This window comes from Calidris pugnax, unplaced genomic scaffold, assembly GCF_001431845.1.
Source record: "Calidris pugnax isolate Ruff unplaced genomic scaffold, ASM143184v1 scaffold276, whole genome shotgun sequence".
Classification (NCBI taxonomy): Eukaryota; Metazoa; Chordata; class Aves; order Charadriiformes; family Scolopacidae; genus Calidris; species Calidris pugnax.
This window is the reverse complement of record NW_015091112.1, coordinates 68,845-207,543: the sequence shown is the minus strand read 5'-3', so window position 1 is coordinate 207,543 and position 138,699 is coordinate 68,845. Positions and strand designations below refer to the sequence as shown.

The window sequence follows — 138,699 nt, the reverse complement described above, 5'->3', positions numbered from 1 at the left end:
AGTGGGGGGGGGGGGGGGTGTGTGTGGAATGGGGAAGAAAGGAAAAGTTAAATCCTGCTCAGCTGCTAACACGGGAGCAGCTTTGTATTTGCCACTCCTAGCTCGAATCTCTGCTGTTAACTGAGAGCAATGCCCAAGATTTCCTCTGAGAAGTTAAGGCTGTAAAAAAAGAAGAGCTGAGTCACCTTCTCATTTATACTGTGTGTTCATTTATACACAAGTGAACTGAGTGTCCATTATCTGGGCATCTCAGGGCCCTGCGGCCCATGGAAAAGCAAACATATAGATGTTACCCATGGAGCACTGGAAAAACTTGGCTTGGGCAGAGTCAAACAAAGCCAGTGGAAAGCCCCCACTCCCAGTTCATTTCTGGGAAGCAGGAGATTTGATGATTGTAGAGGGGTTAACGAAAGACACTGTCTGCATTCAGCTCTTATCTTGGGAGTGTATCAGCAGTGAGTCTCCTCCAGCCAGCAGTGATCTACATAAAGGCAGAAACATTCCCCCACCACCAGGCTCGATATTGCCAACAGACCTTTGAAACATGCCTGGCTGTGTATTTTGGAAGGGTTGTTCCCAGACATGATGCCTGTATCCATAATAAACCTTCTCTCCAAATGCATTACACATATGTTTGCCACGTTGCTCTGGAGAGCCAGTACCAGGCACCATGTTGCCTTCATGGGCAGCCCTTGAAGGCAACTTGAGTTTTGCTTGCACACACATTTGCCTTTGTAGCAGAGGCCATTGTGTCATTCTGGGGAAAAACTCTTCATAAATCTGCCTGATGCAATCCTTGCAAGGGCAGCAGGGAGAAACAAAGCTTGCACAAATGTTGTGGAACACATTCACTTGGCTCTACAGATATCCTAAGGTTGGCCGTGAAGATGCCCTGCAGGAATGGAGTACCCACAGCAGGGTAACATGGCCTTGGGACATCCCTTGAGCTGCTCGAATGAAGGCATACCTGATTCCTGCATTCTTAATTCCAGGCATTCCTGATACCTGGCCTTCATACCTGAAGCAGGCATTGTGCTTTGCTGTGATGTTACAGGAGCATCATTTGGATTCACAGCTCAAGTAGTTGCAACCTTGTAAGGTCTTTCATGCTGGTAGGTTCCTTGGCTTGACTCTCCTGCTCTTCGCCCACTGATGTTGTCCAGCATGGCCATGAAGCATTTTCATTCTGATCTAGGAGGGCTAACAGGCTGTTAGGTACACATGCCAAATTATTCACACCCTTTACAATATCAAAGCCTGTGTGATCCAGAGCGGGAAATGAAGGGCCTTGCACTTGCCATTAACTCCACAACACCCATATTCTTTTCAAGTGGTTTATTCTTAATATCTGTCATACTTTTATGTCGTTATTACTGTGCAGGCCAAGCAGAGTGGCTGAGTTAAGGCTTTTAAGAAGCTGGTTTTTTTTCATTTCCTTTCAACTTCCCCGGAAGAAATAGCCGTGCAGCCATTAGAGAAAAGCAGAGGTAAAGAGAGCAGAATGACTGCATAATTGTTTAGGGAAAAAAAAGAGGAGTTAGGAACATAGAGAAGAAAGGTATAAAAGGACAGTCTGGAAGGAAGAAAGTTTATCTTCCAAAAAGTTACTCAAAACTAAAGTTAAGCTCTGGTTAAAAATGCTAAACAAAACTTTGGTTTCTTATCAACGCTGAAGAGCGAGGCTCAGCTTTGGTTCTATTTCTTATTTTGGCCACTCTGATTTTAGATGTGAGCATCCCCTCAGTGGCTATTAAACCAGCCTTCCTCTGTGCTGAGCTGAACAGAAAGAGTGGCAGCAAGTGAGATCATACAGGTAGTACACACAGTAAAATGTATAAAAGATGGTAGATATAATGTGGAATTGCATGTTTAGAAAACATAAAAATTATGACAATGAGAACAATGGTTCCCCCCCCCTCCTTAATTTTAAATGATCCAAAAGAGCGTGTTTGAAATAGCCTAAAAGATAGGAAGTTTTGATCTGTCTCTGCGCCCTGCAGGATGCTGTGAGCTCTGAAGCGATGTTGCCACCTTGTGGAACAGGAATCGACTCTGTTCATTTCGAGGGAAAAAAAAATATATTACCTTTCACTCCCTGTAATTGTGCTAAACTAGAAAGGAGAGTTTTGGGAGGGAGGGGGCCCTTTCGCAGCACCCAGCCCAAGGGCTGAGGATGTGCTGGGAAGGAGCCCTGATCACAGTGTGCATCCCTCCCTTGCTCATTCTCAAAATTAAGTGTAACATCTTTGATTTCCTTCTTTTTATTTCCCATCCTCTCCACTCATTGAATATTCTTGCCTTTCTTATTGAGGGACTGGTGATTCACCCATTATCTTGCAAGTAAAACCCCTTGTTTTAGTAAAATGCTATGGATTATTGTCCTGTAAGATGGAAAAAGAAAGATCTCCTAGCTTTGGTCCAGCAGCCCTTATACAAGCCAAACTCCTGCTGATTCAGGGCAGACTTTTGTCTGGTTTCTGAAGCCACACTTCTCCATGAGATTCATAAAAGAAACCTTCAAAACCTGCGGGTACGTGCCCAGCTTGTGTGGGCCAACGTTTTGGAGAACACACATTACTTTTATGCTCAGGAAATCAAAACTGGGCACAGGGAAACGATCACTTTAGCTTTCAAAAAGAGCGAGTGCCTGACCTGGAATTTGCAGTATTTAATTTCAGCTTGGAACTACACGCCGAAGAGATTGAGCTGCATTGGGCAGGAGGATGCAAACCGGTACCGCCGGGCACAGCTGCCGCATCGGGCACGATGGCTGCAGAGCAAAATCCAGACTCCTGAGATATTTGCCCTCTTTCTTTCTCTTAATAGTATCCAGGGCTAACCTGCAGAGTGGGGAATTTAAGGGAGGTGCTCCCAAAAGGTTCACGGCGCAGAGGGATTATTCTACCTTTTTCTGGCAAGTTTTAACTTCCCTGAACTCCTCCATCTCCCCAGGGCTGAGTGGCATTAGTTTTTGTATTTACCAGTGGGCCATAAATGCTGATAAATTATTATTATCAGGGATTCTCAAAGCCTTTTTTTTATAATAGCAATAATTTGTCTCTGACAAAACAGCAGTTTTCATTTAAAACCTGTATTAATTTAAAAATGGGACTTTGGGCTTAGAACGTATGCCTACATGCTAGGATTTTCCTGCATTTCGTGATTTCTTTTTTTCTTCTGTTTTCTCCTGTGCTTGCTACTTTTTGCAGTGGTGAAACGGAGTGAAATAAAGCCCAGAATAAAATATTAATAAAATAAAATTAAAAAAAATAATAAAATAAAATAAACGAATATAAAAATAATACAAATTAAACCCAAAAACTTAGTAAAATAAGAAGAGGGATACAAGTATGTTGAGAGGAGAGAGGAAAAAAAAGGAACTGTCAGTAAAAGCATGTAGAGCTTTAACTCTTCCCTTAAAATAAAAAGAAAAAAAATATTCAAGGCTTTTTTTTTTTTTTTAATGAAAACTTTTCACTGTTCCTGTTTCTGGTCAGCACTATTTATAAGCCATGGCTGCTGAATCGTTCAGCCTCTGGCAACGTCAGCATCCGACCGGCGGTGGGTAAACACCAGCTCCCGCCGTACAATGTGAATAACAAACTTCCATTGACAAAATATGTTTACCCCACTATGCGCTTGGGCATGAATGCTACCTTCTTTTTTTGTCTCAGAGTCCGTATTTCTCTCCGAAGAGTCCTGGAGAGCCCTACGAGCTCCGGCACTTCCCAGCCTACGTGCACGCACACACACACAGAAACGTGGAGGGGCTTCGGCGCGGAGCCTCCCACCTCCCCGCCGGGACGTGGGTTAGCAACTTATAAAACCAAACCCAACCCAAGGAAGAAGGTTTGGGCAGCGTGGCATTCTTGCTTCGTGCTGCCCACGGCTCTGAGGCTTTGGCATCAAAGGAACGGGGTTTTTCAGGTGTTTCGGGTTTATTTTTTTTTTTTTAAAAAAAAAAGCTAAGCTGTTGAACGCTGAGGTTTGGGCCACCCCAGCAAGTTAAAGGCACTGGAGGATCTTGAGCCAGCTGATAAAAATGCAATACCCTGATAAACTCCTCTTTGGTGGTATCAGGGGATGCTGGGGCCCGAAACTGGAGGTTTTCTGCTTGTGCCCACCCCAGCTAACCCAGCACAGCCCCCAAATCCTCATTCCCACCTGACACACTGCCAAACAGCTGGGATATTCCCATCATAGCAAGAACACAGGATGGCAGCCCCAAATCCCACCCCTGCTATATTTGCCCACCTCGAATCACCTTGAAATTCCATGGATATTTCCAACAGGAACGAAGGTGGGCTCCTGTCCACACCAGTTCAGCATTGGGATAAACATGTCCCTTGAATAGGGTCAGATTTGTTCTGACCTTTCCAGAAAGGGAAACGAAAGAAGGAATATTTGCCTTCAATCTTATATTATTTTTATGGGTCCCTCTCTTTTAAATCCTAAGGAAACAAATTTGTCTCTAGACTTTCACTGGAAAGAGATGGGTTCACAGAAAATTCAACCTGGAGAGTAGTTTAAAAGTAACGATAATTTCTTGTAGAGTCATATTTTACCTGGAACCAAGTCAACGCCTATAAAAATGCCATAGTGAATTGAAAAGAAATAATTCCTAGATTTTTTTCTGCAGTCTTTCTTGTATGAAGGTAATTTTGATTTGCAAAGGCAGATGCAACTCCTGGTAACTCAAGTGTCGAGGCAATGAAGGGCACAGTAGGCCAGTGTCATGGTCAGTGACTTACTTTTATTTTAAAATCATGCCGGACAGGTAAGAAAAATAGTCAGAAAAAGTTTGCAGATCAGTGTAAAAAAAGCTTGTGGGCAGATAAGGGAGCCCGAAAGGCAAACTCGTGCCTTGAGCCATTTACTCCCCAGCAGGTGCACCAAGGTGTAAAGGGGTGACTGGTTTTACCACCCCAAGTCTGTGGTGCTACTGGGAGTTGCATGAAACTCCCCCAGAAACTGTGTGAGTGTTAATGACCTGGGGTTTGAACAGTGATTTCTGAGTTTTTTGAGTTTTCCCTTTCTCCCAGGCAACTCCTCTCTGACCAACTGACTGAAAACGCTGGAGTTTGGACTATCGGATTTTTCCTCTGGATCAGTGAAGGGTAAGGAACTAAAACCCACCACCTACTACTAGACAAGGAAAATTTCAATCATCAAAATGAAATAAAACAGAAGCTGGGCAAAGCTGTTTTTAATGAAGACCATTACAGGGAGAGGTGGCGTTTTCCTTCCCTCTGTGTGTGTGCGCGCACATCAAACCCTTTTCTATCCGGTCACAATCAGGGAGCTGAAAAATCTGTCTTTAATTGCAGATGTTGTAAAAATAATCACATAGGAGACCAAACTAGCATTAAAAATGTGGATTCTTGACTTGTTGCCTTGGCATGGAACATCTTTCTATTGAACTGCTTATAAAGCAGTAAACTATGAGTCAAAATCTCTTCAAGAAGATGTCTTTTCTTGTTATGGTTATTTTACTTCAGAGGGTGTTTCCTGGCTTCGCCAGAAAAAGGAGATGGTGGGGAATGTTTGCTCTGCCTTAAAAGACGGCTTTGTTTTTAATTATCCTTGCTGCAGAATACAGTGAGATCTTTCTGCTTCCATTTTTTTTTCAGCTCAGATAAAATTCTTGGCATTTCAGCATTTTTTTTTCTCCTCTGCAGCTTTTTCCCATTTGAACTGTTATTTATTACTTCTTTACTACCTTTCACGCAGTTAAATGAAAATCTCGACGCTTAATGGTGAAAACACCCCAAAGGAATTTAATTTTATACTAAGGGTAACGTCGCCCTCATGAACAATCTACCTCCAAACAATGAGAAATTGTTTCTCCGATCCCACCTACCTTCCTCCTCCTTCCTTGACTCTTCTGTTGGGTTTCGATCCCGCTAGGGGAAAAAGGGTATTTTGTTAGTTAGAAATCAGATTGCTGTTGCCTCTTTAGTACCTTTATAAATCCAGGAACATTAGCTGAAATGAAGTCTAGTGCAAAATGTTTCCTTTCTATGGGACCTAACACATTGAAGGGTGCCAGTAGGTGGTCACTGTTCATAGACTTTAAAATGCAGATTAAGCCCAGCTGAACTGTGCCAAACCTTTTTCAACCCAGTTGAAGTCCAAAATAAATTCACACCTCCTCATTTCTGTCCTATTAATCAATCAATTCAAGAAACTGCAGTCTGTGGTGGGTATCAGTCAGAGACTTGTCTGTTCACTTGGGCTGATGCACAGAATAAATGTTTTCATGTATTTTAAAATTAATTTTATTTCCTGTGTCTATATTTTTAATTTTGTTTTCTTTTGCAAGAATGCAACTCTGACTACCTGTTGTCAGGAAGATCATAAATTTCAAAGTTAAAATAACATTATATTCCAGTATTTGTTTTTCAGGGGGAAAAATCAAAATAGCAATCTAAAAAAAATAAAGAGGAAACTGTGAACCCTGCTTAGTATAAATGTACAATAATAAGATTTATTTTTACTTTGGCTGTTTGAAACTTCTCTAAGTTTATGCCAACAAACATAGCTAGAGTCCTAGAATGATCATAATCCATCCCCACCAAGTACAAAGAAGTGTTTCTCTTTTATGGAGACTTGACTTTCCAAAGTTAAATTGTTCTGTGGGGCAAGGGCAGCATTAGCTAATATTAATGACCTCTAATTCTTTACACTTTTCATATTCAAGTTTCCAACACCTTGCAAAGACCAATTAGATAACCATCCCTGGAGCCCCATGGAAAAGAGAAGAAATGTTCTCTGTATGTTGAAAAACTAAGGCACAGAGAAATTTAAGCAAAATCTGATGTTAAAGGAGTGGCAAAACAAGAAACAAGATTCAGATGGCTTCTTGGTTTAACCACATGACCTATTTCCTTCCCTGTAAAGTAATAATAATAACTGCCTTCATACCTGGGAGTCCAGGCAGGATGGCAAAGGAGCACCTCCTTAGCTGGTACATCCCTTGGTGTTTCCTGGTTTGCCAAAGTAAGAGAGGGGTCCATGGAGAAAAGGTCAGCATTGCTATTTTGTGCCTGCCAGACATCAGTCTCCTGTGCTCCAAATGTCCCAAAATTCATCACCACTCATCTCCCTCAAAAGGAAAATGCAAATGAAGCAACTAAATCTATATTCAAGATGTTGCCAGACTTCAATATATACAATTGTTATCATCCTTCTGCTTTTTCGTCTTTTCCTTTCTTAATAATTCCTAATATGTATTTTATCTGACATGATGTGACATAGATGTGACTTACAGAGAACTAACTATGATGACTCAGATGTTATTCCTAGGTGGTAAAAGTTACTTTATACTCCATTATTGGATATAACTCAAATAATATTTTTCTATATGTACCAATATGTACCAAATCTTTTTTTACTTGACATTGTATTTCATTTGTCACTTTATAATCTGGTCACTCTCATGAATACATTTCAGTTTTGATGACCTTGGATAAACCATAACTTGGTCACTTCAACCCTTTCCTACATCACCTGCAAATAAATTGAACAGCACAAGTCTTTACTTATCTCTCTGGTTGGTATCATTATTAAACCCAGACATTTATTTAATTTTTTAGCTTGTTTCCAGCCTTTCAACCATCAATCCATGTCAAGGTACTTCCTCTTACACCATGAAAGGTTAATATCTCAAAAATACTTTGCTGTGGGATTTTGTTGACAGTTTTTGAAAAGTCCAAGCAGTCTGACTGGATTCCCATACTCTACATCCCCTTTTACTCCTTCAAAGGTTTCTAATAAATTTATGACTCCTGACTTTTGAGAAATGCAATGCTGTCATCTTTGTATCAGATCTATTTCTGTCTACTAATTCTACTACTTAATACAATGTCTACCAATGTGCATTAGAGAGAATTTAGAATATTATCTGGCATTCCAAAGATGGTGTTTGGAGCTTTAAAGACAAAGATGACTTTATAGTTGCCATCTTCTTCTCATCCAGTACAGGATCCTATATAAGTGATACGTCCCATACCACAATTAGTAGGTTTGTTTCTTTGTGAGTGAATTTCTTCAGAATTCAGAAGTGAATGACATCTGATCTTGGACATATCTTACTCTTAAATTTTATTGGTTTGTTCTAAAATTTCTGCTAATAACATTTCATCTTGACACAGTTCTTGAGTTTAATCCACCACAGAGGAAAGTTTTGTTGCAAGAACCTCTCACTGCTTCTCAAAAAATGTATTTAGCTTTTCTGTTGTGGTCTTATCTTGCCTAAGAACCAATGGCTTTTCTTTGAATCAACTGTTACTTCTTTGGACTCTCTGACAGGCTGGTTTTCAAAGATAAATATTGGAAAAAATTTTAATAAAGTGTTTTTTAACGGTTTTGGCATGATTTTCCTCAAATTATTTCTTGACCTCCTTTGATAATGTTTCATATTTAGCCTAACATAGTATGCTCTTCTCTTTTTCCTTCCTTTATAGAAAACTTCTATCTTTTAAAAGGGGATAAAATCAGGGAAAATTTAAGGGAGAATTTTAGTTGATCAATGTCATAAATTGACAAAGTAAAGCCTTCTATATATGCAGTAGCTTATCAAAATCTCAACTCCTTTAAAGGTCTAGAAGAAGATGTAAGTGGCTAATTATGAATCTCCAGGTGCACTAATTAATTGCTTAATGAGGCTTGATCTGGATGAAATGAGCTAGTTTACCACATTGTCTTTTAGCTACTCTTTGCATGCGGTTGCAAAAGGTTTATCATGGTGACCTAATTGCCACGGCAAAAGCTGAGCTTGGTAAAGAATGCTAAACAATCACACTTACCAGCTCTGTTTGACCCTCAGTGCCTCATTATTCATTCATCATGGAAAGGTCATCCATACCACACATTCACCTGTACATTATAAAGCCACTGGAGGCAGCCAGTTGCAAATATAAAACCTGTAATGAGATCTGATGGGTGAGAGTTGAGGGACTGCTGTTTTGTTGACTATGCTATGTTAATGGAAGAAGTTGATAAAACATGGGATTAACAAGGTCAAAGATGTGCATTGCACAATATTGGTGTCCAACTTGTGGCAAATCTAGGACAATATGTCTGTGGACATTTCCACATTTCCTCTGTGGAAAAGGAATGATTAACCATGGGTGACATATGTGGCTACGACATGGCTGATATTCTCATCTGCCTGGACATAAACGTGCATATAAATCTACAGTGACCTTTGAGGACCCAGGGCCAGCTTCTTGACCAGAATATCCGTCCTTGGCACAAGCTGAGACTAAGAAATCTGCCAAGTCTTCATTGATATCTTTCATATCATGCCATGTGAACAGATGCAAGCTCAGGTGCAGAAGGTGGAAATTTGGACAGGAAAGGTGAAGGGGATCGTTGGGTCAGGTAGGGGTTTAGCAATGAAGTGCCTTAAGGACTAGTCAACATTTCCTAATGGCCTGTATACAGATGGGAGGAGAATGCCACAGCTGGTCACTGACAGCAACTGGAAGAGAATTGTCAGTGTGGAGGCAGATGTAAACCAAAACTAGATGACAGTAAAAAATGCAAGATCACCTGCTAACATGAGTTCTGCTAGAAGGTGCACACTTTCCATCGAAGAAGGAAGGAGGACCAATGCTGCTAGGCATTTATGCTGTGGACCACCAACTACAACTCCTCTCTGTTGTAGCAGAGAGGAAGATATGATCTAAAGATGTATTTTGAAACCATTGCCAGTAGCAGGTAAGGAAATATAAAGTTCACTGAGTTATAAACATGCTGCTGGGCTTCAGCTGAAACAGTGTACAGCTGTGCTCATGCATGGAAGGAAATGAAGTCTTTGTTTTATAATCTGTGTTCCTGTATGTGTGGGGTCCCTTTGGCTGTGCAGTGCTGAAGGTGAGGGTGAAACTAATGAGTTGGTTCCCAAAACCACTCTGACCTGTGGTTTCACTGAGAAATTGAGTTGTATGTTGAAATGGTCAGGAAAAAAAATGTAGGAAAGAGACTGAAAGGTTATTTGGGGGCAATAGTCCCGGCACCCCAGCGATTTCCTACTTGGTGGTAGTCATGAGTATCAGCTTATTTTGTGGATATGTGTGAGGAAAATGTAGTTGTTGCAGTGTGTTATCAGCAAGAGCTGCTTCAGACATGCTTGTGGTTGGGCTAGGGGACCGATGCTAATAATTCAAGTTATCCCCATTTAAGCTTTAAAAGGCTTCTATTGTGGTAAAATTGAAAGCTTCAGGAAATGTTTGCACAAACTCAGCAAGAAGGGAAGTTATCACTAGTTTCAACTCTCTGTATAGCTCAAGTGCTAAAAATGACTAGTGCTTCGAGATATATGGGGCTCTTATTCAAGGACACTTATCTGTAACACAATTCTTATCCTACTGCCAACCGAGGAAACTTTGCCACTGATTTGAATGGTAGAAAAATCTAAACTATCCAAATAATTTACCAAAAGGTTAAAGTCTGTGGGGCATCATCTGATGGTTATTTATGTCTATTGGCATCAAATTGCCACCCCACCCCCCATTATATTAAGTGGTAGTTTACAGCCCTCAGTGCATTTTTTTTTTAAAATCACACTTACAAAGAAGGACAGTGCTATTAGCCCAATTTTTCAGGTGGAATATGAAGCTGAGAGAGTCAAAGCTATATTAGGAACCTCCAAGCTATATTAGGAACCTCATGATGGCTGGGTGGAGAGGAGGAATATAAACAAACAAACAAACAAAAAAACCCCTTGTGCAAGTCCTTGTGGAAATTTCCTATGAAACAGAGCAGCAATGAATCACTCATAGTCCTACATATCTGAGAGTTGCAATCCCTAAATCCTCTGGTGCAGGATCTCAGTCCATGTGAATTGTTCAAGTCTATGGCCAAGTAGACTTGGGTCTGCATCATCAGAGTCCATGTGGCCCTGATACTTTTTCTTCTCCTGAGAGCGCAAAGCAATGACAAAGACAGTGATAACCACCCATGTGTCACAAAGGGCTTGGAGGGAGGAATTCAGATTTTGTGAAGTAAATGGAGCATCTGAATACTAGAAACATTTATGCTCCCTCATTGTAAGGCAATCTCCCTACCTTTAGCTTACTCCTCTTTGGAACCACATGTAAAGTGCTAAACTGAGACCATGGTGAATTAAACCCTGCAGTCAGTCAAAGAAAAGGGACAGAACAAACAGGAGCTGTGTACAAGACCTCAGTCTGGCGGGTCCTTGATTACGCAAGGATCCCTGCATCCAGTCAAACCATTTTCACTGTGTGAAGCCTCTGATTGGCCTGATAAAAAGGAGTCCTTTCCCGGATTGAGGAATTAAGAGCCGACCCAACAACTAGACTGTCAGCCTTTGGGATTAAAATGAGATTTTTTTCTCTATGGAAAAAGCCACATGTGAGTTTTATGTAACTACAACTATGTGTCTTAATACTGCACATAATCCTAAAATGGAATTATATCTTTTTCCACAAAATTTGACAGGATGGATTACAAAGGTGCCTTACAATTTGCTAAAAGTTAAAGAGTTTTTGAAGAAATTATATAGTCCTCACAGGTTTAGCTATTATTATACGCTGCAAGATGTGTCTAAAGTAAATGGCATGTTTTGGGGATGCTAGAGGACTGCAAGGTGCCTTGACCTAAACCTGGCTCCAGGACTGGCCTGAGACTTCTCATCTCTGGGACGGGAAGAGTGAGTGTCTCCACACGAATCTGTTCTGCTGTTTCCTTGTGGATATAGACACATTCATGGGGGACAAATTAGCTGCTTTGCATGTACTGTATCCCTTAGTTGCGATCATCTCATCTTTTTGAACATATTCCTTCCTCACACTATGACCACTAAACTTGCAAACAATTTGCCAGATCTGTTATTCCAGATAGAAATTTCAGTAAATTGAACGGTTTTTCACTGGCATGTAAAGCAGTAAGAAGACACCTGATGTTCATTATCTTTTATCACTACCAGTCTTGTCTCAACATAAAAAGCTCTATAAACAATGGTCAGTCTGTGGATTGTCTTAGCTAATGTATCATCATTACTTCAGCCTTAGTCCTCTACCATCAGTGATAAGTAGGTCTCCAGGAAGAAACAAAATACAGTGCCAGAAATTAAAACAAAAGATTCTGAAAGCCAAAGCAATTTGAGGATCAATCTTAAAAAAAATCACTGGAAAGAGGAGACAGCTGTAGGACTCAGCTGGTCACACCTGAATCTCATGAAAGAGATGATGGAAGAGGATACCGGTCAACTAAAGAATACTTACTAGCCTATTGTAACAGGAAGGCGTACTAGGGGACAAGAACAATGCAAAAGTAAACCCATTCCATACGAAAAGGACTAAGGTGAAATCAGGGAGTTACAGGTTTGCAATAAAGTTTGATTTTGACAGTAGGAAAGGTCTTGGAGACATTAGTAGAGGATGAGATCACAAAAACATCTGGAAAAATACGAGCTGATATAAAAGAATCAGGATAGTTACTGGAACAGAAAATCACATTTAACAAACCTGGTGGGATCTTTGGCGGCAAAACAGGGTGGACATGAGAAGTGACATGGGTAGTTGTGCCTCACATCTCATGAAGGTCCTTAGCACTTTGCCAGCTAGTGGATATGTGTGTTGAATGGTGATGTACATCTTAAACAACTAGAAGTCTTACACAGTGATCAAAAGTAGGTCAAAATTACAGAAGTGACAGCTTAAAAATAAGGAGTTGTTTATGGAACAACTTAGTTTGACTATGCTGCTTCCTGGATCTTGTTTTTGAATAATGCTCAGGTAGCAAAGCTGACAGACTAAACCTGGGGAGCAATAATATGATGCCAAATCACTGATTGATTGGTCTTTTCCGGTCCATTTTGTACATCCATGCATTTGAATTAGCTAGTTGCCCTTTCCTTTGTATTTTTAACAGGTGTTAATATTGCTATTCCTCAGGGCTGGGACAGTCTGTTGGTTTGAGCTGAAGTCTCTAAGTAGCCTGAAAGCTGTTTTTTCCATTGGGGGCTCATAGGGGCTGTTTACACCACAGGCAGCTGTGGACTGCTCAGTTGTGAAGAAAAAGCTGCTTAGTTATGTAGAGACAATAGCTCAGATCCAGGATACTGTAGGACCTGGATGGCTTGGAGCCCAAAATTCAGTCAGCTCAGTCTGTGTTGGGAAGGGAAGGGAAGAAATGGTTTGTAGTGTTCTGGTCAAAACATTGTGGAAAATGTGAGTTCTCTTTCCCTGGAGACAATATCTTCCAGTTTCTACAGCTTGTAGACTTTTGGGAGGAAGGTGGATACTGCCACATCATCCTCACTACCTCTGACTTTAAAGCCCCCTCTAGAAGACTTAGGTGGAGATAAAGTGGTGTAGGCTTAGGAAAGGTTAGAACTTTGATCACAGCAGAGTTTGACTGACACAGTTAAGTGTCCAGAAAAAATTCTGATTAAATAAAGGTGCATTTAATGAACTTATGGGCCTGTATAATGAGCATTACAGGCAAATACATGGACTAGTTTTCTGTCTGTTACAAAAGTGGGATTTAAGTTGACTGGATTTCAGTCCAGGATGACTAGCTCTGCCTTTCAGCTAGCCAGCTGTCTTGGGCTCAACCCTGGCCTAATACAGCTATAATACCTTCATTTCTGGAACTAGTTCATTTGATTATTTCCCAGATATTTCTTCTCTGTGCCACTTTGCATACCCACTGACATGCTTTGCATTGTGCATTAATTCTTGTGCTCATTCTCTGTATGCAGCATGTAAGTCTGGCACACATTGGTTAGGTTCTAGTGAGACAAAATGAAAATAGGTGTTCCTGAGGGTCTCATACTAAAATCGTGCAAGGGAGGCACATGGACTGATTTTTTTTATCTTATCTGTTCATCTTACAGTCTGTAATGTCACAAAACCAGCTTTTCTTGTGGTTTTCCAACTTCTTCCTTTATTTGTTCAAGGTAGAAATAACACAAATTAAGACTTTGCTGCAAAGTGAGAGAATTTCTACCCTCAGGATTACATAAAGAAAATATAAAGGGCATTTAAAAATTCAGTTCTAAAATTTTCTATGAAATAGCCTGAAAGGAGTCTTGTTAATCATGAAATCCAGCCACATACTACTTCAGCATCCCACGTAACATAATCTGTTCATAAATTTAGTGTGCTCCTTCATAAAAGTGGTTAGGTTTCTTGCCATAACTACTCCTATGGGAAGGTTGCTTCAAAAGGTCACTCTTCTGACAGTTTGAAACTATCTTCTAATGTCCATCTGAAATTTATTCATGGCCAGTTTATACCCATTTGTCCCTATGCCAAAATGTTTCTGTAGTTTAAACAGTCATATCATCTTTCAGCTTCTGTTCTGATATTTAAAACAAGCCTCTCCTCTCGTGCATGAAGTTCCACATTCCTTAGACGATCCCAGTGCTCTTCTCTGCACCATCCTGATTTCCAGTCCATCTTTCTTGATCACAGGTGACCTGAATTGTGACTACTATTCCAGAAGTGAATCGTTTTGCACCTGTGTAACTGTAGTCACCAAACCTACAGTTTCCAATTTGTTTCAACCGAGTGAAGACATGTCAAAAAGATTCTGATTTTAGCCAGGCTGGATTATGTAATGAAAACAATTCCCAGTATGTTGCCACAGTGCTTTCAGCTCCATCTAGATGAGAGACAGGCTTGAAAAACTATAATAAGAACTATCCTCGTCCATCAAGTTCTCATCAATCTACATTAGGACTTAAGTGTCTTTGTCTTTGATTTAGCTAGAATGTAAATTGCATGAACTCTTTAAGAATTATGTCTTGGGGACACAAGTTACCATGCTTTTGCAAGCTGCCATGTGCCACTGAGCTGCTGCAAATGACTGTATTTGTTGCAAATGAGATATAATGCAACACAGTTTAGCTCGCAGTGAAAGAGGTTGAAGCTATGCTGTGCAAGCTGTTGGACGCTGCAGATGAGGATTGGAAGTCATCTCCACAAAATGACTAGTTTTAATAAGCTCCAGACACCTAAATTCAGTACTCATATGTATCCAAACTTCTGTTACAGTCAATGTGCACCTGGTCAATCATGAGGACATGGAGTAGACAACATACTGGACACTTGCCTACTACTCAGGTGGGCTATCTTGGTAGTCAATAAGAGGGTCATTTGCAGATAAAATCTTATACTGTTTATCTTCAGAGACCTGGGTTAGAGTCTGCCCCATAACTTGGTACAATGCAATATTTCAGATATATGTCCATGTGTTTTTGGTGGAGCTGAATGTGATACATGACGCAAGGGTCAGACACAACTAACTTTTTCAAGTACTTTTAACACGCACTGTGCCTAGGTAGTGGCTCCAGGCAAAATACTGCACTCCTTTCTACTGTTTTTTGAGACTGAGCGATGAAAAGTACTCTTTGACTATGTGGTTACTGATGCAGTGTGCTGGATGGAGACTCTGGACACTTTTAGGTACCTATGTAGGTGTCTGAGTTCCCACTGTAGTTAGAGGACACAAGATTGATATAGTCAATAGGTTGCTAGTTTGAAAAGGAGCTATTGACCATCACCCTCTGGGTGCCACCTGTCAGCCAGTTCCCTGCCCACCACACAGACCCCTTGTCTAGACTGAAATACACCAGTTTCTCTAGGAGGCGGCTGTGAGGAACCATGTTGAAAGCCTTGGAGAAATCCAGGTAGGCATTGTCCACTGCCCACTCCACATCAACCGAGCAGGTTACTTTGTCATAGAAGGTGATCAGGTTTGTCAAGCACAATTTGCCCTTGGTGAATCCATGCTGGCTTTTCCCAATCCTGTGCTTCATTTGACTTGTGATAGCCTCTAGGAGGATTCATTCCATAACTTTCCCAGGGACTGAAGTAAGACAGATGGGCCTATAATTTCCCAGATCCTCCTTTAAGCTTTTCTTGTAGATGAGAGTAACATTAGCCATCTTCCAGTCTTCTGGGATGTCTACCAATATCCGCGACCTGCCAAGTACTACTTCCAAGCAAGTCCACATCCTTTATTAAGCAGTAGAGATCCTAGATGCTCCTAGAGTTTCCAACTATTCTCTCATTGTCTTGCACCAAAGGATAAGGACATACTGATGCTTTTTTTCTCTCAGAAAATTTCCAAGCAGGTGCTGTGGGCAAATGTTCTTTTTCTTTGCCATCCTTATGGTCCTTTGAAAAAGTCATTCAAGACCTTTAATCCAAGTCAAGCCACAGGTCAAAGTTGAGAAACAGTTTATAGCTGCAATATTTTTTCCCTGTGTGCTTCAAATAAAGAAAAAAGAAACCCCAAGAAACCATTCTACCTTCTCACCCTTTTCTACAAATTCTTTTCTCATTTTCAAAATGGTTTGATTTGATTTCCTTGAAATATTGCAACACACACAAAAAATTGCTCCCCAGCTGAGAACTTTTTATATCAAGTTTCAGCCCTTCTGCTGTTGCTTTTTTTTTTTTTTTTTTTTTTTTTTTTTTTTTTTTCAGGAAAAGTTACAAAACCTTGAAAACAGGAGGGTTTATAATGAAAGTGCTGGCAGGGCCTTAACTGTAGCATTTCCAGATGTGCTGTTGCAATTAGGGTGGGCAAATAGAGTTGGATAAAATCAGGAGTGACCCAAAGTCTTTGTCAAAGCCTTGAAATGAACCTGGAAGTCTTTACGGGGCTTGAAAAGTTTCATTGCCTTTTTCTCTCTGTTTTGAGAGGATGCTATATCCCATCTTGAGATGGAATTGAATGTAAAGATTGCTTTTGTGGCACGGCACTTGTGCTTCCAGTCACAGCTAAAATGGGAAGTACAGAGATGTTAAAAAACAAGGTTCTGCCTTCTCCAACATCGCCAGTATCAAAGTTAGCAGCTCCTTGCCTCAAACACCTCCATATTTTGGAAAACTTCTAGCAGCCTTCTAGTTGTGAAATAAACCAAAAAAAACCTCTTGGATTTGTATAATTTGAGAGTTTGCATCCAAATTTTACTCTGGATTAAAGCTCTGCAGTGCAAGCTCATCTCACAATAAACGAAGGATCTTATTATAGCTTTAGAGATGCAAAAGCACACATCTCAGTTAAGGCTATAGGAGTCCCAAGTGTGCATCCCAAGCAAGGCTCACTGATTTTTACATTTTTATTGTTTTTTCACTTCCTTCTTTGAGTCTGAAAAGTAAAGGGATAGGAGAAGAAATCAGTATCTTCCCAGATAGTGCTCTGTGGTGGGTTTGCTGCTCTGCAGCTCATACAGACATAGCATGGGTCCTTGGGAGAGGTAAGAGTAGCCTGATGGAGCATAGCTTGCCTGTGTCTTTTGGGACAGAGGCACTGTCTCTCATACGGGCTTTGCATATCAAATATTGCAGAAGCAAAAAAATCAAACCAATTCATGTCAGAGGTAACAATAATAGCTGGGGAGAGCCAAGTGATCATCAAACATGTAGCTGAAAACAGAGAAGTTTTCTCATACTTGGGTTTGTTTTTCCATGCTGTCACCTTGACTTGAAGTTTGAATTCCCTGCTTAGATTTCCAGCAGGATTATCCCTCCATGTCAAATCATTTACCCAGTGAGAAAAACAAATCCCAGCAGGCTTTTGAGTTTTCTAAGTCTTGTGTGACATTCTACTGTTGATACTCATTTTGAATCCACGTCTCTGCTCAGCTAAGGTTTTTTATTTTCTTCTAACACCCAGCGACCCCCCTCTGCCATTATTGAATAGCTGTATATATTAAAAAGAAAATTAGGAAGTAAGAGCTCTCCAGGAACACCCAGGTGCTGAGGAAGTTATATTTGTGCCTCCAGAGGTGGCAGTTTTCCTCTTCAGATGATACCTGATCTAGTGCTATGGTATTGTGTTAACCGAGCATTATCGTGCTTAGAAGAGCCATAGCTCAGATGAGACGTAAATCTGAGGTCCTGCCTGCTTCCAAGCAAGTACTTTAAGCAGGGGGAAGTTTGTGGGGAAGGCAATAGGGATGACAAGGAATGGAGGGGAACAGGGATTTATTTCTCTTACTGTAGGCTGCCTGTTACCAGGATTCTTCAGGAAGTTTTTTTCCCTTTTTACAGATGTCCTAGAAATCCTTCTCCCCAACCTCATACTCAAAACCTACCTAAAAATGTAAAATACTCTTGCTGTTTTTGTGTTATCTTCTCAGTTGTGATTATGAGCATATAAATAGAAGAGAGAGCTGGAAGCTGTTGGACCTCTCACTTCCCAGCACATGGAAACATGATCGTGTGATATCTGTTTTACAATCCCATGTGGCAATCAAACAGGACCCCAGTGCCTCCTGAATCTGCCCATCACAGTTACGTTGCACTAGTTCCCATCTCGGTGTCTTCAAAGATATCCTGGCTTGGCAGCTCAGGTCCTCATTGCTGGAGAAGGCTTGATTTTGCTAGAAAATGTCTGCCTTGCAGAGCTGACAAAGATGTTGCATGCCTCCAGATATGTGAAAAACACACAAATCCTCTAGGATTTACTTCTGGGCAGCATTTATCAAACCAAGGAGAAAGCTGGGTCTTTGGATCCCTGCCATTTTAAAGCTCTGAAGATTATTTCTGGTTACTGAAGTTTGACCTCTGCATTTCAAGTTGGAGCCTGTACTCCCTGGCCTAAATCTAAACCAGTCTGTTGCGTAGATGTGGTTTTCTTCCAGGGTCAGCAATGGCTTAAATCCATGCCCGGCTCAGTAAATTGGAAATGGCAGAAGAAGATTCTAGGGTGGTGGCCTGGGAGGAAGATGAATACATCAATCGCAGATAATTGCTGCTCTTTTTAAAAATTTTAGGATGTCTTGAACCTGTTTTCATCTATTAATATATTTTATGCATTAGGCTGGAGATAAGACTACATGATTAAAATGGTTCCCTTCAGCTTTAAAAATCTATGTAGGGTTTGCAAAATTGGTTAGCTGTGTTTGAAGAGTGTTTTGGAAATCTCCAGGGGGAAATACTGCAGCTTAGAAAACCAGTTGTGTTTATTCAGGATATAATGAATGGACAGTACAAATACTTTGCAGTATAAGCCCAAAAACCTGTGTTTGGGTAGCAGTGGATAGTCTACTTAAAATACATGATTTTTTTTTTTTTAAATATTTTTTTTACTTGCCGTAGTCATCTGGGTTGAATTACAATAAAGTAAAGGAAAGAGATAAATAATGACAATTAGCACGCTGGTCATTTGTCCACCACCAAACTCAAAACAAGATTAACTACAAATGTTCTAGAATTTGCAAACCTGTTTCATGATTCAGGTCATTAATGAGTATATTGTACAGAGCCAGATCAGATACTTGAGGAAAACTACTGGATTTATTTTTCCACTTTGACTGTGATTATTACTGACTGCTTTGTGAGTATGAACAGGAGCATACCCAATTTACCACAGTCCTATCTACATCATGTTTCTTTATGTTGTTCATAAGAAGCTCATATAAGACAATGTCAAAAACCTTATTAGTGTCTAGACGCAACATACAGATTTTTAGGCTATTGTAAATGGATATTTAATTGTCTGGCTTGATTTATTCTTGCAAATTCTTCTCACATGTTTTTTAATTTTTTCTGATTTTAGAAATTGAAATATAAATGTTTTTAGGCTTCATTTTAATGAAGACAAAAATATTTAAGATTCCAAGATTTGTTCTGAGAATTGATGTTGAGCCAACTGATACACAAGTGTCAAAGTCTTCTTCATCCTCCTTTTTTCAAAGGTAGGAACTGAATTTGTCTGTAATCTCACCTGTATTTCAGCAGTTACTGAAGATGACAACTAATAGCTGTTATCTCACACTTTGCTACTCTTGAATTTTCTGGAATGAACTGGACAATCTTGCCTATTATAACTGTACTTCTAAATTTCATTTCTTGGGGACCAAATCCAAAGTTAATGCCTGCATAACAAAATAATAATAACAACAAGAGATAACATTACCGGTGTTTTCTGCTTTTCATGTTCTTTATATATTTTAGTAGATTATCATCCTAATAGTGCTTGCTAAGTAGAAAAGTAGTATCATCAAATAATGATCTGACTTGTTCCTTCTCACAGGAAGAGAGATGAAGCCTAGAATAGGCTTTCAAAGTACCTGAGTCCTACGCCTGCATTTTCTCCCAAAATAGTTGTATTGAACTGTTTTATTTGAGGCAGAAGTGCTCAGCATTAAGTTAATGGCTCTTGCTGAAGTCAGCTGCTTCATCAGCAATGCTGAGTGCATTCAAAGCCTTGACTCTTGATTTTGGTGTTTTTATGCCCATATAATAGGTACGTACATATAGCCTATGTCAAAAAGAGGGAATTATGCTTTTCTACTTTTCTTGATGCTCATACCTCTGATCCCTTCCTATAGACAAGATGATGCAACACTAATGTCTAGCGGTAAAGACATCCCAAGTCATTTAAAGCCAGCTCTTGACTTCCTAGGATGCCAAGCACCTTAACAACAGGCAAGGTGAGTATCTGATAGCTTCTAATGTTTCAGAAGTCTGGATATGAACTGAACCAGCAGTTGCCGATCTAGTTTGTATGACCTCAAAGCTTCATTTTCCAATTCTCCTAAAGTTTTACAAAAGAGCCCAAACTCAATAAATTTGTTACGATTTTCTTTTGTTCTGTTCCTCGGGAGCTGTACCTTCATGCTAACATATCACTGTGCTAAATGTTGTACAAACATGGAACAGAAAGAGACACACATCCACAGGAAGTCTGTCTGAATGCTTGTACAAACATGGAACAGAAAGAGACACACGTCCACAGGAAGTCTGTCTAAGAGAAGAAGAGGTGACAAATAGTCAGAGAGATGGGGAGCCAAAGGAAGCGGTGACACTATGATGAGATGACTATAAATTCAGAGAGATGTTGACTGGATGGATGGACTGTAAGATAGGTGGAAAACTGATAGGACCACTGGGCTCATGGAACAAAGGTCATCAGCAGGAAGTGCAGTTGGTGACCAGTTGCTAGCAGTTTTATTCGGGGGTTGATAGTGGGACTGATACTGTTGAACATCTTCATTAATGAATTTGAAGACAGGACAGAGACTACCTCAGCAAGATCACGGACAATATGAAACTAGCGACTGGTGTAGTGGAAGGCCATTCAGTAGTATCTTGACAGGCTGAACAACAAGTTGCACTTGAGTCACTGACGTACCCTCCCAGCAAGGGTCTCTTCCAATGTACACTGCTCTGTCAGCACAGTAGGCTGCTGCAGCCTGAAATCTTCTAAAGTTTTTCTTTTTATTTTATTTTTTTTTCCATGGAATCAACCTGTTTGGATAAGGAATTTACTGTTTCATGAGAGTTTGGCTCTAGATATACTTTGAAGATGATGGATGGGAGCGTATTTTTTCCATGTAGACTCTTCCCTGTGAAAATCTTGAAGAGCACCTCAACATAAATGATTTTCTGGTATAAAGGGTTCTTCAGGACTTTGCCTGATTATTCCCGCACTGTGGCTGGGAGTCATTTACCATTGGGAGTCATGGGCTTTTGGAAATGAGAAAGGAAGGGGGAATGACAGAGGAGGGGGACAGAAGGGAGAATGTCAACAGAGCAAAGTTTCTTAACGACAGTGCAATGTTTAGATGAACCTGGAAACAAGTTCTGCTCATCCTTTCTACTCCTGCTTGCAATAATTTTCTCTTGAAGTGAGGATAAATTGATATATTTTGCAGATTTTAATGGCTTCTAAGCTGTATGGATGTTAGTAATGGGAACTAGGCAATAAAAGCTGTACTCTCCAGTGCATAGTTACATTAAAAATGTTGCTGTTTGTGAAGGCAATAATATACTTTTTAAATATGAGAGAAGAATTTAGTACTTGTGAATGGAGTGACAGCAGATGGGGATTATGAATATGGAGAGTGGAATTTTCAGTGGAAATCTCACTTGAGATACAGTTTGAAGACCTGCCTACTGTTGGTCAAGTAGCTTCTCATATTTCCTACCACACTGGCCCAGACTGCAATCTTGCCCATTAACACAGCAACTGCTTTGCTGAAGGGGAAACACAATGAGGGCAGAATTTCAAATGGTTTCAAGGTGCTGGTGACTTTTACAAACTGCACAGGCACCTTTTAGTGGTTAAAGGACGTGTTTATTTCTTGCAGCATTGCTTTGATTAAAACTGTTCCTCTTGCAAGTATGTAAAAGGTGGCTTTAAAATAGGGCCTGAACACCTGCAGGTCTACAGCCAGTCGTTTCCAGCCACCTTTTCTAAGCCTGTTTAGCAAAGCCAGGCTCCGTGTATGTATGTACTCACAATGCTTATCTAAGCATTATTTAGGGTCCCTACCACTACTTCTAAGTCAACTGACTTTTATGGCCTTGTTTTTTGGTGATTATAACACTGTCATACTTCACCTCTTGGAAATTAAGTTTTGGAATCTCTTTTTAAAGCTTTAAAAAAAGTAGTTCTAGTATTTCTAAGAGGAAAGCTGCAGGTGGGAGAAGGGAGATGAGGTGGAAGGAGAGGGGGGAATTGTTGTTTTGTGTGTGTGAAAATCAGGCTTGGCAAAGAGGCTGCCATATTAAATTGAAACGGGAACATATCCTGGGACTGAATGAAAAGGTGAAGAACAGATTAGTACAAGAATTTTGGATATGGACAAACAGAGTGTCTAATTCAGTGGGGATCTGGTGTGAAGACAGGGGAGGAATGGACATTTACTTCTAAGTCAACTGACTTTTATGGCCTTGTTTTTTGGTGATTATAACACTGTCATACTTCACCTCTTGGAAATTAAGTTTTGGAATCTCTTTTTAAAGCTTTAAAAAAAGTAGTTCTAGTATTTCTAAGAGGAAAGCTGCAGGTGGGAGAAGGGAGATGAGGTGGAAGGAGAGGGGGGAATTGTTGTTTTGTGTGTGTGAAAATCAGGCTTGGCAAAGAGGCTGCCATATTAAATTGAAACGGGAACATATCCTGGGACTGAATGAAAAGGTGAAGAATAGATTAGTGCAAGAATTTTGGATATGGACAAACAGAGTCTCTGATTCAGTGGGTATCTGGTGTGAAGACAGGGGAGGAGTGGAAATTCTAGGAGGGGAAAAAAAAGACATACAGGTAAAGGAGATGAGAGAGGAAATTCTGAGACTCATTGCTTGAGAAGATTTAGGGGTCATGGGAAACGGGACATCTGAGAACACAGTTGTGTTCTGGGACTGCCAGGAGTCTGGGGCGAAGAGGCTTGAGAGGGAGGCAGGAAGGGCTTGAGAGTGTGACAAAAATTATTGAAACTGGAGACTGAGATTGCACAGAAGAGATGTATGGGACAAGTAATCAGGGATGAGAAAGGGCCAGGATGGCGTATGCCATGGAATATATGGGTCTGCTGAGTGTGCTTAGGATGCTGAGGTCCGTGCACCCATCCGAGGATGTCATGGTTGCACATATAAGACCATACTGTCATGGCTGATAACTCTCAGCCTTCAGAGGTCCCTCAGAGTTACTCACAACAAAGAAAGAGGCAGCCTGACCCTGAGCCTAGCTTTCATTTCACCTGCTGTATAGCTCCACAATGTAAATGTCAGCACCTGAGACAAATTCTCATTATAGCCCTGGGAGATAAAATAGGTGACTGAAAAGCATATCTCATTTGAAGTTAGTCATCAGACACTATAAGTTTTTCTCTTAGTTAGGTGGTGAACTTTTGTGGGACTCATTCTCAACTGTTACTGCAGGCCATGAAGATTGCGTCAGAAGACTGCCTATATGCTGATGGGAACATCTCCAGATGGTACTGCATGGTCAAATTTGTGCCTATCGAGCTGATAAATAGCTTTGATAATTACAGACAGCATCTTCCTGTGTTGAAAGAAAATCCTCGGAGTCACAAATCCTGCCAGAATATGTTTAAAACCAGTTCTAAAATGAGAATAAAGGCACTGGGTGATGGTGAGCTGAATTGAATTCTGAGCTGACCTCTTCAGAAGAGATCAGTTTGATTTTGCTGTTGAAATGCCTCCTGCTGACAGATAACCCGTACAAAATTTGAATCTGGTAAAAGTATAAAACAAGCTGAGTGGATGACACTTGCCCATGTGCTGACGACCCTTTTGATGTAGAAATTTTCTCTTCTGCCTCCATCAGCTGCATCACCCCTCTAGGTACTGGATTACACAGCGTAGGCCTTTATCCTGGAACAAGTTAGCAGGCTGGTCTTTATAAATCTTTGGTGCAAGATCACAGCTGGTACTGAAGCATGCTGTGGTGTTGCTAATTATGTCCACAATGAGATCCATCAAGGTAATCTGTGAGTTAATGTGGCATTAAGCTACTGTGTTAGAATATTTTGTGGTGTCCTATACCTTCTATGATGGTTTTAGAATGAGATGTTTATGTTGCTGGTTGCTGTTAGGTGCAACATTTTGAGGTCTATGAATGATTTGTAGGATGTTAATAAATGATGCATTACAATGATGAAACATAAACATATGTTAGTTCTTTGATCCATGAAACAATTGTGTCTGGCCCAAAAATCTTTGCAAGGGTCAAACTGTGCAACAGATCTTGGGTTACTGCTGTCTGGGTTGCAACAAGCCCACAAAGTACAATGATAGACAGAAGTATCAGGTAGGTCAAAACACCACGAGAATGTTCATGTGTATTGCCAAATCTCCTCAAAGATATCAGGAGGAGCTGGAAAATTAAACAGTATCAGGCAGGCCTTGGTTCAGTGCTCAGCCCATTAGTTCACACTCAGATTTAGTGTTCAAAACATCAAACCAAAAAATGTTTCAGCTTGTCACACTAGGCCAGCTTTCCTTTTCTTGCTAGCACAGGAGAAACCTAGCAATTTCATCAGTTAAGCCAAAAGCATCAGCTGCAGCATCCTTTGTTGTTGAAACCTCCTGCTCCTCTCAGCATAATGTCTTCTCTACTTGTATAAAATCCCATGTCTGAGGGCTGACTGGAAACATATGGCACAACCCCGTGTACGTATGAATTTAACGCAAGAATAAAGATCACAAACAAGGCCAGGCTGACTGTCTTATCCATTTGCATACCTTTCACTTAGAAACTTGCTGAAAGCTTCCCCAAATTTTCCATCAGTCCAGAGGCGATGCTTGGAGCTGTATAAACGCATGGAAAGAGAGACACCCTGACCCAAAGGGCTGCTAGTGTAAAGAAACCAGACAGATGGAAAAAGAAGGTGACTCCAGAGTTCCTCACGTTTCATCTCGTTCAGGCTACCAACTGCTCACTGTGTCCCTGTACTTTCCCTGTGAGATCCTCTGCCTCTTGCATAAGGCTGTGTGTTCTTTGGGGCAAGGACTATTTTTCTGTTCGTGTTTGCCCAAGTCCTGTTGTAACCACTTTCTGGTTTGGGTGTGAGGCTGCTAAGAGCAGTAACAATACTACCAACAGTAATAATTACCCCATTTTCCAATTTTGCTCTTTAACCTTGAAGTCATCTTTCTGGGCTCAGCTCATATTTGTGGGAGCTCAGTTATTTTTTAAAAAAAATAAATTCCAGACAAATTGGCCCTTTTCCTATTTGCTTCACACAGACAATGATTAGCTCACAAATCGCTTGGTCAGACAACCTGCTTCACCAGTTCCAAGAAGAAACCAAGACACAGTGAACACGTTATGGGGCTGAACACCATTTCCCTCGTGGAGTCATGGTGATGGGTAAGCTAGAAATTTTTTCAGTCCTGTACTGGAAGTCTGAGGGTGGCCATCGAAATCACCATCATTTTCAGCAGATTCCGGTGCAGCCAGCATCTGCAGAGAAATTTGTTTGGCCAAACTGCAGAAAGGGAAAGGGTGTGATGAAAGGAAATAATAATTGCTGCAGCTATCAGTGCCTCTGCCATTTGCATGCTGGAGCCTCTCCAAATAACTTTGCCTCTTTTGGAAGTCGCTGTTTACTCCAGTTGCTTTGTACTGCGCTAACGGCTCCAATAAATTCAATGAGATTCCTATGGCTCAGGGTGGCTGTCATCTGAGTTTATGAATGTGAGATTTGTTTGGCTCTCCCCCCTCTCCCCCCCACCCTCCATGAGCAATTGGGGTTAGAAAGTGCGATTATATTTGGGCAGAGGGAGAGAGATGCTGCGAGAAGGCAAACTGAACAGACATTGTGAATATTTATTTTTTTTTTTAGATGGAAGGCAGTTGTATTTATGTGCAGTTGTAAAACAGAAAAGATATTGGGTTCTGGTGCAGGAATTATATACTAACTCAAAAAAATGTATACAGTGAGAGCTTATAATAGAAACTTATTCCAGCAGAATCTTTTTTTTTCAACAAACATGTAGATTGGCATGTGGAGCATGCTGTGCTGAAGAGATCGAAGCTTGATTGTGGTTTCATATCTGGCATTCCTGAGTGAACAGAAAACTGTGGTACTTATTCATAGTATTTTGGACTGGGGGTAGGAGAGGGGATGCTGCCATGCAGAGTGGTTCTTGGTCTTGCAGGGGGTGAGAAGCCAGAGGAGAAGCAAGTTCCACTTTCCCTCCTCTTAACTCCACTGCTCTCTGTTGGGCTTTTGGATGTGGCAGCGTTGAGGTAAAATGCCAAGAGAAAGTGAAAAATTTTGCCCTGAATCATATCAAACCAATTAATCTGCTAAAGTAAGCTTAATGAATGTAATTCATTATGATAACACAGGAGCAGGGGTTTCTATTTGCATGGGTTGTTTGGGCTTCACATGAGGAAATCAGGAATGTGATTTGGTTATCCATCCTGGAGGAGAGCATAACATATGGTTAGAGATTTCAGGAAGACAAGGCATTTCCAGCTTTGTCTTCTCAGTTTTTGCAAGACTGAGGCCTTATGAAAGAGGTGACACTTCCGGTTTGTATTGAAGAAACTCTATTGTTTCAATACAGTGTTGTAAAGGACATCTTGTGGCAAAACACATGACCTGTCAGCTGCTGAAGAGCCTTGAAGACATCATCTAAGCCAAGCTGACATCACCGCAAATATAAAAAAATTTGTATGGTTTTGTTAAATGCTAATTTTTTTTCAAGATCAGGGAGGGAGGGTTGTCGTGTCATGAAGTTCATCAGCCTGAAGAGTTGGAGATGTACTCATGAGATGTACTCATGTGGTATAATTCTCTAAACAGACTCTGCCAGGAGTCCTACTTGAGGAATGGAGTTTTAAGACAACTTCAGGACTCTTTGATCCTTCAGTAAGCCTAAGTTCTCTCACTGCTGAAACTTCCCACTCCTAGTTTCTAAGGAACTGATGATGAACATGGCAACTTTTTAATATTTTGCCCATTCAAATGGAGTCAGAGATGCTTTAAAGTTCTGCCCTTAATTGTTAATTAAGGCTTTGGATGACTAAAAAAAATTCTTGCATTGGAAGAAAATGTACCTGATCTCATCCCATTTTAGCATTTTTACATGGTAAAATTGCTAAGGTTTTTAGGATGGCATAAATCAATAATCTCTGCTTTCTTATCCCTTCAATGACTTCATCTCAGCCTCGCTCATGTTGTTGATCGAGGCAGTAGAAGATCCTTGTTGGGCTGTGATCCAAAAGTGTATGTAGAAAATGATGTTTGTTTTGCTGCTTCCTCGTGCATTTACTGAGTGATGTGCTGCTGAGGGAAAGCTGGCTACCACTGCAAGCAAGGGACCTGGGGTATGTGCACTGCAGGACACCTGGGGAGGTATTGGGAAGCTGAAGGAACTCAGGGCAGAAGGGCCCAAAGCAGAACTGATGAATTTGATGTGATTTTCATACAAGTTAAGAAGCATTTTCTGCTGTAATTCATGATGTCATCCTCAGTTCTACTTTGTACTCCAGATCTGAGACAAAATGTGGGGTTTTTTCAAACTTTAGATTTGGATAAAAAGCTTATATATCCAGTAGAAAGAAATTAGGTATTGCCCCATTAGTGGGATTGTTACCATCTAATGGCTGTGGTGTAGCTCTGTCCATCTAACCCTGTCACAGTAGGCTCAATTTATAGACAGTGGAAAGAAACTGGTATGTCTAGGAAGTGATTTCTGAAGCCTGTTTTGGACATTAGTTAGGACCAGTGACCTGGAGGAGTCCCTGCATTCCCATGGCCTACAAAAGGAGACAGCTACCACCTCCTGTGTTGCAGAGTTTGAGGAATGCTGTCCTTTCTGTCAGGAAGAGTTTCAACCCTTTCGTAAAATGGCTATCCTTCCCCTTGAAACTGCCAAGGTGTTTTGCTGTGATTCACACTGTAAGATGGATTCAGACCTCAGCCACCTAAAAATTTGAAAACTACATCAAATTTTTTGAGTAAGAATACTCTAAGCCAATAAGAGGCCATTTGCACTTGGGCCCCCGTCACTGTCCCACTCATATAGCTCCTCTTGCTCCATGAGAGGGAATAAGTACCTATCTCCACTGCCAAAAGCCAACTGCTTTTAGACTCCTTCCAGGGGGAGACTTTAGTTAGACAGTGTTTTTTTTTTTTTTAATTTTCTTAACTGAACCCAAGATGAACATAAACACTAAACCTTTCAGCTAGAAATATTTGAGTGATGTCTGGAAATATCTAAAGGATGTATTCAGTGCCCTAGATTAGCAATCAGTTACAAGCATTTTTGGCTACTCTTACTTTTATTCAGAATTTACTTTAAAAGCTTGGTCAGGTTCTGAAGCAACCTATATTCAGATCACAGCATGCAAGTTTGTGGGAATATCTCACAATACAATGGTGACTGTCATGTCTTATTTATCTTAAAGAGAGAACTTCTTATTGTATAGTGCATCAAAATAGAGTGCTGTGTTTTAACTTAGCCTTCTGAAAGACAATATGGGGCTGCATATCCAAAAACACAAGAACTGACATATTTAAAGGAGTAAATGATATTGAGTCTTCAGAGGAAAAAAAAAAAAAAACTATGGAAAAATTAAAGCAATCTGCTTGCGTTGCCATTGAACATATGGATGCCAGATTGCAATGGTGAAAGCCCTCACATGATTTGAATGCTTTGACTTTTCACAGTGGCCTAATTATGATTAAGAACTGCCCTCTGTAACAATGTGCAAATCAATAACTCGTTTCTCTCTGCAACGAAGAGGAGAGCTCTTTAGGTTGCTTGGCTGGCCGGCGATCAAGGACGTTGTTCTTGAGCACTGATTGCCCTTCATAGTATATTATTACTCATGGAAATATTGCTTCCCACTCTTCTAATGGTGACATCATGAAATTAGTGAAGACAAGCCCCCTTTCTCAGCAGGACAGGCGCCAGGATCGGATGCAGGCATGACTGACTGGTCCCAAGGCAGATGCTTTCTGCTTTCTGACTGCTCCCAGAGGGGACTGTCAGGAGGGCTCGCCAGCAAGCTGAAGTGGTGCAGGACTAGTCTTAGCAACCCATTTTAATGATGCACTTAGCTGTTCTCCGCTCACGAACTTGCTTTCACCATCTTTAGAAAGTGAATTTGGGAAAAACTGCTCCACAAAGTAAGAATATGTGGCTGATCTGCAGTTTATTTGGCCTTATGTTAACGGAGAGCTAGAAATTCCCAATTCTTTCTGGGAAATCAACCAGATAAAGTAGATTTTCTAAACCGTTACTGTCTCACACAGAAATTACAGTTAAATTTGTTAACAGGGGTTAAACTGGATTTAGACAAACAGAATTAGGAGAGAGTTGGGTTGGATCCAGACCCTTAATGAAGTAGTAAAGGTGATGATTAGAGAGAAGGTGAAAATAAATCCAAGTGTTTGAGAGAGAAACCTCAGGAGAAATAGCTCGGAGCACGGATGGACTTTCTGGCAGGACTGGGGAAGTTCAAGAAGTCTGAAACCATCAATGATCACAGAAAGACAGAAATGCTCCACTACCCTTAATGAAGAGAGGGGAAAAAAAATCCGATCCACTTGAGAGACATATTGCCTCTGAAAGTGCTTGTGTCTTTACTCTGATTATAGAGGAGCTGAAGGCAATTATGCTACTAATTTTTGTGGCTCCACTGTGCGCCTAAGTTAGTCAGGATGAATACAGGCTTTGGAACCATATTCAGATTACTTATTTCCAAAATCTGTTAGCGATGTATTCAGACTGCCAAGCTTTTTCACATCTTTCTGTCTTTTGACTGTGTAGTAAATGGTCTAAATAGCAAGGATAGAATCATAGAATCTTAAAAAGCCAGAATGAGCCATCTCAGGGCCAGTCCGAAAGCCAAGTGCCTAGGGCAGGGTGGGAAGTTGTCTGGGCAGGACCCTGATGGAGCAAAGGTGGATTTAATTATGAAGATTTCTGTTGTCTTGCAGTGTCCTGAGGACTCATTCTCTCTTTTTTTGTGACTGATTCTGAGTAATGTGTGTCTCAAGCCATCTGGTTTCCTCTGACTACCTTAAGAAGACAAGTTTGCTTTCTGGTTTGTTGCCATTTCCAAGCCCTGACTATCTGGTCTCCTGCACCAGGTACTCCTTAGTGCTGATGCTGAATGTTGAGCCTTTTTCATGAAGCTTTTTTCCCAAGAGGTGCTGACTCTAGACACAGACAGATCATTGCACTTATGCCTGAGCACGTAGCTGTGTGTGCACCATTTGTAAGGATCAGAGCTTTGCAGTGCAATAGGTCCCCAGCAGCTGCACGAGGATAACTAGCTTTGCACTTTAATCCCAAGCAATTTGCACTGTTATTTTCTCTGCATCTGCTCCCTGAGCTCCTCAGATGTGCCTTGTCACCCGTGCTATTGCAGTGACTTAGAACCCCTAGTTCACCCCAAGGACAAGTTCTAGTGTCGAGCAGCCTCTTGAGCGTAAGCAGCTCTGAACAGTGAGTTGTCTCAGCCAACTGCTTCATAGTTTCAGTCCCCAAATGGCTAGCTCTGTGTGTTTGACCTTGAGCATCTGGCTATATATAAATATATATATATACACACACACACACTCTGGACAGTTTGCTCTGTACTGCTTACAGTGCAGCTCCATTTAAGCTCTGTGTTTTAAATGCTTCCCAAGAGCCATGGTTTAAATTGAGTGGAGTTGACTACTTATATGAAAAGCCATCTTCTCCTGAATCCCATCCATACCCTGGCAAGTGTCTGCCAAAAATACTATTTCCACCCCCTCCTCTCATGAAATATGCATATAAAATGCCCCCTGAATGGTACCTAAAAAATTCATAGTCCCTGACCACATTATAGTAATGCGTGTGGTGGAACCTAGCAGTGTAAAAGATGCTTTGTGACTCCAATAAAGATGATGCTCTATTCAGGAAATTAATATACAGGAGAAGTCTAAACATACAGGCAAGATTCATGTATATTATTCTGTAAGGGTTATTCATGTCTTTGGAAAGAGTGCTAGAGCTGTACTCATTTACAATATTTAGTGTGCTTGATAAATATTTGCAGTTCAAAGCTAGAGAATATATATATCAGTATATGTATACACACGCATTGAAATATACACGTATTCTGTCATGAGGTAAGAGACTTTAAACTGTATTTCTTTTAATTGCAATCTCATTTAGTAATAGGAGAAGAGTGGTTGATACATAAGCATTTTCTTAAGCAAAAATGACCTGGGAATGACTGAATTTAGAATTTATAAATATTTCTCAAACAAAAAATAATTGAAGGGCTAGAAAAAATGCTTCACTTTCTCATTCTGACTTTGCTGGGAGCCTGGGGGAAAATGTTTCATTTTTTTTTGTTTTGAAATACAAAGAAGAAACCAGTTAGTTAGAGCTCTGTAACAGAGATTTATGTTTAATTCCAAGAAACTCCACAGGGAATTGGGAACTGGGAAAATATCACTTATTCTTCCTGTTCAGTTTTCGATCTCTAAAGTGGAGATAATTGTCTTTCTTTCTGTAAGGGGCTGAATTGACATTCTTGTCCTGACATGCTCTGATTTTTAAATCTTCAAAAAGTTTTCAGCTTTCAGTAAAGGTCAGTTTTGCCCTTATTTATTATACACAATAACCTGCTAAGGGAGTTTGGGGATAAATGACTCATTATTACGGTAGCACTTAGGAATCTTCTCTGGGTTTGCAACCTGTTGGGGAAGGCCCCGTATCTACGTGTAATAGGAGACACTGGCTGCTCCAAAGAGTCTTGCAGGCTGAAAGAATTCAGGAGAGGAAGGAAGTCTGCAATTTGTTTTTCTCATTTACCAGGAGAACAGAAGCACAGAGGTATCAGATGAATTGTTAGGGCTCGTACCGGGAGGCTGTAGGACAGCCAGAACCTGAACTAACATCTCCTGCCTCCTACTATTGTGTTTGTCCCACAAGATCTCCTTTCTTTTTCTGCTAGGAGCCTGCATTTCAATTAAAGATGTAATTTTTCATTGCGGCCGAGACCTGTCAAAGAATGGGAAGGAAAAACTAAACAGAAAACACAAAAGGGAAGCCTGCACTGCCTGCCTGCTTGCATCTCTCCTTAGTCACTGTTATTAATCCCTCCTCGCTGAGTGAATGGAAGAGTTACCAAATTCACCTGGAGCCCAGCAGGAAGGACTCTCCTTTATCTGAAAGCCACTTTTTGCAGCATGGGGAGTGCACAACAATGTGTCAGGCTAAATAAAACAAGCGGAGAGAGTGTGAACACATCCACTTAGCAACAGAGCTGTGGACAAGTGAATAAACACTCCTCTGTGAGCGTGTGTGTGTTAAAGTCCAGCGGGTGTTAGTCCAAAAGGCATCTGTCTCCCCTGCTGGCAGAGACTTCTGAAAAACCCAGCATGCTGCATCCCCGACTCCTATAACCATTGCACAGTGGCCAGCTCGATATCAGAGCTCCAAGAGGCCAAATCAATGCCTGGCTTTCCTCCCTAAACTTATTAAGGCTGACTAGAGCTGTTTGCATATCATTTTCCAGCGAAGTGATTTGAATTTGTGATTACTTAAAATAATTTTTTATTTTTTTTTTTAACAGTCTAATAAAGCAGGGACTGTAGTTGCGAATAATTTAACTGATGGGGCTTGCACTCCTTCTTGAATAACTTGCTTGGGGGAAATCCTGCCAGCAGTCAGTGGAGCTGTGCTCACACACATCAGTAAGGAACTTAGACCCACGTTTCTGTTTTTGGAGTACTATATCAGTTCATTTAGAAACATATAGGAAAAAAAGTGTTTTGTTCAAATTAGTCAATTCCTTCCATCCATGCCTAGAGCAGATACTGTTCTGGCAAAAGGTAACTTTTCAAGATTTTAGGGTGGTTTTTTTTTCCTCTTTTCCAACTCCGTCTTTTATTTATTTATCTTTTAAATTTGATTTCCATCTATGCTGGATATAACCCAAAAAGTATTTTGAATTTCTAATAAATTTCTGCTTGCAGGACTCCAAAAACATGACAGCTCTGAAAAGAAATGGGCTCTTCTGAACCAGAGATTTTCCTTGTTCCAGCAAGTGCTGGGAGAAGAGACACTTGAAGCCCTGCTACTATAGTCATTGTCCTACTGGCATTACTGGTCCTTATTTCATGTGCTGGTCCAGCTAGGTCCAGAAGAGGACAGCTTGCATTTGGGCTTGGTTTCCCCACCATTACAGACTGTGCCCCTTGCCCAGGCTCTGAGTTGAAGCCCTGCAGCAGGGAACCATCACACTCGGAGCACTCTGGCTCTAACTGGGCTTCTCCAAGCTTCCAGGCTCCCTGCTGTGGACCTGGGAGCTGAGCCCAGATTATATCTACTCTTCCAGGCTCTTGGCTCCAGAAGAGACTGTCTGGAAGTTCTGGCATCACTCCCTGCCCTACAGCTACAGACCCTGTAATCCTGAAGACCTTGGCTTTGGGGAAATCTTCTTGGTAGGTCTATCCTGGGGCTGTCCTGCTTGGAAAGCTGTCTATATGTATTTGAGCTTGGTGGGTCTACCTGGGGGGTGTCCCAACTGGAAAGTTCTCTGTATGAATTTCAATAGCTCTTTAGTGCATGAAATCCTGGGCTGTTTCACAGGGGAGCACAGAGGACAGGTCTCCCCCTCTTGCTCTGTCCTGGCTCTGTTACATGGTTTAGATGACAGCCTGTGTGCTGGGGCTTTGTTCTGGGACGTGAGATGGGTGGGTTTGAAGCTGTAAAGACTGAGACGGTAGATGAGTCCAGGTGTCCAACCTCCCAGGTGGGAAGCATCAAACTACCAACTGCATACTGCACCCCACTCTGTTATGATCCAGAGATGAAGGCAGGTGCCATACTGCAGCAGATTCAGAAACACACTGAAAAAAATGTACACAATCCTCCATCCTCCCAGACAGAGCTTCAGGGCAGAAAAGCAGGACATATCTGGGATGAGGTCTCCTCAAGTACAGGCAGTGAGGCAACTGGAGAATTCAGCCTCAGCTTCACAGAGGTTCTTAACTTTGGGTTCTGTTGAGGGCTGAGTCTTTGGAGACATCATTTCATACCATTTTGTACTGACTGGTAGGCTCACCTCCACAACTCAGCTATGTGCCTCTTGTTCCTGCCTGGTTGATTGTCTTCTTCTTGTACAGGCATGAAAACATTTCAATCTGTTTGTAAAGTCCCATCCCAGGACCATGTTCCTAAGAAGTGTTGCTGTGGTGTAGCTGGGGACAGCTGAGTTTACATCGGGTTTTTGTGTGGAAAACAGATGACATCTTAATTCCCAATGGACTTCATGAAGTCTCTACTTCTCTCTCATCACACAGACCCACCAATTTTGTCCATAAAATACTGGAAACTGTAAGCCTGTGTCAAGTGGTGTAAATTTTTATTGCTCATGAGGTAGAAAACCATCACCAAACTAAGAAGGCAATAACCAATCTCTCATTCCACTGTTACAAAAAACTATTTTCAGCCACAAAAGAAAAAATTGGGGCAGTAATGAGAAGAATTCCTTCCTTCTCTCACAGTTCTCTTCAACAAGTTGTGAACGTCAAAGCCTATCTAGGTATTGGATGAAATATTATTTACCATAAGAAATACCTCCTTTTCTTTTTACTTCTTAGAACAGTGTAGGCAATTCAATGCAAGACAAACTTGCATTAATTTCAAGTAGAGTCTCCCAGCTTCAAGCAAAGTCAGAAAATGGAAACACTAAATCACTATCAACTTTCAGATTGCATCACTGCATGCAGCATTACAGCTTTGAGTAGCTGAGACCAACCCTTCACAAATCATGGTCTCTCTCAGACATACCCTGATAATCCAAACAGCACCCATTATTTTCAGGTGGGATGGTATTGTTAGTCTTTATTTCCTTCAGCGAGCCAGTCACCTCCTGTCCTTGCTCCCCTTTCCCTGTGCCTTTATTTTTTGCATGCATCTACTTGGCTCCTCCTTTCTTGTTCTGTTGTGTTGCATTGCAGATAGAGCTGGTTGGTGAATTTTTTTGCCAGGAATGATCACAGAGCAGGCAAGAAACCATGGTCCTCCTTTGAATCTAAATAAGCAAGGGCTGGCAAGCAGCATGAGTGGGGGTCTGCTTGCAAAGGACTCTCTTAAACACCACATTCTCCAGCCTTTGTTGTCTCACACGACCAATCAAGCAGAGGTGTTCCTGCTTCACAACAGTGTGACTTTGCCTCTAAGTTAGATTAAAAGGAGTATTTCAGAAATATGGAAACCATTGTCAATTAAGAGGATGGGGATGGGGGAAGATCTCCTTGCATACTCAGAGAACCAAATGGAGAAGAGCTCTGGATCTCTGCAGTCAGGGACTATATTAACATTACATTTAGAGGTTGTTTTACACGGTACATTGATGACTCTGGGGGAGATACTGGAGCTCTGTTTGCTTCCAGACACTTTCCTTGATTTGTTTTGCGTTTCTCTGGGTATGAGGAAAGTTTCAGGAAGAGGGAGTGTCTGTATTTAGCCGGGTGAAACCTGGGGAGTCTAGGTTTTGCAAACTTCCTGGAGAAATCTTCTCAGGGAAAAATATATCAATCCCCAGCCCCTATGTAGTAAAGCCATGGCACTGCTGAAAAGCTGGTGGATGACTTTGTTTCAGAATTTCCAAGATGAGAGGACCCTCTCAGCACCTCTGAGGACTGATGAATGGTAGTCTGGGCCCACTTGCTGAGGAGCCAACATGGAAAATCTGCAGGGGGGATGTGAATGATGGAGTTTGTAGTTCGATGCTAGTTTGAATCACAGTCTGATGAGAAAGAGAGAAGGAACAGCCAATACAAACCATCCTCATCCTGTTCTCCCAGCAGTCTCTCCTCTAAAGCATCGCTTGGAGGTGAGCATACTGGAAATACTATTATTACTCAACTCCTGCTACTGTGAGACCGCCAGCAACTTGTGCAGAAGGAGCCAACTTAAATGACAATAAAGTAAAATCCTTGGCAGCTGGGAGTGTTTGCTTCTCGGTGTCTGAAAAGGGAAGCCTGGCCTGTGCTCTGCACTCATGCTGTTTTGGAAACTTGAAGTTGTCCATAAGGCATCGTCTGTGCAGAAGCCCTATCGCCAAGCAGTGGGAGATGTTGTCCTTAGCTGTGACAAATGATTGCCAGCAGCGATTTCGGGGAAGAAAGAGCAGCTTTCAGATGTACTGCATCTAGCAAGCCAGGGAACCAAGCCGAGCTGCAAGCGCCTGTAGTCATGCAAACACAGTGGTGCCACTGAGATGGGCCAGATCCTGAGAGCGTTTACCACGCCGTGTGGGTGGCAGGATTTGGCTTGATGCTCACAACGTCACATGTCATTCCCAATATTTTGGGGCCAGCTCCCGCAGAGCTGCATTGCACTGGCTGTGATTACAGAGAGCTTTCCATAGCAACGGAGAGTGGCTCCTGATCTGGCTGATCCTAGTGACACAGCCCCCCTCGCGCCACCGTGCTTCCCACCTCTGACCTGAAAGGATGATGAATGCCTTCCTGCAAGTACTCATTGTTTTTCTGAATTAATTTGGGAAGGTCTGATCCAGTTTTCAGAGAAGTATGGAGAGTCTTTCCACTGATTTCAGTGGCTCTTGGAATGGTCCCTTACTGCATAAACTCAGATCTCTGCTATTTCACACTTCATTTCCTTCCATACCCTTGGGTGAAGATCATCAACTCCTGTTGATTTACTGCACTTGAGCTTCTCAGGTTTCTCCATAATTTTTAATCTTTTTTTTTTTTTTTTTGGAAACTGGAAGTTTCTTTCAGGACCACATTCAGATTTCTCCATAAAAATTCCCTGAAAGCAGGAATTTCCCTATTATTTTTTAAGGTTGAAGAATAATGCACCAAAAAGTTTTTTTTTTTTTTTTTGGAAACTGGAAGTTTCTTTCAGGACCACATTCAGATTTCTCCATAAAAATTCCCTGAAAGCAGGAATTTCCCTATTATTTTTTATGGTTGAAGAATAATGCACCAAAAAGAACAGAAGAAAAGCTTTTAGCTTCTCTGCTTCTTTTCCAATGTCTCTAATTGCCTCACTTTGCTCAGCTTTGTCTCATGTTCTTGTAGATATTATTAAGCTTTACCTGGAAACACCACACTTCTGCTGTGCGTAAATATAGGGACACAAAATCAGACACTGATTACAAGAGCACCTGCTGAATTTTCTTTCACAAATCTAATGCCATGTATTCCTGATTAGTGGCTGGAATAGAGGAACTGGAAGATGCAGAGCTCTGATGCTGTGGTAATGCCCATTAAACTTAGTGCAAATTCTTCTATAACCTGTTCTTCCTCCATACTTTGCATCCTGGATTCACAGCACCCCCTTGCTCAGATTCATTTGAAGCTACAATGACATTCTTTCTGCTGATTCAGAGATAGCTATTTTTGTTCCGTTCTGTGATTCTGACCCTGAAAAACTAACAGGAAATGGCATTTTCTTACCCTGCCTGCCTGCCTACTCTTGTACACATTCAGAGCCACTGGCTTTCAGTCTTCCTAGGCTTGCAGAACAAGCATAGTTCAGATGGAGTCAACTGCGTCTCGCTCCCTATGCAGTCAATAAAATTATTCATTTTCCCTTCAGTTGCTTCTAATCAAATCCACCAGAGTTTAATGAGTTGGACACATATCCCTGAATATCTCATTCAGTGGCCATAAGGTACATAGAAACTAAGCATATACTTTTTTCTATAAGATCCCTATTGAAAGTAATGCTACAGGAAAAGAGACAACCTCTTGCATTTTGGATCTGAGGCTACGTTTGCAGGGATGGAAAGGAAAAACTCATCATGCATAACATGTGTACACTTGATAGATGATTGTCACTGAATGAACACATGGCCTTGAGACTCTGCTTCTGCTATGTGGCTTTTCAGATCAGAATCAAAAGCCCCACTGTTAGTGGTATCACCAAAACACTGATTTTCACCCATGTATCACTTCTAACATCAACAGTTTATAACGCTGTGGCCCTATCAAAGGTCCTTGGTGGATGGGATTCCTTCACTGAGTGCAAATCCTTCTTTGTTTGAACCTTGCTTTCACATAGTTGTTGCCTTTGCCACAGAAAAATCTTTTTTTCTCGAAGATAATCAGAACCAGGAGCAAAATCTGTGTCTCTGCTTGGTCTCATTAAGTGATACTTCTGAAACAAATTTCCTCCCTCTGACTGATCACCTCTATATTCTGTCTACCTTCGGGACTCCTTTGCCCTGTTTTAGGGCAGCATCTGACCTATGCACCATGAGGTGGCAGGGCAGCAAGAAGGGCCACCAGGTCACCTGGACATAGGCTGTGCACAGCATCTGCTGATATTGATGATTCTTCCCCCATTCCCTCTTACAACATTGCTTTGTACCTCCCAGCCTTACCTTATGATGGTAACCAAGACATCACAAGTGATGTGCTTTTGTCCTTTCTGAGATAGAAAGGTGTTACTATTCTCAAAGTAAAGATGAAAGATGACATACATAATGCTTAGGAATCTCCTTATGAAAAGACTTTGCTGGTTTTGCATTGAAAAACTTGTCACATTTTAGGTGCTTGGTCCCTGGGTTAAATTCACAGATCAAATTTACTTGGACCCTGGGTTAAATTCACAGATCAAATTTACTCAGATTCACAGCTTGGACTCTTTTCCATACGTTTGCAGACTAAATTGTCCTGTTAGGTTTTTGAAAATATGGAAGGAGAGCAGACTAAATTGTCCTGTTAGGTTTTTGAAGGAGGAAAAGAGGATCATAGACCACCTATATAAATTTATAAATGATGGCTGAAGAAAGAGAAGAACTACATTGTCCTTCAGAGAGCTATACTCATTCTGAGGATCGATTCAGATATTCACTTGCTACACAATTACAACAATAAAAAAGCTGCCACTTCTCAGGTATGGATCGCTGCCTCTTCAGAGGCAATGCAGAATGGACATAGCTTCTTTACACAGTATACGTCACTATGAGGCTATTAAGCTATTGATGAATTTATTGATCTTTCCTCTGCAGTGAGGCAGAGGTTCCAGCTGCCCAGCTCAGCCCCACATCTTCTGATGGGTACCTCCTTGTAGTCTCGGCTTCTGATATCAGCCACACTGCTGGAACAGAGCTCAGAGGTATGAGAAATGAGGACTGGGAAGGGAGAAGTCCTCATCCTCCTTCCCTATATTTCTAGGTCTGTGTCACTATCACCTTAAGCTGGACTCTGGAAAGAGGTCAAAGTGGAGAGAAAACCACCTCTCTCCCCATCATGCCTGGACCTTGATATCAGCTGAGGGCCAGCAGTCAAGAAATTATTAACACCATCTTCCCAAGTCCCTCTCAGCTGTATTGCACCTCCTCTTTAAACTGAAAACAAGAAGCAACTTACCCTGCTGAGCTCTGGTCCAAGGGCTCAAGGGTTTCACAACCTGGGTAGGCAGCTATTGCAGCATGGATTTAGGACTTTCATAATCTGATTAAAGCTCAGATCTAATTTGGATCCATGCTGGGTATGTAGCTTAAGCGTATAAAAAATCTTCATTGAGGTATCACCAAAGATATCCCAATATTTATTTCCATTGTACCCTGAGTTCCTTACAAGTAGCTGACAACTTTCACCTTCTTTAGTGGTGACACAGGGTCACTCAGATATCAACAATTTTCTTCCGTGTACCTGTTCTGAAAACACACACTGACTCTGAGGCTGTGAAAAGCTGAGGAAACAGCCACCATCCCGAGGTGCCACCCTTCTACACCACCTCCACATGAGCCATATCTTGCTTTTCAGGTGCAAGCAAAGAAGCAGAGAGGGGCACCCACAGACATGGGCAGTGTTTGTGTTGGTCCGTTAATTCCATAAACCCGGGGAAAAAAACAATCAGGACCTGGGGGTGGAAATCTGTGCTTAGTCGACCGATAATGTGGAGCTCAAATCCAGCATCTAAATCCTGGCAAGCCTTTTCCTTGATTTCTTGCTTTCATGCAAATCCCAATTAGCTCCTAGGAAAGCCTCACTGGGATCTGGATGTCGAGACTGATGTGCATCGTGGTAAGGGCCTGTCCACACCTTTGATGCCGAGGAGGCTTTGCTCTGGATGCAGGCTTTGAAGCTGAGCTGTGCTTTCATTTGAAACAGAGCTTGGTGGTTCAGCTGCCAAGCAGAAAGGATCTGTGCTCCACGGCTGGTGGACAAGCTAACAGAGATGTGTTAACAGCTGCTAATGTGCTGCAGCTCCAATTTCAATTTCAGAGCACTGCACGTAAAAAAAAACTTTGAAAATATATACATAAAAAATCAAACATTAGCAGTTAATAACAAGAGAATATTTCACTGGTTTCTCTTTTGACATAATGGAGTAGGAGGCTTGGTGAACCAGGAAAGGCTCCATAATGCAACATCCTGGGGCTGACACGGAGCAGAGAGCAGACGAACAAGCTCCTACTCTGCCTTTAATTTATAGCACATTTTATTACATGGCACAGATTTAATAAGTGAAAATATAAATATCAGGGTAACAATTACAGAGGGACTTTACTGGAGGAAACAGAACTTGGAACTCACGTCAACCTACAAGGCCCCAAGATTGCATCCAGAACCTCTTATTTCCTCTGGCACTCTCCTCTCTGGGTCTGAACCACCTTTTCTTCATCACAGCTACGTTGTTGGGTGACGGGAGAAAAACATTGCAATAGTTCTGTTGTGTTGCAGTTTGGAGAGGTAAACACATGCAGAGGTATCTCTGGAGAGACATACTCCTATGCTGAAGGGTTGGTGTAAAAAAGTCTAAAGCACCAAGCAAAGAGTTTTTGAAACAGATGAATCAACTTCAACAGGATAATAGAAGAGCAAATATGGTCACACATTGAAGAGGTCACATGCATAGTGGAGGTCATTTGAAGCAGTGAATAAGTGATTCTTCCCTGGGTGCAATCAGCAAAAAACCCCAGGGGATGTTTGCCAGCAATAAGCAGGAAAATAACCCGTGGGAGATGGCCTTGCATCTGTATTTCCATTAATGAGACTGTTGCTGCCTTATACATCTGGTGAACTTCAAGGAAGACATGGGCTAAATGGGAAAGGTTCAGAAAAGATTTAAAGAAGTGATTCAGGATCTGGAAGAAGCACCTGATAATGAAGAGGTTTAGTTGTCCATGGGGCAACTAGGCAGTCATTTAAACTGAGTCTGTGTGCTGGACTCTCATCCTGATCTTTTACCATACATCACTTGCAGTGTGCTCTGTTAAACCTTTGTGCCTGTAGCTGCAGTTGGGAAGCCCTTTGAGACAACAGAGATGGTTCAGCCCACTGCCTCTCATGATCTCTGATATGCAAGGTGGGTCATGGCTTCCCAGTTCACTACCAGCTTGGGAAGTTACTCTCAGCTGCTTTGCCTCTTTTAGTTGCCTCTTCTTGATGCTGAGCAATGTCAGGTCTGGGCTTTGGGCTGATGGCTCATAGCACTGTCTGTTGGCTGAGGCTGGATTACATACTCCTCCCTGTGGGCAGCAGTAAGGTGGGAAAGGCTTTCACATAGACAGGCACCAGGAATTTCCCCATCTCTCAGACAAAATTAGAGCCTGACTGTGTAGTTTCTCCCTCTGCCCACTATTTTGGGATACTTCTGTCCGTTGGTTTGGCTGCAAGCTCTGGTCTCAGCTCAAAGGTAGCATTTGCTGATGGTCACTACGTCACTATGAGTCAACATCACTTGCCTCTCAGATGACTGTGGATGCTTAAGTTAGCAGGCCAGCACTTTTGCTCAGATGAAACTTAGGAGCCACAGCCCTAACCATGTCCAGCAGGTACAGCTTGGGACAAAGACAGCACATGACAGAGTATCTTCTAAAGTTACTCCAAGGTTGAATATCTTGATCTGGGAACTCCAAGTGTTCCAGGCAAAAACTTGGCAAAACTTGCAGGGGTGAGACATACCCATTAGGTCTATAAGACCAAGGTTGTGGTCGCTCCTGCAGGACTTGACGTTTGGATGGTTCCCCAGAAAGCATTGTCCAGCTCCTGCACAAAATGCAAAAATCACCATGTGAAATTCTATGGTCTGTGGTGTCCAACAGTCAAACTGGATGGTCCAAATAGTTCATTCCCTCTGGCCTTCAAAACTGTGACTACTCTAAAAATAAAAGCCTTGAATTTCCCCATTTTCCATTCAGCAGTGAATGCTTGGAAGGGGGAAGGAGGCTGGATCTGATTTGGATCCAGGGGACAGGTTAGAAACAAAATAATAAGAAGCATTAAAGTGAAAATGAAGAGTAGCCAGATCGCTGAATTTTAAAAGAAAAACAAACACACAATAAAGCGATACCTCCGCTGCTTGGACCAGCTCCTACTCCAAACCACCTATCACATCTCATTAGAACAATGTTGAGCGCTTTGGAAAAGAGGTGCCTGCCTAGGATCCACTTTCAAAGAAAACTGCTGGGAGTTTACTTAGAGATGAAGAAAAAAAAAATTAGAGCTTTTATAAGAACCAGAGAGAGTAGAATTCCTCACTCCAAAGCAATTGTTATATTTTAAATATTCTATTAAAGAATCCATTTTCTTCTTTTTCCTTAAATGTCTGGGGATAGGTTTCAACGTACATCTTGAATTGGGCTCTGCAGCGTAAGGATTTCCAGTGGCATTTGGTTTTGATAAACCCCCTTTTTTTTTTTTTCTTTTGCCTTGAAGCAGTTTGTTCTCTTGGCAAGAATACAGAGACTGGCAATTGTAACTACTTGTTGTTGCCAGCAGTGAGGAAGGCTTGAGGTCCTCTTTTTCAGCTGTAGCACGTTTGGATGTTTGGAACCAGAGCAGTGAAAAAGGGGGAAAGGAGGAGGGAGAAGGAGGGTGAAAAAATAAAATAAAAAAAAAAATAGGCCCCTAAATCTGTTCTTTTCTCTACTGTAAATTACAACCCTGCTTTTTTAATTTCCTTTCCCAGCACAATGTTATTCATTCACTTCCAAAATAAACAGGGGGCTTAGAGAGCGAACAGCTTGGGAGAACAAACTGTCCTCTTTTCACAGTCCTTACCTGTCAAGAGCCTGATTAAACACATATACGCTGATGGCAAATATGGTATGGTGGCCTTTGGGAAGCTCGTGCATCCCAAGGGTTGACACTAGGCTGATCCTGAAGCTCTGAGGTCTTCAGAGAACCAATGGGTACTTGTTCGGCTGAGCTACTGAATAAGGCTAAAAATAATAATTTTTCTGTAAAGGCTCTGTTTTTCAAGCACAAAACCTCCAGGCCTAGCTTGGAAGAGATTGTAAAGAAAGATTTCACAGTTGCTAAGCCTTTTGAGAACCCTGATTTGGGATGATAGACAGTTTTCTTCAAGAAAGGTGACTTGGGAGATAGAAGTCCTTTACTGAAAAACAGGCAACATAAAAGCTCGTTCTAATTATATAAATGTGTGTTTACTGTTTGTGTTTGGCATGACGGGCCAGTCCTCTCCAGCATAACTTCATGGATCTTCTGGAGTGGCCCCATGGAGGGATGTGATTTTATGTTTCTTGATGAGGAAGTCAGATGTTCCCACTTCATAATTTCAATTTCCTCAGTGGATTCCACTATTTCCTTCAAGGAGACCCTATGGTCTAGGCAAAAGCTACAAGACAAGCTTTAGTAAAGCTTAAGCAGGACTCATTTTGCACAGGTCATCTCCCACCCATCTCCTGACCCATCTTTCATTCATCCCACCCTCTCCCACCCATCTACTGACTTCTACAATACCTGTAGAAGTAAATTCATCACACAGGCAATTAGTAACCAAGTTTACAAAGCCGACTGAGAGATGGGGGTCTTCAGCTCTGTCTGTGACTCCGCTCTGAGACTGCAATAATCTTGAGCAAATTTATTAGCTTGTTTGCCCATCTTGACCAGAAAATATGGCCTGAAGTCCACCATTTTCAACCATCAGTAAGTGGTGGGAGTAAATGGAAGCAGGAATAGTGCTGGGATGGAAAACCTACCCAGAATCAACAAGAAGCTGTAGGTCTTGGTGTCCTCCAGCTCCAGCCATTTTCCCCACCCTGGGGTTGGTTCTGGTAAGTCACCCTTCCTCCTGACACGTCTGTCCCCACTACAAAGGGCATTGTATGGAGCTGGGAGTGTGCAGCTGGTCCCCGAGTCTGTAACTCCAACAGCAACCTCATTGCTGATGGTGGCAGGCTCTGGCAGAGACCCACAGCAGACAGGAGGGATGCAAGGGCCATTTCTCTTAGTGCAAAACATGGGTGACCAGACAAATATATTTTTAGTCTGAAGGAAGGAAAAGGAAGGAAAGGCCATCTTGTTTTTTCCATTTACTGTGTATACTGGGTGCAGCTAACTTTTCATGGTCATTTTCTTGAGTTTTCTTTCTTTCTTGCATGACTAAAGATTCTGGAAAAACTTTTAGATTTTTCCTGTTTACATAAGTGGGTTGTTGTTGTGTGTTTCTTTTTTGTATATATATCTATATACAAATAATGCTGGAATACAAAATAATGACTGGTTTGTAGAAAAACCATCCGGAAGTTTCTCTGTATCCAACCCCGTAAAGCAAGAACCAAAGGGGGTTGTTGGGTCGATTTCACAGGCAACAAAGTTAAAGTGGATGCAAGGAAATACTTCTGTTTAAAGCATATAATCACCCTAAGGAATTCCCTGCCACAGGAAATCATTGAGGCAGAGTTGAAGAAGGTCAGAGAGATATTTTTAAAGGCTTGAATGTTTATGTGAGCGAGCAACACACACTTCTCAGTAGCCAAGAAGATGGGTCAAATTTTATTGAGATTCAGAATATATGTCCACTACCTTAAAACTATGGACATAAATCAGTGATTTAGGGTAGAAAGGTAACCATTTCTACAATATGTTTCCCTATACACCAGTTGAGAAAAAACCATAAACCAAATCAAAGTATTTGGAAACATACATTTTGGGGATCAGCAAGTTCTAGAGCGATACACTGATACTACCATACAGCTACACCAATATGTGTACTTTGTCAGAGCTTTAATCTTAACTTTTCTCACTTGCCTTAGAGTTTTGTTAGAAAATAATAATTTCCCCCCCCCCCTTTTTCTCTCCCTTTCTATGCGAAATACCTCCTTTACCTGTTATATATTACCGACTAATTGTGTGATCACTAGGCTAGCCACTCATTTTGTATTTGAGAACTGCAGGAAGTTCAGAGGCATGCCTGGTTATCTGCCATCTGTAGCTAGGGTTTTCATGGGTGATCTTGAGTGTTCCAGTTTGTTGAGTCCAAAACCAATATATTTCACAGGCATCCAACTTTCAAGCACAACCAAGCACACATTGCCTCCTCTGCTTTATCTACAGCAGAGCTCCTGTAAATGATGCACTAAGAAGGAATTAGTCACTTTTTGGGAAAATCCTATTTGTTGAAGTAGGATTTTTCACAGAAGTTATTTGCTTTGATTTTCATTCACTCTCAGGGCAATATGGAGAATGTAGGGTGGGGGTATCCCTCCCCTAGACTGCACAGCCTGGTACCCCAAGAGTGCATTTGCACTATCCAGCTAAACATCACCTGGAAGTGCAATCATCTCTGCCATTGCACTACTGGAACCCACCCTGCCATGCTTTTGGTTGGGGCCAATTCACAGTATCCAAACAGTGTCCCTGAGTGGCTTGAGAACTAGGATCTTGCAGGCATCATGCCCAACAGACAGACTGCACCCAGCCATCCTGTTCTGAAGACTGAGACATCGTGCTACATGCAGGTCACACCATGCCTGTTGACTTTCATGTCTAGGGGATATTTCCATCCATCTCATTTAGTAGGAGAAATGGGGCACAGTGGGCTCAGGGCTTGGATGCAGTGTCTTGTGGCCCTTGGCCATTTCCCAGGTTCCCTCTCTAGGGCAACCTCTATATGAGAAGGGAAAATGAGAGGATTTGGGGTCTTGTTCTCATGAGGGATACTGTGCAGGTAAAGAATTCAGATGGGAATAGGGCACTCACTCAAATCCTACAACATGGACACAGCCACAAACATCTCATCTGATTCATACCTCTCAAGGAAAGAAAACAGCTTTTTCTGGCCAGATGTAACAGAACTTTAGAGAAATTAAGTGAACAAAGCAGACTTTCAGCCAGGAGCTGTTAACAGATGCCAAGATAGAGAAATGACTTATTCAGAGGTATCAATTAGGTCTGAACAACAGGTTTTGAAGTAAAAAATTTACTCTCCTCGCCTTTTATTATTTTCAGTTGTGGTCTGCTGTCATTTGGGTGATTTTCATTCTGGTCAGCAGTGACAGTAGAAGGCTGAAGAGCAAATAAGCTTCAATTTTACTAGTTCTTTTCTCACAAGTTAAGAAAAAAAAAAGTAATGAAAAACTGGTAATGGGGAAGATCACACACCTCCATAACTGGGAGATCTACAGTCAACAGCCCTGGCCACTGCCTCTCCCTAACAATTGTGACAAATGACTTGAAGGAAATATTCAAGATACATTGGGGGCAACAAAGGCCTAAGCATTATTACAAACCTGCTACCACTCTTTAGCTAATCTTATCCTGATCGGGTCTAAAAATTCTGGTGGTTATGAGTAACTTGGTTAAATACCAGAGCTCTCATCACTGCTGTCACCAGTGGGTATTTAACAAACAAAACCTAGCACAGAAACACTACAAACTGGAGTCAATTAAAGATTCTAGTGGACTGGAGTCACTAGATGTCATTCCTCATCACCATGCTTCTACTGGTACCTTACACTTCAGGAATTAATTTAGAAAACCCAAGCAAGAGTATTCTCTCTCTTTAAGGCTAAGTTGGGAGCGGTCCAGAATATCTTGTGGGCTGACCTGAAAGCCTGGTCCACAGCCCACATAACGTCTCATCCTCTTGATCTGTGACTGAATCGAGTTCCCCACATGAAAGCATTTGCAGAGGAGACTCTGCTGCTGGGTTTGCGGTATGAGGTGTCTTGGGAGAATGAAAAGGAACTCAAAGAAACTCAGAAAGTCAATAACAAACCAGTCAAATGGCCCAAAGTAGTGAACAACCTGGAGAATCCCACTGCCAGTTGATCAGGTTGGCTATTCAGTTTCTCAGGTGCTGGTGGTTCAAGTTTCAGAGGAAGATATAATCCTCCCTCTCACACCTTGTTGGTTATACAATAATTGCGATGCCATGTAATACCTCCTCAAACTTGACAAAATCAACTGATTCCTTGATGGAGCTTGATTAGGATGCTAGTATGCTGTGGTATTAGCCATAAAATTATCCAGGCATTAACACCATAAAGAATTGAGGAAAAAATGCTGTGCTCCTCTTCATTAGAAACCTTTCTTTCACATTGCTCAGAGTCTGGTGAGGCTCACGAGTTCAGGTTCAACCCTGAGTTTCTGATTTCCAGCAGTGGGAGTTTCCCAGTGTTTTGGTGTGGTGCAGCCACTAATTTGTTCGAAATTTACTTGTTAAATTTACCGTCCTTTCTTTCTTATGTCCTCATGCTAGGGATGGGTATTCTCCAAAATAGGGTGACGGAAAGCAGCACATCAGAATAATCTTAGAGATGAGCTAGAGTTTTGCCTCTGAAGGCTTTTAGTCAATTGGGAATGACATTTATTTAACCAAGACAAAAGGCCTGTGGCTTTGATTTTGTTGTCACACAGCAGCACAGCTCTGGAAAAAGTAAGCTGTTTAAACTGTTTAAACTCAGATTATAGCAGGTCTTTTTTTTTTTTTCTTTCTTTTTTTTATCCCTTTGGAACAATAAATTGGCTTAAAATATAAGACAATACCAAATAGTTATTACTCCTGTGGAGAGTTAATGAACCATGGCATCTAAACTATTGAGTGGTCAGACCATATGTTATTAGAAATGGTGGATGCTCTATATTGGTTAGGGCTGTTATGCATTTGTGATTAAGGCTATGAAACTTTACCAATAAACACAGCTGAGAAAGGAGCATAAACAGTAAATCCATATGAGGGAAACTGGCCACGTGCAGTAAATGGAGCAAAATGCAATTTAATGAGCCTTGTAGAGAAGACTTGCTACAACCAAGAAACTTTCCCACAAACTAATATTGCCTGAGACCAACTGCTTATCAAAATAATCCTTGGTTTTACCGGACAGTGGTTCTATACACAGGGAGCGCAAGAGACGTCTGACATTAATAATCTCATCACTCTTGGGATATTTACTGCTGGCAATACGTGTCTTCCCTGCTTGTAGGACCTGGGAGAAATGATCAGTTGTACCTCTTGAGTGGCACCAGCAAGACAAGTCACTGCTGTGCCTCAGTTTACCCATCACTCTAAAACGATGCTGATTCATACAGCCAATATAGCTTCCCAGGTTTGTATTGAAAGGGTTTAATTAATGTGTTAATGCATGGCTAAGCATTTCAGCTCCTCTATTTCCTCATCGTCCTGAATGTCATTTGGCAGACAATCAGAATGTAGTTACTAATCATAATGAACACCTTATCTTCTTGGATGAACCATCTCTGAGTGTGTACCAAATGTTGGTGGAGTTTTGGCCCATATGAATACACAGCTCACATCTTCATCTAACGCTGGGGAAAGCTGTGAAGCAGATATGTCCAAGGGGTATGACCTCGGACACTGTGGTCCCAAAGGAGCATAGCTTGTCTAATACCAACTCAGCAGCACTGTCCCTAAGCTGAGCTTGGCCACCCCCGTTCTCCAACGAGCAGTCTGAACTTCATTGAGAGATGTGCCTGAGAGAACTGGTGCACTGATTTGATAGAATATCTTGATTTGCTCAGGATGCTTTCATGGATGGGGAAAAAAAAATATTAAAAAATGCAGCTTTTGTGGGATCCTGGGGTGTGTACTAAGTTGTATGGAAAATTCTTTCAAAAATCAGGTCTTTAAGAACTTTGGAAAATTGATTAAACTTTGCTGAACTGAGAAGAGATTAGTGTAAATCTGTCATGGGAAGGCCTGCTGAAATCCTGGTGGCAGCAAAGCTGAATTCCTGTTATATACACCAGGCTCCTTCCAACCCCTTTCAGCTTTCACTTGTTTATTATTCTTGCTTGGTTTACAAGCTCCAAAGAAGCTTGACATGGATTATTATACAGAAACAGGCTCAACGCATCTTGAGATGGATTATTTCCTTCCTTCAGAGCTACAAGCAGGCTGGTGTTGCTCATGGTTTGGTATCTTTTGACATTTCATTGAAAAAGCTTACTTTTTAACACAGTAAGACTGCAGTGTGGCAAAGTCTGACCAACACAGGCCCATTTACCTGCCGGTGTCTCCAGCGCTCTGGTCTATAATGGGATTTGCTGTTGCTGTCATGCCTCAACGTCTGGTTTTACTGTTTAGATAGTGCTCATTTTGACCTACAACAGCACTGATTAGAAGAGTTTCTATAAATATAATTCTTGTGAGGTGGCCTCATTCTTGACAAGAAGCGTATGATGCAGCAGACAAAGTAAGAGGAAAGGGCAAAAAAGTAAGTAGAAAAGGCAAGCAAAAAACCGTTGAGTGGCTGGCATTTTTTATTGATTTGTTTGCCAAAATAAATAGTGAGCTATGAGATCAATGATCATTTGGGAGCTTGGAATAATATTTAGGCTCATGTCTGAGCTATTATTCAGGTCTTCAGGGTTCAGGTCCACCAGACAAATGGACTTGTCTGTGTCTGCCCTTATTTCATACACGAACTGCGAAAGCGTCAGTTTTCCAAAATGAAAATCAGGTGCTGGTATCATCACCTTTTGAGTGAATTTAAGAGAATTGGTAGTGGCTCCAAGATGACCTTCTATCAGATGGAAACAAAAAAACTTCACCAGGGAAGAATTGCTATTAACATTTATTACAACAGGCTAATAATCTGTCATGGTTAACAGAGCCAGATGAGAAGATGCTATGTAACACCAGAGAGAAGGTCATTACACAGCGAGTCTGGAGCACAGATGGACCCTGTTGCTCAGTCACATTGGGGTTACCCAGCCACCAAAGGGAATGGGATCCTGTTTTAAAACCAGTTTTCGATAAGATTATCTTGATCTGCAAAATGACCTTCCTGAAAATCTCATCTGAATCTTACTGCATTGTACTATCAGAATCCAACCTGAGTTGTTCTCCAGTGGCGCTGAGGAATTTTATACATATTCTGATACGAAGCTGTAAGAAGGACTCATTCCAAGTTAACATAGCTCTTCTAGTGCACTGTACTAAATTCAGCTTTCTGGATTATTCCATTTTCCAGTGAACTGCAGATTATAATATAGCATGTGTTCTGTTTTTAAAGCAATTATGCTTAAATATACTTGTTCTTTGGTTTAATTTTCCTTCTCAAAGCACAGCAGTCATCTTCTATCAACAAATCCATTCCAGAATGTTTTTGCTAGCAACTGTTACTAAGACTTTTTTCATTCAAAGTGGAAGCTTGGGAGGGATATAATCAGCTCTCTAGCATGGCTAGAAACGTTTGCCAGTAGCTAAAATATACAATGAGCAAAATATCTGCCTTTCGGATGTTTTTAAAACAACAAAAAAGCCATTGTAGATATAGGAGGTAGATGTCATCTGCTTCTCAGCCTGGACAAACAGGAGTCATTCTAGGCTAGCAACCAGACAGTCGCTTTCAGACAAGAAGGAGCAGCTCTCTTGTCCAAGCAATCAAAGACCATATGACAAGAATGACTGGAAGAACCCCTGTCATTGATACCATGTGGCAGGATTGGGGTGTAGACTCCAAAAATACAATTATAAGCTTCCTCACAAAATGGAGGTCTGCAGTTGGTGTCTTCTCCTGGGTCCCCACGGCTGCCCAGAGGCCTCAGATAGATGGAAGTGCATCCAGGGTTGACCTTGGGGGCAGTTTGGCTACTTGATGCCAAGTAGCCATGAATTTGTACCCAGAAACAAAAGCTAAGCACCTAAGAAAGTGGTAAAGCAAACACCAAGCCCCATGCCAAGTCCTTACTTTTGAGGTAAAGCATCATTTTATTTTGATAGAAGCCTTTGATTATTTTCCTGACCACTGGGAAATACTTGCTTCTTCCATTTTTTTTCTATCCTTGTCATATTGTAGGGGGATCAAGCAGAATAAAGAAACTTGTGCGCTGCTTGTTGACAAGATTTTGTGCTCATCACCCAACCCGTGGACTACATGCCTGTCCCTGTACCCTAATTTGTTATAAACAATAATAGTTTCTACCAGTCAGTGTTTTTAGGAGGTCCCATTCTCATTGCACATGCATGCCTCTGTGATTCATGAGTTTTGGATTGCTATTGAGGTTTGCTCCAGGAGCTGATTCAGGTGGCTGCGATGTTATCAGGAGTAGCTGGAGAAACAAAGGCTTTTGTACAGAAAAATTGGCAGGTATGCGAATAAGGAAATTATTTTCAAATCATTTGTTCTAAGGAATATTTATCATACTCAGATCTAAACATATTGATTTATTTTATGGCTTTGGCATCGTAAACATTTGATAGGATTATTTATTAAAATTGTGCCGCTCTTTTTTGGCTTTCCAAAACACACTTTTAATGAAATATTTAAACATACACATGCTACACAATTGGCTGACTCCAGCTCACCTCTTCAACACGACTGGATTGTACAATTATTCACATCTTTCACAAAGAAGTCCAGCACTCATGGGTGCAGACGGATCACAGAAGCAGGCTTCTGAGCTAAAACTACAAATGAACCTAAGTGCTCCTTCCAACATGGGATTTTACAGAGATCCTTCAAATTCCTGTGGCGGAGGGCTATGCACATTCACATTACTGCTGGCAAAGCCCCATGGGCCTTGAGTCTCCACCAGAGAAATTACACCAGCCTTGAAACTGTCACCCCTGCTCAGGCCCCTGTGTCACATCAGAGCCAAAGCAGAGCTCTCGGACTGCCTGTTTGCTCCGTGGTCCTTCCTCTAGGATCTGCTTCAGTGCATGTTGTTCTTTGAACACAGTTATTATATTTGGCTTTGCACCAGCCAGAGGTGGCAATGAAACTTTCTGGTGTTGCCATGTGTGTCTCCTTGCATTCCACAGCCCAGTGACTGAACTTGACTGGTCTCCGGTTTGTTTGTCTACCCCACCAGGGAGGTGCCCAAAAAATTGCCCCAAAACTCAAGACGTGGGTTAAATTTCCTGCCGCAAACAAGTGTAGGGGATATTTGAGAAGATAACTCCCCACTTTCCTCTTTCACTGCCAAAGAGCAATGCATCTTCCTGCCGTTTTCCATAAAATTGGGCTAATGTGATTTAGGTACTTAGTCTAGAAAAAGATTTAGAGTTGAAAATCCCAACTAGAGACTCCCAGATAGCTATGTCTCCCTTCACCCAGGACCAGGCATCTAGAAGCCTTGAATCTTGCCCATCTTCCTATTTTCTGCAGGTTGCTGCAGGTATTTTTAAAAGCTCTGCTTTCTGTCTTTGGGTAATCCTGTTCACTCATCTAATCTGCTTACATAGATCCTGAGTGTCTGATGCCTGGAACAACCAGAGCCTGCTTATAGATCTAGTTTTAAGTGACTTTTCCAAGAGTAGGCAGAAAGTGAATGAAAGAGCCAGGAATGGAAGCCAAGTTTCTTGTTTCATAAACTCCTGATTTAACCACTTGTACTCATAAGAATAAAATATTTAAAAAAAAAAAAACCAGAACAAAACAAAAAACAACAAAGGGGAGTGAGAAGAAAAGCTTTCAAAGAACCAAACCCAACATCACCCGTTCAGGTTTCTTGAATGCCTTGTGTTGCCAAACATTTACAGCTTTGAGCACTGCTGGAATTCTCGAAGCTGGTGGATAATTTTCCCCACAAATTTTATTACTGTAGAATCTGATTGTGTTACCCATACACATCTTGGTCAACCCCACTTTTTCCCCCAGAGGTTGAAATGAGCCCTTTAGCTTTCAGGGGACAGAAGACTGCCAAATGCAGAAGCTAACTTTTATTTGTTTCCCTTTTCTTAAGAAAAAAAAAAAAAAGGAAATGAGCAGATGAAACCCACGTTGCTCTCTAAGCTTTTTTTCTTGTTAATAAAATTTGCCTTCCTTTGTGATGCTAACTTTTCCCTGCTGTACTACCCAGATATGACAGGACAAGGTAACACTGAATATGAAACAGATCCAGTGAGAAATTCTCCCCTCAGATCGTTATCCAGCCAGAGAAGGCAGCTTTGCCATGACCTGAATGCTTCTTGGAGGTGGTTTCACTTTGGCAAATCTTGTAGAAGACCTAAACAAGAGGTTCCACAAGAAATTTGGGTGATTTTCTGTCAGCTCAGAAGGGTGCTTCTGACTTCTTCTTAGCTGCAGTCTTTAGGAAGGCTTGACGAAGACCTGGGTGCTGAGCAACAAGGTTCTGTGAGTCTTTCCATAAGGAAATTTGGTAGCAAGTAGGGTTGGGTCTGTATTTGATGAGGTGCTTTGAGGTGAAAAAGAAAAAGAGAGGTTATTAAGATGGACTGGCTACAATTTGATATGCATGAAAGTAATTTCCACAGCAGTTGTTACAATTAGACTGTAAACATTTTTAAACAGCCATCTACTTTATTTCTCGGGGAAAGAAAATACGTAAATGAATAAAACCAACAGCAGTGAAGAAGCTAGAAGTAGCTTCCTGGCTTCTGACCAGCAAGGGAAAAAAATAAAATAAAACATGTTGCTGCTGTGCAACATAGAGGAGAGGAAAAGTCCAGTAAACAAGAGAAAACATACCTAATTGAAACCAGGGACCCAGTGGCACTTTGGGATGGAAGGTAAGTGGAGGGAATGGGAGAGTTGCAGAGGAGATTAGAAGAACAGGGGAAAAAAAAATTAAAAAAAAACCAAACCCCAAAGAAAACCAAAGGGAATTGAATAAAAACAACAGTCTGCTTACAAAAGTAAACATAGGGGGAAGGGAGAACATGCAAAGGGAAAACAGATGCACAATGAGACAGTTCTCAAGAGACAGAGGGAGATGAAAGTCATCTAAAACAAGAGGGAAAGTTGGAGTGAAAAAAAACCCAATGAAAAATATTGGCAGAAATGCCTTGGTGACATTCGTGTATTGAGATGCCTCTGTTTGTATGGGTCCTGGGGGGCCTGGTGGCATTTTATTCACACAGGGGGATTTGCCACCAAAGAAGCACACTGAGGAACCTGAAACACAGAACTGCTGTCTTACTAAGGATTGTTTTTAAAATCTCCTCCCTGTTTGTGCCTCTTCCTCCTGAGTCATGCTGATTTGAGATGGAACAGATGAGGAGGTTTGAAACTGAGTCAGGGTACCCATCTGAGGTCTGGCTTCAGCCCAGAACATTCGAAGAGAGCCTGATCCACCACCAAGCAGCTGAGCATCCTCTCCCAAGGGGCTGTAGGTGCATATATTTCTAACAGTCCTGAAGCCGAAAGGTCCACAAAGTCATGATTCAGTCTGAAGAAAAGAAGGATTTGAGGAAACTTTATAGTGGCTTTCCAGTACTTAAAGGGGGCCTACAGGAAAGATGGGTGAGGATTCTTTATCAGCGACCGTAGTGATAGGACGAAGGGTAACACTTTTAAACTGAAATAGGGTGGACTTAGATTAGATACTGGGAAGCAATCCTTTACTCTGAGGATGATGAGACACTGGAACAGGTTGCCCAGAGAAGCTGTGGCTTCCCATCCCTGGAAGTGTTCAAAACCAGGCTGGATGTGGCTTTGAGCAATGTGGACTGGTGGGAGGTGTCCCTGCCCATGGCAGGGGGGTTGGAACTCAGTGGTCTTCAAGGTCCCTTTCAACTCTAACCATTCTATGATTTCATGATTTCCAAGCACAAGTTAGTTGCCTGTAAGAGTGTGTCCTTTCTCCTAAATAAATACAGAAAAATAAACTGCCATGGAAATAGCCTGCTCTTTAGAGCTTCTGTGGAACCTCTTGGAAAGCCACAGTGGTTCAGAGCACTGAAACTACATGCAGAAGCCCTGCTGATGTGAAATAGTTTATCTGAGCTTAAACTCAAAGATGTGGGATTCTTGTAAGGCTATTCTGGGGGCTTTGGGGCATGAGGTCACTCAGATTATGTCATCCTCTGAAGAGTATTTAAAGGACATTGTGGTCTTAGGGTTTCTACTTTCATCTTTCTGCTGGGAAAGCACTCATGACAGGGAACAACAAGACAGAGGATGGGATCTGAAGATTATTGCTGATAATTACCATAACACTGCATGGTAGACATAAAAAGGATCTGTGTCATTTTGGTAGACTCTATGGCATGTGTTTGACTTGTTTCACTTCAGAGTTTGGGGCTTTCCAGAGCGTTGGATGAGTCTTATTGACAGCATTGGCAAAAAGAGCTAATGACTGGGTCTATGGCTGAAGATGGTGTCAACAGTAGAGCTCAACATTTTGCTCAGAATTGTGATTTTGGGTTAGTGATATAGCATTAAGTGCTGTTGCCTGTGTTATTCCCATCTAGTGAAAAAGCAGAGGATTTATAGACCAGACTCTTATCTTCTTTCAGCCTTCATCTCTCAGAGTACTTTAATGTGTCTGTCTCTCCAGTTTGTCTCATTGACCTCAGTGGCTACATCTGTATTAATAAAACAAACATTGCCAGGAGTCATTCTTTGGCTTGGAGACTAAAAGTCTGGTTACATTCACGCTATTAAACTCTGTTAGCCTCTAAAAGAGGGTGACCACATCCAGCCATCTGTTGGCAGAGGTCCCAGGAGTGTGCCTGTTCCTGTACCATCCCTTGGAGCAGCCTGGGAGAGACCTGGTGGTCTGGTGAGGACCACTCAGCAATGTGACAACAGATGCCATGAGCGAGGTCTGTCCAAGGAACTAGTTGTTCTTAAGGAGACCAAAGTAAAGAGCAAACTCCTGTGGCTGCAAATCTCTATCCATTGGTTCTCCCTATCCTGATATCAAAGCTGGTAGAGAAATGGTTGCATATGCCAGAAAAGAAAAAGAAAAAAAAGACCCAATACAATTTCCTTTACCAAAAAAAATCCCAAATCCCTTTAGGACAAATCCACAAAGACATATAATTTCCTCACCCTGTAAAATTTCACTGTTTTGCCCCAAACTATGGCGTTTGCCAGAAGAATTTTGGAACAAAATTAAATCTTCTGTCCAAACACAAAAGGGGTAAAATTCCAGTTTCTTCTTTCTGTTTTGTTTAGAGAAAGGTCACGAGTGGTTGCTTTTTGTCAGAACCAAACTTCCTCAAGGCCTAATTCTCCTCAAAATGGATTTTTGGAACATTTTTGTTATAAGGAACAACCTCCAAATCCAACAACATTTGGATTTGGGACTTAGGTGTGGGCCTATTAACAAATTAGGGCTCTACATGATGCTAGGTTGAAGATCCAAACTTACCCAAATGTTCAGGGAGTGATCAGATCTGTGGTTTTGGTTTAGCTCCATCACTGGTTTAGAGGCAGGAAAAGTAGTTTGGACTTCGCTGATAAAAGAAGCTCATGCTTGAATCATTTTATACCGGTAATGTGTTAAATATACCGCAGCAGATTCATATGGCAAGGAAGTATTTTAAGCATTGCAGTGAGTTAACTGAAAGGAACCATAGGAAATATATACCAGAAGTTAATTTTTTCCAGTTCTTTTTCAGCTCTGCACCCTGCCTGCGTTAGCTCTTGTGCAGGGTGGCTTATTTTCACTTAGAACTGTTTTTGGAATCATTATAAAATGCAACACGCGCACCGCTAGGACACGGGGAGTCTCTTGGCTTATGTTTTGCAGATGTCCATAACTTAATTGGACCAGCAGGTGACCAGGATTAGAAGGTCACCTTATGATGGTGATCAGCCCATGGCTGAACATGGGCAGCTCACAGTAACACATTGGGGCCGTTGTACCCGCGCTGGAGCCCTGTGCTCAGCTGCTTTTCAACACGTCTGCTTTGGATATTAGATGCTCTCCGCCTGAAATCTGTCCCTCGAGGTAGAGTTACAAAATCTAATAGTGCCTTCTGGCCCTAAAAAATGTGTCAATCCAGTGAGGTGGTGGTTTTGCTTAAAGGTAAAGCAATCCAGGGAGCTTTCAGGTCTGGATGCAACAATCAGTGATTATGGAGTTTATCTTGACATTTATTAGTTGTTAATGGCAGTGCTTCCAGAGACCTAAGCACTTTCCAGGCAGCCACACAGCATCCTTGGCCTGCAAGAGCTGGTAGTTTAAGAACACACAAACACTAAAGGAAACAGCAAAAACAAAAAGGGGTTTTAAAGGTTGGGGTTTTTTTTCTTTGCCATTAACCCTCACTTGGGTGACTACTAGTCAGACGGTGGTAGGCAGGTTCTCAGAGGTGTAAATGTCCATGGGGTAGGGAGTTGCAGGTTGACCTAGATGGACATGGTGAGGTCAGTTGGAGCTTGGGCTTGGTCCTCTCCAGATGTAGTGAGTGCCAATACCAACAAGGATTTGGCTATAGTGTGGGCAAGAAAAATCATTCCCTGGGTGAAGAGCCTCAGTGACAGCAGCAGAAGTTGTGGCTGAGGTCAGCAGAAAAGAAACCAAAGGCAGATCAGGAGGTCACGTTGAGGAGTGTTGATCCTGAAACACTAATGGTGCTGGGACCATGTGTAAAGGCTGGTGATCCTGAAAACGTGGAAGTACAGCTTCTTCTTTCCTACCAGAAAGGAAAACCCTGAAAGGCTGAGATCCTTTTGGGTGGTCCTTTCCACCAGTGTCTGGTGTTATCCTGCAACTGAGGATGGAGGAAGGATTTGGGCATCTCTGGGCTCAGGCCAGGCTGATGAATGACATCCCAAGACAAATGAGCATTACACAGCAGAGTTAAGTCACTCAAGCTCAATGTTGGCTTAACCAACATGGACTGAGTAATTTCTGAGCAGAGCTTTTTGCTTGCCAAACTATTCTCTTGACTGTTACCTTTGGGGCTGCCATGTGATATGAAAAGGCCTTTTCTCTTTTCCAGGAAAAAAGCTTCTTCCAGCAAATAAGAGAAACAACTCACTGCAGTGACTCTCAGTATACAGCAGAGACAAGTGGATGAACGGCCGGGGCAAGGGGGAAATGCGGTTAATCCCATCACTGAGCCTTTCAATATCTATTTATTTATTTATTTTCCAGCTTTCACCAAAGTCCAGCAACTGGAATTCTACTCTGAACCCTTCATCTACATGACTTGGACAGGCCTTTTGACCTGTCTGGGCTTTCCCATTTGTAAAGTATGGGTAATAACACCAGGTAACGTCAGTAACTACAGAAAATGCCCCCATGGAAGTAATTTGCATATCAGAGAGAACAGTATCATTGTTCAGAGATGGCAGAGGACTGTGTAGAAATGTTTTCAAGTAACCATGTATTACTTGCTTGGGGTGATCTCAGATTTCAGAGTCATCTCACACCACACCCCGTGTCTCTTCAGACCATAGCAGTGGTGCTGGAAGAAGGGCCCCAGTCAGCCAGACTCTGATACACAGATTTCCTCCATTTCCACTAAAATCAATGCATTTAAAATTATTTAGACTCATTTATCTAAAACAAAAGAAACTGCTACCAGTGCAGGTCCTCTGACAGATCCCTGAACACTTAGGATTTCTCCTGGCAGATGTCCTACATATGGATAAACTCCTTTTAACTAAGTTGATGATAACTACGTAGGCTTACCCACCATGTTACTGCCTTGAGAAGCACCAGTGCTCCTGGACGTCTGAAAAGGAGCCCAGTATAAGCTTCCTCTGAAGATGAACCTGTCTGCTTCCCCTGGGGGCAGCAGCAGATTTTGGGGAAGGCAGCAGCCACTGCTCCTCTGAGCTGCTACTCCAGGCTGCTCACAAACCCACAAAGGCATCGGTTAAGTCTCTTCTGTGTGCTCCTCAGCTTTTATTTGCAGCCAGAAAGAGTAAGGACTTTAAAAAATCAAAAATCATCAGAATAATCGGCAGATAGTCATAGCTGTGTCGCTGCAGATCTGTCTCCTTTTGGATCCTAAATCTGGCTGGTTGAGAAGACTGGAAACTAAACAGGCTGAAGAGAAACCAAACAGGCTGCTGAGATTGGGCTGGGGCATCCACACTGAATACGGCAGCAGCCCCAGAAGGGTGGGAATGGCAGGGCTCAAAACTTTTACAAGTGCTTGGGAGGGATGAGGGCTTGCGAGAGCCAGGCGAGACGCCTAGAAGCTCAAACAATGCTGAGTGGGGCTCAAAAAGCACTCCCTGGGGACAGCCCATCTTTTCGACACAGCCAGAGGTTGCCCATATGTCTTTAAAAGCCCGTTGCACGCTACATGCTGCATTGATTGTGCACAGCAGCCCAGCCCTGAACAAATAAGCTGCCGCTGCTGTGCTGGATGGGGGAACATCCTGGTGTTGCCTATGACATTCCTTGTCAAGTTTTCAGACTCAAATGGATCCCACATGGGGGGAGTGCATCAGGCTCTGCTGGCAAGAGGGAGGTTTGGAGGCTGGAGTGCTCCCCGTCTCCCGCTCCTGGAAACAAAGCATCTTTTATGCTTCTTTCCAAGCAGGACAAGGGGCTGAAATAAATCATCGAGTGACCCAGCCACTCCCCTGCTATTATAACAAGCAGCTGGAGGGCCACCAAACCCGGGCACCGCTGCTAGTCTGCCTTTTATTGGGATTCACTGGTGGCACTCTGGGGGTTTGCCGCTTCTTTCTTTGCCTCCTACCATCCAGAGACACTACCAGTAAAACCCCAAAGTGATATTAAATTAAAAAAAAAATTAAAAAAAATAAAAAAAAGGAGGGGGGAGGCTGGGCTCGCAGCCAGCTGTTGCTACCAGATGTGCCTGTGAGCATCGCCGGGATGAAGCCGATGCAGCCGCTGCATCCTGCTGGCAAAGCAGAGCCCATTGTTCCACAAGCCGTGGAGGGAGGTTAAGTCAATCCCAGGGCACAACTTCTGCCAGCCGTGGAAAGCTTCCAGAAAGGTGTTCAGGAGTCCACAAAGAAAGGTGCTCAGGAGCTCTCCGGAGCAGATAGTAGGTGCCCAAACACTGGCACTAGGGCACCAAAAATATACCCCTGCATTTTTACGCTTTTATGCATCCACTTTGAAGGTTGTAGGAGTGTATTTCAGGGGCCAAACTGCAAGTCCCCAGCTTGTCCAGGTTGGATGGGGTTGACTTACATGACCTTTGAAGGTTGTAGGAGTGTATTTCAGGGGCCAAACTGCAAGTCCCCAGCTCGTCCAGGTTGGATGGGGTCAACTTACACGACCTCTGAAGATGAAGCAAGTCTACGGTGGAGTCAAAAGCAGATGCCCAAGCCTTTTGCTGCTGCTTCAAAGCCACCTTCCCTCCATCCCTCCCCTCGTCTGGAGTCTGTCCTATGCTTGTCCAGGTTGGATGGGGTTGACTTACACGACCTTTGAAGATGAAGCAAGGAGTCAAAAGCAGATGCCCAAGCCTTATGCTGCTGCTTCAAAACCACCTTCCCTCCATCCCTCTCCTTGTCTGGAGTCTGTCCTGCGCTATGCAGAAGTGGTGGCTGCTACAGCCCGATGGGGCTTGTTTCCTACCTCGAACCACAGCCTCCAGGAGCAACGAGAAGATGAATTTTGGCGTTGCCCTGCAAACCAGCTGCTTTTCTGGGCCTGCTGCCTCTTCTGCTGGAAAGGGAGAGGCACAGCGGGAGGGAGGAGGCTCCAGCTGGGAAGGTGGGGAGGGCGAAAGGAAAACCGGGAGGGAAGTGCCTGAGCAATTTCACAGCAAAGGCAGCGTATGAAGTTGCTTCGGTTCGTGGTCTGCACTCTGGGGTTTGTCTGTGGGAAGCCTGCAGGGGTGTTGCAACCTGCCAGTGCCAATAAACATCACCACAAGACCAGAGGAGCTCAGGGCCTGCAATATGAAAGGCAAAGAGAGGAAAATTAGAAGGAAAAATATGAAGTTAATAAAAATCCTTTATCCAATCAGACTCTAAAGAGAGCACAGCCATGGGCTGGAAGCAGCAGCCGGGCGCTCTGAGCCTTCACTTTGCTTAATTACCTAATAGCTTGCAGAGCCCCTTCAGCTTTATGAGTTGCACATTTATTCGCAGCTGTCCTGCCTTGCAGGAGCCAGGGTAGCTGCGGGGGGGGGGGGTGCCTCTGCCCGTGCCCCCTGCCTGGGTGCAGGGAGATGGGAGTCCAGGACCCAGATGCTCCAGATCTCAAGGCCTGAACTGGCTAAAGCCATTTAGGGAAAAAAAAAAAAATATCTTTCTTATTAAGTACATAATTTGCCCACTAAGGGAAAGAAATTCCTGCCTCCCCTCTGTTTGCACAACAGGTCCTCTGGGCTTTTTTTCTGAGCCTGTATTCCCAGGACAGAGGGTTGATGATTACATGAAGATCAGTGATTGTGCCTGTGGCTAGCTGGGGGCTGGCAAGGCGGTTGCTTTGGTTTCCCTGCCCTGCTATTACTGCACGAAACCCCCTTCTCAACTCAGCTCCTCTCTCCTGCTGGGAGCATCTCCCAGAGCAGGAGATGGGTGGGATGCTGGAAAAATCTTTCAGCACTTGTGGGTGCACTTTGGAGGGTTGGAGCTGGGCATGGGCACACAGCTGTCATGGGTGTTTGCAGCACCATGGACCCTGATGAATAATGGGAACAGTAAATCTTAGAATCGCAGAATACTTTGGGTTGGAAGGGAACTTTAAAGGTCTCTAGTCCAGCCCCCTACAATGAATACGGACATCTTCAACTAGATCAGGTTGCTCAGAGCCCCATCCAACCTGACCTTGAATGTTTGTGGGGATGGATAGAATCGCAGAATACTTTGGGTTGGAAGGGAACTTTAAAGGTCTCTAGTCCAGCCCCCTACAATGAATACGGACATCTTCAACTAGATCAGGTTGCTCAGAGCCCCATCCAACCTGACCTTGAATGTTTGCAAGGATGGAGAATCTACCACCTCTCCGGGCAGCCTGGACCAGTGTTTCACCACCCTCATTGTAAAAAATTTCTTCCCCATACTTAGTCTGAATGTATCAGTTTAAAACCATTACCTCTTGTTCTGTCAAAACAGGCCCTTCTGTTTTGCTCCAGGTCAGGCTGATGTTGGATTTAGTGAAGTTTTTCTCTAAGCTGGACTAATCAGGACTTCTGGGGTGTGTTGTCTTCCCCAGTGTCATGGGATCCTCACTGCTTCCTGCTATTTTTCCCTTGCACCCCATCCCAGCATCTCAGTTCTGCCAACTCAACTCCTTGCATCCCTATCCAGCGGCCTGGCACAAATGCAGGCATTTCAAAATGTTTTCAGCATCCTGGCACCAGGCTCTACTGATGGGAAGGTCACAGCAGCTGTCATGAAGGCAGAGAAAGCCAAACCCTGCCTTCAACAGATTGTGAGAAGCCGGGTAGAGTTCTCCGTGCTGACAAAGGACCTCTTGATACCTGCTGCCTCAGCGTGTCCCAGGAACAAACAGTGCTTGCAGACCTCTCTAATCAACAAGAAATTATTTGCAAGGTGCCCATGACTAGAGCACTTCAGCTTTTGATTAACAGCTTGCTTAGTGGGGCAAAACTTAAAGGTACCATATGCAGGAGTGCTTGTCCCCCAGAGGTGGGTGATTACTTCTGGGCTTTGTTTCTGGCCCTTTTTGGGGGGAGGATGTTTGCCTAGACAGCTATGGAAAAACATGATGACTTTTTCAGGGCTCTTAAACCCAGAGGGAAGCAGTCATGACTGACTTGCAGGGATAAACACTGACCATCTGGGAGGAGCTGATGGCTTACTTTGCAGCTGAGCGCCATTAACCCCACCTGGTCTCTAATCCCCAGGAAATTGAATCATATCACAGAACTGGAGGATAAAGGAGTTGAGGGGACCTTGTGAGATCATCTTATCTGACCCTCTGCAATGTCACAACATCAGGGAGCCCCTGTTCCAACACCTTTTGGTGTTACAAGCTAAAAAATGGGGAAGGAGAGGGAAAGGAGGAGAAGAAGAAAATAAAAGAACATGTTTAACGAGAGCAGCAGTGTTATTAATTCAATGCACACCCTGTTGTTTTTCCCTCTGCTGGCAGTGAGGTGTTGGTATAACTGAAGAGCAGAGATTTCTTATGGCACAAACAGTGGAAAATTTGGGTTGAGTGTCTCATTTCTGTTTCTGCATTAGGAAGGTCTTTTTGCTCCCTACCTGCCAGAAGGAGATGGGACCTCAAAGCAAAGCCTGCCCAGGAGCCCTGGCCTCTCCAGCTACAGGGCAGTGTCAGCTGTGTGTTTGTAGGGTACGTGCTCTGATCATGGCTGTGCATTCCCAAACCTACAAGGTGACCTTGGTTGGTGGATTGGTTAACTTTTCTCCTGGGCAATTGCAGTTGGGCTTTGTGTGATGAAGCTCCTGTGATCCTGCCCTGTGCTCTGCTGTTTGGTGAGACAGCGGAGAGATATGGTACTCCCTTAACAGGTTAAACTGGACCCAGAAATTACTCTGCACATAACGAAAGATTCCTGGTCTCCCTCCCTGCCAAAAGCAGCATGAAAGGTAAATGCAGTCCATCCTCATACGTTCAGCTACCCAATGGAGCAGGTGGTGGGGTTTCAGAACCCAGATGTTTGGGTATAGACATAGCTTTGTCCTAATCATAGAGAGACTTCTACGTAGCTTTTGGGGTGTTTCTCAGGTACCTGGGCCCAAGTACAAGTTGCATCATACATAACCAATTCACCAAGCTTCAGTTCATTTTTCATGGCTCTGTATGGGGTACCACCACTCTGAGTGCTCCCAATGCCAGGTGTTGAGCACTGATCTGGCCCTCATGCCCTGCTCTTGCCAGGAAACGGGTTAGACATGTCTGGCAATGGACACACTATCCCCTAATTTCCCTGCTGAGGTTGTGAGCTCTACCTAGCAGAGCTCCTAACAGTGCCCAGTGAAGCTCAAGGATCTGCAGAGATCAACCTTTAAAAAGGTAAGATGTTCTCCCCTGAGATTTTGTGGTCCATGGGACCCCAATCTGAAACCTTGAGCCACCTACTGGGGCACCTACATAGGACCTGGGGAGCCCGATGCAATACTTTGGTCCAGCAATGATGAGGTTTGACCTCATATTATTACTGGGAAAATCCACTTAATGGTCTTTTCTTGGTGAAAGAATAGCTAGGTTTTGTTACAATAGCAGACACAGAATTTTTTTTCTACTTGAATGAAAAATGGCAAAAATTCAAATCAATATTGTGCTTTAAGTGAGCATGTGAAAAAGGTTCACACAGATGTCCTTTTCTGTATCTCCCAGCTCCATTTTCCTCATTTGGGCTCATTGTGAAATCATTTTATGGGACATGGACAATATAAGTAAAACAGGCAATTTTTTTCGTACCCATTGACATTTTTGAAAGAGAAACTCTAAGGCTTCCAGTGAATCCCAGTCAGTTTTAAAAAGGACATAAATAAGTGAAAAGGTTTAGGATTCAGAAGGAAACTGAACAAAAATAAGATGACCTGGGAATAAAATACAATAAAATAAAAATCCCCTTTCTGTAGATATTAAACAGAGAGAGAAAAATTCTCTCGTTCCCCCAAACTGTTCTGTGTAGGAAACTTGATATGATGGGAACAAAAGGCTATTGTGGTTTTGTGTTGCAGAAAAGGAAGATGGTAGATACTTGCTTAATTGAAGTTAAAATTAATAATTTCTTCATAGAATGGCTTTTGATTAAGTCCAAACAAGTCCAAACATATAATCTCAAGCTGCAACTGATAGAGGCCGTGTAAACCTGGTTTTTCATACCCTCAGTGCACATTTTGATTCTTATTTCCATTTTTCCAAAACATCTCAAAGCCCCACACTGGGCACTTCTGAAAACCCGCCCGTTGTCTAATTAGGATCTGAGCTCTTTTGAAAATGTATCTCCAATTGGGAGAGCTGACCACTTCTGTAAATCTGGAACAGGTTTTCAAAGGGAATTAGATGTCAAGTTCTGAAAACACCAGTAGGCATTTAAATACCACCGAAAGCTTGGCTGTAGGTGCTCTGAGGATAATAACCCTTTCTTCCCTTCATCTAGTCTTTCTTTAGTGTCCTCTTAGATTGTAAATCATTCTGTGTACAAGCTGTCTCTACCGTGTGTGTGTGTGTGTGCGCATCAGAGCCCTGACTTTGGTTAGAGCCGCTAACCATTGCCAGGAACGCATTTGAAAATACTGATGATCGGCCCTTTCATGTCTGTAAGTGAAGAAGGATGCAGAACTCGGACGTAAATTGGCTTTAATCTTAATTGGGGCCATTATCCCCCTTTTTTACAGCTTCACGCCGGGCAGCACTGCAGTAGGTATTACTTGTGCAGGCGGCTCAGAGTAAAGCCAAACTTGCAGAGTGAGTTTGATGTGAGTTTAGCTGCTGCACGCCCTGAAACCAGGTTTAATGTTAGATCTGACACGCGTGGCTTCAGCTGAGATGCCTGAATGAGCAACAAGTGACTGTTTTCTCCCCCTCCCCTGCATCTCAGCCCCTAAACCCGTCCTGCCGGCGCATGATGCAGTGGGTGCTGGGTCCAGCTCTTTTACCAGCTCATCACCTGCGAGGGTTCCTGGAGACAAGGTAGGGGGGGGAGGATTTGTGAGCTCCAGACACATCTCTGTGGCCATCTGCTGCACGGTGTACGCTTATGTGGAGGCGGCGGAGCTGGCTGCCAGCTCTCAACAGACAGATCAAAACAGCATAAAACTAGATTAGTATCCGAAGTCCGGATGAAATTCCCTGACGTTACCCTTTAAAAGTTTCAGGTGGAGGATAAAGAAAAATCTTGTAACTCGAAACCTTCTGATGTCCAAATTGTTATGTTACATAGGAAATCTCCCTCTTTTCTTACAGCCCCTGGTGGACTTTCACTGATGAGTGACTGGGCCATCTGTTTAATTTCACGATTAACATATGTGTCGTGCAGTTACAAACGCTTTCCTCCCAGCGCTGTCCGGCTGCCCGTATCTGAAGTGTAGCTGATTTTGGTCCAAAAACCACAGCAGGGCGTGTAATTAATAAGGGTAATGTTGTGATATGATAAGTGCTGCAGTTTAGTGTGTGGTTGAGCCTATTGTTAACCCCAGAGCTGTTAATTTCAGGGTAATGTTTTAAGCTGATTTACATGAGAGATAAGCAAATTCATCTGTATTACAGCAATAAGGCTACTTAGCACTTATCCAGCTGCAGATCTTAAAGCACCTTATAAACATTAATGAATGTTCAACGAGGCTACAAACAAAGTCACAATGTTATAGCCCCATTGCTAAGGAAAAACCCAGAAAAGAGGTAGAGAAATCACTGTTTTACCAACACAAGCAGAGAGCAACATTTCTTATTAGTAGTTGTCACAAGGCTATTTTGAGCCTCTGTCCTTCTTTTGACACCTGGGGCAAAACTTCCTTTAACTTTGATGGGTATTCAATGCTAGGTCTCCCCTTACAACTTAATAGTGAAATATCTCCTGACCAAGAGCCAGTGTTCAAAACACACCACTGACAAATTAAGAAGAGGGAATGGATGAGGGTTTTTCCCATGGTGTTCCAATCTACAGTAGAAAAATGTCTTCTATGTCCCATTTATCTATGTCTGCATCTTCTCTGTCTCTACTCAACAACAAGATGAAAAAGAAGGTCTAAATTTTTGTAGAAGTCGATAGGGGTCTATTCCTAGCTCTGTGCAGTCAGTTAAAAGGGTCCTTGTGCTTTGCAGTGGCTTTAGATCGGACCCTGAATATAAATGTTCCTTCTTGTTTAAAGATGGGTAACTCCACAGTAAGCTAGCCAAACCCATCTAGTGAGTACTAAAGGTACTTGGACCAGTACCTAAAGGGTGCCTACAGGAGAGATGGGGAGGGACCGAAGGGAGTGTAGTGATAGGACGAGGGGGAACAGTTTTAAACTGAAGGAGGGGAGAGTTAGATTAGATATTAGGAAGGAATTCTTTACTGTGAGAGTGGTGGGACACTGCCACAGGTTGCCCAAAGAAGCTATGGATGGCCGATCTCTGGAGGTGTTCAGGACCAGGCTGGACGGGGCTGTGAGCAACCTGGTCTGGTGGGAGGTGTCCCTGCCCATGGCAGGGGGGCTGGAACTAGATGATCTTTAAGGTCCTTTCCAAATCTAACCATTCTATGATTCTACGATTTTATTTGTTCTACAAAAAATCCCTCATTGATTAAACAGGGCTTGCCCCAGAGGTTTTGCAGCATGTAGTGGTGCCCTGTAGGCATTTTCTTGTGGTGGCATGGGCAGTTCTCAGTAAGACAGCTTTGATGGTTGTTTAGGGTTTCATAACTGGGATGCGGACTTCAGTTGGATGTGATCGTGATTGCTTGTACTAGGCATTTGACTATTCAGTAGAAAGGGCAAATAGGAACTTTAAAGTCTCGGCAACCTGCAAATCAAACGTAACCACAGCTGGAGAGAGCCCATGCAAGGAGATGGACTAGAAAAGAGCTCCAGGCATCCCCTCTTTGCACAGGGAGAGCAGAGCCAGAGAAAGATCAGGCCAGATCTGCAGTGAGCTCCTCACCTAGCATCAGTAGGGTTCACTTTCTAGGTGCCCAAATAAATAGTCATATTTTCTAGAGCCTGGGTGACCTGCACTTGTTATGTCTGGCCACCAGCATCATGTAATGATGGTTCTCACACACTCTGCCTTCACTTGCATATCAGGCAGGGTCACAGTCTCATCACAAGCTCTGAAGATAAATACTACTGAATGCAGCACTGAGTCACAAGTTGCATCCTCCAGTCATGTCCCAAAGGCCATTTCTGTGCTGAGTTGCCTGTGCCCATGCCCACCATTGCTGCATCCCAAAACAAACCCAGGGCTCTGCTGGTGGGGGAATCACAGGGCAATGCAAAGCTTTGTGTTCATGTGGTGTTGGCAAGGGTCTCGTTATCACAAGGACTGACTTTGCATCAAGGCATCTGGAAGCAAGTCTGCTATAACTCCCCCTTAGTTATTGAGGAGAAGGGAAGGGCCAAGTTGGAGAAGTCTTACTGAAGAGACTGACCTCCATATGCAATGGGTCCATAACACTGTAATTCAAGATGTCTTCTTCTAATGTCTGGGACCAGCCCTGGAGAACACACTTGCGCCAGCTTTTTTTTCTCAGATTCAGCATCATTTCTGCATAAATCCCCTTTTAATGTTGGCTGAGATTGTTGTGGGCACCACCTGTGATTCGTGTTTGCGTGGAGTGCTGTCAGAGAGAGTGTGAGGTGCTTCCAGCTGTGGGTTTTTAATTGCTGGTGTCACCGAAAAGGCTGTCTCATGGACCTTTGTAAAGCTTGCTGAGAGATAGGGACCCACAGGGAAGAGGAAAGCTGCATTTATCTGGTTGGTGTTCGCTGATGCATGAGCTGGGGCACACACTGTAAGCTTTTTGCTTACAGACAGAAAATAATCACTAACGGGAACTTTCCTCCTTCAGCTCATCAGACAAAAAAAAAAAAAAAAAAAAAAAAGGAAAAAAAAAAGGTATGCCAAGAAAACTCCTATCCAGGGCCTCCTAGACACTTTCCCAGTGCCAAGGGATGATCTTTAAACATCTGTTACGGCTCTGCACATGAAAGGCTCACAAGCACATTAGTTTGCATGTTCAGTCATCCCATCTCCGAGGGGAATGTGCTCATGGGCTGACGGAGCTCTATCTGCAGGATGCAAGTCTTCGTGCTGCATCCAGGTACTTGGCAAGCGAAAGCGAGTGACGACGTTCTTGGCATCACACCTGCCTTGTGCAATCAGCCACGGGCGGCGATTTCTGCATCACTATCTGGCTCTGCCCGGGGAAGAGAGCGGCTGCGAGCTCCCAGCTGGAGCTGCCCGAGCCAAGCAGCTCCGGGGGAAGGGTTTTTGTCTCCCCTTTCGAGGCAGAGCTGTGAAAAATCTCGCACTTGAGGGGGTTTCCCTCTCTATCTAGAATTGAAGATGCTCAGCAAAGCTGATGGATGGTCTGGGGCTTCAGCTTCTGAAATAGTTTTTTAGGTAAAGTGTTCTTCTTCCATGGGAGGGGATGGAGGTGACTTGCAGGAGGTGACACACCACCCTTACCCCACCAAATGCATCTATAGCATTCCTGATGGCTTCAGGAGCAGCCTCAAAATCACTAAGGCAATGTCAGGAGCTGAGTCCAGAAGAGGTGACTTGCAGGAGGTGACACACCACCCTTGCCCCACCAGAAGCATCTATAGCTTTCCTGGTGGCTTCAGGAGCAGCCTCAATGTCAGGAGCTGAGTCCAGACATTATCAGCTCCTGTTGGTTTGCTTTGGCAGTGAAATCCACCTTCACATGCTGGAATATCTTGTGACTTAAACCCCCATCACCGGCAAAAGAGTTAAAAAGAAACATTGGGTGTCATAAAAGGCCAATTTGTCCCATGTCCTTTCACCTCACAGCCAGGAAACGGAAACTCACCACAACTGCATGCAGACTTCTGGGACCCGTTGGACATCTCCATCCTCTTCTTGTGTGTTAGTCCTGCAGTTCTACAGTAGCATAAGGACCATCCAAAGCAGCATCCTCTTCCCCATCTGCCACCAGAGTAACAATTTGGGTATTGTGAGTTTTCTAACCACGTTTTTGTACCAAATATGCTAGAAATCACCCCAGAAGAATCAGTTTTCTGAAATGTTTTGTGCCTCTTGGCATTTGCCCAACCAGAAATGCTTGGACTAAGCAATGCCTCCCAGGCCAGCTCTTTCAGGTGAGGAGGCAACAGAAAAAGAGGACTGCTGAGATGTCCTCGGGTCTGTATCACGTGAGCCTGGGCTTGTCTTACCTAAAACTCTTTGGTCAATTGTCCCACTCTTATTTTTTATCTCTTCTCCAGATTTATATCAAAGAAGGTATTTGGACTGGTTTAGGCTGAAATCTCCTGTTAAGTGCAGTCCTCTGCTATATATAGCAACATGTCCAACTTATACTTGGATTTAAGACTTTTTGCATAGTGTAGACAATTATTTGCTGGGAACCAGGGGCAGAACAACACCTCGTTTCATGGGGTGCACCAGGCAAGTGCTACACAAGTAACAGCTTTTGGTCACCAATGGTAAAGGGCTGGGGTTTACAGCTACTTGCCTGGAGATAAGCATTTCTTCCTTGGCTGCTCTGCTCCTGCCATCTGCGTGGTCAGGCGACTGTCGCTTTCAGAAACAGGGACACAGGGATGGGGCAAAACTTGATCCTAAATCTCACCAGAGCTTCTATTTTTCTCTCTCTTTTTCTTCACTCTCACCCCATTTAATTCAACTCCTGCTTTCCAAATTTGCAATAGTGGGTTATTTTGTATCTGCAGACACAAATCCAAATCCTGATCCCATTAAAGTTAGTGGCAAAACTTCCAATAATTTCAGCTGCACCAGAACTTGGCTCACTGTGAAGAAAATGTTGTTCTGAAGGCAATATGTACTGCCACAAGGATTCAGACATCCATAAATCCATCAGAGCAATGAGTATTTCCATCTGCCATCCAGCATTTGGAGCCGGGTGTGTTAACAATATGAGCTAGAGAGTGAAAGTTACCAGCAAATGCATTTTTGCAACCATTTCTCCCACTCTTATTAATGAGGTTTTCGCATTTACTGGCAGAAGGATAAAGAACAGCTTCCAGAGCACAGTGGTTTATGTGCAGGTTGGGGTCCTGGGACAGAAGCTTGGATGCAAGCGTGATGGACACCTTCAAAATGTTGTAGCTAAACCTGTTTTAAAGAGGCTGGTTTGGGTCTCAAGAAAAGCTGAGCTTATTTCCCAGCTCTGCCACCGACCTCCTCTGTGTCCTGGGGCAAATCATTCGATCTCACTGTGCCTCAGTCCCTCTGCTACAGCGTTTCTAACTCCTATCCTTTGCCCGTGCAAACTTTCAGACAAGGCTTTAATACACATAATAATAATAGTAATAACAATAATGACAATCTGGTATATACACTGCATCAGATCTCAGCCACCCGCATCTGGCCAGCTGCATTCTGGCAGGACTCTCACAGCTGAGCAGCACACACGGGAACCCTTTAGCTGGGAAAAAAACCCTTTCCCAGTGAGTAATTTTAAGGACTAGACTGGTAGCAAAGCCAGAGTGAAACCTGGAGGCAATTTTGCTGGCGTTCTGAAATGAGTTTTATTTAAGTCCATAAATGTTTTTGAAAAGTCTGTTTTAACAGAGGCCAGAGTGCCCTGGGGTGACTCTCTTTAAAAGTGCTTTGTTTTGTTAATAATGATTTGTAAACAGCGTCTGTCGGAAGTGTCGCTGCCACTATCTTGGAAAAGTCTTGGCTGGGAAACACAGGTACCTTGTGTTACTTAACGTGCTTGGAGTGCTTTTCCTTGCAATAACGCCTGTTAATGCCGTGAGTCTGTGTGGCCACAGCTGCCAGGGCGAAACGATGCTCTGCTGAACACCCAAAATCTCAGGCTAGATTCAGCCGTCCCTTCCTCTGGTGGCACGTGGGAGGTCACCACAGGGAGCAGATGGCATTAGCACAGGGCGTGGGGAGCAGAACATCTTTGGGAACTCACCAGGTCATTTCTGAGTGAGGGCATCTCATCCCTGGTAGATCCCTGCTGCAAACACAGCTGGATGGTGCTATCGTGTGAAAAAAAGGACCCATCTCCCCTGTTGGAGGGAGGATTCAATTCATGGCATGGAAAACGTCCTGCTGGGATGCAGAACAGCAGTTATGGGGATGCCCTGAGCAGGAAAAAAAAGGCCAAAACCACCAGTCTTGCATTAATTGTCAGAGAAAGGAAAAAACACAGCTATTTCAACGTCTGTATTTGTATTTAGTGGGAGTTAAGACCCTTAACTCCCTTTAGGAAATACTCAGAATTGTTCTTGCTGCAGATATGTCTCCCAAGCATGTACTGTGTGAAAACATGACCACTGCTATTTCCTTTTAAAATCCCGTGATTAGGTTTGCCTACAAACACCGTTTCGAGCCTTTGCATCCTTTCGGAAGACCCAACATCATCTTTTTTTTGGGATCCACGGCGCGATTTCCGCCTCTCAAATCTACTCCAGCAGCTTCAGTTGCGATAGAATTACAACGGCCATCAATCCAGCCCTCCGACTTCAGAGCACGCACTAATCACCGCGGAGGGGAAGGAAGCAATTTTCTTCACACTTTATTACTGCACGGCCCCGTACGTTACAGATCTCTTTGTTTGGCATCCTGGCGGAGCATCCGTCATCGTCTGCTGATGGAAAGCCTGGCTGGACAGACCACCGTGGTGCCCAGACGGGATTTGCCTGACCTAATGCAACCTCCTCCAAGCTTGGCCGACACCAGATCTCCTTCTCCAGGTGGTGGAGAGAGCGGGAGAGGGTCAGGGGATGATTCATCCCATGCTAAGAGAGGTGTCCGAGGCAGAAGAGATAAATCACTCTGTGGAGGCCCTGACTCTGCCTTGGCTATAGGTGGAGCCTGCATAATTCTTCTATATGAGATATTTAACTTCTAGATGGCTGAAGTGAAGAGAGGTGTCTCTTGCCTCCCTCAGCCATGCCCTTCTGCAGGATTTCTTCTTCAGATGAATGAAATACCAGAAGATTTGCTTATGCTGCATTAAAAGTAGCCCTGAGCACACTGCCTCTTAGCAGGTTGATGCTAGCACAATATGGATGTGAAATGCTAATAATAACTGTAATTTTGGAATAGGATGATATAACTGCTGAAATTCAGTGGAAGGGGCCAGCAAAAAAGTCCTGTTCCGAAGCGATTGTGCACTGAGATGGGGTGAAAGTGGAGGGGAAGTTTTATTAATTATTGTGCTTAAACCTGAGTGAAACAGCAAACATGGCTGCTTTTAAAACTTCCCAGCTGTTCTTTCTTTTGTTCTGGCGACTGCTTGGAAGCCTGAGCAGTGATAAAAGCAAGGACTCTTAAAGCAGTTTGCGAAGTTGTAGGAGATTTTAAACAGCTGGTATGATAAAACACCCACATTTCCCCTGACAAATGTAAGCTCCACCGGTAGCTTTTAGGGAAGGGATCCGTACCAGAGCCATAAAAGAAATAAAATGGTTAAGTGTAGAGGTGACGTCCTGGGTTTTCCCAGCCCAGTAAAGATATATCTAACCAGCCATTATCACGCAGGTGTACGTATATCATTCAACATCAGGCATCAAGGAAAAATAATCGCCTGGAGTGAGAGAGTAAAGTTCAATGAAAGTTTGAAAGCATTACACACCAGCACTCCTAGAAGCATAATCAGACACCGACAAAAAATGCTTTTGTTTGGTTGATGAGTTTGGGTTTTCTGGCTGCATCAAATGAGATCTCATAGAAATCTGTCTTCATTAGACTTCTTCTAAAAACAATTGTACATTTCCTGGAAGCTCATTAACAGGGGAGGATTGCCAGGCTCTTATTCATAATGGCCCTGATTCAGCAAAGTACTTAAACATGTGCTCTTGGCCCAATGATTTATACTAAAGGGTATAAAAGTAACGCAAACTTTTTCTAATTTGCAGAAAATACTAAGTCCAGATTTCAATTGCCCTTTCAGTGAAAATTTTCATCATCGCTTCTTATATTTGATCTGATCTGTTTTGAATGATAACATGTTCAATATCTGTCTATCTATGTTTCCATGCGTCAGCATAAAGCTAAAAATCATTGGTGACTCTACCTCTGCATCCGCTGATTCCTCCTCATCTCTTCTGGAATACTTCAAATTCCCCTTCACACTGGGAGGGGAATATCTGTTGGGGACAGGGGCATCTCTGTTTTTGTCCAGTGTCATCTTACTTGGACAAAAATTCAACACAAACACTTGAGCTAATTAACTCTTAGTCTTAACGTCTCCTAACCTAAATGTCTCTCTTCCCATCAGTAATATACATTCCTTTAATTTTTTTCTCCTGCATTCCCTTGCTGTAAACAGTTGTCTGTGTTGAACCAGCTCTTCCCTGCCACAGCTGTTGCTTCAAGTCTGCCTCCTAAAATGCATGGGTTGGAGGGGAGCTGCAGACCTGAACGGGTATTACGTTAGGTTGAAGTTCTCCAAGTTATGCAGTATGTTTGGACATCAGGCAGTTTTTGAGGTCCTTTACAAGTAAGTGTCTTTCCCCTGGGTTATTTTTGGCTCTTCCCAAGGGAACTGTAATGGAAATGTGGACAGTGCTGTAGGATGGCAAAGCCCTGCTGTTACGTGTACTGCGGGCCAACAGGCTCTGCTGACTGTCCTGCTGGGACATGCTGAAAACCTCCAAAGATATTATTGCTTTTGGGTCCCCCTGCTTTTCATCACCTAACTTGAGGCACCTCAGCAGGAGACCGATTTTCGGGAATGCGAATCCTGCCTTTGCAGACTGGCTGCCTGTCGTTCTTGTACACAGGCATTTCTCACCCCCTTTCAGCTCTCAGGTGTAAGGGATGGCTCCTCGGTGAGATGGACCACAGGACATGCAGATACCACTGCCTCTCTGCCCCAACCCTGAGCCAGCCAAACCCTGACCAGCAGCAGGACTGCTCCCAGCCTAGCCGGCACATTTTTGGCTGTACAAACATGCAAAACACTTACCTGTCCAAAGGAGAATGCAGGTAAAGGTCTTTCATGTAGTTTTATTTTTTGAAGCAGTTTAAATACCTTTTCCTATTGCACTTTCCTCACTAGAACAGATTTGCTGTTCCCTGCTAACTGTGATTCAGCTTTGGTCTTCCAGTGGAGGACCTTATCCCAACCACTGCCAAGTGACCAACATCTACCACTGCTTTGCCCAGTTTATTGCTACTTCACTGCTCCCCTTCCTGTAGGCTGATAGCCCCAACTGCGATGAAGTCCCTACTACATACCAGGCACTGTACAAACACGTAGGCAGAGATTAAGATCCCCCTGAAAAGCCTGTAACCTAAATAGATGAAATAAGTAAGGAGGTGAAATGATTTGCCAGGAGTAAAAGCTGATTTTCAGATTTGCACCTGATGGTGCCAGGTCTCGGTGCCTGGTCATTAATCCCCAATTGCCTGGGGGGGACCATGTGTGTTACCTGCTGGAGGTCCACAGCTGGAAAGCCTTTCTGCTAGGGATTTCCTACTGCAGTTCTGCAGGAGCCACATCGCTCCTCGCGTGACGCACGGAGTTATACGAAGTCTCGTTACAGAAAATGTTTTATGCTGTCGATCTTCCACAGCATCGTCACTGGCAGCAGGGCACCAGCTTCAGAATGGGTGGATTGCGCATCCAAATGCTAATTAAAATCATTAGCAGCTCTCTCAGATCAGTTGCCAGAAGCTATCCTTCATGACAGTAACCTCATATTCCCCCTTGGCTGCTTGGGTACATTTAAGAGTTATTCTGAAGTTTATTATCTACCTTTTAAAAAATAATTCATGGTTATTTTATAGTAAGTAAGGGGAGACATCTTAAAATGATTATGTATACCCAGATAAGCAATAAAAATCACAGAGGTCAAGAAAGAAAGGGCCTGTTTTGAATGTTACAAGTGCTCTGTATCTGCTGTTAGGTTCAAGTCCAGCATCTTTGCCAAATCCCTGAAGTCAGATATCTTTGAGCTCTCTGCCTGTTACAAATGGTAGCATCGATGCTGTTCAATGGGAATGGGATGGAAGGATGAAAGGGGAATTCTCAACCAGAAAAAAGTCACAGCACAATATCACCATTTAGGATTTTTTTTTCTTTGCCCTGAATTTCTAAATTCTCTCATCCTCCACTATTTGAGTTTTGTATTCTTTGGAAACAGATAGAGACACGAGTTTCATGCAAGCTAGTGTATGTGTGTTTGTGGTATGGATAACAACTTTGACAAGGATTTATACTGCTTACCTGAATACTTACATTAAGAGTACAGCTGCTCTAAGTCCCTGGACAGAGAAGGGTAGTTCAGTTCACTGAATATAGGCTGTGACCCTCAATAAATCAAAATAATACTGCTCTCCTCTGAACCTTTATTTGTCCTGTCTGTTTAATGTATATTATATTTGCCTTTACCACGTTGTACAGTGGATTCCCCAGGTTCTGACACAAAGCCTTTCAAGATTTGTAAGAAGTCACATTGCACCTGCAGTGTGCTGGATGAATGCTGCAAGAGGTGCATTAATTTCAGACACACTGAGAGCTACTTGCCACAAGCACTTTGGCAGTGAAATCAAGTGGCTAAAACAAAGGATTTTGGGCTACTGTGGGCAATTCTTTGTGTGTCTGATTGCTTTCATAGACATGGAAACTTATGCTGGAAACATGGTTCTAATAATTAAAATAATTTGGATATTTAATATAGAGTGTTGGTTTCTTTCTGTAATAACAAATTCCAGTGTTTCTTCTATTCTGTTTGCAGCAATTTAACTCTTACTGGTAGAATAATTTCTGATCTAAATCTGCTTCCCGCTCTCTGGTTAGCCCTAATGCCATCTGTCAGATGGATTTATCCACCTATACAGTTTTTAAAAAGCACAGAATCCTGGCAATTTCTCTGTATTTGTAAGCATACCAAATTAACAAATAAAGATCTATGAATCCTAAGTAATGAAACTGTGGCTGAAGTTGTTTGTTGATGCCCTTGTTGTACTCTGGTTCTTTAGGTGAGCTGGCATTTCAGGTCTCATGTAGCTCTGCCAAAATAACATTGCTCTTATTCTGGTTCTCTTGAGCAAAAAATGCAGTTCCCATTAACGATGATTATTGGCAACAGCAGTGGTAATTAAGAACTGAGGTCTGCTAGCACAGCTCTGGAGGAGGTTGCCTGTAGTGCCTGTGTGAGCAGCAGAAGACTCATGATCCTGCTTGGCCTCCAGCAAAAGCTGGTTGCTGGTGGTGTTGTAAGTAAGCATCTCAGGGTGCATTGGTGTCCCTCTCCTGGCATCCATTGCACAGCGAACTGCATGTAGGACCCTATTTTTTTCTCACCAAGACCAATAAAACTACAGTGTTTGCTGGGTGTGAGCACTGTCCGTGTTCATGACACTTGTTGTGGGATAAAGGCCTTGCCTACATCTCTGACAGAGACTTCAGAGGTCTCCTTTCCCTCATCTCTTGCACAGGAGGCTGTTGGCAAGGCTCACATGCTCCTGACAGACCAGATTTTCCATGCTGAGGAAGCAATTTCAGTGCCTACAAGAATATTACCCTGACAGACCAGATTTTCCATGCTGAGGAAATTACTCTAGAGAATATTATTCTAGGCCTGAATCCAGTGACCTTTATTCAACTTTTAGTTGGTCAGAAGAATAATGACAGAAATTGGAGGAGGGGGAGACTGAAAAACTTTTGAGGGAATGCTTTTCCATACGGTGCCAGCAAGACTGTGATGGTGTAGCCCACCATAGGGGCACATGTTAGCCGTTGGCTAGTGGTTCAACCCTGGCTGGTACACTGTCCTTGAGGCAGGTGAGGTTTTGAGGGATCATCCCCGACCTGTGATAACATACAGATGGATATTTTGGTACTTGAAGTCCTTTTAGGAAGAGGAGAGGAGTCCAAAGCTGGCTGTGTCACCCCAGAGGAAGGCATTCACCCAAGCGAATATCCTTGATTAAAGGGTCAACCCACTTTGCTCCTTAGCATAGTGCCCACAGCTGTAGATATCTACCTGCTCCTCAGTCCAGCTCTCTTCCAGCTGAAGCTCTGTTCTCTGAGTGCTCCACAACCTTGGGACCATCCCAAAGCACCTGTAAGATGGGGCTCACTATCACCTTTCAGCCAGTTCAGTCTGTGAGCATGGCTCTGGTGCACGAGTACCAGTGATTCTGGCACAACAAAGAGCAGATCTGGATGGCTTTGCTCAAAAAGTATGATGGAAACAATGTTCTTTATGCTTGTCTCCTACAGTAAGAATTTCCCATGGTGGTGGAAGGTCCTGGTCCGGTTCCTGCTTCTGTTTGAGCAAATGCAACCTCTCTCTCCTCTCTGGACAGGTTACAGAATAAGACTTTAATATATATGTGTGTGTGTGTGGCTTTTGCCTTTCTGCAGGCAGGACCACAAGATATTTGGGGACATGAAGAACACAGGTAGGAGAAAGTGGGTTTTTTGCACCCTCAGCTGGGACAGAGGAACCCTAAGGCTCTGCACCCTGGGCAAATAACATACTCAAATTTGCTCTCCTTGGAGGTAGGACAGAGACTATCTCAGAAGTGTGGTTGGGTGGGTAGGATCTCCTCCTGGCCAGCCATGGGCCCTGCGGCTGTAAGTTTGGACTGAGGTGTCTAAATCCATGTGTGAGTTCAGGCTTCCCCTGTGAAGTTCTCTCCAAAGACTACTCAGTGGTCATTCAGCTTGGATCCCTATCTGCTCAGTCGAATCCAAGGTTCTGAAGGCTCTGCCTGCGACTCCCAGATGAAGAGATAACAACTAACAACGTTCCTGGGTTTTAACCAAGTTACTGTTCAGCTGAGATCTGCTCAAATTCCTTGAAATTTGCCCCAAATGTACCTGGAAACTGAACAAAAGCTTTTGTAAGCCCAATCCCTGCCCTTCACGAAGGCTGTACCTGCAGCAGCTGAGCCCCACTGCTCTGTGACAGCCACCTCCACAGCCATCCTGGGGGAGAGAAGAAGCAGTTCAGCCACATCCATCAGTTCATAGGGAATAAACACAGCAGCTCTGAGCATCATTCACCTAGCAGCAGGCCGTTTTCAAAAGTTTTACAGCTTTTTTTTTTTTTTTTCTGGTAGTAGGAAGCGTCCTTCTAGTGAACATAAGACCATTTGATGTTACAATAAACCATTCTGCTGGCTCAAATCAAAGATGAGGCACCGAGGTGTTGTAAAAATCTTTGAGTCAACGAAAGACAGCTGGTTGAATCATTTCCCAGATTTTCATATGACTCATAAATTTGTTACATAGTGAGGAAATTCCCTGAAAGCTTCTTGGCAGGCACTACCAGTCTGACCAGTAGCTAAGAAACACATAACCTTCCAGTTATAGGGGGGGGAGCGGTGTGGGGAGGAAACAAAGAAGACCCAGCTTTTGGGTTTGAGCATGGGGTCAACTGGAAATGCATTCCTGCCACCAAAGCCAGAATCCTGCTGCACAAGAGGCCAGGAGATTTAAGGGACAGCTTCTCCGTTCTAGTGCACAGGTCCAGAAGAGTTTGCCTCCTCCCCCCTCTCTCCTTCTGTCTATACACCCGGGTGAACACGTGCACAGAAACACGCACAACCAGACTCCGCAGGGTGACCTGGTGGTGTAGATACCTGCATGCCAGCATGAGTTCAAACCTTGTCGCTGTTAACTAAGGGCATGACATTAAGTTCCATTTCTTGACAGATAGGCAAAACCTGTCTTGTTCAGGCCTCTAGAAAATGGCAAAATTGTAGATGTTTCAGTCACTGAGACCTGCATTTCTTTGGGTAGTTAATGATGAACACCATTTAGAGCTTCCAACCTGTCTACCTTGGGTAGGTAGATTGGGTTCTTGTGTTTTGGTCTCCCTATGAGACCTTCAGATGCCTTTTTTCTTACCACTGACTGTGTGGGAAGAGGAATGCCTTCCTTCATAGGAACCAATTACTTCGACAAATATAGTCTTGGCATCAGTGATGTGGACCTCAGCTCCCTAATGCACTCTGTGGCAAATTAAGCAGATGTCCATCTGTGTTAATGGCAGCATCAGGACAAGGTCTTTCCTGGCATCTCAAAGACCTTCTGAGCCTAGAGTTGTCTCCATTACCCCAGAAAAATGGAGAGTTACCCACAAAACTGCTTCAACTTCAGACGTTGTTGGTGTAGACATCTGCATCTGAATTATTCAGTCATCCCTTCTTCATGGCCAAAGGAGAGGGAGAGCAGGTTCCTCTCATCCCAGGTTAAGAGATACGAAGCTCTAATTGTACTGATATTGTACTGATAAGCTCACAATATTTTTTTTTTTTTTCATGTCCCTGTGACATATAAAGAATAAAACCAGGGACATATTGGTGAAAGCTGTGAGGTAACTTCATTAGTGCCTCGATAGTAAGACCCTACAATGCAGCTTTTGGTTGTTCTGTTGCGTGTCTAAACTCTGCACCTAGTTATCTTTTGAGGAACCACCAAGGCAAGGCATCTGCAGGGCTTGGTGAGCCAAACTCTTCTACAGCCTGGGTGTAAGTGCACTTCTGCACTGGGGATGTGCATGCCAGATTGTAGCAGAGAAGCCGTAGTGCATTGGTGTGTTGGTGGAGGTCACCTCAGGGTGGTGTCCCACCACTGCAACCATGGGAAGGGTACATAAACCAGCTGCAGCAATTGACCTCAGTGTGTTGGGTTGGGTGATAGGAGTGAGACGGTGTCCAGGTTGGAGAGTGTGAAGATGATGAAGCCCACCTTGCAGAGGCTTGGGGACCACCAGAGAGACATGGACTCCAGTTTGAGAACCGAGGAGCTGAGATGATTTCAACTAGTGCTTCAGAAGCTGTGTGACCTGGCAATTTGCCCCATGGAGTTTGCACGCATTTAATTAATTCATTAGGTAATTCCAACAGCCGTGGACAACCATGTATAGAACTCCCACTAAGGTCCCAGTGAGCACACACAGGCACGTTTAATGTAAGGCTGCTCCCCAAATCCTGCTGTGTTTAAATGACATTTTGTTTCTTCTCTGTGAAAAACACTTGCAAACTCCGACCAGCAAGAATGGATTGCATTTCAGGGACTTGTTTATTCATCCCAAGCTCAAAAGATTTAAGAGTTTAAATAAAATATCTGAATGAGGCTCCGTGTATGTGAGCCTCTGAAATGCTCTTTTTAAGAGACAGACGTCTGACGCCTCGGAGGAGCTCCTTGGTGGCAGAGAGGGCTTTACCAGCCCCAGTCGTGTGCAATTAAAGCTCTTCAGGGCTTCGGACTGGTTGACAACATAGAAAATCATGCCCAATGCAGCCCTCCAAAAACGCTTCTCCATGTCACACGTTTGCCACATCTTTAGCTTCAAATTGCAGTCTGAAATATACAGGTTTAGGAGTAACAATATTTCTAGGAATTTCAGAGACTTTACCAAACTGTTACTCTGACTGCTTTCCAGATTGGCTTGCCTTTTTTTTCTTTCTTTTTTTTTTTTTTTTTTCCCCCTCTCTTTCTTTTGGTTGCTTTAATTTAGTAGAGGAAGCAAAGGCAAATAGTTTAATCATAACCATCCCCAGGGGCAATTTAGAATCATTTTCTCATTAGTGCATATAATACACAGTATAAGTAATGTTCAATCAGATGGTTGCTACAAAGGCCTGTGCAGACACTGAAATGAAATGCACTCCAATACTATGAATAGCTGAATGAGAATAATCTTGTCTTTTTGCATCTTGCTTCTTTTTTGGTGGCTGAATAGGATTTTTTTCCCCATCTCTCTTTTTTTTGGGGGGCAGGGCGGGGACACAACCAAACTTTCTTCTAACTAGTAAAATCAAGTTATGAAAGTGGAGGGATTCCAAGGCTATTAAGGCTCCAGGGAATTCAATCACAGACAGCCAAAGGCAGGAAGTATTTGAAGGGGGAGAAGAAAATAAAAACACAAGGGAGCAGGAAATACATGCTCCATAAAGATGACTTAACTGGGAGACATGTGTCACACATCTACAAGAAGGGTCCAACAGGAGTACGTGAGGGTATTTTGGGGGAGACAGTCGCTTCAAAGGCTTCTCCTCCCACAAAAGCTCCTCAACATATGGTGCATTTAGCTCCTCCCCTGTTTCATCAGGCCAGCTTAGAATCAGAGAATCATTAAGGTTGGAAAAGACCTTTAGAATCATCAAATCCAACCATTAACCTAGCACTGCCAAGTCCACCACTAAACCCTGTCCCGAAGTGCCACATCTACACATCTTTTAAATACCTCCAGGGAGGGTGACTCCACCACTTCCCTGAGCAGCCTGTTCTAATGCTTTTAATAACTGTTTTGGTAAAGAAATTTTTCCTAATATCCAATCTAAGCCTCTCCTGGCATAACTTGAGGCCATTTGTGTGGGTCAGGCTTTCAGGTGAATCATGGAAATGACCCCGGTTAAAAAAAAAACCCAAGCTATGAAGATCCAAGATAGTGGGTGTTATGTCCCTTGCAGCAAGTGAGCTTTGAGACATCCTGTTTTTCTCCTGGGTTCTCCCAGTGGGGCAGGAACTTCTTGCACCATCTTTCCTGCCAAAGCTGGCACAGCATGGGATTACATGCCAGGGTACAGATGAGTAGAAAAACAAAAATAAAATGCCTAGTACATGGATAACCAGGCAGCTCCATGAGTGCCCTGTTGCTCCTATCAGCTGGTGACAGCTAAACCATGGAATTGAGAGCTCATGGATCGTATTGGCCATGATGGGAAGCTCAAAGTGCACTGCCTGTGATTTCAGCCCAAGCTGGGAGCTGAGGAAGGTAAACACTTTCCTCTTCCTAGAGGAAGAAGCTAGTAGGACCCCTAGTTGCTTGCCTCTTTCTGCACTTCCCAGTAGGCTCATGGAGTGCTCAGGGTGGTACCTGCTGGCTTTGATGGACCTGACTCTGAGAAGGGAGAGCTCTGGGATTTCCTGCTTTCCATCTGGCCTCAGGGCCAGTGACTGGGTTTGGATGTTGTCTCTTGGATGTTGAAGTCTCTACATAAAAATGCAGTGGCTTCACTGGCCTTTTTTTTTAATAGGTTGGAAGAGACGCGAGTGCTGCTCCCAGTATCCACAGAGATCAAAGGTATGAAACAGGACTCCGTAGCAAGGGGGTTTGCAGATCATTTTTCAGGATCATTCAATGAGGGTTTGAACCTCCCAAGTTTCACTTAATTCCTCATAGCTAAATAAAACCAAAAATTCACAGTGAAACTCAACCCAGAAATCCACGTTCAGCTTGGTTTTGGATGGAAACCAAAGGAAATCATTTAATCCCAACATGGTTTCCACCAGAAGCTCTGTATTGGTCTGGGTTTGGTTGAAACTCAGTTTTTGCTTCCCTTTGCTGAACAGTTCATGTAAACTATGGGATAAGAAGAAACAAATTCAGGAAATACTTGTGTATTTTCCTTTAATGGTTTAAAAATATCTTCTGAATTCTATCAGACACATCAGTTCCATGAAACTCCAGGAAATACAACAGTCCAAATTCTCTGTAAATTGGAAATAAAAGAAATTTGTCACTGTTTATCTTCAACACACATACAGATATCCCCACACTAGAAGAACGAGGAATATGTAGCCTCCAAACTTGTCCCACAGATGCAGAAAAAAGGCAACTCCAAAATATATATTTTGCTTTGATAAACAAAGATGAAAGGCCTGGACAATGTGATAAACTAGTTTTTCCTCTCACTTTTACGAAGTCTGAAGGAAAAAAAAGCATCACATTTATTGCTATAACAGACGTGGAGGATGTTTTCTGAGATCTTAAAAATGATGGTGTTATCCTAATGTCCTGTTGCACAGCAGACTTTAAGGACAAGTCTTATCTCATGGGTCATTGTAAGGAAAACTCTACTAAAGGTGACGGGATAGTTCAGACAGTATATTAGTAGTGACTGGTGGGTATCAAAAATGGATGTTTCTTATTTTAGGACATGCTCGAATGAGTCCCACGAGGGACTGTCATACAACAGCAAGTTTACCAGACAGGCTTGTCTAGCTCATATCCTCCAGCCCATGAGAACATGCTGCTTCATAGGAAAGGACAAGAAACCATAATTTATTCTTATGGGATGAGCAGTCCTAAACAGGAGCATTTTGTTAACCCAACAACTAGGGACTGCCTGAACTCAGAAGATGAAGTACTTGCTCTTTGGAGCTCATGGATGAGTTAGTATCAGTAGATCTGGGCTACTACTGTAAATTGGTATTCCCCCTCAGGCATGCTGGGTGGCAAAAATACTTATTTCCACCATTTTGGGTATGATTGTTATCCCATAGGGAGCGCTGGGCATCTCCAAGTTGTGTGCAAGGCAAACTCACGCCCTGGAGATATTTCATGGAAATACCGCTCACTGACTTCTTAGTTTTTTCTCCTTAAATTCCTCATTAATCTACTCTCCACTAATAAATCTTTTCATTGCTCAACTAGCTCTGTAGAAAACAAAAGTACTGTTGGGGGAGTAATGCAATGATTGCAACATTTTTTTTCTGTAGAAATAATTACTAGCCAATAAAATTGGAAGGAGCTTGGCAGAGTTAAATCTTCCACTGGGATTGGGTGCTTCCTCGTTGGATCCTCTTGAAAAGACTCAAATTAATTTTGCCTTTGCCATGATTTGATTAGCTGCTTCACATGTGGTTGAGCTTCGAAACAGAGATTTATATCTGTGCAGCTAAACCTGTGTAATAGCACTTGTTGCTCCTTTTGACTTCAAAACATTAAGCACAGTACATAAGCATGTTTTAAAGACATGTAAAAAAAAGCAAGCATAAAGAAAAGATTTAAAATACTGATTCACACACATGATGTCGTGCTTTTCTTCTTAACTTTGACTGTATGCAAGAACATAGTGTGTTTTGGCCAGGCCATTGTCAAAACAGATGGAGATTAATTACTGCAGCCATTTGTTCTGTTACAAAAAAAAAAAAAAGATAAAAATAACTCATGAGTCATGACAACAGCGAATATTGTGGAGCCAAATCCTGCATCCTGTTTGCCATTTTCTAGCCTCAGCGTAGAAGAAAAGATGTGATTTTGAGAAATGATCTGATGCTATCTTTAGTACCTCTGCAGTGTTTACACAGCTAGGGAAGTCGGTGTCTGGCATTGCCTTTAACGACATGCAGGCTGTGGTTCGGGAGGAGGGTGTCCTGCTGCAGGCTGTGGAAATGGAGTGTTGCTGGATGGGGCTGGGAAGGGTTTGTGTACATCAGTAGATATGGCTGCAGGGTAGAGACATAACCTTCAAAAATGTTAGGACTCAGAAATTAGGAGAAAACCTGTGGTTTTGCTCAAGCAGAGTCCTTCAGCATGTGCTTGGCATTTATCAGCATGTAGTCATTGGCCTTGACCATGGGCTTAGGTGCTACGTGGAGAGGACCTCCAGTCCTAGAGTGAGCTTAGGAAGGTTGGGTTTCATCCCACCATGTGGGATGTCCTCCCATGGAGGGGACATGAATAAGAGTATTCTTACCTATTTGCTGGTATAACCTTAGTGCTTCTGGCGTTTCCCACCCTTGTATTATTAAGAGCATGGACAAGGAGATGGACTTCACCTCTGAAGCATTTTGATGGTTATAGATGAACATCTTTGCATGGGCAAGAGGTCACTATAGTCTCCCAGGGAGTGTTGTCACCATCTTTTATGCAGTCTTAGGGCTTCAAATCCAGCAGTGATGCTGCCCACAGAAATACCATAGAGATACCAGGTAACGGGATTGCATCCTCCTGCCACAGGCTCCATAAGCTGATACAGAAGGAGAGAAGACACAACAGTGATTCTGTAGCTTAGCTCCAAGGCGCTCCTTAACAAATGGTGGAGTCACCAAAAACCAGCACAAGTAGCACAAGTGAGCCTCTTCTTCCCTCTGCAGGAGAAAGGGAACCTGCTTAATCAGCTCCAAATCTTGGAATATTTTACAAATGAAGATTTGAGTGCAGGGGGGAAGAAATCAGTCAGCTCTCCGGCAAAGTGGGCACTAAGAAAATAGGCAGAGAACGCTGGCAGAAAAAAGGAAAATTTTAAAATGTGAACTAGACATGTTTGAAACCATCTGAAACCTTAAACCACATTAGGAAATTTAGATTTCCTATATATTAGGAAATAATTCAGTGCTTTGCTTCAACAGTTGTTTTGCCAGGGTAAAAGACCATCTTTTAAGAGAGATGAGTCTATCAGGAATTAATCATGCTGTCCCACCTGATAGCACTAGGCTGTGGCTGCACCAGCAGCTGCTGAGATGGTCAAGGAGGATTTATGGCTGTTCTCCGATGAGGCAGGCGTGAGCCAGCCCAGGGAGGATGGATTTGGGTCTGAACATGCTGGAAGTGACGGCAGTGGGATGTGTAATGTGGCTCTGCAACCCATGGGGTAGGATATTCAGCCACAGAAAAGGCTCTCATCACCTTGTCACTTTTGGGGGTGAGAGAGCAGCTCCTCCTTGCCTACTTTCCATGAAGCAGTGACAGACACAGCACCGGGCCATGTGTCACCAGCACACAGGACCTGGGGGTCCGTATTGAGCCATTGGTAGGATGCTCCCTTTGCACTATCGATTCCCAAGCTTTCTTTAGGTGTTAGCAAGGGCCAGCACCAATTTTTATCACAGTTATCATTCTGGGAGAATGAATTTCATAAGGGCATGGCCATGCTCCATCTTAGCAACATTTAGTGGCCATGTGCTGGAAGGAGAACCCTGTAACCTCAGTGGGGCAAACAGCCAGCAGTGAGAAGCTCCAGACTCTACATCCAGGTCCAAGAACCGCTCAGAGATTTTTCATTTAACAGTGGCTGGATGTAATTAACAAAGACAAACCTCACCAGAGTCTCTTAACCTCTTCCTTGCAGTGCTACCGTCTGCCTGGCCTGGGGAGTGGGGAAGAGGAGCTGAGTGCCTTGTTGCTACAGCACAAAATTGGGCAGCTCGTGGTCTGGGCATTGCTCCCCAGCAGAGAGCTATGGGGATGATGCTCTTCCAGCTGAGGCTGTCCCTCCTCTTGGTTTTTATCAGGCCAAGTGCTCTGCTGAGGAGTTTGAGCCCGAGGTGGCCAAAGACCAAATACATCACCTGAGTCCCATCATCTCTGGGAGTGTGGTGATGCCAGACAGAAGGCATTTGAGGTCAGCCCCGCACGTGTGACATGAGCAGAAAAGCATCAGGATGCACTTCTTTTCTTTTTTTTTTTTTTTTTTTAATTTCGCTGGCACACGTCTTGTGTGTCAGGTCATTCCTTCACACATATGCATGTGTGCACTTCATTACGGCTCCTTGTCTCCCTCCCTTCCTCTGCTTTGCCCCACTTCCCTGTAGTATCCTCCTTCCACCCTGGGGTTTGGAAGCTGCGCTCAGCCTCTGCAAGAAAACTGCTTCCAGCTGTGGGTTGTGACAGGCAGCTGTTCTCAGGCTTCTACTCCCTAAACCAATGGGATGGGTGGGGGAAAAGCTGGTTCTTACTTCTGGCTGTCTTCAGAAGCAGTTACCCTGGGTTTGGAGAGTGGCTTTGGGCAGCAGCAGGCACAAGACCCTTCTCACAAGCTAAATGGATGTGCAGGGCTTCAAGAGCTGAAGATTTCAGGAAGGTGGGTTTTAGCAATCTGGTGTCATCCACGTCATTAATGCAAGAAGGGTCTGATGGCTGTTTGGGGAATCTCTGCTTCTTGCAGTGGATTTGGATCTTGTAGGTACCGTGCCCACGTGGTGGGCAGCTCTGCCTGTGCCACCTGCTTTCTCCCCACTGGGCTACCTTCTCAACCCCTTACTGACTCGGTCTGGTTGGATGTCAAATGCCATCAAACTCTGAAGGAAGCTGTTGAAGCCTCCTTTAAGCATTCTCCCTGGCTTTGGTCATACAGCCTTGGACACTGCAAATCAGATTCATCTGGCAAAAAGTTCAAAATTCCTGTGAACCATTTAATCCAGTTTCCTAAGGCAACTTTTCCTTTTGTTCCAAGAGCTCTTCTCAGCAATGTCCAGAGAGGTCAGGTGTCTGCTTCTCCTTGAAACCAATGGGACAGAATTGAAGGATTCATGTTCCTGAAGACACCAGAAATAGCCTGAGTACATTGGGTGAGACCAACAGGAATACCTAAGTGCTTGCAAGTGGGACTTGCAGAGAATTTAGCTAGTTTGGGCCAAAAAGCTCTCTGCAATCCTTAGGCCCCCTGATTTCCATGTCACAAATGTGTACAGAACTAATCTAGGCTGGAAGCTTCTTTCTGAACACCACTGCAATTTGCACAAGCCAAAGTGTCCCCAGCAGGACTAGGTAGGGGATAACCCAGCCCCACTTTTGGAGTTCAGCACAGAGTAGGTGGCCATGGCTACATTCTTTCTTATGCTTCAAGAGTTTTGGTGGTATCACTCAGTATCCCTGTATCCAAAGGCAAAGAAATCCTTTAGAAAAATCTGTCCCTTAGAATAAGGGGTTTCTTAACCTGCTGTCCTGCTGAAGAGGACTTTCCAGTAGGTAGGTAGGTGCCTCCTAACCAGCTGGCATCTCTTCACCTCTCCTGGCCAAGGCCCCATCATGATTTGTGGTTATCTTTTTCTTGGTGTTCCTAAGACACGTCTGCCTGGCCCAAGCTTTCCTTGTGAACCCTTGTTCTTCTGGCTGATTGGGCAGATTTCTCCCAATTACTGTCACAACTGCCCCTTGTGTGGCCACATGGGCTTGGCTGGGCTCCTGCCATCGCTCATTCCTGCTGGAGGAAGGGAAGGAGGACAGAGGGTTGTGCATTCTCTGGTGATGCACAATCTGTGTCCTGTGGTCACTGGGTAACTGTCAAATTAAAACAGACCCTTGCTGTTAACCAAAAGGCATTTGCAATAAAAGGAAGTGAAATACAGCGCTGGAGGGGTTGTTTTGCTGCTGACAACACATTCTGGGACCTGCTAGGAAGTAGGATTCACTACTCTTATCCTCACCCCCATGGTTAAGTTCACACCCAGTTTAATGTGATCTAGAATTAGGTGGGATATTTTATCTTGATAGTATGTTCAAGGACCCTTTTTTTTTTGCTTAGACTTTGGTAGCACTACAGACTAAAATCCACAGGATTTGCTGTAGCAAATATGAAATACAAAAAATGTAATTCCTGAGCCTCCTTTTTTCTCTACAATTCTTTTGTGAGGCAAACCTTGTCCTAGGTTTAGTCTTGTTTTCCTTCAAACTTAAAGCAAGACAATCCGCATTGTCACTTTTCAACAAAAGCACCAGGAGGAAAAAAGGAATGAAAAACGTTGAGGTCACTCTTGTAGCCTGGATGAGTTAAGGGCATAGAAGCAGCATGGTTTGAAGGAGAGTATCTTTGAGTGAGTCAGCTGGAAAAGGGAGGTGAGATTCTAGTTTAGGACTTCAAAAATAACTATGATCTCCACCTGTATGGTCGAATGAAAGACCCCACCTCTTCCCAAACCTTTGAAAATGCTTTGGTGGGAGCACAGACCAAGGAGGGGGAAACCTGTTCTGTGCTAGAGATTGATTTGGTTGAGTTCAAACTAAGAGCGAAAAGAGGGGACCCACAATCCATGGAATGATGTAACTTCTATTTATAGTCACTTCATGGCCAGCCATGCAGATTAATTATTGTGGCCAGTAAACTCACTCTTTTTTTTTTAAGATCCAGCTACAGTGATGGTCCTGCCCAAGCCCTAAGATAATTCATGAACATTAATAGATAAGAGAGAGACAGCTTTGAAATTAATGCTTTACACGGGGGCCAGATATCATAAAGATCAGTGCAATAATTAGGGTGGTTTTTTTTAAATAATCGTACAGTTGAATTACTTCAGGGGTGCCTTTGTGTCTGAGGCTCAACCGGTGGATTCAGTACTTTTAATCAGAATTAGTTCTGGAATAGATTTTGCTGGCCCTGGACATAAAAACGTAATCCTGGCTGGCTCGTTCAGCTTTATTAAGCATCTATGACTATTTTTCAAAAGAGGATCTCTTTCTTCTCCTGACAGAAAGGCTCATCAAATACAGACAGGAGAGGAGAGGAAAGGAAATCTCAGCTTCATTGAAGTTGATGCCAAATCTCCCATTGGTTTCACCGGGGCCACGATCTCACCTAAGCTGCGTAACATACTTCAAAATGCTACTGGCATGATAATTACACAAAATAGACCCCACATTTCTTTTTTTTTTCTGGGAGAGGGGAGGGAGTGGGAGGAGAAGAGGGGAACCTAACACACACGTTTGTCTGATCCTATGAGGCATTTACCTGTAGCATGTACTTGGCAAAAGATCTGATATATGAACTGAATAAATAATAAAATAGTCTGCGTTTCCTCGCGTCACAATTCATAAATGCTTTCGATGTACATAAATGATCTTAAAAGAGGTACTTGCATTTCCTTTGAGGAATCTTTAAGGAATCCGAATACATCAGAACCACGGCCGTAACTTGGAAACCTGAAAGTGATCTAATGAGGCAGACCCTGTCTAATCTGATACGTGAAAAACCTTTGACTTTGACTTGAAAGCGAGATTTTTCTAACCCTGGCGCTAAGGCATCTCTCAATAAATTATAAAGAAAGCCCAGAAAACACCCCCCCAACAACTGGCAAACAATCAAACCCACGATGAGTAATCCTACCGGCGGCAGAAGGGATGCTGTAAAACACCACTTGTACCCACTCCTTTACCTTTTCACCTCCTGCCTGCATCACAGCTCTGCCCGAGGCAGCAGGAATTGGTTAAGCCACCTCATTTAAATACATCAGTAAATTAATGAGCCATGGTCTAGCTGGAGGGGAGAGGAGAGACTCACCACACCGGCAGTGCCTGCCTGCCACCATGAAGTGAAGCTCCTCTCTTTACCCACTGCTGCTCCACTTTGCTTCAAACCCATTAAGGCCCCGATTCAACAAAGTGAATGTTGAATTTTTAAATTGATGGGACAATTTTATGTACTTCAGTGGCCCACATGTACCTTAAGCACGTCCTTTTCTGAATCTCCAGGGTCTGATTCCTCTCCCACGTGAGTTAACGCGAGCGCAGGTCTTCAAGAGCAGCAGAACCAGGTCTTCTGCTCTTCGCAAGCAAAGGTACAAGCTGGAGTCCTTAGAAAGGCAGAAAAGCGAAAGTCTGGAATGAGTTAGAAGGAAGGCTTTGCTTTTAGATGAGTATCTGGCTATTTTTCAACATGCATTTCACTCCGCTAAGAAAACGGGGGAAATGCTATTCGATACTTCACTTTTAAATCCCGCTCGGAGGACAGGTGTTGCTTTGAACCCCCAGCATGGAAGATAACTGCAAGCTGGCTTTCCCCAGACGAATGGGAGGCAGATTAAATCCAGACCACAATCATGTCATCTTCTCCAGCAGCATCCCTGTCCCGGGATACCGAAGGCAAGCCAAAGTTCACACACCGGTTTAAGATACCGCTGGCTAGTTTGCAGCCAAGACAGAAAGTTCAGACGCGGGTTTTGATGCGTTTTAGTCAGAAATCTGTGTTCAGGCACTGTTTACAAAAAAGCAATGAGTCTCCAGCGTTTATCATCAGGGGCTGGGATCCAGCTGAGCCTGTTAGAGGGCCTGTTTGTGGGTAGTTGCCTCCCGTTAGCTACTTGCCTTGGAGAACTGCAGACCGTGTTTCACAGTCAGGGGCAATTCTGCTCCTCTTCCACCCTCTCAGGCTGGATATTAGGAAAAATTTTTTCACTGAAAGGGTTATCAGACACTGGAATGGGCTGCCCAGGGAGGTGGCTGAGGCACCATCCCTGGAGGTGTTCAAAAGACGGGTTGATGTAGTGCTGGGAGGGATGGTTTAGTGATGATGCTCCTTGTTTGTTGTGTGGGGGTCTATTTTTGTCAGTTAGGTTGACGGTTGGACAAGATGATCTTTAAGGTCCCTTCCAACCTAGAAGATTCTGTGATTCTGTTTGCACTTCCCACCTCAAACCTTGGCCCAACTCATGTCTGTACAGGGCATCGGACAACCAAGCCGGATGGATTAACCCATTTTAAGCCAAATGCAGCTGCCCCAGCGCTTGCACAAAGAAGGGTGCAAAAGCAGAACCACCAGCAATGGGCAAAGACAAGATGCTGCCCCTGTTGGCACTTTGTCTGCTGAAGGAAGCCAGAGAACTACAGTGTATCTTGGCCATTTCTGGCTGGAGTGACTAATTACAGCCTTAAAACAGCGCTCATTTCTCTGGAGATTCGCCATGGTTTTTGAAGAGCTGGCTCCAGCTCTGTTGGATTTCTCACAGGGAACCTCCTGTGCCTTAGAAAAGTCTCCCCCTTAACTCTGGCTTGATTTTTGTTATCTGGCCGGGTATGGATGAGACACTCGGCTGTTCCAGTTTAACCCTGCTGTCCTCTTCAGCTTTCCCAGGTACCTGAATCCAACTCAATTGCAGCAAATGACAGCCTTATCAACTCCATGGACTTTGAAGAAGGCTCCAGCCACGGGATTGATCCAATATGTAAATGCCAAATCCAATTCCAGGAAGGGAGGAAAATCATCAGCTGAAATTCTTTAAAGATTTGCAGATACATCTTGGCATGCTAAATGGAAACGAAGGAGTTTCTCGGGGAGAACGTTAAGTAATTCTCAAAATAATTGTTAACACACACACGGGGGTTGTGTTAACCCCCATCCCACCTGCCTGCCACTCACCCACTGCAGTGAACTCTTCACTAGTTTGCACTCTTTGTGGTTATACTTACTATTGTTCTTGGAAACAAAGACAAAATTAGTGGTTGCCTTCAGAAGGTTAAAATAAAAAGTTGGTGTCAAGGTGCGCTGGTCACTCTCATGTCCACCAAACGTCTGTATTCAATTATGAAATATTTTAGGAAGAGATTCAGGGAACATTGTTTGGGACATAAACTGGGCTTAAGCCCAAGAAAGGGATCTAGGAAGCCCAAGCTCCGTCACCACCTGCTGTTGGAAGGACTGACATCCAAATTTGGTTGAACAAATTTCTTAAGCACTTCAATTTAAGCTACCATACCAGAATTCCTTGATGTAGGTAAGTCCCAGCCAGGCTCTGCTGCTCCATTCACATCCCTCTGGATCCTAGAGACGTGCACAGAGCATCAGTGTGAAGATTTTAGGGCAATGTCAGCAGATCTAAGAGCTGCTGCCTTAGAGTGGACACTGAGGGTGTGAATGATACCCAGGACTAACAACCTCAGACAACATCTTAAGCATCTGCCAGTGATAAGTTACTGTCCCATAGCATTGGAATACGTCTGGAAAAGGAGGCAGGAGTGTCCCACCTCCATCAATATCCCGTGTCTGCAAAATAAAGGCCCAAGGTTCTTGGAGTGGATAGCTGGGATAAAGGCAAGATGGGTTGGATGGGGTTTTGAGCAACCTGGTCTACTAGGAGGTGTCCCTGTCCACGGCAGGAGGTTGGAACTAGATGATCTTTAAGGTTCCTTCCAACCCAAACCAACCCATTCTATGATTCTAAGAGTCTCTACAGCTTCACATCACCTTGGCACTTACTGTCCTCAGCCCTGAATACAGCAGGGCTCATTTAGGACCTTCAGCAGTGTCTGAAATGAAGCCTTCTCCAGCACTTTTTCTGAGCTCAAGCAGCACCACAGCGCCTTGAGTACCCAAAAGGGGCTCTCCCTGGCTCACAGCAGGATTTCTTGGCAGCTCAGGGCAGGTAAAAAACCAAAGCAGGGTACAACCAGGCAAGAAACCTTGTCCCATTGGTTTTGTTTCATCACTGAGATGGGCAGAAACTTCAGGGCAAAAAACTCTGACCAAAGACAAGGAAAACAGTGAACTTCCTTAAGCGTTGTCTGAACAAATTGAACTGGAGAAAACACTGAACAAACGTCCTGCAGGTACCTTCCAAATACAAGATGTGCTACAAATGCACATCTGCCACAATTAACAACTGGTTAATTGGTAATTTCAAGAAATAGAAGTGTCTTTCACAATTTATCAGTCTTTCTGAATTTGCCATTAAAAATATTCGTGAAAGCAGAATGTCTGAATACCTGTCTAACTCTGAAGATGTAAAAAATACAGAAGACATCAAAGAAGCTCTACTGTGGCCCTCAAAAAGAAAGGAGATAATTGTAGTTGTGGTATTGGTGAACCTACAAGGGGTTTCTGTTAATATCTCTGGCCACCACACAACCACAAGAACTGTCATGATATGCGTTTATATGATTTTTCCTTTTGGGTATAACCCTCCGAGCTAAAATACCCCATATGCTAAAAGATTGATGCTTAATACTTCTTTCCAGATGTGCTCTGGTTTAGTTAAATATTTAACACATTTTTTTTTTTTTTTGGAAGTATGTTGTCTATAATTGCATTAATGCTTCAGAAGAATGATATCCTGGCAAGTAAAGGGAAAGCTATTCCAAGGCTGCGCGATCTGCTCGTGGTAGCAATCAGCAGGAATGGGACAGGTCACCTTTGAGGAACCTCCCACCATCACTGATCACCACGGATGGCAATTAAACAGTGACACAGCCACAACCCTTGGGGACACTGTCCCCAAGGCATCTTTCCCAAGGCCTGAATAAAAGCAACGTTCTGGAACACAGCAAAATTGCAAACAGCAAAGTCCTCCTCTAAATTCAGATGTTTTAAAGCCAAACTGCACAGCGTGTGCAACTTGACATATTTAATTGCTGAATTCTGTGCATGTTAATATGCATTTTTGATTTTTTCTCTGTGCATTTCCACAAACAATTGCTCAAAACACCCAGAGTGTAAGAGTAGAAAGCAGGATCCCTGAAGAAGTGATGAACACAAAACTAAAAACATGGAAGTTACCATCTAACAAGATGCCTGGCTCTGGAAACGCACGTAGTAGAAGCACTGGGAAGAGCTGGTAAAACTTTAAACAGTGACATTTAACTCAAGTGTGGACTGAACAGTACTCAGATTTTAGATGAGATTTGAAAAAGGATCCCAATGAATAGAAAAAAAAGGCAACAAGCCTGACCAACCAGCTCTCAAGGAGCAAGAGGAAATCATAGAATCATAGAATGGTTTGGGTTGGAAGGGACCTCAAAGATAATTAAGTTCCACCCTCCCTGCCATGGGCAAAGAACGTACATAGATTATTTAAGGGTATATTTTCTGCTGAAATCTATGGGTACAGTTAGGATATGGTGGATGATTTTACAGAAAAACTTACCGTGTTTCAGGACGGTGAAGTTATAGGCACTGCCAGTACAGTCATTTGAGTATCTTGATAGAAATAAGGAGCGTTTAGAGAGACGCAGAGAGAAGAATCAGGAAAATATTACGTGGATCACAATCACCCCACGCAGGTCCTTCCTATTACAAATTAGTCTTGGAAAATAAAAGCAGCAGCAGGGAAGAAAGACAATTTACCAGCAACACAAGAGAGTCCTAGGAGGATTCCATTTTAGTTAAAAGAATGGCATTTTCTTTCTTAATTATTTTTTAACATTCCAGGTTTATTCAAAAGACAATATTCTGCAGGCATGTATCTTACAGGTCTTAAGACTGATAAAACACTAGGAATAATGTGATAATCCTAGCAAACGAAAACATAGCTAAAATCATACCAGAGTGATTTTTTTTTCTTTCTTTTAATAAAATTTTTAACATTTCAATCTGATTTTTAACACTAGACAGAGCCATTCATACCAAGAGCATTTGGAATAGTCCATTAAAGGAACAAAACTTGATGCAAAACAGCAGACTACACTTGATTTCTGCAACTGATGGCAAAAGCTGCTGGGGAAGTATCTGTACACTTGAGAAATGTTACATCAGTGACAAATGGAAATTTGTGCTTTAATACTTTGCTTGAAAAGTCTCTTTATCCAACATGAAGTCAGCAAATCTCTGCTGGAGCTCCTTTTCTCTTTCCTGCTGTCGCTGCACATCTTCCTTCAGACACTGAAAGGAAAACAGAATCAATGAACCAGGCAGTTCTTCCAGTAGTCACACCCATGAGCATCTTTAGCAAAGGCTGTATTTTAGTTAGTTCAGAGGAACTGAGACAGTTGTGCTAAAATTACTTATTTTAAATATAAACGCAAAGCAGAGCAGTTGATGTAGAGGATCAAGAATCACCATTACCATACTTCAAATGTAAGTATCTCGACCTGGTTTTGACAGCAGTTGATATCAAACGCTTCAAAAAGAGGGATTTCAAGTTGGAAACTTGCCACAAGGAGCATACTGTATTTAACTGTTCTCCATGTAGTCACACCCATGAGCATCTTTAGCAAAGGCTGTATTTTAGTTAGTTCAGAGGAACTGAGACAGTTGTGCTAAAATTACTTATTTTAAATATAAACACAAAGCAGAGCAGTTGATGTAGAGGATCAAGAATCACCATTATCATACTTCAAATGTAAGTATCTTGACCTGGTTTTGACAGCAGTTGATATCAAACGCTTCAAAAAGAGAGATTTCAAGTTGGAGACTTGCCACAAGGAGCATACTGTATTTAACCATTCTCTACAGATTTCTATTCCATGAGTTTGTTCAAAACCTTTTTTGGGTACCCTTAATTAGCTCAGCATCCTGCAACAACACCTTCCACAGGCCTTAGTCCACTAACTAGGCAGTGCATGAAGGAGAACTACTGTTCATTCTAAAACTGCCAGCTCCTAGTTCATCTCATCTCCCTTCACTCTTGTATCAGAAGACTGAGGATCCCCTCCGAGTGAAGTGCCATTTACTAAACCCAGGTGCTATTAGCAGATATCAAGCTATTTAATACAGTTTTACTGTTAACTTTTACTAAATCAATGAATCACTTGAGGGTTTGTAAACATTTTTCCTGAGAGTGGGACATGACAACACCTATCAGCATTTCTAGACTGCCTTCAGAGAATCAGTATTAAGAACTGATACTTTTCATCTTTTTTACAGCAAGTGCTTGAGAACGTTTGAGACTCAATGGAACCCTCTCTTCTGGGAGAGTAAAAAAAATAAAAAGGTAAAAGATAAATTATGCTCAGACAAGGACTTATTTCTTGGAAAGCAAGCCCGGCACCGGCTCAAGAACTGAGTCTTGGTTGTGGGTTGCCCTGTGAGCAGAGTAATGCAATATCCCAGAAATACTTAAACTAAGAACAGTATCTCTGAGTCATGGTTTTCAGGTATCTCAGGGTACCTGGTTTCTGCTAGTTCTGGGATGCAGTTAAGGCTGCTTAAAAGAAATGGATATCTTCCTCCTGAAAGCCATGCCAACCAGTCAGAGGCTGGTAAGGCAGGTGTTGGTGTTCAGGAGCAATGGTCCAGATCACAGGAACACGTTTTTAGCCAACAACAGGACTAGAGGCAAAGGGCCTTAACTCTGAGGATGACTCATGAATATAATTACAGACCAACTGCTCAGCTGCTGAAACTGGGAGCCATGGTGAAAGCCAACACTGAAATGGGGTTATTGTACTGATTTATAGAAGTCCAGCCATCTGCAAGTCTGACAACAATATGGCTTCAGAGAGAATGTGATCAACATGTGAAAAGAAAGAAGAATCTCCTGTAGTATACACTGGTCCACTGACTTTTAAGAAAATAGAAGGCTTTACACAAGTTTCAGATCTACCCTATGTTCTAACAGTAATTAAAACCAAAACGAGCCAAATTAAGATAGATATGGAACTTCTGCCGATATGCATTGCAGAAGATTAATAAAACAAACCACATGAGGAAATAAAATAAAAACAAAGTTGAAGAACACACTAGTAGATTAGTCCCAGCTTGTAATATGTCAGAGAATCTTTGACACTGAAGTGAATGGCAAAAACCTCTGGTAATAGCCAAAAACGTAATTTAAAAAGACCGTTAAAAACTTGATGCAAACTTAGGCTGTGAGCCTATGCACTGTAAAAACATCTTTTCTGTGAAGTGCTTGTATTTGACTTAAGGGCAAATGTAAAAAGACCGTTAAAAACTTGATGCAAACTCAGGCTGTGAACCTCAGAGCCCATGTGCTGTAAAAACATCTTTTCCATGAAGTGCTTGTATTTGACCTAAGGGCAAATTACATGTAGGAATCTCACCTCCAGTCTCCGTGGGATTGCAGCATCTTCATGTTTCTTCAGTTCTTCAAAAGTCCGTAGCTCCAGATGTGCCTGTTCGATTTGGTCCCACAAGTCATTCAACTGTTTGATGAGGCCCATTGCTCGAGACTGATAACCACCCAGCAAGATCTTCAGCTTCTTCTCCATCTTGGCAGCCCTCTTGGCTTCAGTTGTCATGTGACCTCTGTTTATCTGTCAGAAGGAACCCAAGAATTGTTTTCTTTATCCAGAAATCAAAAGATTTTTTCTGAACAAGTAAAGATGTATCTATGGGACTGTATGGAGTTCATTGAGGCCTTTGCATCTTTGCTTTCTATTAAAAAAATCATACTGCACATTTTACAACAGCTTACAATTCTGGATTAAAACCTTTACAATGTAAACACATTATTCCAGGGGTGAAGTTCACTAGGCCAAATTAGGGTGATGACACACCATGTGACTACAGCTTTACAGACAGGAACCACTGCAGTTGCAAACAAACCAATAACACAGGACTATACCACTGAGCAGAACTGTGCAGAGGTGTAGCACTTCACATCTCTAAATATGGACAAAAGTTCCTGGTTGGCTCTTTTTAATGCTAATTCCTTAAAAAAAAACAAACAAAAAAACAAACCAAAACACAACAAACACTCTTTTTTCAGAAAGCATTGTGTGAAAGATGTCAAACTCAACAGAAAAAGGAATCCAGCTTCTCAGATTTTGATTTTTGCCTCAGTTAAAGATCTATTAGTGCAGGAGATGAAGAAAAACATGTTAAGTTTCTCAAGTGTTAAAATATAAAAGCCTGACTCGGAACCACAGTGGCTAAATCACAGAATCATAGAATTGTCTAGGTTGGAAGGGACCTTTAAGGTCACCTAGTCCAACCATCAAACTAACTCTGATAAAAAACCATCACTAAACCATGTCCCTCAGCGCCACATCTACGCGTCTTTTTAATACCTCGAGGGACAGTGCCTAAACAACTGCCCTGGGCAGCCCATTCCAATGCTTAATAACCTTTCCAGTGTAAAATTTTTTCCTAAATCACCTATGTTTGCCTCATTTCTTTAAAAATCAAAGCTTTGCTGGTGAATTTTCTTATATACAATGGAATTACCACTGAATAGTAATCACAGAATGGTTTGGGTTGGAAGGGACCTTAAAGATCATCCAGTTCCAATGCCCTGCCCTGGGCAGGGACACCTCCCACCAGACCAGGTTGCTCCAAGTCCCATCCAGCCTGGCCTTGAACTCCTCCAGGATGGGGCAGCCACAGCTTCTCTGGGCAACCTGGGCCAGCGTCTCACCATCCTCAGAGTGAAAAAATTCATTCCTGAGACCTAATCTAATCTAAACCCACCCTTCAAAGCTTTTCACTGCTTTGAACCCTGCAATTACCCAAGACAACGTCTTGTCTTTTACCAATGAAACTAAACTCCACTGGGAAGGAACTACTTCCTGAACTGTCTCAGCCAGAGAACCCCAGCCACTGGGACCAGTGCAGCCATCACAGCCTTATTCACCAAACTAATACAAAGGGCATTTCATCAACCTTTCGACCGTCCAACTTTATTAAAGTACACTCTATTATACAGCTGAATGTTTCCGTAAAATGCCCTACGCTCAACAATTTATTCACTCATTTAAAACAGTTTTAGTAGGTGGTGCAGAGATAAACAAAGTGAATGGTCAGGGGAGCAAACTGTTAATGGGTGAGTGAAAGAGAAATTTGATTTTCTGAGCTGTCTATTTGCTCCCGGGGAGAGAGATGCAGACTGCTACGCTTTTCAGATTCTGTTTGCAATGTAGACTTAAGCTATGCCCAAGGTGCTTTAAGCATACAGAAAGGCGCCTCTTTTTCAATATTTATATAAATCTAGAGAAAATTAAATAAATAGATTAGGGATTTGTGAGGATACTCTCTGATGGAAAAGTATGAAAGCTTTAAATGTCTTCACTGGTAAATAATATGCTATTACTGCAACAACAAATACAGCTGTGCGGTAAATGAACTATTTTCCAATTACTGGTTCTTGGATGAAAAACCTGTGTTGAGAGCCACTGACATTTAGAGATCATGGAATAGATGGATGCACAGGCAAACAGAATTTTGCCTTTAACACAAGTCTAATGTAACAAAGACCAATTGTCCCGTGTTGTTTCACAGCGTCACAGACAACCCTGAGTCTGGAGCTTGGAGTGAAATGAAACTTCAAGCAGAATGTCACTTTTCTAGAACACGTTAAAAAGACAATTTAAAAAAGTTCCATTATTCTGTTCCCCCAAGTGAAGATCTGTCACCAACCTAATTTTGTAATAATATGCTAAACAGTGAGTACCTGAGGACATGATATCTCCACCACACAGAAAAGAGACCGGATCAGGGCACTGGGCTCAGAAGTCCTGATTATTTAAGCACTCTTGAAATTTCCAGACAATGGGACCTGGACCTAATATCTCTGAGTTGTTCTGGACATACATCCCTTCCTTTTAACTACTAGAGCCCCTTAGGTTGTCTGCTGCTATTCAGCCCTTGCTTTTCTACTCAGTTCCTTGTCTATCTTGGATTATCACAGACCTCACTGTTGTAAAAAGAAAAATAAGAAAAGAGAGGAAAAAAAAAAAGGAAAAAATCTAAACTCAGAAATAACAGCCCTTTCTTCCTTCTCTGCTTATAGAGAGAAATGTGAACACTCACCACCTTTCCTCTTCCCTCCCAACTACAAGATTTTAGGACCTACTAGGAAAAGGTCAAAAGGAGGTCTCAGCTTTTGTAACAAAAACTATTTATTAAAAATTGCTGACTGCTGCAGTAATGCCAACAACTGCATATAATTTTAGTTCAAGCTTCGTAAAATTTTAAGGCTCAGATACCAAGCTAAAAATTCCAAGCAGTTATGAAGAGGTGTGTTTAAACAGTAGTCTACATTATTTGCTTAAAGCTAAGAAATAGATTTCAGTAAAATCTGACAACCATTTCCCCCCTGAACCAGGCAGAAAACGTAAAGACATTTGAAAGATTTCTCCACTTAGTTATTTATTTTGTACTGCTCCTTGGCCAGCTTTGGTTCCGCTGACTTTTGTACCAGCTATAGCAAAATGAGAACAGCATGTACAGACATGGGGTAAAACGATCTGTGATGTTAGGGCAAGTGTGAGAGCCTCATTCCATCCCAAATCTCTTATGTAAAAGCCTTCCCTCATCCCTACCAGAGTTATGTTCAATTTTCAATCCTACGCTAGAGATCCAAGGAAGAGAAACCAAAACAGAGCAACAGACATAATCAGAGGTTTATAAAATATGATCTAGAAAAGAGAGACTGGCTGAAAAAACAGGAAGTATTTGTGTTTGTTTTTTCTCCAACTAACAAAAATAGAGAAAATGAGGAAAGACACAACAGCATGTTTTAAATATCCCAAAGATCATTGCGAAAAATTAGTCTGTCCACTCAGAAAGGAAGAGGGATATGAATTTGGCAAGGGAATTTTAGATATGAGGTTACTTGTAAGGTTTAACTAAGGACAACAAAGGACAGGGAAAGACTGCTTATGAGAGCAAATATCCACCGGGAAAGATTTAAGAAAACCCAGCCCTGAGGAAGGAAGGGCTCAAGTGCCTTCACAAAATGGCATTTTCACAATTCCTCATCTCACTAAGTCTACTGAGGACACCCCTCCTTGGTTCAAAGAGCTGTTCTTCCCTGTACTGACTGCTCTGTTTTCCTTCCATTAAATGTGGAGCTTCTGGTAATCCCTGAACAGCATTAAGCTCTCTCATCTTCTAGTTGATCTTCTTAATCATGCCTGATGGATAAAAAACATGGAAGAAAAACTGCTGCATGTTCTTACCAAAGCCTTTTACTTAGTCAAAGTAAACCAACTTCTTCCATGACCTTGGAGAATCAACATATCATCATAAAGTTGCTTCGCTTGTGCAGAGAAATCCTCTGCCAGCTTCAGCTACGCTGACTGAATAGGTTACTCTTGGAACCTATATAGGACTTCTCCAAACATTACTATAACTTCCTTCCTCTCCTCAGACCCACAAGCGGCCCTCCCATACTCAATCCTGCTGGCAGGAGCTGGATGAACTTCATTTAAATAGTAGGGGTTGTGAACTTGCCTCATTTCGGCTCAGTCGGTCAGAGCAGCTGGAATGAGACAACGCAGGCTGAGATGACAACCTTCTGCTCCCACACCAGCTTACACCCAACAGCTTTCACCAGCAGTTCAAACCACCCCAGAGACAACCACCACGGACACCAGGGCATCCTCTGTGCATGTTCAAGTGTTCTGCCCTTACAGGTTTGATGGCACACTCTACAATCGCACATTTTTAAACAAAAATTCATTAATTGCTCTATTGAAAATGATTTTTCTGTTCCTATGCTCTTGAACAGAAACACTATTTCATCTGCCTAAATTTTAACCAGGCAAAACTCTCTGTAGAGCCTCTCCTACCTATGAGTTAGTACAAGGCAACAGTCAAAAAGGGACAGAGCAAGAGCCTCTCCTACCTATGAGTTAGTACAAGACAACAGTCAAAAAGCGACAGAGCATGTAAATTCATAGAATCACAGAATGGTTAGAGATGGAAGGGACCTTAACGATCATCGAGTTTCAACACCCCTGCCATGGACAGGGTCACCTCCCACTAGAGCAGGTTGTTCAAAGGCCCATCCAGCCTGGCCTTGAACACTTCCAGAGATGACAAAGTAGGATTTAAATTTAATTGATTGGGATCACACAAAGTTTTTCATGGAAAGATTCAGTCACAGGTTACCCTCCTATTAAGGCACAGCTGGTATGCAACTGCGACTTCACAACTCAAAATAGACCAAATGTTCAAAGCTTGCATAAGAACATAAAGTTACCTTTCCCCATAACAGACAAGCCTCAACATAAATTCCTATATTGAACTTTGTTATGCAGATCATGTATCATTACGATTTACTCATATAGGTGGAAGGCTGTTCTCTCTGCTCACAGTTAAAACTAAAACTATGTTTCAGAAATTGTGATTTCTTGCCTTCAAATGTCATAATACGAGGTAGTAGGACTGTTGAGTAAAGATAGCACAGGGTACATCAAGAGCAAGCGTTACCACAGAAGTTAATAGCATCCAACTATCTAGAATAATCCAGAAAGTTACTGGATAAGTTAGCACTTGATCTTCAATGATTATATTAAAGTCCTCTTTGAATATTTTTATTTGGGAATTGCTCCTAAGACTGGCAGTATTATCAGTGAACCCAGATATCACAGTAGAAACACATCTAGAAAAGCACAGTTTAAGAAGAATAACAAATAATTTATTTTTACTAAGCTTTTCTGAAAACTCTCTAACTCTCCCTGGAAAAAAAACACTACAGTAAGATCACAGAGAGCAACAACTACCTCAGGCTAAAAGCTTTGATGAACTGTAAGCAAACATCAGTTACTGCTGTGTCTGACGAGATAATACGGCAGCGAGCACAGTGTAATTACCTTCAAAAACTTTCACTGCAAACCCAGAGATCTTGGACTGGTGTCTTCCAGAGAAGAAGCTAACAATCTTGTGGAAGCCCATGCAGTAAACAAGTTAGGAAACAGCCTGGCTCCCTCTCAATACAGAGCAGAAGCCCCATGATGAGCTCGCAGCAGTCACTGCTGCTTTATTTCAGCAGCTAGAATTACTGAAGTATAAATGAAACAAGTTACTTTGTGAGCAGCAACTCAAGCTGGTCCAGCATTCACAGGTTCTGATGCTGCTTCAAGTTAGGTCAGGCTTTGAAGAGCAACAGGTCTGCAGATGAGGCAGCTTCCAGAAAAACACCACATCGATTTATGCTTTTCTCTGTCCAAAAACAATCTTCAACAGCGATGGTGTGCAAAGGCCTTTTGCAACAAAAAGCTCTGTCAATGCTGAACTTCATTTCTAAGCACATAAATTGTCATTATGAACTACCTTTCCAAACGTGAAACCTGATTTCACCAACCACCACAGAGGAAATCAATGGTTTTAGACATGAAGGAAAAAAAACTCTCACTAGACTAAGGGCAACTGGCTGAACAAAAAGTAACTGCTTTTTTAAAGCTTATTTTTAAAGAATCATTTCATTGCTCATTTCCAACATTTTGGCAAATCCTGGACTGAGGACAAGCAGAAAAAGACCTTTTACTACACAAAAAGCTCTCAGCCCCTGAAAATTATGACCTTAGAAGAAAGGCTAACAGAACAGTCCGATCTGAAGACAAATTTCAGACTCATAGGCAAGATCACAGAAATAAGAATATGAAGGAACCTCCAGTGTTCATCTCCTCCAAAGGTCCCACAGTCAGTTAATTGTAAGAGAACTGGTATAAAAATCAATTAGTAGCATTTTCCTCTGAAAAGCAGCGTTTAACAGCAATTTTAGATAGTGTTAGTGTTTTTCAGTCACGGGTCTACAAGTGCTCTGCAAACCAAACTACAGAGCCCCATAAGGCAGACATTATTCCTTTTCTAGTGACAGATGAATCAAGGGAGACATTAAGACCTAGTTTTGTTTCACTGCTCTGAGGTGCTCTAGGTGCCTCTGTAATAAAAAGAGAAAAACAGGAAACTTGAGAGGGAAATTCAACTCTTAAATGGGCCAAGCTGCTCTCCAGGGGTGCCTCAGTCTCTACCAGAAACAAAGGGAGCCTAAGGCAACTGCAGCTTTGTTTTACTTAGGAGGATAAAATAAGGTGTATCAAATCCAAACTTATGGGACTTGCTCAAAAACAGGCAATAAATACTCACCTGCTCTAGAAAGAAAGCACAAGATTTCTGGCTAAATCCGTTTATCTTCCCTGGCACTTTTTTCCTTACTGTAGGCAGAAGTTAACCTTGGAAATACAAAAACTTTTATTTATTGCTTTACTTGTTACAAGTTAGGGGTTACCTTCATTGTGGATCTCACAAATATTCTAAAATTTGGCAAGCAAAGACGAGATGTGTTACAGCTAAGCTGATCTAATATCCGGCTACTGTGGAAAGGGGTGGGCTGCTTAATCTAAAAATAATTAATTTTCTGCCAATTCAATGAACTGATCCAGATTACCACACAGTTACAAGAGCACTGGTACGTGGTCAGAAGTAATGGCAGGGGGCAGCTGGAGAAATAATAAGTAGCTCTGACCCTTTCTGGCAGAAGCTAATATGTTAGAGCATCCCAGCTATAGTACAAACTGCATGGTGACCATTCTGGTCAGCAGTAAAAGTGTTTTCACACACGGGTAAAGACAATTCCTAAGGGATCTGCCACGATCTGTGCTCTCCAGGAGAAGTATATACCCTCCATAACTGCTACACTAAATACATTTACTCTGATGATCAACTGTATATTAAGCAGAATCAGACACCACAGCAGTGCTGTTGCATAAACAGTTAGATCTATCAGAGTCCAAACAGCTTGACAACGAAGACCACAGATAACCCTCAGATGTGATCTGGTACCAACTACATTTCCAGCAGACCTCATTAAAAAAACCCCAACAAATGTATTTCACAAGAGCAACACAGTAGTGTAAATGAACATAAATGTCCATAAAAGTAGACTATTTCCTCAGATGTGATCTGGTACCAACTACATTTTCAGCAGACCTCATTAAAAAAAACCCCAACAAATGTATTTCACAAAGGCAACACAGCAGTGCAAATGAATATACATGTCCATAAAAGTAGACTATTCAGAGATTCCACCATATTTTAGAGTAGTTTCTCTATTCCTAGTCTTATAAATGCTCTTATTTTCTCCAGGTATTTTGTCAGTAACTGCACACCTGAAAATCCAAAAGAAACCGCGAGCTTTAGAAGCATGTAAACTACAGAGAGAAATTAAAATACAAACTCCAATAAACTAGTAAGTGATCCACCTTGCAGCATTGTACCGTGTAACCAATAAAACTCCAGCTGAGCAACTGGTTTTCAATGTAAATTCATTCAGAGGACTTGGGGCGCAACCAAAAGCAAAAATGGACACTTTGGACTGGTAAACTACCATCTCAGTGTATCTTAGATATTGCAAAGAATAGATAATTTACTATGTTTTGTGTATACAGTGTAACTACAGCTTCCTCTCCTGTAGACTTTCAATAGTGTTTGTAATTTAGCAATCACCTGAAATGATGACATTAATGACCACAGTCTGAATAAGAATAGTTGTATGCTGCAAGCCAACATTATGAACTGTCTACAAAGGGAAAATAATGCTGGCAGGAAGTTTCTACATTATGAGGGAAGCAAGTAGCTTGTTAAATAGATGCCTTTACTACCTCATTTCATTTGATAAGGTTTCTACCTTAGGTAGAAAAGTTTTTCTTTATAAATATATTGCGTGGAAGGGAAGGGAGTACAAGGTATTGCAGAGAACAGCAGCAGTAACTAAATGCAACTGTAAGCACAAGAAAAGTTCCATTTTTGAAAAGCCTACTTCTGCAGTGTAGCCTAGCCTTGAACAAACACAATGGACTTCTAAAAACTACTGGGAAGATCAGAAAATCCCACCAGGATTCAAGTAAATTTAAGCTGTACCACAGACACAGAGTGAAGTCACAGGGATTCACTTGCCTCGGCCTGAAACTCCCCAACCATAATGCAAAAAAGTTCACATACTAATCTTGTAACACTCTTAAGCCACATTAAGTAACACATTCAAAGAGCCCAAACCCCTCAAAATAAAGGAGAAGTGGAAAGTATTACTAATACGTAGCAGTACATTCCAGTATTAAAACTATTGCATTACTGCTGCTGATGCCTGGACAGGATATCCAGCCAAACAGAAGCTCTCCGCAACTGCTCCACTTTCCCTCCTCAAGTTCATCAATAACAGCACAAATCTGTTTGTGATATCACCATCAATTTCAGAAAGATAAATGTCATGTCAACATATACAAGGCTGCCACCACTAAATCACTCAGGCAGTGAAAACAGGCCAATTAAGAGAAAAGACAAGGGTTTGTCCACGCCATCAATCCACCCAGCAATCTCTGAGCAACGAAGACATAGAAGAACTAGAAATAGCTGCTTTTTAAACACAGGATCTGCAGGGTGTTAGCAGTCCCACGTGGAAGTATTAGACAGTGACTATCCGATGTGCAGCTCTCTCCAGCAGATATCACTAAACTCTCATTTAGGTTTTTTTTTTCCTAATGATCTTAGCAAAATATGAAGGAGAAGCAGCCCCAAAAGCTGACCAACACCAGTTTCTGTTGCTGGCAAACTCTATTTTAGTTTCTACTCTTTCAAAGGAAGTTAAGAGTATTGAAAGCTGAGCTAATATCCCTGCTTTTCATTAAGGTTGTCTGATACTTCCCATTAAAATATCTATTTCAACTGATATTGCTTTCAGACAATTTTCCTTGGGAAAACATTAAAATGAAGGTGGGTTTTGCCATTGCTGAGAATGGGTTAGGAAAAAAAAGAAAAAAAAAAGTGGTATTCTTCCTTTATTGTGTATTCGGCCATTGCTGAGAATGGGTTAGGAAAAAAAAAGAAAAAAAAGTGGTGTTCCTCCTTTATTGTGTATGCATTTGTTCATTAAACTGCCAGGCTTTTTATTTATTATTTTCAAAAATGATTCAGCTGGTGACCTATACTTGGAAAACTGTGTATGTATATCTTGCTTTTAGGAAGGGCCTTTTAAATAGGTCAGGCAACCGAGCTGCACTAAACTGCATTTTGCACACACTTGGGAGAGATTTTCAGCTCAAATTTAACTTTGCAGAGTCCACCTGCACTCAACAAACCCCGAGCCGTGAAAGGCAGCGCAGAACTTTGGCTGCACCTGCAGCCGTGGGGCAGAGCAACCCAGAGCAAGGCACCTGGGTGCCTGATGGAACTGGGCTGGGTGGTATTTTGAACACACACAGACACACACACACCACCCCCCAGTTTGTGCTCTCAGTTTTAAGTGCACCAAGTGATTAGCTGTGTCCAGCAGTGCTCCAGTCTCCCAGCTCATCTGCAGAGATGCAGCTACATAGACATGGAATGTCATTCTGGTGAGACCTCACCTGGAGTATTGTGTGCAGGTCTGGAGCCCTCAACATAAGAAGGACATGGACCTGATGGAGAGGGTCCAGAGGAGGGCCACAAGGATGATCAGGGGGATGGAGCACCTCTGCTACGAGGACAGGCTGAGGGAGCTGGGGTTGTTCAGCCTGGAGAAGAGGAGGCTCCGGGGAGACCTAATAGCAGCCTTCCAGTACCTGAAGGGAGCCTAAAGGAAGGCTGTGGAGAACCTGTTTAGAAAGGCCTGTAGTGACAGGACGAGGGGCAATGGCTTCAAGCTGGAGGGGAACAGATTTAGACTGGAGATTAGGAGAGGGTTCTTCACTGTGAGGGTGGTGGAGCACTGGAACAGGTTGCCCAGGGAGGTGGTTGAGGCCCCATCCCTGGAGATATTCAAGGAGAGGCTCGATGAGGCCCTGGGCAACCTGGTCTAGTTGGTGGTGTCCCTGCTGACTGCGGGGAGGTTGGACTAGATGACCTTTGGAGGTCCCTTCCGGCCTGGGCAATTCTATGATTCTATGATCATTGCAGCGATGGATCACAGACATAGCTAGCTGGGTTTTGGTAGCTCTCTTCCATGGTGCCCCATGCCATGTTGGTAGCAAATGAAGCCTGATTTTTCTTCTTGGCAAGATCTCGGATTTGTATTTTGCTTCAGGGGTGACCATCTTGTGACCACAAAGCAATGAGCGCTTATAGAACGAACTAGGCAGGGAGGTGGTTGAGGCCCCATCCCTGGAGATATTCAAGGAGAGGCTCGATGAGGCCCTGGGCAACCTGGTCTAGTTGGTGGTGTCCCTGCTGACTGCGGGGAGGTTGGACTAGATGACCTTTGGAGGTCCCTTCCGGCCTGGGCAATTCTATGATTCTATGATCATTGCAGCGATGGATCACAGACATAGCTAGCTGGGTTTTGGTAGCTCTCTTCCATGGTGCCCCATGCCATGTTGGTAGCAAATGAAGCCTGATTTTTCTTCTTGGCAAGATCTCGGATTTGTATTTTGCTTCAGGGGTGACCATCTTGTGACCACAAAGCAATGAGCGCTTATAGAACGAACCAGGCAAGTGATCGTCCCCCTGTACTCGGCACTGGGGAGGTCCCACCACCACACTCAAATACTGTGTCCAGTTTTGGGCCCCTCACTACAAGAAAGACATTGAGGTGCTGGAGTGTGTCCAGAGTAGGGCACCGAAGCTGGTGAGGTGTCTTAGAGCACAAGTCTTTTGAGGGGCAGCTGAGGGAGCTGGGGGTGTTTAACCTGGGGAAAAGGAGGCTGAAGGGAGACCTTATCCCTCTCTGCAACTCCCTGAAAGGAGGGTGTAGCCGGGGGAGTCAATCTCTTCTCCCAAGTAGCAGGTGATAGAACAAGAGGAAATGGCCTCAAATTGCACCAGGGGAGGTTTAGGATGGGTATTAGGAAAAATTCCTTCACTGAAAGGGTTATTAAGCATTGGAACGGGCTGCCCAGGGAAGCGGTTGAGTCCCCATCCCTGGAAGTGTTCAAAAGATGGGCAGAGGTGGTGCTTAGGGATATGGTTTAGTGATGGGTTTTGTCAGTGTAGGCTGATGGCTGGACTAGATGATCTGAAAGGTCCCTTCCAACCCAGGCAATTCTATGATTCTCTGAACAGACGCAACAGGAGTTTGATGAGTGGATGACTTGATGCTACTTTTTTGCTTCAGTATCATTAATGAGCATCCCACCACCAACTACTCATTCAAATATTGGGGGGAGAACAGAAACCCAACAGCACAAGAAAGCCCACACAGAACTAACCAATTTAGAGCGCAGGAACGGCGCGCAGCTTAAAGGCACAGGGCCACATGCCAAACAATAAAGAAGAAAACAAAATATTCAATAGCTACTCATTAAGCAAGCACCATCCACCCTGTGCAGTAAAGGAGTCTGCGGAAAAAACCAGGCTGTAATCATGAAATTAAAGGCTGTCTCATAAGGCATATCCATAGGCAAATTAAGGCTGCCAGAGGAAGGCTGTTTGCGCATTCCCTAACTTGGGACCGTTTTGACTTTGCAACGTTAATAATAACGCACTTCTAATGTCGTTTTGGGGCGTAAGACATTTAAATTTCAAAAGAGTTTGTACACAAATGAGGTGCAGCCCTGGGATGGCTGGCGGGAGGCCAGCACAGCCCCCCCCCCCCCGCTGCCATGCAAGCTGCCTGCTGCTCTGCTCACATCCTAGGGTGGATGTTGGGGTTTTTTTGGTGAAAATAAAGAGTAGAGCAGAGCGGGCAGCGTTGGGCAGGGCAATGGTGCTCTCTGCTGGGTGAGGAGCCACACAACAAGGGCTCTCCTATTGATGCTAAATAGCTTGGCTGTTGGGCTACGTGCAGGTGAACAACCCCGGAGTCTATACCTGGGCAACACTCCTGACCAACAGACTTTACAAAACACACATTCACGTGTATGAATCACGCGAAAATTCAGCCTTTCTGGCCCCCTTCCTTGTGTTATTCTGCGGTGGTAGCTGTTTGAGGAGGTTTACTTCTAGCAACAGTAGCTACGTTGATGTTAAATACAGAAGAACTTTAAAAAAAAAAAGTTTCCTTTTACCACGGAAAAAAATAATCTGCATAATTTAGAGAGACCTTTAGGCTAAAATGGTATTTTGGAAAGCAGTTACTGACTTAACTGCAAGTCCGAACAAACACATGTTCTGTGGGAAGACACCATTTAAAACCAGGTTACTTTTTTATGATGAAAGCTGTATATTTTTGTGTTTTGTGTGGAGCGCCTGGGTGAAACTCTAGAGAGGGGACAGAGCAAGGGAAATCAGTGTCAAGGGTTTTGAACTGCTTTCTTCTACTTAGTGCACCATACCTCAAACGATTTCCTCTCCACACACAACTCCCTCCATCCCAGACATCCTACCAAATCTGAAATGCCTCGTTAAGGCCTGTGACTGTTGCATTTTGAATAAACTGATGCAAGCATGTTGACACTGGAGAATGCTGCACTCTACAACGCAGCAGAAAGAGATGCAGTTTCAGTTCTTGGTCCCTCAATACCAGCTCCCTGCCATAGGGCTCAAACTCCATGCAGTATTTCCTGACAAAGAGGAACGGGACCACAAACGTCCACTGGTCTCTTTTTTGGAGGGAACCACTGGAAGCGGCAGAGGATGCCAGTCTGGCATGAATTCAGGGCTATCAGAAACCAAACCTTAAGTTGGAGAGAGAACCTGAGAGGAGTTTTGGGACAGAGATGTTGTCTTTAAGCATCTCTCTCTGAAATATCTTATACTGATCATTAGCAGGGACAAAGAGCAAAACTAGAAAGATCAGCGGAGATTAAGAAAACAGCAAAAAAATCCCCTATGGAGTTAAGAGAAAGGAGAACCTGACCTTCTCTCCAGCTGAGAATAAAGTGGGTGAGATGAGCAGTCTTACAGCTAATAGCGCAAAGAGAAACCTGGGAGGGAGGGGAATACTCTAGGGGTGTTTTAAGAAAAGGAGAAGCATGAGAGAAGGTGATTTAAACATCTCAAGAACATCTATGAGCTCCCAAGGAGAACTTCTTAACAACCTTTTCGAAGGAGTCCCACCAAAAGACCCGAATGATTTATAAAGTAACCTGTAACTCTTACACAGGAAAAAAAAGAAACAAAACACATGGGGAGAAACTAAAAAAACATAAATGTGGGTGCAAAAAGCAGAAAAAAGCAACACTGACCTCAAGCCTCTTTTCAAGTGATTCTATCCTGTCTTTTTTGCTGGCCAAGTTAGCTCTCGTGTAGCGGCTCTGTCCAGGCAGGTATAACACTTGGCTGTAACATTCTTCCCACACCTGGTTATAAGCTTCACTTGAGAGCTCTCCATGCCCCATTCCTTGCTTTACCACTTCCATCTCTTGCGCCAGCAGATCCTGTGCCTGTTGGAAATGATAAGAAATAAATTGCAGTTACAATACCCAGGATACAAGAAAATTCCTCTTGTTTTCAATCCTTCAGTGTGCAATTCACGGGGGCAGTTTCTCTTTTCAGACGAAAAGCTCACCATCAGGTTAAGCTAACTATGAAATCTAACACAGATGCTGTGGATTATAAATGAAACCCTGGCTAGAAGGGTATTCACAGCGCAACTATCCCTCATTTTATATAATTTGGCCAAACTTGACATCACTCTGCTGTAGCTAATGAAAGCTGCGGCACAGCGAGATACTTCATCTTGCTGCAGAAGAAAAGAGATAAAAGCAAGGACCTTGAGGGGAGGGAGAACTGTACAGACAGAAGCAGCTGTTCTACGAAACAAAAAATCACTTTTCATTTCCTTTTGCTTGCCCTTCTCCACCCAACCTGGAAAGTCAACTTTAAATATTAACGGGTGAGCTCTATAAGCTCCATTGCAGGAAATACTACTCTGACTTCAACTAACACACATTCTGTTGCTGGAGAAGGACTAGGGAGATATGAGCATTCCTCTGTTTCCAGCTTAGTTCATGAACTAACTTACAGTGAACTGAAAAGATTCATGTTATTCTCACAACTCTTACTAGCCTGGCCCACAAAACTACATAGGGACCCAGGACCTTCCGATTTTATTTGTAAATAAAAAGCTCAAGTAACTTTGCCAGTCTGGACCTTGGTAATTATAAGTATATATTTAGTGTATATATATATATATGTAAGTATATGTATTATAAGTCTTCCCTTTCAACAGGATTTATATGTGCACCACAAATTTCCCTATCAGCAGCAGACGTCTCACTACAAGCAGACAGATGTTTTATAAAAATATATTGCCCAAGAAGTAATTCAGGTATCACTAGATTAGATGATTCCAGGGATACCGGGGAAAATTAACTACTTGTCCTCGATGGTCAAGACAGATAAAAAAGGAGTACTCTAACCACACCTAACAAAGCTAAATCTTATACAGCTTCACTTTCAATTAGCCACTATTTGCATACTGTAAGGAACTGCTTAAAGCTATTTAGTTGAGGCACCAAAACAGCTCCCCAGCTTTAAGAGCTCAGCAGCACTGCTAATCCTTCCCAAAAGAACACTGCACACCAGGAAAAGAAAGAAGCATTTTATGAAGGGATTTTAGTTGGAAGATATTCTAAAACAAATGAAGAAATAAAGCAAAATAAACAAGCCCCAGAAGAGCGCACAGAGATAGGAAAACTTCCTGGTTTTAAGTTGATTTTAGACAAAAAGGGAATATTAGACAGAATGTTAGGGAGCAAGCAGCAGCAAGGATGCAAACTTCTGCCCATCGGTTAGGAAAAAAAATTTCCAAAGACTCCGAAGAAAGTTTCCAGACAAAAACTAGTGGACTGTGTAATAGTCTCTAAGGGAAGTGATAGAAACCCCAATTCTTGTTGCACTTCAAAACAAGCAGAGAAAGCACTCAGAGAGTGTTCCTACGGGAACAATCTGACACTGGCAGGGCAGTGAAATTCATGATCTAACTGTATTTTCCATCTTTAACTTCTCCTGCTCAGAAATCTTCAAGTGTAATTTTTCATTTAACAGCAAATTGGAAGTACATACTGTTCAGTGTTTCTCATTTTAGGCACTTGATTTATTGGTCAGATACGGTCAAAGAGACGGATTTAAAACCTGCTTGTGTATCTTTAGAGTCACTTTAAAGTAATATGGGATTTAGGTGTAGAGATACCACAGCTATTGTCAGGACCCAAGTCTCAGGGAGCAGGAGACTGCATAAAACACATGGCTTGGTGGCACGTGATTTTGTCCTTTTCACTCATTTTTATTCCTGTAAGCATTTGGTCAAAGGTTACTGGCACAACTTCACAGGTGAAACTCTTTGAACGAGCCAACCACAGCACTGTGCCTCTGAACTGTCTCTCTGTCACTTGGCAGCAAAATACAACATCTGTAGCTGCTTAAATAAACGAACAACCCGAACCGGAACCCTTGGTACAGGACTGCTATTTAACTTGGGATTACAATGCAAAACAGGACAGAGTGCCCAGACAGCCCACTCATTTCATCCAGCAACAACCAGTTCTGCCCATTCAGCACTTTTTAACCAGGTATGCCTTAAGATCAGTTGCCATAACCCAGCAGGGTCCTCACTAGCACAGCTCTGTTGGATCTAGCTTGACAAGCATAATTAAACAACTTGATTTGCTGCTCAAAGTCATAAATTGGCTACCACTGTCCTATTTAGTCTGCACAACTATTAAAAAAAAATAAAGCTTAGTAATTATGGAGTAACAAACTGCCCAGGCAGCAGAAGGTGGATACCACACCTAGTTAAAGTCTCAATGACTTAACATCAATTTCCAGAAACAGCAAAGTAGAATTTTGTAACTGTTGGGGTATTCTAGCTCCTACCCTTACTTAAAACAATAAACAATCACAATACATTCACAACTATCTAAAAGACAACATCTCTAGACAAATACAGCATCTTCATCATTCTGCTGAGTGCCAAGATTAACATTAGCTCATGGAAGAGAGAATGTGCCCTTACATTATCCCCATAGCCCTTCATACAACCCTCTGGAGATCTCCCAACTAAATTCTGTGCAGGCCTGAATCCACCTTTTTTTTTGCAATATTACAGGACCACGACATAAGGAGACATTAAGTCACTGGTAATTAGGCCATACAATCCTCACCTTCTTGAGATCCTCTTTGGAGAACTTCTCATAAGGATTTTGCTCCAAGTAAGCCATATGTTCTGCATTGTTGCTTCCAAATCCGGGGCCTTTCCCCTTCTTACCACTAAGTTGTTCTCCGAACGGGTGGTGTAAGAGATCAAAATGCAGCATAGTAATCATCTCTTTCTTTATTAGCTCTTCACTTTTCTGCAAGTCTGTTAGAGGTGGTTCCACATTTAAGGGTCTCAGTATTGTTTCATTAACCTGCCCAGGAATAAAAAAAATGGTTCATAAACACCATATACACCAAAGATCACATTAAATTCATAGACCTCCACCTGAATTTTATATTATCAGCTAAACCATGCAGAACAGGTGCCAAAATCCCCTACGATGTGACACACACACAGCAACCCAAATCCTCAATTGTGCTTTCACTTGGCCATATGAAGTACCTGATGATAATTTCTCTGATAAAGTTTCCCAAAACACTGAAATCAACATCCTCAAATAAAGATATAATTCTCTCATGATCTACCTAGATTCTATTTCCTCCTATAATGGTTATAACTTTTACTTCTGTTTTATTCCTTAAAAGCTAATTTTGTTTCCACTTACTTCTGAGGGCCGTGGTAGATTCTTCTGAACAGCTTTGTGCATTCTCTTCAGTTCCTTTGCACGCTCCGCATCTCGGAGAGCCTAGACAAACAAGCAGAGTGTTACTCCACCTACTGCAATGCAATCAGGTGCTTTCTAGAAACATATCTGATGTAAAACCTGAACAATTACTGCAGCAAAGATTCTTTAATGTATAAAGACTTTGTGCTATGAAGCCAGAGCCAAATAACAAGTCACTCTCTACACGATGGCATCGCAATTGACTGCCTCTGAAGAGCAGAGCTAACTTCAAGAGGAGAGATCCTAAAAGTCATTTCAAGCCACCAAATTCTCCTTCAACCTCAACCCCAGCAGACTTCACTCTTTTACAAATTTCTCCACGTCAAGTCTGACATCTGCTCTAACTCTCCAGACAGCAAATCCACCAGGAAAAGGTGGACTCAAATTTGCAGCCAGGACTCTATTTATACTCTTCTATGACATAAAGGTAACTACTTCAGTAAAACAATACTTCTGATAGTGTAAAAGATTTCTGCTTACATTCCACTTTCAGGCAATAAATAACATGAAAAGGCAGCGCTCTCTAAAACTTCATGAATGATGACCAAGATCTTCCATGTTCTAATCCCAGCCATGTCATCCTTTATTTGGAAGGCAGGATGCTATTCTCTTGTATGATATCAAAACTCAAATTCTTTTCTCTATTCTACACATAGAAATTATTTCTATTCATGCAGAATTTTTATTAGTGGGTGTGTATGCACGAGATACCCATATATATGTACGTAATACATTCCTTCCTAAATGGAACACGCTAGGAATCAAATTTTGGGAAATACTTATCGTATAAGGAGATACCAAAGCATAAGAAATTTTTTTTTTTTAATATTTTGTTCACTTGTCAAAGCACAGTCGTTGGCAAAAACCTCTTTGAACTAGAAAAAAAATTATTTGAAGGTATATAACAAAACCATATTTGCATCACAACAATTTGGATAAGCACTAAGTGGAAAACAGGCAACAAAATCAACAAAAAGAAATTTAAAGTGTCTTTAATTACTGGCTAATACAGCTATTTAGGCAGCAGAATTTAAGCAAGTGTTTTACCCAGCCTTCCTTGATTCAGAAACAAAGTGAACCAAAAAATCAGGGACCCTTTCACAACTTGGCTGGTTGGGTAATCAATTCACTACATGGCAGATTCCTATCTGTGTGCTACCAGCCTCCCTGTAATTTGTATATGCCTGTCTTGTTTCACAAACAGCAACTTTTCTTAGAGACTTCATCATAGAAAACGCTTTGTGATACACAACATTAACAAATTAGAGAAAAGGATTCAGAGGGAAAACTGATGTAGCTTCTGTATATGTATACTCTGATGGGAGCAGAGAAAACAGGTATGTTTTACTTTGTTATTCTGTAGAAGCTGTACCACTTCCACTAAACACGTATGAAACTATGGAAACTGCTGGAGAGGGTACAGCAGAGGGCTACACAGATGATGAGGGCCTGGAGCACCTCTCTTACAAGGAAAGGCTGAGGGACTTGGGTCTTTTTAGTCTAGAGAAGAGAAGACTGAGGGGGGATCTGATCAATGCATACAAATACTTAAAGGTAGGGTCTCAAGAGGATGGGACTGGTCTTTTTTCGGTGGTGCCCAGGGATAGGACAAGAGGAAATGGGCACAAACTTGAATATAAGAAGTTCCACCTAAACATTAGGAGGAACTTCCTTACTTTGAGGGTGGCAGAGCCATGGAACAGGCTGCCCAGAGAGGTGGTGGAGTCTCCTTCTCTGGAGACATTCAAAACCTGCCTGGACAAGTTCCTGTGCGACCTGCTCTAGGTGGGACCTGCCCTGGCAGGGGGTTGGACTAGATGACCTCCAGAGGTCCCTTCCAACCCCATGTGACTCTGAAACCACACAAAGAAAATAGTGCCTTTTGTTTAAAATAATATATCTGCTTCACTGACAGACCTACCTGCTTGCGAGCATCTATATCAGCAGTATCTTCTATGAAGGTTTCATCTACTTCGTGTTCCTCAAGTTCTTTTTCTGCATTTTCAGGTAAAACAATCTCAAAGTCGTTCTTTGGAGCAGGAAGGGCCATGAGTCCAAGGCGCAGGTGTTCACGAGACTCTCTCTCCTGTTGAAATAACACCAAGATATAATGCTTCTGATATGATTCAATTCCATTCAGCTACATTAACAGACATGAAAAATACATGACTGATATAATCTGGCAATTTTAGTCTGCCATAAAGCCAAGAGAAACAAAATCTTTGAAGTCTAACATAAGGGCTAAGCCAGGCTGGCCTACAGACTACCACCCCAGAGTTTATGGACTATTAAGCACAAAAACTCTCTGATGACAAAAAATAAACACAAGGCTTTCTTAAAAACACCTAATGACATCTTCAAACAGGCTGAAATACTCAAATAGAACGACAGGACAGCACCTTTGCCTCCCAGTAGCTTCAGTACAACAGCAGATTCACATAAACACCTTCCAAGAAAGTGAAAATATGTGGAAGTGTGTCCATGCTAACGAGGGACACAGGGGTATTTGCAAACCTAACTGGAACTCTTTTCCTTGCAGTTGCTAACAAATCTGGGGATTGTGGCACAGCACAAAAATGAGACAGACAGCACCAGATCTGGAAACTGGTAGAGTCCACCAGGAAACGGAAGCCTCAGTTTTCCTTCTATAAAAAAGCTAAGACAGAACCGAAGTAAGTATAAGGACATCAAATAAACCTTACCCTTCAAGCTAATAGGAATCCTGAAACTCTGAACATGAAGTGTTATTTTTGTGAGACCGTCATGCCAAAAACTTAAAGTGGGTATCATTAGCTAGCCCAAAAAAGAGAAATATCAATAGCTCTGGTGGGAGATTGGAATCCAAAGTCACAGTTAAGGCTGCAGAATCAGCCACATAAAAGGAGTTCCCAAGGTGCTACCTATTAGGTATATGCCCTTTTATACCATGTCTAATTGGCAGGGTACATCTGGCTGAATCTCCAAGAATGGAAACATCTGTTGTCAGAGGCGATGAAAGAACCTGGATGGGACTCAGATTACTGGACATCTCAAAACCAAGTGCTCCTAACAGCAAAAATTAAACTCCTTTAGCTCAATGCTGTCAACAGGACAGACTGATGAAAAGGTCCTGGAGGTAAAGTGGGAAGCCAAGATGATGAAGGATTTGAGGGCTGTGTAGGATTGCAAGAAAAATTAATCTTTCCTTGAGATATATTTCCTGCTCAGCTTCAAAGATTCTTCAAGTAGGACTGAAACTTAACTATGTCTTCTTTGACAAATAGCTGAAAAGTGCTTTTACTGAGCACACTTCTAAGTGGCAAGATTTCTGCTCTTTCAAATAAAGATTTGATTTTATCAGGTGACGAGAACAGACCTGGAGACAAGTGGCAGAAATAACACCTTCTATAAGATAAAATTTCGTTCAGGAGATAAGAATTAAAAATCCTGAAAATTAATAGAACGCTGACATCTGTTTCTTAAGTGCTTCTTACCATTTGTTTTGCATAAGATGGGTCGCTGTAATCTGCCATTCCCTCTTCTGGGTTGATGTTCAATTTATCACGCAGCGGAGTTCTACCAGGAGTTGTACCAACTGCAGGTTTAGGAGTTAGTCCTCCACGAGGAGTTAAGCCTTCTGGTCCATGAGAAGGTGTTCTAGAGGAAGTGCAGATACAGTGATTTATTTTTTTTTTCCCCAAAGAACTCTACTTGAAAATGTCTGAAAGCTACAAAAAGTTATGTAAATAGCATTAATAAATACAATCTAGATTTTTTTCCTTGGGAAGCAGTGAAACCATAATATACAACTAGAAGAATAATAAATTGTTTAAACCTGGCAAGATGCAACCTGTCAAGCTGAAATCTAGGCACATCACTATGATAAAAGAAGTTTCAGGAACTACATCAACACAAGCTCCCACTGTTACTCTGAGAGAAGAGATTATCTAGTCACCAGGCACTATTCTGCGATACATTAATCAGGATTTAATTGCAAGCTCTGATTTCCCTAACACCTGTGCCAAGTCATTCATTCTGAATTCATGTGGCTTAACAGCTGTCCCACCTTACAATTGAATGAATCACTCTGAAGATGCCTCTTCACTTTCACTGACCTCTGAAGAAGTAATTACATTACAATAATTACTTTTAAGCACCTAAGGTTAGGCAAGATGGATTAAGTCTTAGATTTTGTGGTCGTCAGCTGCTTCTCCTCTAGACTGGGAAGAAATATTGTTCTCTATCCCAATAATGTAGTACATGAAAGGCATGCAGATGTTGTCTTGGATATAGGCACAGGTTTTCTGCTGCCAGCTTCTAATAAGGTTTCACATAGCGATGATGATAATAATAAACTGATAAGACACTGTTAAATGTCTCAAAGAAAACAAGCTCAGGAAAGTGAAAAACTTTTACAAAAAAGCCTACATTATGGTACTCATCTACGATTATGTAAATATTTTCCAACATCAATGTGTGTTGTAGAGAATAATCCTAGCACAGACAGATTGCACAAGATGATTTAATATATCACGTCTACTCCTAGTTACTGTAATTTGGTAGCAGATGCCATAAAGGTGGACAAACACAATTATATATATGGCCTGACACACATTACTGGTCCTCTTTAAAGGGATCCAGCAGTGCCTTATTTACCAGGTATGTCTGGGAGAGGCAAGTGATACTTCCCCTTGCTTGAGGTTGTTCATCCATTTTTATGAATTCTCATTTAGTAAAACAAATACAAGCAATAACATTTGCAGGATGACACCCACAAAAAACAGAAAAATGAATTTTTATGTTTTCAAACTAATGTTTCATAAGATGTATTTACTTTGTTGATTATATTTGTAGAAAAACTTTTATGTTCACTTTCCAGAAGAAACAATTTCCAAGTAAGCCGGTTGTTTTTTTCTAGTTACGTCAGTTCCATGCAATGTTTAAAACCCTATTACAATTTTCAGCTTAATACCTTCTAAGAAAATGCTTATACCTAGGATGTGAAAGAAAACAAAACAACTTCATGCAAGGCAACAACTTCCATAAAAACCCTGCATCAAAATGTTATGAATTTCATACCACCATAGGAAAAAAGGGTGTACTTAAAATATTTGTTCCTTTGGCCTAAATTATACAATGATGGCTCCTCCTTAAAAAATTATGGCTTCCCTTTATTTATTTCAACCACTTAATAGATTATTTCTTTTCTCTCTGCTCAAAGTCTTGGATTTTCACACTGTTACAGCATCTCTGCAAGACAGCAGAGTTGATACATAGGTACCATGTTTACATGAGCAAATCTGAACTTCAGAAGCTAAAAAAAAAAATACTACAAACAACCCCAAACAAGCAACAAAAACAGTGTGTCTTTACATTTTTTTAATATAAAATAACCCAAATGAACAGCCAGATCACTCCAGGCCAAACTCTACATTCATTCTGCACCGCATTGACGCCAGTAGATCTCCAGAAAATGATTCGTTTATGTAGATCCAATTAAAAAAAGCAGAGCTTTTGCACACAGCATTTAAACAACAAAATAAAGCTGCTTTTGAAAAGCTGCCATAAAGGTCCTTTTTATTTCATTCTCCACTTTTCCTACTAGCATGATACAAGTAAAATTAGAACCCAAGTTGAAAAAATTGACAGACCAAATGTACCAAGTGTAATATTTTTTAGCTGGATGGTATTTGGCATTTGTGGGATATGTATTTATTCAGGACCCACGGTAAGAGTTAAACCAGCAATTCCATACTATTTAGATTGGCAATAAAAGAAATATTTCATTTTGGATATATATGGCTTATAAAATATTTACTCCAGCTTTTCAAAAATTCAATGTGGGTTTGGCTAAGGGACCTCCCACACCTCTGGCTCCGAGGTAATACTTTGGAAAGGCCAGGATCCACATGCAGAAGGACACTCCCTCTTACTATTTATACTCCTGTATTACTTCAGGAGAATTTATATCGCTCCAGACCACAGAAGACCTCATTTTGGACCAAAACTCCAGTGAGTGGTACACCATACAAATACAGATGAAGATGATGTGGCTGAGCTTGTGAAAGACTCGAGAGAAGGAGAAAGTTGTACAACAAGGGCTTGAAATAAAAGCAAGTTAAAATTTGTTTTGAAGAACTGATCATAAGCTACTATTTCTCACATTACAATCTCCTCCCTCCACCCACCTTCACTAGACACATGCCCAGTCAAGCACCCAGTAGAAAAAGAGTCTGCTTTACCTGAAGGGTGTGGAAAGCACAGTATTTGGAGTCTGGACAACCTGTTTCTGCGGCGTTACCCCCGAAAAGTCACTTTCATGCAAGGGAGTGTTAAGACCTCCTTTCAGGGGGGTATCCACATTAGTGAGAGCCATCAAATTCTGTGCTTCCTGTAGAACAGACAACACACACAGTGCATCACTAATCAGAGTCAGACTCTACTATAAATGTCTAACAGATTCAGTAGCAGTAAGAGCTGAAGAGTTATTTAAATATCAATCAGTTTGTGGAAAATGTTTAATGCTTCTTAATTCCTGTACACTGGTACTTATAAACCCTATTGTTCCACTGAAAGGGATTTTAATCTTCATCTTCAGTAAGACATATTATAATTTGGAACTGCAAAAATGAGTGGGTTACTTAATATTTCAACTTCCTTCAGTTTGCCAGACTCCATAAATCTGCAAGATTTATTACTGACTGAACACTCAAGTCATCCTAAGGATCCTGATTTTCAGAGGCAACAGCACACTTCCACTCTGAAATCCAACACCAATGAAGTTTATCCAAACTGCATTTCAAAGGGAACGTTCCAAAAGGCATGGTCATTTTTTTGTCCAGGACTCGATCAGGACTTTTATGAATACCCTCCTATTTTTTTTTTCCCCTTTTTTTACAATTAAGAATTCAGGCACTCTGAAAATGAGCTGAGATAATGAAACTACTGCATATAGCAATTATCTCCATAGAATACTACTAACCCATCTACAGAACTGTGTTTATGCACAATACTGCGATATACGTGATGTCAGAGCACTACATTTGAAGGTGAACGTGACCATCCCTGCAACCACCACACAGAGACATAGGTCATGACCTGTAGAGTCAGGAACTTTCTCCCATCACAAAACAAAAACTGTTGAAATACAGCTCATTGTCAACACAGGGGTTGTTTTTTGGTTTTGGGTGTGGAGTTTTGTTTGTTTGCTTTACACACTATCTGCATTGATTTCATTTAGCCGTTTCCCCACACCCAACAAAACTTAACCCAACACTACGTTTTTGAAAGAACCCAGACGCTCACACAATCAGTACAACACAAATATAATTCAGAGACTGCAAAGGTAGTTTTAGATGTTTGCTTTACACACTATCTGCATTGATTTAATTTAGCCCTTTTCCCACATATAACAAAACTTAACCCAACACTACATCTTTGAAAGAACCCGGACGCTCACACAATCAGCGCAACACAAATATAATTCAGAGACTGCAAAGGTAGTTTTAGACAACCTTTGTCTTAAGTGGTTTTAAGCCAGTAAAATTCTAGGAAAATATTCTTGGCGCTGTTGCAGTTAATTACTTCTCGTTAATTGAAGTAAAAGCTGAACAGCAGGACAACCTTTGTCTTAAGTGGTTTTAAGCCAATAAAATTCTAGGAAAATATTCTTGGCGTTGTTGCAGTTAATTACTTCTCATTAATTGAATTAAAAGCTGAACAGCAGAAGTAAGTAGGCAACAAGCCAATATACACCTTCAACGCTGAGAAGTACCCAAGACAAGGGGAAAAACATGTGACACCAGCAGAACGGTTAATGATAAAACTTGTGTGCATATGATATAAAAAACCCAAAACTCATCATAACTTATCAGATAGAAGTGGATCTGCTTCTATCCCTTTCGGTGTGTCCTGGAGATCATGTGCCAGTTCAAAGCCCATTACTGCACGTTATCTAAGGAATGTTTTTATGGTATTTACATCTTCTATTCAGCCGACTACTGCCCCATTACTGCACGTTATCTAAGGAATGTTTCTATGGTACTTACACCTTCTATTCAGCCGACTACTGCACTAAAACTAAAAGCTCATACTCTACCTGCAGGATCCTGTCTTGTGCTGCTGGAGTTTTGGGAGTCCTTAGCGCGATGCTGTTGTTGGTCACATTATATTCAGAGAGAAGAGTGCTGGAAGCCGAGTTTGTAATTCCAGATTCCTCAGCAGTCTGGCGTGCAATCTCACTTGCCTGGCCAACTTTCACAACTTCTTCAAGTTCTATATCAGAGATCTTTAAAAGAGAAAAACCCAAGGCGCAAGAAGATAAAATACAACCACGAGATTCACTTGACAAAACAGAAATCATTGATTGGCACTTGTAACTCATTTATTAATCAATGAACAGCTTACCTGAGGAGCTGGAAGCACTAGTTTACTTCTTTTTTTGGTAAATTCTGACACTCCACTGGTCTGTAGAATAGCTGAAGGCAAGTCTGACTCTTTTTTGCGTTTCATATGTTGTTTGTCCTTTTTGCGCTCCCTTCCTTCTCTTTCACTGTTGTTATGGATAAAAGAGTACGTTTAGAACACGCAGGACAGCTACAAAGTAAGCAAACAAGCAAAATGCAAAGAGCCTGTACCCTAATCAAAAATCGTATCCTGAAATAAAATATGTTGCAGGAAGATTGAACCACCTTGTGGCGTGGAAGTGATTAGATATGATCTGCAGATCTTGCAGTAGAATCAAGAACAAGGCTGTGTAATGCCTCTAAATTCCAAATTCAGGCAACCACTGGCTGTTTAAGCTATAGTCAGCAGGGTCACTGAAGTGGCTGTGTAATGCCTCTAAATTCCAAATTCAGGCAACCACTGGCTGTTTCAGCTCTAGTCAGCAGGGTCACTGGAGTAAGAAAAAAATGCCAGTCCAAGAATTTAGATAGCAAGAATTAAGAGGATGTGAACAGTCCTTTTTCCTCCAGCAGTTGCTAAGGAAAGATGAACATTCTCTGAAGGGTACGGGAACCAAGTTCAATAAAAATGGTATTTTCTTCAAACAGCAACGGAGTCAGCCTCCAAAAAATAATTTAGTTATTCATGGCAGTTTGAAGCTCCTGCCAGAGCCTCTGAACTAAGAACTGTACAGTAAGAACTAATTAGATACCAAGTTAATAAACCAAATCACGGTTTATTATTATAAACCAAACTGGACCTACCCTTTCAGTAAAAAGTAGCTGGCAGAAGTAGTGGGAAAATGTAACTGAACAATGAAATCTGTGCCATACTGCTGATGGTGAAGATGGACAGTTAATTTCTCAACTGTACATTTTTGGATTTTTTGGGGGAAGGGGAAGAAATTAAGTATTTAAGAATATTCTACTTAACAACAATTCCATCAAAAGTAATACTACAACAAGTAAAATCTACTCCTGTATGCAATCTTGATAATGTTATGACTTGGAGAAAGACTGGCAAATACATAAGCAAATCTACTGCTAAAGGAAAATGAACCTCAAAACACCTAAGATTTCCATTTATAGAGCAATAATGTGCCTAAGAAATTTTATTCCCATGGAAAAAGGGTTCAACTAGACCTTTTAGAAAGATAAAAAATACAGGAGATTGAAAAGGCAGAAGCAATCTGCACTGGTATCTGTCCCATGGAAAATGTAACTCCTGCCCACATTATATTTCAGAAATTTCCAGACTTACACATATGTGTTGGGTTGGTTTTTTTCAAATATACTGCTCCCTCCTTAGCACAACACACACTTACGATCTTAATTCCCCATCCAGGTCTTGCTGACGTAGCTTCCTGAAATCTGCATCCAGGGACTGGTAGTTTTCCTCTGATGTATCATAAAAACCAGGGGCAGGCTTCTTTTCAAATGGGATTTCTGCATTATAATCCACACCTCTCTTCTTTTTTCTTTTCTTCTGGATCTCAATTCCAGCAGCTCGAAGTTCTCTTCTTTTCTGGAGAGCAGCAAGGCGTCTAAGAAAAAATAATACTACATGATTTAAAGTGCACACCTATAGGTGGCTCCTGTATCCTAAGATCTGGTATTACTTTGATCAGCTGCTGCTGAGACAGGGCTGCATGTATTTAAACATTAAAAATGAAGCTTTTGTCACAAAGGACTATCAATGACTTAAGGCTGTGCCTGACTTTAAGCACTGCAAGTGCTCCAGAGTCAACAAAAGCAGTCCCAAATATGAAACAAAGCCCAAGCTTACCTAGCTTCTTCCAGTTGCTTCTCTCTTGCTTTTCTTTTGGCCTTCTTTCCCTGTGTATTGGCCAAACGAGCTCTAGCTTCGGACAGCATTTCAAGTTCATCTACAATTATACAGATATGGTTGTGAATTTGCACTTAAAGATGGGAGTAAGAGAAAAAGTGACACTAAGATCAGAAAGCAATCTTTAAAAGCTGAATCATTGGTCAGATGAAATGAAGACTTTAAGAAAAAAATGCCTAATGTTGAAAATAATTCAAATAATAATGACAGCAAATCAAAATATTTGCATCAAGTGGCAAACAGACCACACTAACAAAATTATAATTTCATTTCCATCTTCATCTCAGAGTACTGCATTACAGAATTTTCTGATTTCATTTACATCCAGACCCAAGAGCGCTGTATTTGTGAACCTGTGACAGTTCAAAACAGCTCTGGTCCATTCATGGAATTTTAGCAATGTTAATTTTTTTAGTTCATAACATTGCTGTGTGCAAGGAAAAAAAGTCATGTAGGCCTCCTGTGCTTCAGCCTCATCTGGGAGGCTGGAGCTGAGGTGTAAAGCTGAAGATACAGAAAAAAGAAAGCAAACAAGCAGAGTAGCTGTCAAAGCAAGTAACAATCAGTCATGGTAAGAGATGATGAAGACAGATTGGAAGGCAGAAAACACACCAAGAAAAGGAAAAGAAAATTTGAAAAGTGTAACTGATTGGCCAGATACAGAAATAAGACAAAACCCATAAGAAAAAGTCACCGGGGCAGAGAAAAAAAGACAAAAGAAACCTAAGGTACAGAGGCTGTGTAAGAAGTAAAACCAAAGAGATCAGATTTCTGTCAAAAACAGTAAACAAACTCCTATCTTACCTTCATCCATGTCAATAGGATCTGGCCTGGCTGGTTTGGTTTCTGGATTTGGATCAATTTCTCCAGGTTTAAGTTTCCGAGGATCATCAGCAGTTTCTTCTTCATTGTCTCTCTGAGCAGCTTTGTCCCTAAAAACATATTTATGTAAGTCACAACTGGTTCTTAGCTTTTTCCCCCAAGATCCTAATAACCATCCCTCAAATGGCCCCAAAGACTGATCTAAAAAAAGTAACCTTGTGCTGTGTACCACACATAAACCTGTTACACCATTACTGAGGAAAAGATTTGTGAATGTGGTACATTTACACACTCTTAAATCAGACAGGAGAAAGAAGCCAACATAGTAACTATAAAATATATTATAACTATAAAATATATTATAAGATTCAGTGTTGACAAAGCTAATAGTAGAGAACTCTCTTTGGCTAATCTTTAGCAGTAAGGACAAGAATTCAGGCAGTGTGGCAAAACGAACAATTGAGTTTCCCATTAAGCTTTTATACTCAACCAATCACACCAGAATTAAGAAAGCTCACAAGGCAAAACAGCAATTTCCTTCCCTTCTCATGGCCTAAAAAAGCCCTTTGTAGGTACAGAGATGACTGCTGCTTGTTCAACCATTTCAAAAACATATGGGTTTGTGTGTATCTTTTTTCTTCTCTCTCACACACTCAGTCATATTGATCAGCCACTCAAAAAATAACCAAATAAACCTAAAATGGAATCTTATAACAGGCATCAATCTTGACATTCCTCTAGCCAGAATGACCAGAAGCAGGAAAATATACATCTATCTCTATTCAAGCCTGTCCTTCAGGTTCCAGGAGCTTCTTCTTTCAAGCTAGACACACTGACTGAGAAGAAATGGTCCTTAAGGATTTGCTTATAAAAGGACTTGGTCAACTTGAAACCACTACACTTCAGCACCACGGGAGAACGGAATGACACAGAGCTACAACAAACCCCACAGATTTTCCTGGTGTGCACCTCTAGCAAAACAGTAACTCACAGCAGAAATTCATAGTGTTCCAAACACTGTGCAGCAGTTCTCCCAATAATCGGGGCAATGGTTCTCCACTGGGTTGGCATCAGCTTGGCCAGGTGCAACAGTTTCTCCTCCTCTTCCCGTGACCACTCTGTCTTTTTGATGCTCGGGTCCAGCCACTCATACCTGGTAAAAAGTGAAAAAGTTAAGGACGACAGATCCAAGATATTAATTGATTTGTCTTGAATTAACTCAGAACAGTGTTTATTCAAATCATCACAATGAGACTCCAAAATCTTGTCATGCAAATTTCACAGTTTCAAGTTTTTTCTTTACAAAAAGATGTTACTCCAAAGTATTTTTATGACATATGTATTTGAGCTTTAAAATGTGTTATTTATCCACTGCTTTTCATACAGATATTGCCTCTTCTTCCTTTCTGCATCTTTATTCTGGCAAAGTGAGGAGTCACAGAATTAATCCAGAAAAAATAAAGTAAAAATCACAACAACCACAGAATTAATCCAGAAAAAAAAAAAAAAAGTAAAAATCACAACAACTAAAGGTACCAGAAATGCTAGATTTGTTTGGTCTGGACCCTTCAACAGTTATCTTGCTAATCTTTAACTATGCCAGTACTGTTACTTTATACGGAAGTATTCTAATAAATATATGCAGTTCAGTACTCAAGACACTAAGTCTGATTCTCAAATGGATTTGTACTGCATGTATTTGCATTAGTTTTAAGCTGGTTTCTTTTTTTTGTGTGTATAAAATGAAATTCCAAAGCTTTAACTATGCCAGTACTGTTACTTTATACAGATATATGCAGTTCAGTACTAAGAAACTAAGTCTGATTCTCAAATGGATTTGTACTGCATGTATTTGCATTAGTTTTAAGCTGTGTTTTTTTTTTGTGTATATAAAATGAAATTCCAAAGTGCAAGTTCTAAACATTTATCCTCAAGCCAAACTCTCAGTATGAAAAATTAGAAAATTATCTGTAAGATAGATTAGTATCTTACAATTTTACTTTCTTGGTAATACTCACTGATTAAAAATGTGTAACTACAGGGGAAAAAAGTCATGTATGCAATTTTAAGTGATCCTGCATTTGCTAACACTGCACTTACTGGCAAAGAGAACATTTGGCTATATTTGTTTGATTACTTTCAAGCAGCAGGAATTCAAAATATCCACAATCTCTGAAATCAAACAATCTTAAGCAATCTTAAAACTATTGTTTCTCTGTGGACATAAATTAATCTGTGGTAATTTCTAAATTCTAAACTGTGAATCTCATATTCCCAGACGTGGCACTTCTCACTTACCATCTGGCTTTGCACTGCTTTGCTGATTTTCTATGCAATAAAGAAGCAATACGAGACCATTGGTTTTTGCCATATTTCATCACAGCTGCTTTCAGAATTTCATCCTTTAAAAAAAACCCAGAACAACCGTTATGAATCAGAAGAACTTGCAAAACAGAAAGTTTGAGCTCAAGCATAGAATGGGCTAATCCAGTGGAAACAGCACAGCCCTGGTTCTTCATTTATTCTCATCTATTCTCTTATTTGTACTTCAAAGGCCAATGAATCAATAAAGATTAAATGAAAATGACACGTGATGATTATTATAGCTAACTTCATAGACCCAACAGATCTTTCAAAATTACTACTTTCAATCATAGTTTTTAAAGGTTCTTTAGGTTCTCCTTCAAGCTTCAAGGGAAGTGTTTGTCTGGTAATGACACAACATTTGGAAAAAAGTAGAATAGATATTTTACTTTGGGTGGTTTGTTTTCAATAATACCATAAAATTATCTTCCTTTTTACTTGCACATTTTAATGAAAATGGAATATTTGCCCATCAAAGGAATATGCTCTTAAAAAAGAAATTATCACAAAATAAAGGAACTTTATATTAAGTTTCTCTTTCAAAAGTAAATCTTTAAACAGATCACTTGTTAACATCCAAAAGTGCATTCCCCAAAGCATGTAAACTTCTGGGGAAAAAACCCCAAAATGTAATGGATTCATCTTGGGAGTCGGGTTGTTCATATACATCAAAATGTGCACTAAGATTTTATCAAAAGCTGGACGTCCTACCAATTGTCTCTCTCTCCTCCTCTCAGGTAAATGAGTTCATTATCTCTGGTTTCCACACAGGTCAGAAAGTGGTATCTCTCATTTCTAAATATTTACTTGGTGTTATATGGCATCCAGCAGCCATACTCATGACACCGGCAGGCTTTTTTTGCTGGCAATCGATCATTTTACGAATGACCTGATGCAAACTGGTTCCACTTCCTGTATTTTTAATGCTGCGTGTACAATCAAAATGTTCATCAAAAAAAAAAATAGCATCAAAGAGAGCTATTTCTTCTCCAGTACTCAATGATGAGTGAAAAAATGATCTCTTTAACCCACGGCTGTTTCTCTTAATAGTCACCAAATCAGTACTCAATGATGAGTGAAAAAATGATCTATTTAACCCACGGCTGTTTCTCTTAATATAAGTCACCAAAATTATCACTTATGGAAGACCATAAGAACAGGGCAAGCACAAAGTGGTTCTTCCTCCCCTCTGCTGACCCCCAATTTAGGTGCCTCCTGGCACATCGCTGGTTTGTCACAAGTGGTTAAAAGCACACGCAGCACACACTACGTTTATCTTCTATTATTTTTCCCCACTGCTTGGGGAACATGCTTATGTATAGAACTACGTACATGCCGAGTGTTTACAGTGTACAGTGCCTAAGTTCTGGATTTTACACAGTGTTGGGTACTTTCTTTTACATTAAACATGTAATCTAATTGAATTGATGTCCTTGATTTCTTATGTTATTATTCTCCCTTCCTCAATCAGTTCCAGGTCTGAAAGCACGTGATGGCAAAAATGGGAGAGAGGGAAGGTTTTCCCCTCTGTTTTGGAATGCCACATAGATTTCTGTGTAGAAAGCCTTTTGAGCTGGAGATGACGAGCCCGGACCCATCTTCATCATTTCTGCATTTGGAAGGGTATTCAAGGGCAAGATGTTCCAGGTCCCTCATACCACTGGAGAGGAAGAACCCTGTCTATGCAATCTAACACACACTTCAGGCTGCAGAATGAACATCTCCGAGGACGACATGGCCCAGGCATCCCCTGCAGCCCTTGTGGGGAGGGCTTCTCCAGGCGGCAGGGACAGGCCACACGCAGGGCCTCCCCACCAGGCAGCCCTCAGGGGGAGGGAAGGAGGAGGAAGGCCCAAGCCCACCGGAGCCACAGCGCCCGCAGACGCCTAACCCTCTACACTCCCCTTACCGAGAAATACCCCAATTTCCCCGTCACTAAGACAATCTATGTGACCCCCGCTGGGCATGCGCACCACGACCCCCCTCCATCAGCGCCTGCGCAGCTCCGCGGGACACCCCTGCCCCCCCCCCCCTCGCTCGAGCCGCTGAGGCCGCAACCCTTGTGGTGGTGGGGGGGAGAGATCCAGGTCCCTCATACCACTGGAGAGGAAGAACCCTGTCTATGCAATCTAACACACACTTCAGGCTGCAGAATGAACATCTCCGAGGACGACATGGCCCAGGCATCCCCTGCAGCCCTTGTGGGGAGGGCTTCTCCAGGCGGCAGGGACAGGCCACACGCAGGGCCTCCCCACCAGGCAGCCCTCAGGGGGAGGCAAGGAGGAGGAAGGCCCAAGCCCACCGGAGCCACAGCGCCCGCAGACGCCTAACCCTCTACACTCCCCTTACCGAGAAATACCCCAATTTCCCCGTCACTAAGACAATCTATGTGACCCCCGCTGGGCATGCGCACCACGACCCCCCTCCATCAGCGCCTGCGCAACTCCGCGGGACACCCTCTGCCCCCCCCCCTCGGCCCGAGCCGCTGAGGCCGCAACCCTTGGGGGGGGGGCAATATTAAAGCGATCAGGGTCTTACCTCGGTGTTCCGCCACACACCCCCTTTTATCATAATCCGCGGCATCTTGGCGGCGAAAGGAGCGGGAAGCCGGCAGAGAAAAAAAAACGGTGAGAGGAAAGCAACGCCGCTCGCCTCAGCGGGGCCGGCCCAGACCCCGCGCAGGCGCCCTTCGCCCTCAGGGAGCGCGGTCTGCGCATGCGCGCAGCGGCCTGTGCAGCGGGGGGGTGACTGGTTTACGCATGCGCGGGCCCCGCGCCCTCTCGGGTGGTTAGCGCCACCTATGGGCCGGAGGTGCGCACGGCGGGCGGGGCCGACTCCCGCCTTTCAAACCCTTCGATTCACTAAATTGGGTCAAATTCCCCAAAAGACACAAATAAGGAAGGATGGGGATGGAGGAAGCAAACCCGATTTTGCCAATGTGGCATTTACAGCGTGCTCACCTGAGGGAAAACCCGCCCATTTACTGCAGCCCAAATGGAGATTGAGGTAGTAGCATAGAGTAACATAAAGTGAAATAAATAAGAACTGTCATGTTTCCCTCTTTCTGTTGTAAATAAATCCAGCTGCAGGTCAACCAGACTGCAGCATAGTCTCCACTTATATTCATTAACTTCACCCAATGTTTTACTTTTATTCCCTCATTTAGCAGATGCCTGGCAGATCAAACGACACCTATTTGCTCGAACTGTTTGTCGTTGCTGTGATTTACTATTGTATTTTACTGTTTTGTCCAAATTTAGTATGTGTTCATAAAGAAAATTAACCAATTATTTTTTAGTTGAAACAGACAACTTCACAGTATGGTATAGGTAAGGCTTTGCTTTTTGTTAAAGCTCTGCAAGAATAAAAAAATATTATACTTCTAGCTAGCAAAAAAAAATAATAGAATAAAATAAAGAATAGTCCATTTGCTTATTTTAAAATGAGTTTGCCTTTATATTTATAAAGTCCTCTGACTCGGGAGACTGAGAATCCCTTCCAATCCCCAAAAGGGCAGCGCACTGTGTAAGGAACACAGGGGAACCTCATCAGTCATGAAACACTTTATTTAAATTTATTACAGGCCTGGAACAACCAGTTTTATAACCTCCACAACAAAATGCCTTGTTTTTCTTAGAATGGTAAGAAACTTAGGCTGCTTACAAACTCTTTCAAAAATTTCCTTCAATAAATTTACCCTCCTTTAATGGGGGTCTCTTTTCCATCATTGTACACCATACTCATAAACAATTATTCTCTACCAGATTTAGCTTTCCTAGTCTTACCTGGGAAATATTTATAATTCTCTTCACATTTTTATTTCCTCTTTTTACCTGTTCTTTTGAATTTTTCTTCAAATAAACGATCAGAATCGTACAGTAATGCAGGTAAAAATTCTTCCACGCTCACATAACTGTGTTATTATTTCACAGAAATGCTTTTTTATATTCATATCAAGATAAAGTCCTTCTTTCTCACGTCTGTATTTGGTGGTTCGCTCAATATTTCTAAGACCTGAACCACTCATTCCCAAATGGGGACTTCCCAGATTGTAGGAAAAACCATCTGGAAGCACCAGGGCTCACAGTCACAAATTGTCTGGCCACACTTGTTTGGCCAATGGCATCCTGGGGTGCATCAAGAAGAGCGTGAGGGTGGAGGGAAGTCATCCTCCCTCTCCATCTGCCCTGCTGAGGCCCCATTTGGAGCACTGTGAGGTCCTCTGGAGGTCCCCTGGTCCAACCCTCTGCTCAAGAAGGGCCACCCAAAGCTGGTGGCCCAGGACCATGTCCAGATGGCTTCTGAATATCTCCAAAGAGACTCCACCACCTCTCTGGGTAACGTATCCCTATTTATAATGAAAAGCATACATGGGAGAGCAGTGAAGAAGCAGTGCCAGGTTCATGTTTACATTCTCTAAATTAAGCTATAGGTTTATTCTGCTATTTCACGTGCTGAACTGTAACATCAGGGGACAGCTGGCATCAGTCCTTTGCCACTGTCCTCCCCTCACACAAGAGGGTGACACCACTGTTACCAATACTGCAGCTGGTGATGTCCACACAACATTTTGACCACCCCATGATTCCATGAAATGAGCAAAGATTTGTCTCAATTTGACTATAAAGTGGAAGAAGCATCCGTCAGTCTTCACGGTATCCAAGCAATAAAGGCTGTTTGGTACAAACGGTCCTTATACGTGGTTTTTCAGATACACCTTGAAGTTCTTTCACAAAATAAATTCTACAAGATACTACTAAGGTTCTCGATGTAAAACTAAGTAGTATTTGCAACTTACCAGCAAGTGGTTAAATTAACAGAGAAGTTCTTTGAAAAGTTCAGTATTGTCTATTTTAAGAAACAAAGAGCATAGTAGCTACCAGCCTGAGAAAAGATAAGGCATTTGATACTAGATTAACATCAGACTTTCCCGTTAAAATTGATGAAGATCAATTTAAGGATTCTCAGTGTTATAAAATATCCGATTAAGGACACCACCATTTCTGTCAGTCTACTCAAAGAATTATCAAAAGTACGGACAAGATAACCGCCTAATAAACCATTTATATAGACACGCATTTAGAAAACATTTTCATAACCCAAATATCCAATGATAACACAAATCTTCTCTAATTTTGTGAGACACTATTTTTTTTTTTCTATTGCAAGTATCAAAAGAGAACCCAGGAGTGGGAATGCAACTTTCAGCAGATGGGAGGTAGTGTTAAGCCTCCAAACACAATGACAATTTTTAAATGAAAAATTATTACTATACAATATAACGTGCATTTCCTTCCCTCCTTTTAAACATTCCTTTAGTTAAAAAAAGATATTTTTTTAATTCATTTTCTAGAAGAAAAGAAGTGGCACAGTGTAACTAAACTGGTGAACACTGGCCAAATTGTAACTGACCTCATGGCATTAAGAAGTTACTTGGGCATGAAAAAGTGCATCAAAAACCTCCTCTAGCACAGCCTGTGATGGAACTGAAGTTCTCAGAAGAACCCAGAGCAAACCAGTACCCCGAGTTTCACTCTCTGGACCAAGGCTCTGGATACATCCATTACCAGCCACCATTCTGGGAATGGCAGGGGATATAAGCAACGAGCAAATTCAGGGCATGCAAACCTCTCCAGATCCGAGTGCCGACATGCAATTCCCAAATCTTATATTCCAAGGTTATGCTGCCGCTTATGCTTTTCCAGCAGTTTTTTGGTAGGCAGCCTCACGTTACACTTTCCACACTCGTACTTTTTGGTGTGAGTTTTCACATGCTTTTGCAAAGCGTGTTTATTTACCGTCGAAAATTTACACCTCCTGCAGCACAGCTTTACGTGAGTCAGCAAGTGGCGCTTCAGGTGGCTGGACGTGCGGAACGCCAGCGGGCAGCGATCGCACTTGAAGGGCTTCTCCCCTGTGTGGATTCTCAAGTGCAGCTTCAGGTTTCCACTGTGGGCTGTGGAATAGCCACACTCTTCACACCTGTACATTTTAAAGGGCAGCTTCATGTCTTCGTAGAAGCAGCCGGCAGAGGGGCCTTCCTCACGGGAGTGCGAAGCCAGATGCTGTTTCAGGGAGGGCCATTTGTTTGTGGAATAGTCACAGCTGCTGCACTTGAGATGCTCCAGGTTAAAATGCGTGACCCCGTGTCTTTTCAGGTGACTGGAAGTACGGAACTTCTTCTGACAAACACTGCAGCTGTAAGGTTTCTCCCCTGTGTGAGTTCTCACGTGGAGCTCCAGGTTGTTTAAACGGCAAGTAGCATACTTGCACTCTGCACACTGATAGAATCGTGACTGACTCTGTGCCAGCAGATCATTTTCTCTGTCCTTCTTGACACCTGGATGTACCCTGCAGGCTTCCAAACCCAGCAAGGAATGGAGTCTCTTTGAACCTTTCGAGGAACCCAAATCTCTTTCTGGGTACATGCCTACATACATTTCATGATGCAAGTCAAGATTTTTTAAACGTCTCCCTACATACAGGCAATGGCCAAAGTCGTATCCATTCTTTATGTGAAAAAGGTTGTGTTCCTGCAAATGGTTTGATGTTTTAAATGTCTTATTGCATTCTTTACACACAAACGGTCTTACATCTGTGTGTATTTTTAGGTGCAGCTGAAAGTCTCTGTGAACAGCAGTAGCGTAACGACAGTGCTGGCACTTGTACATTTTGAACATCGACAAATTGGAAGGCCACGTATCCTTTAAGTTTTCAACAAATCTGTGATATGCATCATCACCTTCAACTTGCGAATGAGAGGCCCTGGAGTTGAAGAGAGGTTCCTCTTTGCAAATGACAGAATTCAGAGGAACTCCTGATCTATTCCCAGTAACAGGTATGCTGTTGCTTCCATGGAATTTCTTTCTGGAGCACATTTTCCTATCGTTCTGCACATCCCCTGCTCGCTTGAAGTCTGAAGTCAGCGTTCCCCCACGGAGACAGTATTTTTTTTTAGCAGAAACAGCAACGTCATCCTGGGAATCACTCTCAACTTTGCGTACTTTGCCTTTATGATATTTGTTGTTCTGATTTGTATAACCCTTAGCTGTAGCCTTAAGCTGTTCATGAAATTTCTTATGAAAGCTAAGAAGTTCCCGAGTGTAAAACACTACGTTACACTCATCACACGTGTAACTCTTTAAAGGTCTTTGAGTTCTTTTTCTTCTGCTCACGTCGCTTTGCTGCCCTTGGCACGTTGCTTTGCCCGCGTGTAATCTCCTGTGTCTCTCTAACTCTGTGATGCTTGAGAATGCTGACGGGCAGCACTCACAGGTATAAGGTTTAGCCTCTGTGTGTATATAGCTATGCCTTACCATGCTGGCAAAATACAACGAAAAAAAGGTGCAAAACCTGCACTGGTAGAGCTTATACCCAGCGTGCCAGTACATGTGATTTAACAGATAGGATAAGCTACTGTAGGAGTAATCACATTGAGGACACTGGTAAGGTGGTCTCTCTTTATGTCCCCTCATGTGATGAATAAAAGTCCTAGGATTTGATGAAGCAAAGAAACAAATTTTGCAGGAAAAACTAACTGGCACATCCAGAGGTGTGAAGTCCCTTTCAATTTTAATGAAAAATTTCTCATACTTACTTTCTTTTTTCTTGGCCTCAGATTTTCTTTCTTCAGTCTTTCTCTGCCTAGCTTTTCTCGCATTAATTCTATTTTTTCTTGCCTTTTGCAACCTACTCAGTTTCTTATGAAATTTAAGGTGATTTTTAAGGTTGGCAGGAAAGAAAAAGGTTCTTTTACATAAGCAGCACTTATGTATTTTCTTGTCTTTATGAGCCGAATAAACATGTTTCTTTAGACTTGCACTGCATTTATATGCAGAACTACAAAACCTGCACTTCAAATTCAATCTTTCATTCTTATTTCCAGAACAAGATGCTTTAGAAAGAGGTTTGATGGTTATACTATTACTTAGCCACGCTAAACCTTCTTGCTGGCTTTGCAATTCTTTTGAGCTGGCATGAGGAGAAACAACTTTTTGTTGCCGATGTCTTTTTTTAGGAAATGGAGTTAATGTCTTAGAAATATGCTCTCCTGTAGTATTTGATTCAGCAGAAGTGGAAGCATTCATCTCCAGTTTCCCTACTCTCCCTACATCATTTAACAATTCTTCTGATGTAGAAGAGCATCCATTAAGAAACGGGGCAGAACAATTATAGGTAAATTCCGGTTCTTCTTTCAAGCCGTGTTCCAAATGAGAAGTCAGTGTTTCATTTTCAAATTTTCTTCTCTTTCTTTTTCTATTATTACCTTCATTGTCTCCATTCTTTGAAGAATCAGGACCTACAGAGGGATAAAAATTCAAATCCATGACATTTCAGCTGATCACCAATGTTAATGATTAATTGGTAGTCATAATACCAAATTATTTAATGGCTTACTTGCTCTTCACTCGTTATGCTTTCTTAATATTTCCCTACCTCCGCTTTTCTTTCTCCATTCTTTGACCCCATTCAACATTTCAATAACGTTTTAAGATAATAAACTCTAGTTAGAAACCTCATTCTTTCTACTTTCTCTTTTCATCTTTCTCCATTCTTTGACCCCATTCAACATTTCAATAACGTTTTAAGATAATAAACTCTAGTTAGAAACCTCATTCTTTCTCTTTTCACTCAAAGCTCCAGATTTCACAGGACAACACTGTACCCCCCCATTTTTAATGAAACAGCTTTATCCCAGAATTCCTAGGAAAGTCACTGAACTTTGCTAGGGCTCCATTCTCAGAAGTATGATACTCCTGCTTTTTTTTTAATTTTCAGATCCTTTTCTCTAATGAAAGGCCACCCTTTTGCAAACTGCAGCAGAATGAAATAGTACCAATTTACTGTGGTTTCAATACTTTTCAAAGGAGTCTGTGAAAGCACAAAGCATACTCCATCCAGTATTCTTTTTCTGCTCTATACAATATTAATCTATGTTGAAATGCTTACTCTAAACAAATGAATTTGGTGTTTTTCCTGTATACTTTCCTACCCATTTCAAAAACCTGAGATTTACCACATTTGTCAAAGTCTTGCACTAGTCTTATTAACAACGTACCTCCCATTTCAACAGTTATCTCCACCTCCTTCTGGATTTCTGGCTGTTTCTCTTGACTGCCATCAGAAAGAACACTTGCAACATTGACAAGTTCCTCTTCATGTTTGGATATTGCTGCTGATGTCACCTGCGTGCTCGGCTCAATGGTCTCACCTCCACCCTCACTGCCAGCAGGGAACAGGAGTGGAGGAATCTTCTGAAAGCCATCATCACCATCACATTCTTTTCTGTCACTGGTTTCGTTGATCTCTGTAAGCTCTACTTTGCAAGGTGATGCAGGCAACACATCATTTTGAGGGCGTTCATCCACACTGGTATCACACTGATCACTTAAAGGTGATTTTGATCTGTTACACACACTCTCAGCAACACATTTTTCTTCACAGTATTTCACACCATTGTCCTTATCTGTAGGAACCTCGTTTTCTTCACAAATGCTTTCACCGTTACCGTCATTTGAAGGTGTCACGTTGCTATTTAGGAAACCGCTATTGTCTGAGTCGCCCCTTTGCTCACCCTCCTCCTCCCACTCGGGAACGGAGGCTGGTGGGTCCTCGGCCTCATCCGGCACAAAATCATCATCGCTCAGCACCAAGACGGTGATGGGGAGAACAATTTCAAAGACGTCCGACTCTGGGGACGGAGAAAGAGAACATTGATGCCATTTCCCAAACACCTGAGGAAACACTGCGCGCGAGGGCCCCACCGCGCATGCGCACGCCCCGGCCTCCCGCGCGCGGGACAGGCTTTAGGCCCAGACCGCCCCGCTCCCTCACTCCCCGCCCGGCCGCAGTCCCGCCGACCTCCCTACCAGCCAAAACCGACACCTACCGCTGTCATCCGCCGGCTCCGTCCTCCCCTGCTCCACCGACATTGCTGGGCCCGGCCCGGTCCGGCCCGCACAGGGCCGGCTGCGCGCTGCGATCAAACAACCCCCGCCTCAGCGGCGGCCGCGCATGCGCACAGGGCGGGGGGGGGGCGAGTCGCGCCGCTTCCCATTGGGCAGCGGGGGGGTGTGGGAGGGTGTATCCTCACTGCTGCCGCCTGCTGATTGGCGGGAGCGGCGGCGGGGGGCGTGGCCCCACGAGGGGGTGGGGTAAGCGCCCGCCTGAGGCGACTGCGCGCGCTCGGGCCTTCGGGCCTAAAAAGCAGTTTAATGACGCATATAATCACCCGCCCGAGCCGTGCACAGGGAGGGTTTTTTAAAAGCTCTGTGGAATCTGTTCATGTTTTAAGCCAAACAAAAAGATGAGGTAGCCCATTAAGCGGGGGGGCTCGGGGGGGGGGGGGGC

The 138,699-nt window shown here is 42.4% G+C and overlaps 2 protein-coding genes across 2 annotated transcripts; both read right to left on the bottom strand.

Moving 5' to 3' along the window:
- Positions 1–95,003: 95,003 nt before the first annotated feature.
- On the bottom strand, positions 95,004–131,035 carry CDC5L (cell division cycle 5 like). The gene is made up of 16 exons (XM_014958237.1): positions 130,888–131,035; positions 128,284–128,387; positions 126,977–127,138; positions 125,968–126,095; positions 125,104–125,203; positions 124,643–124,861; positions 123,280–123,424; positions 122,972–123,160; positions 121,116–121,264; positions 118,368–118,530; positions 116,816–116,980; positions 114,835–114,915; positions 114,235–114,480; positions 111,316–111,513; positions 97,597–97,809; positions 95,004–95,476 (listed from the first exon to the last, which is right to left on the bottom strand). The coding sequence occupies exons 1-16, from the start codon at positions 130,930–130,932 to the stop codon at positions 95,372–95,374; spliced, it is 2,412 nt and encodes an 803-aa protein (XP_014813723.1). The 5' UTR covers positions 130,933–131,035; the 3' UTR covers positions 95,004–95,371.
- An 861-nt stretch (positions 131,036–131,896) lies between these two features.
- On the bottom strand, positions 131,897–138,341 carry LOC106897529 (zinc finger protein 99-like). The gene is made up of 3 exons (XM_014958214.1): positions 138,239–138,341; positions 137,408–138,040; positions 131,897–136,648 (listed from the first exon to the last, which is right to left on the bottom strand). The coding sequence occupies exons 1-3, from the start codon at positions 138,279–138,281 to the stop codon at positions 134,016–134,018; spliced, it is 3,309 nt and encodes a 1,102-aa protein (XP_014813700.1). The 5' UTR covers positions 138,282–138,341; the 3' UTR covers positions 131,897–134,015.
- Between the last annotated feature and the right edge of the window lie 358 nt (positions 138,342–138,699).

Bases quoted from the DNA above. Each gene is read 5' to 3' on its own strand.
- CDC5L (XM_014958237.1), bottom strand. From the start codon at position 130,932: ATGCCGCGGATTATGATAAAAGGGGGTGTGTGGCGGAACACCGAG. The intron at 127,139-128,283 runs GTAAGTGAGAAG...ACTTTTTACCAG, and splicing joins AAGCAGTGCAAAGCCAGATG to GTATGAGTGGCTGGACCCGA. The intron at 125,204-125,967 runs GTAAGATAGGAG...GTATAATTGTAG, and splicing joins TCCTATTGACATGGATGAAG to ATGAACTTGAAATGCTGTCC.
- LOC106897529 (XM_014958214.1), bottom strand. From the start codon at position 138,281: ATGTCGGTGGAGCAGGGGAGGACGGAGCCGGCGGATGACAGCG. The intron at 138,041-138,238 runs GTAGGTGTCGGT...CTCCGTCCCCAG, and splicing joins GGAGCCGGCGGATGACAGCG to AGTCGGACGTCTTTGAAATT. The intron at 136,649-137,407 runs GTACGTTGTTAA...ATCCCTCTGTAG, and splicing joins GATAACTGTTGAAATGGGAG to GTCCTGATTCTTCAAAGAAT.